The sequence below is a fragment of the Rhinolophus ferrumequinum genome, chromosome 3, assembly GCF_004115265.2.
Source record: "Rhinolophus ferrumequinum isolate MPI-CBG mRhiFer1 chromosome 3, mRhiFer1_v1.p, whole genome shotgun sequence".
Classification (NCBI taxonomy): Eukaryota; Metazoa; Chordata; class Mammalia; order Chiroptera; family Rhinolophidae; genus Rhinolophus; species Rhinolophus ferrumequinum.
Genome location: NC_046286.1, coordinates 16,243,581 through 16,383,960, shown reverse-complemented (window position 1 = coordinate 16,383,960; position 140,380 = coordinate 16,243,581). Strand labels below are relative to the sequence as shown.

General features: G+C 35.9%; 3 protein-coding genes across 4 annotated transcripts; 2 read left to right on the top strand and 1 right to left on the bottom strand.

Annotated features, from left to right (window-relative positions):
• The first annotated feature begins 13,562 nt into the window (after window positions 1-13,562).
• LOC117019016 (kallikrein-1-like) lies at window positions 13,563-14,205 on the top strand. The gene is given in 2 exon segments (XM_033100392.1): window positions 13,563-14,038; window positions 14,040-14,205. Coding segments are annotated over 2 exon segments (642 nt in total).
• A 7,063-nt stretch (window positions 14,206-21,268) lies between these two features.
• On the bottom strand, window positions 21,269-131,039 carry CD2AP (CD2 associated protein). Of its 2 annotated transcripts, XM_033100608.1 has the most exons (18): window positions 130,763-131,039; window positions 106,493-106,653; window positions 90,653-90,806; window positions 83,826-83,926; window positions 80,513-80,633; window positions 62,727-62,914; window positions 60,455-60,533; window positions 59,958-60,052; window positions 58,722-58,826; window positions 57,303-57,339; window positions 56,190-56,252; window positions 41,472-41,637; window positions 40,973-41,103; window positions 33,954-34,066; window positions 33,154-33,255; window positions 31,416-31,597; window positions 27,715-27,778; window positions 21,269-23,437 (listed from the first exon to the last, which is right to left on the bottom strand). In XM_033100608.1, the coding sequence occupies exons 1-18, from the start codon at window positions 130,764-130,766 to the stop codon at window positions 23,396-23,398; spliced, it is 1,908 nt and encodes a 635-aa protein (XP_032956499.1). In that variant the 5' UTR covers window positions 130,767-131,039; the 3' UTR covers window positions 21,269-23,395. The 2 variants fall into 2 exon arrangements, with proteins under 2 accessions (XP_032956499.1, XP_032956506.1); XM_033100615.1 differs by lacking the exons at window positions 106,493-106,653; window positions 130,763-131,039 and adding an exon at window positions 96,668-96,946.
• On the top strand, window positions 130,767-131,722 carry LOC117019154 (translation initiation factor IF-2-like; the record flags this gene model as incomplete). The annotated part of the gene is made up of 2 exons (XM_033100628.1): window positions 130,767-131,429; window positions 131,580-131,722. Coding segments are annotated over 2 exons (687 nt in total), but the record flags the coding sequence as incomplete, so codon positions are not given.
• Between the last annotated feature and the right edge of the window lie 8,658 nt (window positions 131,723-140,380).

Below are 140,380 nucleotides of genomic sequence, written 5' to 3'. Positions count from 1 at the left end.
CAATGGTAGCTACTCCATCAGCCTGGGTCCCTGAGTAGCTGATAAGCAGAGGGCCCTGTTTGCCTGTGATGGGCATAAGCAAAATATTACTGGTTATTGCTCTTTGTTACTGAAATTTGAGAACTCTTTGTTACCTCAGCATAACCTAGCTTCTACTGGCTGATACCAGGACCAGGGCTCCTGGAAGCCAATATAGACAGTGATGTAGCTTTCTAACTTCGAACACTCAAAATTCCTTATCAACATTTTTTTTTTTTTTTTTTTTGGTATTCATGGGCTTTCTAGTTCTCCCAAGCCCATGTTTCAAAAACTATACTCATGTTTATCTAAGATGTGGCATTTTTCAAAACCCTCGCTAAGAAGTTCTTTAACGTAGTGAGAAGTAATTTAACACAGTGAGAAGTTCTTTAACATTTTTCATCCCTTGTTCTTAGTTCCCTTCCTGGATTGCTCTGGATCTTCCAGGGAGTGACCAAAGATTTGAGAATCACCTTTGGGGCTGAAATCTAGTCATTTCCATCCATCAGATGGGAAAGTTCAATGTTTTTATTGTGCCTAATGATATACACAATAATATATAATATTATATGCCCAATGTGCCACATATTTGTGGGCTTAGTGATTTACACAAAATATGACCCCCAATCTCTCACAGCTTATAATCTAGTTAGAAAGAGAAGAAACATCAATGTGAAAAATGTGCAAGATCTTCTCTGCTAAGAGCTAAAGCAATAAGTTTAAAGCAAGGAAAGGGTGATGGAGACCAGTGATCCCAGGCCACTTCATGGAGTACGCAGGGCTGGGCCACCTAATTTCTGTTGATGAGCAAAATTTGGCAGCAGGAAAAACTGCGGTTTGTCCGTAGTGTATGTGTTCAATAAACTTTTATTGAGCATTTACCAGAGACCAGGAATGTAAAAGATGGAAGTGTTCTTGGAGATCTTCCAAGCCCAACCTCACACTGCTCCGATCGAAACACCAACTAGCTATCATTATCTAGGACTCTCGACTTTTTCAAAGGAAAGTCCTGGCCTCAACTAAATAAAGCAGAGCTCCCGAGCATGGCTCCAGCCTTGTCACCAGTTTCTCCTTGACTCACACATTATACACTGGTAATGCCTTACTGTTTTCATCATGTTGTTTCAAATCACCAGGCCTCTGGACAACCTAGGACAACCTTCCCAACTCTATTTGCTAGTGAACTCCTTGCCCTCAACCATGATTCACCCAACTGTCTCTTTTTTTGAGAAAGTCTCCTCCAAAGCTTGAGATGAAACTGAATACCCCTCCTTTTGCATTCATTTACCTAGTCACTACTTTTATAGTGTTGGAATCTGAATCTTCTCCTCTGAAGTCACCTTCACCAGAGTTGTGACATACCTTGTTTTGTTCATCTTGCTCTAGCTTCATGTAGAATTAGTTCACATCTCTTTTCTTTTCCATTGGCCTCTACTGCAGCCTAAAAGGTCTCCACCTATCTCCACCCACAGCTTCACCTCGCTGGCTAATTCTTGTCCTCAAGAGTCTCCTCCACTGTCGCACCTTCCCTCTCCAACTACCCTGGCCCAGTTCCCCTCTTCGTACCACCTCAAGACTGGCACCGTCTCGTCACTTAGGTTTCAGTTCAAATGACCTCTTCTCAGAGAAGCGTTCTCTGATTGGGTGGTCATCATTTACCTACCCAAGGTCATTCTGTCTTTTTTCCTGCCAAAACTCTAGATTTGATGACTCATAACTATTTTGAATCCATGTGGCCATACAAGTCCTCTTTTCTGGTCACTGAATTAGAGGTAGGCAGGTGACCATTCATGTTTAGTGAGTTTTAGGGGGAAGTCTGCTGGGGAAGGAGGGAGCTTCTAGGTAAGATTATCTTCCTGATAAAATGAAGGAGCTACACAAGTGGAAAAAATTATCTTGTCCCTCGCCCCCCACTTTTTTCTCCTTTCTGGATTTGGAAACTCTCAGAGGATGTAACGTCTGCTGCTATGTCAGGCATCTTGCAACCATGACGCAACAAGCCTTAGGAAAATGCCAATATGTTGAGGATATGGGTAGAAAAAAGCTGGGTCCTTAATGATACCACTAAATTACTAAAACCAGCCTGGCATCAATAACCTCTGAGCTTTAAAGATAAATAATTAATGCTTCTAGGACTTATGCCGCTGTCAGGTCTTCCATTACTTGTGCCAAAGTATCTTATTTGATACTCCGAGCACCCTATCTAAAGTAGCACCACAATGTTCCACTTATTTTCCTCATATATATCATTAGTCAAAATTATCATATTTGGAAATTGGTTAATTGTCTCACCCAAGGATTATGGGGGCAGAAACTTTGTCGATTTTATCAGGGCTGTATTTCCAGGTCCTAGAACAGTGCCTGACGCTTTACAGGATCTCAATAGATATGCATTACATAAGTGGTTAGATGAATGAATACCTCTGGTGACAATTCTTTGTTTCTTTTCTGTCTCATAAGAGATGTGAGTTCCTTGAGCTCAGAGACCCCGATTGTGTTTATTTTTATTTTCTCCAAAATTATCAAACTGCTTGGCACACAGTATGAAATTAATAAATATTTGATGAATGGAGATATAAGCACCCTGGACCCTTTCTTCAATAACCACCTCTCTATTTAAGGAACAACTCCTGAGCCTCTGATATTGGACACCCTGGCAAAGGAATTCTGAACTGTTGTTTCATAATAGTTGTACTTACAAGAGAATTTCATGATAGAGTCTTAAACTGGCAAAAGATCTTAGAGATTGGCCTTGTAGACCAAACTTCCAGATGAAATACTTTAATAATATAGAGCTGATCACCTCAGGATACATAGCTTATAATCATGTTGCAATTATATGTGTGTGGACTCAAATAGTCCTCTTTGTGATTGACAGCTATTGTCAAGTGGTTATCTATTCATATGGTCTTTGAAACCCAACCCTGAAAGAAATGCTTTCTCCAGGTCTTCACACACGTAACTGAACCTGGCAGGGATAAAATTACCATATTTCACTGACTCTAAGATGCCGGCGATTATATGATACTCATTGTTTTCTGAACCACTGAGAAAAAAAAGATGCTGACAAGTAAACTCTGAAACAATGCTAGAAAACTATGGAATACTCCAAGGATGTATCCCAATTCCAGAGGTGTGTCTAAGATGTGACACAACATAAAATACAGTAGTTTCACTTTAAAATAAACTTATACAGAATTCCACAGCCCTCCATGCAGTTGGTCAATCCTGCTGTGACTCACTGGCAGGCTTGTTTTTCCGCGATCCTGAATGACTAATGACATACGTTCACTCTCTTCAAACCACTGATGAAACTTCCCCCCTCCCCCACATTGTCAACTTCACATGACATTTTACAGAGAAAACAGAAACCATCAGATGAGACCTCTATCCACTTCTCATCTCCAAACCCACAAACCCACTCGCATGCACTCCCACCTGCTCTTCCTTCCCTCTTGTCACATTGGAGGAAGTGTCTTCCTGTTAAAACTTGTCCCTGCCCAGGCGCTCTGTCTCCTTCTCCTCAGACTCTCTTGAGGACAGTCCTTAAGATTTCCTATTCCCTCCCTCATCAATTTCTCTCTCAATAATGCAACATCCCAGTAACATTCTAATATGCTCAAATACCTTCCTTCCTAAAATGAAACAAAACAAGTCTCCCTTAGTTCCTCCTGACTCCGCCTCAAGTCTTCATTCCTAACTAATCTTCTCCTGAGCACTGTACACACGAGCTGTCTCTACTTCCTACCTTACAATTCTCTCTCAGCCCACTTGTCTCCACGCAATTGCATCTAGCTGTATAAAGGTCACCGAATGTTCTCCATCTTAATAAATCTGTATGTTAACTCTCTGTTCTCTTCTTGCTTTCTCTCCATTGACCAATTCTCCCTTTTTTGAAAAGCCTTCTTTTAAAAAAATGTTTTTAATTGTAAAAAACATATAACATGAAATTTACCATCTCAACCATTTTTTAACATGCAGTAGTGTTAAGCACAGTCACAATTTTGTGAACTAGATCTCTAGAACTTTTTCATCTTGCAAAACTGGAACTCTACACGCATTGAACAATAACACTTCATCAACCCTTCCCCGCAGCCCCTGCTAACCACCATTCTACTTATTGTTTCTATGAGTTTGACTTCTTCAGATAACGCATGTAAGTGGAATCATACAGTATTTGTCTTTTGTGACTGGCTTGCTTCACTCAGCATAATTTCCTCATGGTTTATCCTTGTTGTAGCACGTAACAGAATTTCCTGCCTTTTCGAGGTTGGATACTATTCCATGTGTGTATATATCACATGTTGATCCATTCATCCGTCAGTGGACATTTGGGTTTCTGAAACACTTCCTTTCTAAATTCATATGTTCCTCACAGTCTGATTTCCTCTCTGGTCTCTTCTCTACTGGACTTTTGAGTGTGGATTTTCCCAAGACCTCTCCTTATCTCTCTGCTTTACTCTCCTCGCTTCCCTCCCTTCCTCTCTCTTTCCCTAGAGTAGCTCCTCCATGTCCACGGCTTAGATCTCCAGGCCACATTTCTCTTCTAAGCTCCACATTCACATGTAAGAAAGTCCTCTGATTTCTTCCTCAAAATATATCTGACATCCGCCCATGTCTTTCTATCTCCATCCAGTCTAGGTCACACTGTTTTCTTGTCTGCATGAATACAAGCATTTTCTTATTGTCTCCCTGATTTTAAACTTGCCTCCTTCTAATCTGTTTGGTTTTTTTTTGTTTGTGTGTTTGTTTTTGCAGAAATCTCAAACATATATTCCGTCACGTCATTTCCCAAAATAAAATCTATATTCGTTGCACTCAGAAGAAGGTCTGCCTGCCTCGTACTGGGGAGCTGCCTGCCTTTCCAGACTCACTTGGGGCCGCCTTCCTCTGTCTACTCTGATGCAGATGTAATGGCCTCTTATCAGCTCCAGAAACTTCCCAAGCTCTGTTCCACCTCTGGGCCATTGTTCCTGTTTCTTCTGCCTAGGATCACTGTGCCATGCCTCCTCTCCCTTGACCCACTGTTTTCTTCAACACACACACACACCCCAAATGCTTTGTGGGGCTGGCTATTTCTCCTCTCCAGCATGCCAAGTATGTCAAGATGAAGAAATAGAGTCACCTGGGAGCAAACCTTCAGAGGGCCCTCACTGCACCAGCGTGACACTGAGAGTGAGCGTCTCCTTAAATTTTGGGTCCTAGGCCCTCTCCGGCTTCTCCTTAGTCCAGCCTTGCTCCTCTCTTGTGTCTTAGCTCCAGTACACCTCACAGGAGGCCTCTTTGACTGTTTTCCCTAAATAGGCTCCCCCCTCCTTCTACCCAACATCTCCATAATCCTAAATAACTACACCATTTTTGTTTCTCTTAGTTCATTTATTCCAACTTCTAATTATCAACATATTTATTTATTTGGAGGTTGACGGTTTATCCCCCATCCCTCAGGAAAACAAAAACTCTAGACACATAGTAAATATTTGGTTTTAAATGTATTTAATAGCCACAATTACTTCAACCATCCTTGAAAGAACATGGCTTCAAATTCTATCAGCCTCTGGTCACCTTCTTCTGCCTTCTGGGGGTGGGAGAAAGGGGAGAAAGGAGGAGGGCAAGAGATGCCACAAGACTGACGTGGGACAGAAAGGGTCTGTGAGCCTTTTGAATTTCCAAGAGAAAAAACAAATTCAAGGATTACTAGACACAAGATTTTTAGAAGGATCCAAAAGTATCTTAACATTAACCCAAAATTCAAAACGTAAAGGCAATTTCACATGATATAGTGACCTCATTTCTGACAAGATACAATAAAACTTTTGTTTCACAAATAAGGGCATCATTTCACTTATGACACATCCACTGCCAGGAGACCCCCAGAAAAATCCATCGATCGAGCAAAGTCAAATCTCCTAGGACTACACCTTGACGTCTTAAAAGGTTTCAGAAGAGGGAAATCGAAGCGAGGGGTGGATACGCATAGGGTCTTCAGGCCATGAAATGTGGGGAACTGGTTGGGATTGGGCAGAGTTTGTGGCATAACGGCTTGGCTAGGTGAGTACAACACCGCAAATGTATTCAGCAAGTCTTGCTGAGCAAAATGCTATACTTGGTTATAAGCTGTTTCACACAGTTCAGAGTTTATCGTCCAGGATTGAATATTTCTTGGAGAGCAAGTACCCAAGCTAATTATGCTTATTTTGTGTGTGTGTTATTTCACACGGGGACAGGAAAGAATGCTCAGTTCCAGTATTGTTTAACACAGGTTTGAATTCTCAGCCATCAGGAAAACTTATTTGTAAAGTTCTAAAACTCACCCTCCCAATTTTAACTTACATTCCCTCTTCTTTGCCCACTCTTCACTTTCCTTCAACTTCATTGTTTAAGAAGTCAATAACCTCGTTTCCCTTCTTCAGAATGAAATAGGCTTTTGGGACATTATTATATTTCTCTCACATTGTTATTATCAAACAGAAAATTAGCCAACTTGCTAAATTTCTGGACTTATCAAGGGGATCACTTCAGAGACTGTGTAGATGCATGACCACTGCATGGTCCAGCTGAAGCTGAAGTAGAATAATATTGTATGTCAGCTATAATTTTATATATATAGTCACGGGAGGTGGAGTATAGCATAAGGAAGATAGTCGAAGGTACTGTAACAGTTACATAAGATGTCAGAGAGGTAGTAGCTTGGGGGAGAGGGATTATCACTTTGTAAGGGGTGTAAATGTCTAACTACTATGTTGCTTTGTACACCAGAAACTAATCAAAAAAAAAAAAAAAATGAGTCTGGTTGCTGAAAGGGACTGCGATGGTGAATTACTCCCAGGGGTAAAGCATTTCCTTTCCATTGTATTCATCAATTCACCTCAATCCACCCCCTTGCTTTCTCTTTTAAAGGACTGGCCCTTTCAGCTGCTTTCCTGTGTTGTTTAATATTTACTGACTGTTCCAATTCTATTTCACGTCCAGATGCACCTCCCCAGACCTTTACAGAGCGTGGACGCTGCTGTTCTGGCTTGGGGCCTGCAAGTTTCCGTCTCAGGCGAAGGCCTGTGGGAGCCCCAGTTTTCCTGCCTTCACAGGAGTTGCTGGGCTCGTAAGTAGATACTATGGACTTGTTGACTACAAGAAGTATTCTCTAAGATCAAGCAATATTAACACTCTAAAGAGGAGATATAACCAACTACTCACATGGGGACATGGGGGTAGGCAAGAAGGAGTAACAGTAAACACACTATTTTTTTAAATAGTAGAATATTAGACGTAGAATATTAGAGTTCGAACAGCTCTTAAAATTCAAGTTCTTAATTTTTCATTTGAAGAAACAGATCCAAAGATGTGATGAAATCTAGGTCCAGGTCCCTGAGATGGGGGACACAAGGCCAAGTTAGACTCCAGATCTCAACCCTTATCTCCTAGCTCAAGACTAGAACTACTCAGCAGTGAATAAAAACACTGAAATGCAACCTTTCCTTTGCCCCTTACATTGTCTGTAGATCCTATCTTGCAAAACTTTCTTTTAAAAGAGAACAGGTTTAGGTCTTATTAATTCAATTTAGTGCCATCAGAGCACCTAAGGGGTCCAAAAATGGTATCCATTAATAGGCTGTAGAGGTACCTAAAATTGTATCAGAATTGTGTGTATATGTGCATGAGTGCATTTTCTGAGTCAAAAAACTGTTGCGGGGGGAGGGGAAGGTTCTCAAAGCATAAAGACTCACTGTGCTAGAGCTTGATTTCTGCCTACTCCGTCACTTACCAGCTATACGAACTTGGCAAATTAGCCTCTCCTTTTCTCAGTGTGCTCATCTGTCAATGGGGATATAGCTATTTGTCCACCATGTATTTATTCTCCCTTTTCCCTTATTAACAAGCCCTGGTATTTTTCAGTTGCAATACGCTCTGTTAAAATATGTACCTTCCTACAGACCCTTGGAACTAGAGCTGGGGATATGACCAGGTTCCGGTCAATTAGATGGTAATTTTAGAAGTCCCTGGGTGAGGTTTTTGAAAAAGTTACTGTTTTTCCCACGAAAAGAAAGTGAGGTGGGGAGGAACAGATTCAGCAGGCTTGTGACTTTAGCCTACTCACCCTTTTCCGTTTTTCTGCCTGGGATTCAGATGCAATACTGTCATGTGCTGCTTAATTACAGGGATATGTTCTGAGAAATGCATCATTCGGTGATTTCATCATTGGTCAAACATCATAGACTGTGCTTCACAAACCTAGGTGGTGTAGCCTCCTACCGTAATTGCATGTGCTAGACTTTTATATGACTGGCAGTGAAGTAGGTTTGTTTACACCAACATCACCACAAACACCTGAGTGATGTGTTGTGCTTCAATATTCGACAGCTACAGCATCATTAGGAACCGCAGAGTAATTTTTTCAGCTCCATTATAAGCTCCTGGGACCACCATTGTAAATGCCGTCCATTGATGACTGAAATTATGCAGTGCATAACTACCGATTTTGTGAAAGTAGAATGAAAGCCACGTGCTGAGGATGGCAGACTAGGAATATAGGAGAAGATGCGGTTCTTTGTTCTTTCCTTGAGCAGTTACTCAAGTTCTGGGCTGACTACCTCCTGATTTATGACATTGTGAGAAAAAATAACACTGTACTGAAGTTTTTTTTCCATGCATCCAAATACAAGATTGGATAATATTACCTGACTCATAGGATTGTTTGAGTTAATCCATTAAAATCACTTAGAATAGTGCCTGGCACATCAAAAATATTTAATAACTGTTAGTTCTCTTTACTAACATTCCTACTACTTCAGTTACTACCATTACTACCATTGCTTATTCTACCACTAGTATTATTGCTAGAGTATAGCTCAGAGCATGTGTGCCTTGTAGGGGATGAGTATAACAGAAGAAAAAAGTGGAAAAATACATACAGATCATACTGGGCTTTGCTTTAAACATCAAGCATCTAAGTTTTATGTACCAGCTTGTGAATCTATTCTGCCTTCAGACAGGTCAAAAAAACCAATGAGGAAGGATTTCTAGCAGACTATTAGCTGTAGGAACCCAATGTCTTTGGGTGATCAAGAATGATCAAGAATGCATCCCAGTGGGAGAAAAAGTCAAGGTAAGATGGAAAAACTTAATCCGAGACAATGTTCAGGGTCAGAAGGGATTTTGAGGAGAGCAGGGAATTAGCCTGTTAAAGTGGCCTTTAATCTCACCTTCTTCTCCCTGTCTCATTACGGATTTGGATTAATGTCATCGATAGCCAGAGTTACCATCGAATTTATCATCCAGGCTAAACCAACCGTGCCGGGTAACCGAGGATAGAGGGTCAGGGTACTCATAGCCCATGCAGGCTGATATAAGCCTTGTTAAGAGAGATGTGGAGAGTATCAATTGGTACAACTTCTTTAGAGGACTTTGGCCACATGTATCAAAAGCATTAAAAATGTTCATACCATTCATTCAGGTGGTAATGTCACTTCTAGATCTTTGTCTTAAGGATATAAGAGATGTGTCCAAATATTCGTGTAAAAGAATGTTTATTGCAGTTTTATTTATAATAGAAAAAAGACTGAAATCCATGTAAATGTCCAACAACCTAACAATAGTGAAATTGGTTAAATACAGGATAACCATGCAATGGAATATTATACAGCATGCACATTCATGTTTCGAGGAATACATAATGATGTGAAAAAAATTAATAGTGTCCAGTGATGAAATATCTAATATATATATACACACAACATGGAAATTTTTTTTTTAATTATGATGTTTGTAATTGTAATCTCTTCTCTGGTTACTGGGCTTATGGGAAATTTTTATACTCTGATATTTCCCAAGTTTTTACAATGAAAATATTTTTTTTTTAAGTGCAAAACAAAAACTGTCATCAGTCAGAATTCAGTTCTAAAGGAGAAGCAGCACTTTGTATTCCAAGTATGAAGGGTTTTAATCTAGGGAATTATAGGCTTACACATCTGCTGGAAGGGTTGGTGAGCAATAGTAGGAAGCTGTCACCAAAAATCTCAGCCTGCAGCTCCAAAGCAGGTGGCCGCCAAGAGCTCACTAGAAATCACAGAGCCTACAGGAAGCCCTGCCACTCTCAATACACCACAGGGAGGAAAGAGGCGAGAGGGAAAAGAAGTGCTTAGGAAGATACTGCTACACTTCAGGGAACCAAAAAACAACTGTAAAGCAAGTGAGTCTCAAGAAGCTGCCTCAGAGACGTAGCCCACCCCTCAGGTGTGGGTGAGTTCCCCGAGCTCCCCTGCCAGCCCTGCCACTTCTCAGTCTGCAGCCTGCCTACCATTTACCCACAACTGCAGTGGCGGTAATACCAGACAACACAAAGTAAAAAATAAATAAATAAATAAATAAATAAATAAATAAATAAATAAATAAATAATACTATGAAAGTTTCTACTTATCTAGAACTTCCCATTTGGTGCATCACAGTCTTGGGGTTCTACTGGGAGACTGCTGGGGGTCTCTATAGAGGTAGTGTCTAGCCAGTCTAGCTATCTACTGCATATGAAACAATATGTAAAGTGTTCTTTGTTTCGTTCTCTTCTCTTTTCCTTTTACCTCAGGGGACTATGAAGATTACAAAGGATTTGTCTAGCGCAGTACCGTCCCAACTCAGACATGAGAAATCCACCAGTAAATCATTTTCATACTGGGGATGATTTTTTAAATTACACCCCCTGAACATACTTTCTCTCACTTGTGAGTTGAATTGTTTCCCTGAGGCCTTTGCACCACTACTCCAGAAAGAAGAAAAGGTGGGAGAGATCCAAGACGGTGGAGTAGATAAATACTGTGACTGCATCCTTCTGTGAACACATTAAAATTACAACTAAATTATAGAACAATCAACCTGGAGAACCATCTGAAGTCTAGCCAAACAGAAGTCCTATAACTAAAAGTATAAAAAAGCCACGTTGAGACTGGTAGGAGGGGTAAAGACATGGAATAGACCCCAAACCTCCCTGTGGTGGTTGAGAATCAGGAGGGATATCTCGGCTATGGAGGTTCCCCCCAGAGGAGCAAAGGACCCCAGCTCCCCACATCAGGGTACCCAACCCAGAGTACTGGTGCCAGGAAAAGGAGCCCCCTCTTATCTTGCTGTGAAAAACGTGAGGATTCTAACCATCCAGCTGGGACGGAAGACTGCAGGAAATCCAGACTTCCTCTTAAACAGCTGAAGCACATATTCACTTGCTCGCCGGCACTCACCTTGGGCTCCCGCGGAGGGATAGTAACTCGGAGGGCCTTGGAGACATACAGGTGGCAGACTGCGGTGTGTGGCTCCAGGGGGAAGACTGGAGGACAGTCGGCATTTTCCCAGTGACGGGTACTTCTCCTGTGCAGCCAGCAGGCGGGCGCCATCTTTCCTATATTGAGCCCGCCCCCACAGGCCAAATCTGAATCTGATTGGCCTGCTGAGCTTCACTACTTTGCCCTGCTGGCTCAGCTGGGATCCCACCCCACCAATTCAGGCACCACTATAGGCAATTTCTCCTCTAGCAGCCAGCCCCTCCCACATTGCACTGTTCCTTGGAAAACTACCAGAGTCAATGGGCCCCAGATGGGTGGCAACCGGCCTCAGTGTGCCTTGAGACTTTTGCTGAGTTGCTCCAGGCTCAGCATTGGCACCAAACCAGAGTCTACATTAACCTGGTGACCACAACTCTTCCCACTCTAGTGACTCCCTGAGACCCTGCCTCACACAACTTGCATACTGCACGAGGCTTTATCAGTGGCTGAACCTTAACGGAGCTGGCAGGAGGCAGCAGGACCCAGTAATCCCACTTCAGAGTATTTATCTGAAGAAACCTAAAATGTTACTTTGAAGGGACATGTGCATCCATGTGTTCATTGCAGCATTGTTCACAATGGCCAAGATATGGAGGCAGCCTAGAAGTCCGTCGATAGAAGAATGGATAAAGAGGAGGTGGTACATATATATTATGGAATATTGCTCGGCCATGGAAGGGAATGGGTTCTTGCCATCTGCGGCAGCCTGGATGGACCTGGAAGGTGTTGTGCTGAGTGGAGTATGTCAATCAGAGAGAGACAGATGCAATGTGATTTTGCTTATATGTGGAAACTGAAAACAAAATTAACAGACAAAACAGAAACAAACATAGATACAGGAAACATTTTGATGGTTGCCAGATGGGAGGGGAGTTGGGGGTGTGGGTGAAAGAAGGTGAAGAAATTAAGAAGTAAATTTGTTGTTACTAAGTAGTTATGGAGGTGTAGAGAATAGCATAAGGAACGTAGTCAATAATATTGTAATAACTATGAATGGTGTTAGATGGGTACTAGATTGTTGGGGTGATAGATGAGAAGGGGTTTGGGGGGCAGGGTGAAAAAGGTGAAGGGAGTAAGAAGTACAAGTTGGTAGTTACAAAATAGACTTGGGGATGTTAAGTAAAGCACAGGGAATATACTCAATAATATGGTAATAACTATGTATAGTGCCAGGTGGGGACTGGACTAGTCAGGGAGATCACTTCTTAAATTATATAAATGCCTAATCATAGGCTGCACACCTGCAATTAATATAAAATAATATTGAATGTCAACTGTAATTGATAAATTTAAAAGGGGAAAAAAGGGAAGGAGAATAAGAGGTCCAACTCTCCAGGTGTAAAACAAACAAGTCACGGGCATGTAATGTACAGCATAGGGAATATAGTCAATAGTATTGGGATAGAATGGTACGGTGCCAGATGGTTGCTGGACTTATGGTGAACACTTCTTTAGGTCTATAAATGTTGAATAATTGTGGTGTACCCCTGAAATTCATATATAATAATATGGTATGTTAGGTATATTTTTAATAAAAATCTTTTAAAAAGAAAAAAAAGAAGGGAAGCTGAATTCCATAGCATAGGGAAACAGAGGCTAGGATATAGGGACATTCTCAGGCTGACAGGAAGCAGAGCCGGTGGTGAGCAGAATAATCGCTCATATCATAGATTCCCATATAGATGTCCATGTGAATATGCTCCCTTACATGGCAAAAGGGCTTTTTCAGATGTGATTAAATTAGGACCTTGAATGGGGAGATTAGCCTGAATTATCTGGGTGGGCCCAGTGCAATCAAAAGGGTTCTGAATGTTAAAAAAGGAGGGTCCTCCCTCCCTTTTCTCTCTCACACACTGTCCCCCCCCCACCCCCGGCATCCTCTGCCTCTATTTCTCATTCTCTCTCTTTACTTCTTCCATCCCTTTCCCACTTTATTTCTCATTCTCCTCCCTTGTGTTTTTTTTCACTCCTCTTTCTTCCATTTGTCTGTTTCTGTTTTTTCTCCTCCTCATCCTGCCTCCTTTCTGCTCCCTCTGTCTCTCTCTGTTCTCCCCTCTGCCTTTCTCATTCCGTGTATCTTTTTAAGCTCTTTCTCACTTGCTTTCTCTTTGTCTCCGGATCTGCCTTTCCCACTGTCACATTCTTTTGTTTTCTCACTGTCTCTATTTCTCTATGAATCTAAACCTTTTATGCTCAGGTTTTTTTCCCCTTGTTTCTCTTTGTTTCTTTTGGGAACTGCCCCCATGCTGCCCTGCCCCTTCTCTCTTTCCCCTCCTCTCTCCTCATTCCCTTGGTCCGTCCAGCTCTGGCTGGGTCGCTACAACCTGTTTGAGCAGGAAGACACAAAACAGTTTGTCCATGTCAGTAAGAGCTTCCCACACACTCAATTCAACCTGAGCCTCCTGAAGAGCCACACCACCTATCCAGAAGAAGACTACAGCTACGACCTCATGCTGCTCCCCCTGGCGGAGCCCGCACAGATATCAGACGCTGTGAAGGTCCTGGAACTACCCACCCAGGAACCACAACTGGGGAGCACCAGCTGTGCTTCTGGCCGGGACAGCATCGAGCCACATCCATTTGTGTTCCCAGATGAACTCCAGTGTGTGGACCTTGGACTCCTATCCAATGTGTGTGCCGAAGCCCACACCCAGAAGGTGACAGACCTCAGGCTGCGTGCTGGACACTTGACGAGTGGCAAGGACACCTGTGTGGATGACTGGGGGCCTGCTGATCTGCGATGGCATGATTCAAGGAATCACATCATGGGGTCACATCCCATGTAGCCGACCCAATATGCCCAGCGTCTTCCCCCAATTTGTGCCTCCCCGGAGTGAATCAAGACCACGGTGGCCAACCCCGGGATGCCCCCCACCCTGTCCCTGACCCCCAGTCAAACCAAATATGCATCAAAGAAAATAAATAAAAATGGAAGGAGGCAGAAGAAGAGTCAGTCCAAGAATGATGTGACTGCACAAAAAGGGGGAGGGGAGGTGAGAATGACACAACCCATCATTGCTGGCTTTGAAGACAGAGAAAGAGAGCCTTGAACCAAGAAATGTGAGCAGCCTCTGGAAATTGGAAAAGACAAGGAAATAAATTCTCCCCCGGAGCCTCCAGAAAGGACTCGCCCTGTCGAGCCCTGGATTCAGCGCAGTGAGACCCATATCAGGCTTCTGATGTCCAGCATGTGAGATAATACATTTTTATTGTTTTACACAACTGAGTTTGTGGTGATTACAGCAGCAATAGAAAATGAATACAGAGACCTTCCAGCTCTGGGACAGCAGGGACCCCGGACAAGACAGCAAGAACAGGAGCAGGGCAAGAGATGAGATACAAGTATCTCCTCAGGTCTGTACTCAGGTGGGGTGGAAAAAGGCGAAGGGAAGCAAGGGACGCACTAACACACAGCCATGTTTCCGGAGCTCCAGGAACAAGCCCCAGACATGTCATGGGGGCGTTCAAACTTCCCGGAGAGGCCTCATGAGGAACCCGGCATGTTCCTTCATGCTGAACCAAGCCAAGGAAAGAGTGTAATCAGGCAAGTGTTAGAGAACGATCTCTCTTTTCCTGCCTGGGCTAACCAGACCCAGGACTCCGTGGATGCGCTCGTTAGGGGACACTTGGAGAACTGTGGGAAGACTCGGGATGCGATGGGGAGGCTCCGCATTTAGAGACCTGTTACTGACGGTTTGCGTGGGAACCAAGTGCATCGTCAGCGGGACGCCTTGAAGACCTAGCTCGTCAGGATCAGCAGCCCCTCAGCGGACATGGGTCAGGAGGCCCAGAACTGATCTGTGAAGATCCTACCCTGGGAGCCAATGACGGCGTAAGGGACAGCACACAGATCTGAGGTCTCACGTTCTGCTGTCAGGATTCCGATTTCCCCACAGATGGCACTCTAAGAACAAAGGCCCTCGAGTGGGGAGAAACAGCCTGAGAAGGACTTTGTTTTGATTGTTATTTTATATATATATTAATTTATGTCAGGTGAGATTATTGCCTTTGGATGACAGATTTTTTTTTTTTCTCCATCAGTGGGAACAAGGGCTTTCGATCAAGATGAAAGCAACAGGCATAAAGCACTTTTGACACACACTGACATATGCAATGGACTAAAATGAATATACATTATTTTATTTCATTCTTCATTTCCTTCCCTCCCCATGGGACGGGATAATCTTGGAGAGAATAAGGTGGTCGTTTGTACATCTGAACACTTTCCTGTGTCCTGTGTGACTTTTTCCTACTCCAGGACCTTTATCACTATGAAGAAGCATGAATGAGCATTAGTTTTGTCACTTGCTCAAAATAACTCATCTCTGAGCCTTTACCGACTGATATCCATCGAAGGACTTGCTTCTCCCCAAAGTGCACTGCAGATGGCTTGGCTGTTATTTTATTGGTTAGTGGAAAGAGCTGTGTGAGGCTGTCTTTCTCTCTCATCCTACATCACATGTTCCAGTGTCTAAGTCTTTCAGATGACCATGTCCTTTCTTAGGTAGCATTATACGCTGCTTCCGTGACCCTGTTGTCATATCATCACCATGAGGTGGACATTGAACGTCCTTTTAGAGAGAAAAGTGGTTTTCGGCTTAGGATTTGAGCTGAAAATGGATTTGCCTTTTCAGGCACGGTCATGGCATCATGTACTCGGCACTAACCACTCCAACTCTACGTGAATTACACTAGGCTCTTGGGGGGTCGGGGTGGGGGAGAGAGTGGCAAAATGAGCCTATTCCACCACTAAGAAGCCCACAGCATGAGCGTTAGGTTGGTGCAAAAGTAATGGCGGTTTTGCAATGATTCTTAACCGTTAAACCGCCATTACTCTTGCACCAATCAATACATAAGCAACCATGGAGGGAATTTGTTCCCTTTGGCCTGGTTAATATAGGAACATGTTGCAGGACAAAACAGAGACACGGGAGAAGCTCCCGAGAACCAAGCGCAGGCAATGGCAAGTCACATGTGTGAGGAAGGGTGGAATACCCACGGCAGCATCGTGAGGCCCAAGAAGCCTTCATGGCATCAACACCCAACAGGACTGACAAACAAGAGCAAGTTGGTTTTGTTGCTGCTGTTGTGACGTGCTTGTTCTCCTGGGGAAAACCAAATACGAAGCACCAATGGATGGCCCCCTTCCTCTCTCTTCTCTGAGTATGGTAAGAGGGAAAGGTTTTACATTGTAGCTACAGTTTTTTTTAGATCTCCCACAGATAAGGTGACAAGATTTGACTGATTTACCAAGTTCACACAGCTACTAATTTTTAGAGTTTTCAAAGCCAGATTCCAAGGACTCGACTCTTTCAATGAATCCTGTGAAAGCGGGGAAATGGCTGGGCTAAGAATGCAGTGGTTGTGTCTCAGTTATGTGTGAATTCAATGGGCTGGAGCCTTCCATGATTCTATTTGCAGCTTCTACAAGTATTTGTGATTTACTCAAGATGCACAGAAGCTGAGCTTTATTTGACCGCCATCTAGTGGACATTTCCTTTATGAAAGCCACGTAAGGCTTTTGTTTTTGCTGAAAAGCCATGAAAATCGTTTGTTTACAAATAGATGTATCCTAAGAAAAAAGAATATTCCCTGAAAACTTATGTGTGACCGTGTCACACAGAGAAATCTAAACAGACTATGGGGTCACTGAAAATGGACTTTGTAAATTATTTAATCTAACTCCCTTACCAATGGAAAAATGTGCTACTCAGATAATATAAAGGATTACAGAAAATAAAAGAACTTACAAGACGTTCCCAATTCAGGCTCCTTATTTCTTATACATTATCTATGCAGGGATAGCGTATGATCAAGAACACACACTCCAAAACCAGCCTGTCTGGGTTTCGCTCCACCCCTTATTAGTTTAATGGTTTGGCCAAGTTGCTTAACCTCTCTTAGCCTATTTCCTAATATGTGAAAAATAGTAACACCTATCACATAGAATCGTTGAGATACTTAGGTAGATGGTAGATGATAGACAGATGATACAGATGGAAAGATGACAGATTTAAAGAGGTTACTTGCAACAGTACTTGGTACATGGTAAACAATACAAACATTAGCTATTAGTTTTTGACATGCCTATTTTTAGAGTGCAAGTAAGTTTACTATAAACCTTACGGTAATTATACTACTTAAAGCCTAGTGTAGTAAGTATGTTAAAAGCATTTTAAGAGCATAATGCAGAGCCCCTGGAAGCATGACTATTTTGTAACAGTTGGTATGATAGTGGTTAGCCTTGAGAAGCTATTTCAACTTGAATCCTTGTATCAAGTAGAAAAGGTAGGAGAGGGTAAAGACAAGCGGTGAAAGAGATGGGCTACATCCTCTTTCATTCATTGATTGATACATTCACTGAACATTATCCTAGGGACCTAGTATGGTTATTTTTGGTCAGCAGTTCTTCAAGTGCGTGGTCCACAAGGTCAAAACTTTCATAACAGTACTAAGATGTTAGTTACTATTTTCACTGTTGGTATTTGCACTGATGGTGTCAGTGCCATAGTGGGTAGACCTGTTGGTGCCCCCATGAATCAAGGCCCAACTGTCCTTGATTTCTCCAGCACATTCCCAGTAAAGGAAATGCTCGGCCCTGCCCTGTCAACACCATCTTTTTCCTCATCATTTCATATAACGCATTACGGCTGATAAATCTCCTGATACCAAATCACAAGTGAGGTTGCTCTGTGGTCATCAGGTATAAAGTCATACTGGACTCAAAACGAATTGGGGAATTCTCCAGTTTTCTAAAGCACTAAAGCACTGAATATTTAAAGCAGTTGAAACAACAGCTATGATCTCTTCTGGCCTTAACTGCTTAGTGGTAGTTTTAATTACATTTCCTAATTATTTATGGTGTGATTAGTCAATTAAAAAAAATCTTGTCTTTTTCGGCCATTATTCTTTATCCTGAAGTTCCCTAATTTAACAAATATGTGTCTTGTTGTTATGTGTTAAAAACTTCCCCCGAGACAAGGATTTCTATTTGTAGAATCAAGCCTTTCAGGACAATTTTTTAATACTGTGCGTTTGAATATAGTATATGCACCTGCGCACCTGTAAAGATGCGTGTGTGGTGTCTGATTACTCACCTTTGAAGGGTGTCAGCAATTTGTTAATGAAGGCATGGAGGAACAGGAGGGAGGTGACTAGAGCTTTAATTCGTAAGTTATCTAAAACACCCGCACTGCATCTGTTGCCTTTCCTAGGGGCATGTCTCCCTCCCTCCTCCTGGTTTCCAGGTTTCAAATACGGGCTTACAGTTAGTGTGGCTTCTTTCCACAAGCCCTGCCATTCTGCTACATAGGATTCGGGCCTAAGATGATCAGATGGACACTTCAGAGAAATCTGCGGTCAGGGAGGCATGTCACACACCTCAGGTTGTCCTTCATTTTAGTCCAAATCTCAAAACGTTTAGGAGGTATTATTATTACAAATTGGTTCCTTATTTGGGAATGTTTTTATCTTAAATCTTTTTTAATCTATTTTTTCATTCTATTTGTTTCTCATTAAGGAAGAGGATAAAGGGTCATTACTCTGTCATATCTGATTGTGTTTGTATGGTTAATTGAGGAGTATTTCTCAAAATACACTATATTATGAAATGTTAACAAGTGATCTCCTTTATTAAAAAATTAAGTTACTCGGTGTTCTTAAAAGTTTCTTTTAATAACTTTATTCACACAATTTTCTAGGAACTGAATTGTAGCCAATAAGAAACACTTGTAACCTGATAGAAAAGAATACCACCTAATAGTTGTAAAATGAAAACATCTTCTGTGATAAAAAAATTTATTGGCTCTATACAAAAAATATTGCCATCTATGTCTACATTTTTTCCCTTAGGTACAATAAGCATATTCACAATAATAGGTGACAGTAGTAAAATAAAAGCAATAATGGTTAGGATTCAGAAAAAAAAATTTAACACCCAGACCCAGCCTACAGTCTTGTCTCTTGAATCTTAATTAAAATCATGAAACCGAATTAGATCCATTTGAGTTAAATTGCTATCTGTTTCTATTTCCTAGAATGGGACTAAATCCACAAAATCCTATCTTCAGACAAAACAATCTGCACAGAGGCTGGATTAGACCACCTCTAAAGCCCATTCAAACACTAAAATTCCATAATCCAAAACTTGACCAGCAGGTACCAGCAAGCCCTCATGTATGCCTCGTGTTAAAAGGCCAGTAATTTTAAAATGAGAGTGTTTTAAGTAAATGCCTGTCACCATTATTTTCCATATTGCTTCACAATGGCGTCTCTTTTCTATGAATTCAGATCTCCCAGTGGATTTCTAGAAGGCCTGGAGTCATGTACGTGGCCTATTTTTAACCGGAGTACAAAGGCCATGCCATCCCCGACTCTACCTTGTTTCTCACGTTAACCGGGACTTCGTTTTAAGTTCAGAAACCCAAGAAGTTTATGAGAAAGTTTATGCTTAAGGAACCCAGCAACGGGCTCAGGCATGACTTGTAGTTTTAAAATCCTTATGGATCCTGTTTCCATCTTCTTTATACTCCATTAAGTTTCCTTCTTTCAAATCAGTTTTTTCCAGATGACAGAAGAATGTAACTGTGGCGAGTTCCCGTGCTGAGACTAGCTCTTTTTGTTTCAAAGTTTTTAAATCTCAGTCTCTAAGTTAATAACTGAATTTAGGCAAGATACTCTCCCTCAGGCCAATCACTGGGTGGTCAGGGAGGCAGGATCTGTAAGATAGTAACATCATATCCATCACTGTAAAATACTTTTGAAAGAAGTAAAAGAACAGCTTTCATTTCTTTTTAAAAATCTACTCTACGCCAAGCACTCCTCAAGATACTTTATTTAAATCATTTCAAATTCTCCCAGTATTCCTGTGAGGCAGAACATATTATCTCACAGTTCCAGGTGGAAAAACAGACTCAGTAAACATCACACAGGTCTAGAACTTTTAATGCTTTCATTTAACTGTTTACATTCTTTTTTTTTTTTTTTTTAGAAAACTCAAAGTAATGTAAAATAATTTTCATTATACTCTGCAATAAGCATATATGCTAAAGTTAATGAAAAATAATCAATAAGGACTGACACAACTGGCAATACTATTCTTTATTAATTTTTCTTTTTGAAGGAGAAGCACGCATTTTTACAGCACCTGTAAACAACTCCGTGAGTTGTGAGTTTCTGAGTTTCCCCTATATACGTTTCCTACCCCTGCCCTGGGATGTTAAGGTACCACAACACCAACTGCATTGCGTAACAGTGACTGAAGGCAGGTCAGGCAAAATAAGGATAAAATCATTTTATGGCTAAAAATATTCATAGCAGCAACTTTAAAAAGATGATTTTTATTAAGTCATTGCACTTGGTCATTTTATTGCTACAGCAAAACAAGGCCATTAACTTTTTAACACTTCTCATTTCTGATTTTAACTGATTGTCTCATTCTATTCATACACTTCAAGTTTAAATGCAAGCATAAAACGTTTACCAACAAATCTAGAGAGCACTTGGGTTTTTCTTAATATGATCACAGTACGAAGCATATAAGAGAACCAACTGTTATACCAGACCCATTTCTCTTCCTATCTGCAGTTAAATTTTCTAAAGAGGTTTCAGACTTAAATTTTGGAAAGAAGCTTAGTGCTCTCTCTCTCTCTCTCTCTCTCACACACACACACACACACACACACACACACACACAACTCCTAATATTGAAATGTAATTAGAAAAATTAGTAATATTGTGTTTCAAAGAACAGCAAACTTGAACAATACATTCACTAATAACTTGGCAATGACAGAGTCTGTGCTGTTCACCTCTAGTCTGTCATTTATACTCATAGAAAAGAATAATGATTTATCCCCAAGTAAGGCTTTTGTCATTACATACCATTCTGTGATATAAACTTTATGAATAGGAATACAATTCCCATACCAAGAACAAATACTGGGAAACGGCTAGATTAAAAGAATCAGTTTTCCCTTTGAGTTTGAATTTGTTTGGTTTTCTTTACTATTTGGTCAAAGGCAGAAAAATAGAGACAGTACTTTTCTATTCTAAGGAAGTATAAAAGCAAATACTTTAAATGTGTTCCATACTCATGACCATCTTGATTTGACATACTAGTGAGAAAATGACCAACAAAAACTTTAAGAACAGCCTGAAATCTGCTGGAAACTTCCCCCGCCCAATTATTAGGCTGAAGAGGGGTCACTTCATAGATGTTTCCAGACAGAAAGCTAGCGGATGATTTCTAGGACACATTGTTTTTATGTTTACCTAAGGACTGTCATTAAAAGAAAATAAGATCTAACTTATTTAGTAAGAAGGAAATCATTCATTTGAAAAGTCATTTAAAAACATTAGGAATAAACAATTTTGTTGAGTAGTGACGTCTATCAGAAGACCCTAAGGATTTTAAAGAATTAAAATGTATATACTCAATACAATCAGGTTTCCCCAAAAGCACGAATTAAGTTGTGAATTTAACATTAAGTAATTATGTACTGGAATTTCTATTATTTTCTACTTCAGTTCTTTTATTAGAAAGAGGCTGACAAAATTTCATTAACACAAGATTTCAGTAGTGTAAGATCAAAGCTTAAAGGAAAACTATTGGTTTGCTTTGAAATAACATAAAATGGAAGCGTGAGAGATGGTACTTAAAATCTGAAAATTATTTGCTATAATAAATCTTAAAATCTAAATTTTTGCAAATGAAAAGTCAAATTTCTACTTTTAATATAAAACCCCACATTTTGAGACTGTAGATATAACATTTAAAATTTTTCAACTTTTCGTAAATGACTTTGAAGAAACTGCTAATTCATCCATCTTGTGAAAATGAATTTTGAATACAGTCAATTATACTTGGTTTTAAATAAGCTAAGATATTACATTTTATTATATACTAACACTCTTTGTAAAGTTGTTTACAACTTTGTAACAGTCCAAAATATCTCCACCACTTAGTTTGGTCCATTACATAAATTACACATTGTAAAACCTGAGTATTTACATAATGATAACTTGTCAAAGTATGACACACTGAACTTTAAATTTTTGTTTTCTTAATATTACTATTACAAAAAATCGGGGGGGGGCCATAAAAAATTAAGTCACAAGATCATGAAATGAGTAATATTTCTGTAAAATAAGCAGAAAAGTACAAGCAATAAGGCTGGTGTTTGCATACTATATGTGCTGTAGTTTCTAGGCACAACACGTTAAGGGTTAAATTGACATTTTTAGTTGTTCAGGCCTAATGAATTTATAATATAGCTCATATTTTCCCCAATATATTTAACAATCCAATACCTCTTTACTAAATTCCTTTTATGAATCCTATAGTGCAAGCGATATAAAATATTCTAAAAGCTGAAGAAATTATTTATTTCATTAGTTATTACTGTAAGCATGGGTGAGTAATCTGGTATATAGCTAGGAAACTCCTATTTCATCACCCAGACTATAAACAGCACTGCAAACAAACAGGCACAACAGTGTAATCCTGGGTAAGAAGCTAAAAAACGGAGGGATGGGGGTGGGGGAATCTATCTATATATATAGATATAGATATACACATACACACACACACACACACACACACACACACACACACACAAATTTATATCCCTTATGTATTATGTATGGGAAAAGTAGTGACTATAGTTACTATAAAGCTAATTTGTCCTCTCAAATAGTATATTTTACAGATTATTTGTAAAGATATCACCATATTTATAGTATAGATCTCTTTAAAAATAATACAAGTTTCAATAAAAAAACTATTGTGAACTTTCCTTTTTATACAGATTCAGTAGTATTTTCAAGCAAACTAAAAAAAAAAAAGTTTGCAATCCCAGCACATAGGAAATAAGGCCTCTTTTTTCATATTGGCAAAACAAAATATATAAAAAAAAAAAATTTACCCTCCCCCTACTTTTCTATAGATATTATAATTCATATATCCATATTTCTTTATCACAACATCAACATGTTATTTTTAAGTAACAAGTCGGTCGAAGTTCATAGTGTTGCTTCTGAGTCCCTGTAACAATAAAAACACCGGGTCCGTGCCACTTCAAGAAGATAGGACTGCTTTTTTCAGCTTCTCTATTTCTATCTGAAATACAAAACATAAATCGAGCAACAGATAAAATATTTTCATTTTAGTAAAGTTCCTTTATTTTACGTCATTAAAAACTGATCACACTTGCAAGCCTCTAGATGTTGATTTCCATTCTAAAATCCAATTCCCCCTAGTATGCACAAAAAATTTCCAATGGTATAATATAAAAAAGTTTAACAGAAGAAAATGTCACACTGTAAGTTCCTAAATGGCAGGTGACAACAAAAAAGGAATTACAGGTGTTTAGGCCAGAACAATGTTAAGTAATGTCAACATTTGAGAGAACTGTAAGAAAACCAGCCCTACAAAGAACAAGAGAACACTTGAAAACAAATTAAGAAATGTACACATACCTGTAATTAAATAAGAGAGACAGTACAGAACAGTGAAAATAAAAAAAGACCAGTTTCATTCTATATTTTTTCACTTACAACTGTGTGATATTGGTAAATCACTTAACAAATCACTTGGTCTCAATTTCCTCATCTGTAAACAGTAAGTTCTGTTCTCTAAAGCACAGAAATATATTTAAGATTCAGTCAATGTGTTGGAAATATTTCTACTTTTAGGCAAACTGTATCCTTAACAGAAATTCACAATTTTAAAAACTTAAGAAAAATTGGAAATCCATTACATTTTCACAATAACTAGGTATTTAATTTTGACATATTACAAATGATTAAGTTGAGACTCAAAGAGATTAAATACCATGCCCATGGTTCCCTGCTAACCAGCAGCACAGAGTTTGTACAGATAAGGTGGAGGCTCTAAAGCCTAGTTTGCATATTCTCTTCACAATTCTATCATGTTTTGATCATCTTTAACCTTTCAGTGCATGTGGAAATATTTAGGCCTTACCTTCTAACAGCATCGTCCCTCCACCCAACAGGGCAGACAAGTAATACATCCTATGACTAATCTCTACCGTTCATTACTAAATGATGGGCCTTTCACCATAATCAACAAGTAGAAATCAGTATGTTCACAATCTCCTAAGGGACGGTCACCATTCAAGAATGGTTTGTTAATTCCAGGATCTTTTCTAATATTATTCGTCAGCTAATATGATTACTAGCTAAACATTTTAGCAGCTTTGGACTGGGAAAATCTCAAGTCTTCAGACTAGATTGAGACAAAAATCCCAAAAATCTTCAGCCTTATGTGCTATTATTATCTCTATTCTAAAGATACATTAACCAACTGTACCAATTTTAATGGGCGAGGATATATAGAAAATAGTAAGAAAAAAACATTGGTGGAAGACAGAGTAGGGGGTAGAAACAACCTTGTATGTAGTCAGTAATACTCTTAACAGACTGCTATTTGTCATAGATTAAGCTATCAGGCAAATACTTTTATTGCTAGTTTCTCATCAAGCTCTTTTATGTTCATTGTTCATCTTAATCGTTTTTATCACTCCTCAGTATAATTTAATACTATATAATGTTAACTTCAAAGTACCACTTTCAATCTTTGGGGAAATAGATTTCTCCTTTAAATATATGACCCTAAAACTCGAATGCCTGAATAAGTGTGCTTTTCTAAATACAAGAGTCAAAACTTTCCCCATTAGGAAAAAAAATGTGTAAGTCAGCGAGAGGCTAAGTAACAGCTGATTTTGCTGAACTTATTAACCAAATGAAATTCTTCAAAAAAGAAACAATGCATTTGACTCTTGTTACAATTTTTATGACAAATTAAATCATATATTGAAACTCAACATTGTATTAGCTCCTCTTGTTTACCTTATTATCTTATGTTCATACATGAATATAAATGTGTATACATAAAATAGAAGGAATGAAATTTTTTTTTTTAATTTCTCAATTTCTACCAAGATACACACTGGATATTTAAGACCTTTTTAACATGTATCCACTAACATTTATCAATGTGACAAAAATTTATTATCTATCTAATACGTGCATAGCACTGTGCAAGGAGCTATGGGCAAAGATGTAAATAGACACAAATCCCACCTTCAATAGTCTGACAGTCTACAAGATGGGCACACTAAGTACATAATGTAACAGTAATAAGATAGAAAATTATAACTTATTCATCTCTTCCAAAACTAAAGGACATGCATTTGGAAGAAGACAAATTACTTTTAATCAGAATACTGGTACCAACTTAAGGTGATTGAGCTAGGCCTTGAGAATGTAGAACTTGGGCATGAGAAGATAAGACAAAAGAAAAACCTAGGAAAATACAATAAGAGTAAAATTCAGATGATTAACTGTAAGGGACAACTGAGGATCACAAATGAGGAAAGAAAGATAACCCAGGATCAAGCATAAAAATACTTCATATGTCAAGTAGAGAAGTTTGAATTTTATTCTGTAAGTAATAGAAAGTTCTTGAAAGTACTGAGCAAAAAAAGATTAATTTGAGATAAGAATGAGAGAAACTTTAGCAGGCTACCCAAAAGATAAAAGCATAATAAAAGGACAGAAATAGTGGGAAGAACTGGATAAAGGTTAGGATGTAAGTTAATAGGACTGAAAGCGACTGAAATTAGAAGAGAACAGAGGTATCATTTTTGCATGCCTATAAGAGGAACAAAACCATCAACAAAAACAGAAAATCAGAAGAACAGGAAGGGCAGATGATAAATTTAATAGGCGACATGCTAAGTCTAAGTTCCATGGAACATCCAGGGAATCTAATAGCTAGAATAACACAGGATAGAAGCCAGGAAAAGAAGAATTAGATTTAGGTGGAGGATGAACTAGAGCTAATGATGATATTCATGAGCCTAGATAAGCAAAGAGAGCAGAAAAAAGGGGGCCTAGGACACCACTGAAGGAACACCGCATTTAGATTATAAGAAAGGAAGAAGAGATAGAGAAGTCAAAGACAGAAGAATGCAGGATCACAAAAACCAAAGCAAACCTTTGAAAGAGTGGCAATGATAAAAATGTGAAATGCTACAGAAACTGCAGACATTGGAGCTGCCATCAGTAAACCAAAAATGCAAGGAATTAAGGACTGAATTAAAGGTGAAAAGTTAGAGACTGCAAATTTATGCTTTTCTTTTTGTTTGTTTTGCAACAAATGAACCCAAATGAAAAGAGAAAACTACAGTGAATCAAGAGGAAAGCTGGACTGAAAGAAGTCTTTTCTTTGTTTTATGAATAAAGAAAAAAAATGAGCATTTTCATGAAAAGAAGAAAAAGAGCCAAACAAGGGTGATATAAGAGTAAAAATAAGAGTTTTGATAATTTACCTAATACTTTCACATATATCACCTTAACTAAAACCAAAGGAGGTTATGTGACTTCCTCAAGTTCAAACAGTATAGCTTAATCCCTAATAGTAAAGGTTCTAAAGTCTGGCTGCTTCTGTTAAAAATTTCAGCGCCACTAGTGACTTAATTATTCTAAACCTTAGTTTCCTCACCCTTAAAATAGGAACAATAATCCTTACAAATTGTTATGTGTGTCCAATGAGATAATGTATAGAAAGTGTTAAGCATAACTGACACATGGCTTAGAACTGAAAGTCACGAGTATAAGTCAGAAGAGGAGCTCAAGTTTCTTAATGGGAAGTCCCATGTTTTCTTTGTTTCATAGTGTTAACAAAAGAAATAGGTAAATAATGAGGCAAAGTAAAAATACAGAAGAGTATAAAATACTTAAAAACACATAATGGAAAGAGCCTCTGAAAAATGTCAGGACACACTTTCCCTGACACATGCAGAAAATCAGGCTACAAATGAAAACCAAAGTCAGTGAGAATGGAAAAAAAGTTAAGGAACATAAAATAAGTGAAATGGTAAGTCATCAGCAGAGTGAAGACGATAATATTATAAAGTAAACTCTCAGTAAGAAATCAAAGTCAGCAAAACCTATAGCCATCCCACCACCACCAGCTCTGCCCCTACGAAAAAAAAAAAAACAAAAGAAAACAGACAAAAGTTAAAAACTGTGGGAAAAAAGAGAACTATAGCTCAAGAAAGAAGCAGTGTTGAGTGTAAAAGATCTAGAACTAGACACTCTTAAGAGGCAAGAACCATGTTTGTTTTGTTCCATGCCTCATGCACTGACAATGCGAGTTAGTGCTCAAAAAATATTTACTGAATGAACGAATGGAATGTGACAGTGACAGGGAGTCAACAACAGATTAATTAAATGGCTGCCAAGTAGCAGGGAGTGTCCAACTGAAGTAGGACGGCGTAATTTGTAGTGGAATCAATCACCCAGTTGGGTTGGAATAAACATGTCTGGTTTATGCTAACCATAATCTCAACGCTGGGAGAAATGAATTACCTCTAGATTATTTCTCATTGCCTTCTCTTCTTCCAAATCTTTTCGTAGTTTTTCCAGTTCTTTCCTTAAAAACAAAGCATTTATTACTGTTAAGTCTTTCAATTAAACAACATATTTGACTAATATTAACAGGATCTCTGTCGCCTGACATCCCACAACTTTTTCAACAAAAGAGCTATTTTGATTGACAAAAATTTCAAAATCTCTAGTTGGAATGGTTCAATCTGACAGTTAAAAACTCACCAAAACCATGACAAACCTATCTGAGATTTAAAAAAAAAAAAAGAAAAAATTTAAGTGAATACAGAATAGCTCATAATAAAATAAAGAAATAAAACTGGCCTTTAGAAACAATTTCCCATATTAAGTTACCATGCATTTTCCCAGAGCCTAAACAATTTGGTAAAATGAATGTCAAAACATGTCAGTGTAAGGCAAATTATAGTTTATTTAATAAGATAAGTTGGACTTTACATTTCTCTATTTTTTAAAAATTAAATGTTACATTAAAATTCCAAAACCAAACCAATAAGCAAAAAACTATAACCAACAATCCCTCTTTCACAACCCTCGTTTTCATTTTTCGGTGTTCCCTTCTCCTCACATACTCATTTTTCCCTCCATAGCTGTAAGTATATAATTTTTACTGTATCATTTCACAAAGTATTTTAAAACATTTCCATGCTACTAAAATTTTCATATTCTGAAGATAGTAGCTTCATACTCAAATATCCAGGTTTTTTGGTTTGGTTAGTTGGTTTTGGGGGAAAGCTAAAAAAATGGGAAGAATAGGAACTTTTATTAACATCATGAATACATCAGTATATCACGTTTCTAAATAAAAAGGCGTGGACATTTCTAGCCTCTCAATATATACCGGGAAAATGCTCTTCAGGGGTATTGTCAAAATAATAGCTGGAGAAACTCGTGAAAACTCATGAACAATATGAAAAAGAAAGGAAGTTTGAAATTATATAGTTTCAAAACTAATTTCTTTTGTGGTTTTAACGATTAGAAAACCATTCCTCTATACTGGCAGTAAATTTTCCACTGATTATAATGTTTAAAATAATATTTAACTCAAACTTTTCACCTAGAGCCTACTTTGATGTGATATAAAAGGTACTTCTAAGCTAATTAACTTCCCTTTCCATAAGGTTATCACTAAATTAAATAATGCTTCCTTTCCAATTATTCTGAGCTTATTATATATTTTATTTATATCTAAATTAGGATTTACTTCTAGACTAGCCTGCTTTATTTATTGATACGTATAACAGTATTATATTATTCTAATTATTTGTTTTTGATTTGTTAATTTAGTACCAGTCTCACATTTTTATTGCTCTTTTTAAAAACACATTTATAAATATAAAATTTTTATGTAACATTCTGTTTTCTTTTCACAAGAACAGGATCAAACTGCACATCTTCTATATTAACTTTTCTACTGAAGAAACAGATTACTAATGTATTTCTCTGTCAATCTCTTTGGATTTTTCAATGACTTATTCCATCCATGTTCGATTTTAATACTGAATGCATCAAGACTATTTGTGTATTTGTAAGCTACAAAGATATAGTAATAAGCTAAAACCTAAGGACTCCAAGTTAGCTTAGGAAATAAAATATTATTACCAATACCTGATACCGAACGTGACCCTCCCTCCTCAGTCCCATTTCTCCCCCCTCATTCATAGGAAAAGTTTTATAGTATTTATTGTGCCTTTCTTCTTATTATTTCTATCACATACACAGATATATCATGAAACAACATATTGTTTGGTTTTGTATGCTTTTCAGCTTTATATAAATGAAATACTATATACATGTCTCTGATTTGCTTTTCCCACCCCCAACATTTTTTAAATTAATTCATGTTCACACATGTAACTACAATTCATTTATTTTTATTGCTGTATACTGTATAGTATTTCTCTGCATCAATATACACACGTGCACATATATATCATATATTATATATACATAATCATATATATGTATATCATATATATATGTTGCTCTCCTGTGATGTTCTTCTTCAGATTAAAGAAACTGTCATCCATTTCATTTTACCAGAGGAAGTAAGACTTCTAAAATATCTTATATTTTTAAATATATATAAATCATATTTTACTCGTCCTACAGCTAATTTAAAAGCACCTACAGGCAATTTGTATACATAATTATTAGTTCACTGAAAATACCACATGTGGTATCAAAAATGTAAAATGTCAAAATCACCAAATCAGGAGACTTCTTGGGTACATGTGGCGCTTTGTAAATATATACTAGTTGAATGAACTTACAGTTTATAATGTGCATATTACAGAATCTTTAAAAAAATTTGCTGGACGCTCAGAAGAGATAAACTGAAGGATTCAACAAAAAGCCATCATGTATCAAATTACAAACACACTCTGTGTATGATATACATATGCATAATATACAGAGTGCCAAAAAAATGTATACACATTTTAAGAAAGGAAAAAAACCTATTAAAATTGTAATATTCAATATACTTGTATACCCATAGCAAAAGATGAATACAAGTCACATTCGACTTCTGCAATTACAAGAGGTGGTCAGAGTGGTTACCATCAGCGTCCAGACACTTCTGATTACAGAGAACTACTGCTTGAGCAACGTTGACCAGTGTCCACTTGTATACAGTTTTTTGGCACAGCCAGTATATAGTTGTAAGTAGCCGTTCAAGATAATTTTTTTTATTTCTATACAACAGATGTCTATAAAAATACTCTGCAAACTACAAGTATACCATACTATTAATCTCGATATTATTTCTAATAAAGAATTCAATGCCTACTGCGTATTGGGGGAGAAATGGTACATACAAGCTCAGAGGTAACATGGTCTCTGGTAGTGACTCGTATACCAGATTCCATTATTCCATGAAATCCTTTTAGAGGCTACAGGAGAAGGTGAAAAAGGGGAAGAGCACCTGAACCTTCACCCTCAGTTCATTAGTTTATCTGATCTTTGGTTTGTTTACCTACTGGGCTTTTGCAGAATTATGTTTAAAAGATTAACAAGTTTTAAAATTCAAGTAACAATGGTTATAGAAATGATCTCTGACCCAACAGAAGATATGGCTTTGAGTTCTAGCTCTGCGATTTAAGAGCTGTGTGATCTCAGGTAAATAGTTTTACCCCTCTGAACCTTTACTACTTCATTTAAAAGAAGGGAGGAAGGCAGAGTGATCTCTTTTGAATTTATTTTAGCTCTAAAACATACAGAACTTCCACTTAGGGTATGTCTCGCTATATACCATTATCAAAACTTTCCAGAGTTAAGAGAAGAGCCTTTAGAGATCATCTACCCCAGCCCACTAGTTTTATAAATACCCAACTCAACCCTAGCAGAAATGGCAATCAAATTCCTCTGATAAATAAACTAAATATACACACAGATACACCACAGGTACAAAATACAGCATGGTTTTCCTGATATTTTAAGACTAATTAACCCCAGTATTGGCCAGATTTCCAGCCTTAAATTATAGGTACACATGGACCTTTCCTAAAATTGCGCTACTCGCACAAGTTTTCTAATTCAAGTTTTTTGCCAAGAGGAGAGAAGCACTATTAATGAAAATTTCTTTGAAAATAAACTTGTTCAATTTAAAATAATTCTTTGCATGTGTTAAGTAGTAGTCAAAGAAGAAAACAAGGGCTACTTACCCATGATCCTTTTTTAGTGCTTCTACAAGGCACAGCAACTCAATCATCTCAGCTCTAAGTTCATCCAGTGAATTTTTCTTCCCATCATCTGCTTCTACTTTAGCTTTGGTTTCTAATGGAGTTAAAAAAGCAGCTGTATTTGGTTTAGAAGCACTTGAAGGTGTTGAAGGGTACACAGATGGCTGAAAACGATAAACAGAAAAATTTCTGATTCTATTTGTACTCATATTTATTACTATATTTAACTTCGAAAGATTTTCATAGCAAGGAGATAAAGTAGTATTTCAAAATAAATGGTAAATTTGGAAATACTAAAAGTAGTGCGATGTTCACAAATGGAAAAACCACCAAATAAACTTGCAATCACTAGGGGTTTTTGTAAGGAAATGTCAAGGATTTTTTTTTTACAAAAAGAAAGATAGAAAAGAAAAATCCATTAGATTTATCTTCTGAATGCTTGCCTAGTGGAACATCTAGAATAATACACAGTTTCCTCCCTTATCTACAGTTTCACTTTCTGAGGATTCAGTTACCCGTGGTAAACTGCAGTCCAAAATATGACACGAAAAATTCCAGAAATAAACAATTCATGTTTTAAATTGTATGCCATTATGAGTCGTGTGATGAAATCTCGAGCCATCCCGCTCCGCCCTGCTCAGAATGTGGATCCTCCCCTTATTCAGTGTATCCACACTGTATGTTTACTCTACTGGCCTGTTGTCACTCAGTAGCCATCTTTATCAGGTCAACTGTCATGGTATCACAGTGCCTGTGTTCAAGTAACCCTTAGTTTACTTAATAATGGCCCCAAAGCACAAAAGAAATGATGTTAGCAATTCGGATATGCCAAAGAGAAGCCATGAAGTGTTTTCCCTACGTGAAAAGGTATGTATGTATAGGAAAAAAATATAGCACATATAGGGTTCAATTCTATCCATGGTTTCAGGCATCCACTGGGGGTCTTGGAACATATCCCCCAACCAATAAGGGGGGAACAATGGATCAGCATTAAGGTATTGTTTTGATCCTCCACATTAAGTAGTTATTATTTAGAATATCCAAAGAGCTTCACTTAAAAGAAATTATGAAAAATTTAGTAAGTGCATGGAAGAGGCATTAAAATGAATACATGGTCTGATACCCTGGTACTATTTCACTAAAATAACAAGTAAATTTTCAACAGACTGCTAATAGCTGAGAGAATCAGATTAAGTGTATGTGATCAACTTCAATAGCAGTCAAATGCCCTGGAATGAATTTGAGGAGGAACATGACATTCTTAAATGGGAGTGCCAGTTGTGATAATACTACCTTAAATAAAAATGACAAGAGTTTAGAAGAGTCTTAACACATATACGAGAATCCATGTATTCTGCCATTCATTCCAGTATATATTCAGTGCTTATTATGGTGCCAAGCATCAACCTAGGTAAGAAGTAAACAAGTGAAGGCTTCTGACCTAACGAGCGTATGTTTAATGGGAACGTGAAACTGATCTGTGCCTTAAAACATACGAACTATGTAACATCTACACTATTCATTTAAAATAATGTAAGCTCTTCTAAAAAGCGATCTACGGAGAATAGTGTGACTTACCTTTACTAACTCAATTTTTTATGAGGAATTATTTTATTTCTCGGCAGAAGAAATAATTCTTAAAGGACACTTTAAATTCCACAGTTTTTATGTTCACAAAGAATCTTACTGTGCAAATCTTAGAACACAATGTACACCTCACCTTTGGAGAGTAGCATGAATCCTTTTTAAATTCAGATGGCTTTACATTGGCACTATCTTCTTCTTTTGGTGACTTCAAGATTTTTTCTGGGCTTTGAGTTGGCTAAATGTTATTTTGAAAAATCAACAAACAGAAAACACCAAAGAAGGAAAAGTTAGTGAGTATTTGGATAATAACTTTTATCATTGTTTTCAGCAGCTACTGTTCCAGATATTCCATTATTACTAACAAGATGTTACATAACCTCACGCTAAACAATACACTTGCATATCTTGAGGGAAAAACCAGCTTGCCTCTTAGCAATAAAAATTTTCTCTACTTAATTAATTTACAAGCACCACAGTGCTTAAGAACGAAATACATTAACATTTATGTACTACCAATATCATGGGCAAGTGTACAGAACGTATAAAAAGAAGTTACATATTTAAATACCAGAATTACTACTACAAAAAACACTACTTCAGGGTGAAAAATGTTCTCCTTCTTCCTAACATGAGTATGTACCACTAAATTCTAATTATTGTTGTTGGACGGGTAGATTACACAAGTACCCTGTCCCCTTTTGACCCTGTGTGCTGTGGTTACGGTCTGAGGACAACTCTTTATTTCTGATTCTGCAACCTTCCATTCCAACCTCTCCTGAAATGATCATGATTCTTTAATACAACCATTTGCCACCTGAGTGTAAGAGCTATCGTCCTGATTTTTAAACTAGTGGAGCTATAAATCCTCCCTTACTCTTAACTTCAGAATGACGCCAGATTTGCTGAATTCCCTACTTTACAACAGTAACTCACAGAATGTCCACCATTGAAGCGGCCAGGCAACCGTCTTCCAGGCATCTTCGGTCGATTTGCAGTGAGATGTAGCAAGTTTTCTGAGGAAGCTATGTCATCAAAATTTACAAGATCTGGAGAATAAAATTAAACATATCTACTAAGAAATAACTTTACATTTTAAAGGGTAAGAATGTTTCTGCATTTTTAATCAACTATAAATTAATAAGAGTACCACTAGGACTCACAAGTTGACCTGTGCTTTTCATATGCATTTGGAAAACAACACTCACCCTTAAAAACAAACTCCCTCTTTACCTGATACATTTTATAACATAAGACTTTATTAATATTATAAAGTTCATGTTTAATAGACTTAGACCTCAGCAAAAAGTTCTTCTTGAAATATATAAATCTGTACCATTAGCTGTAGTATAAAAAAGCTGTCACCTTAAGCTCTTGCTTATAAAAAACATAATTTACTTCAACTCATAATTAATTACAACGTATCAGGAAATTAACACATAAAATGTGTTTTAAACTTGAGTATTTAAACTAATACTCAAATTTTAAGGAATCATCTATATCTGGGACCTGCTGCTTTCCCACTGCATTTCTCAATGTAAGGTGAAAGTATAATTTAATGTGTCTTTATATATGTACATATGTACGTACATACTGTATTGTGCTGGGACTCAAACTATTTATAGTTCACTGCACTTCTGTTTAGACATTACCTTATTTAGGAATCAAAGATAGTTATAAATCTAAGACAAATTGGATATCAAGGGAAAATGCTACGTAGATATATCCACTTGTTACCCCACCATCAAGGGCAGACCTTTAATCCAATAATGGGTTTAAAGACAAACCTAGGTAATTCGTATCTCTGAAATAATAGTATATAATACCTTCTCTTTTCCTAGATGATCCAGAAAACCTTGCAAAAGGAACTGGTCTTTAATTTTGAAGCCCAGATAGCTATAAATGATATAAGAACCCTAAGTGTAACTCTAGACACTTCCACTGTCAATATTATCTTCCTTCAGCCCAGATTCCAAACTAGGCATATAAATCACAGTCAAGACACTCAACATGGCAGCAGATATCTGTGGCCTTGTCTTCCAGGTATGGACTCCTTCTTCACATTACCACTGCCTGGATGTTTGTAATGCTTTCTGTCAAATATTTAGATGTCCCACCTCACTGATTTATTTCTTAAAAGAATCTAAAGATTCTTATCATTACTGCCCTCAAAGCTTATTATCAATTTTCATATTCAAAATAATTCACTGAAATCATTTTTGTCAAGGGATGGAAGACACAAAGAGCAAAGGCAGAGGAAGAGGTATCACTGTTTGGCAATATGCATTTTGTAACAACGCTAATATTTGTTGACCTCTTAATTCTCCATCTTCACATTCTGAGATTACTTTGTGTGTTCTACCTTAGATCTGACCACTAAGTTAATAAATACATCACAACAGGCAATCTAATGTGCTCAGTTTAATTACAGTCTTTAGTCATTCAATAATTGTCTATAACTAATTATAAAATATGACAAACCATAAGAAACAGTGGTTTTAATGGAAAATGCATTATACTACGGGTTTAATGAAAGAAAAATATACCAAATATTCTTTCTAAATATTTCACTATAAAAATGCAACTCAGTACAACACTTAAAATTTCATACATATATAAATGAAAATTCAATGTCTTATATGATACTCTCTATAATGGCATTATCAAAGAAATTAAATATCTCATTTTATTTGTAAATTTCATAAACAAAGAAAACAATATGTTAAAAGATGTTAAAAATATATTGAAGGTTGGAAGGTTAAAAATTGCTTTTCACACTGATAAATGTGCATTGACAACCTACAAAAAAAAAATACAAAAAGTTTGAAAAGTACAATCTAATCATTTTGGCCTGTAGAGATTATTTTCAAATACATATTTAAGCAACTTGCAGAAAGAAAAAGAAATAAACAGAAAAACACAGAAGGCATGAAGATAAATAAAATTCAAAGGGTAAATAAAAGGTAGATTTACAAAATTATATATCATGCTCATGTAAAAAGGCCTTTCATATGTCCAATTTTGGGCTACAACAAGACAAATAATTTTACTATTCTAAAACTCTCTCAGGTCCTCCATTTAAGCCATTACGTTAGTAAAATAAAAGAGTGCACATTTTAAACTCATGATATATTTGAACTCTTTTAAATTTACCTAAGAGTGATAACAATGAATTTATACTGTACACGTGGCATAAAAGGCATGACAATCATTTAACTCTTGCAATCACATTGCCACATTGTCAGCCATTTTACATTTCTAAAAACTGCCTAAGACGACAAGGAATTTTTAAAAATCAAAATGAAATATCAAATTTTGGGAGAAAATAAACTGACTTTTATGGTTGTCAAACAAAAAACTTTTCTCAAAAGAGTATCTTCAACTAACTAATCAGGAAAATATTTCCAACATGAATTTCATTTTATTTTAAAATGGAAAACCAAAGTGTTAGAATACACAGACAAACACGTACACTTTTAGTAAAATTACAAAGAAAAATCAATGTGCACCACCTATTTATACTGAATATACTATTTTGATTTCTTTTATAAATTGTCATCTTACCAAAATGGAGAAAGGTAGGATAATTTCCTGACACGTAAGAAGGGAAACATGGCAAACAGGCTAGGAAACAAAATCTGGAAAGAAAAGTCAAGGATAGGAAATGTCTAGAAAAAAGACTAAACCAAAAAAATTATTTTACAAAGCAGGAAAAAGGAACAGTTGTAGAATGAATAGAACCATTTCAATGTTTAGCATATACCTATTGCAGATTATCTAAATTTGCATAAGATGTGTATTAAATTTTAGATTTATTCTTGTCTTTCAAAAGAAAAAACTATGAGTATTAATTTCAATATACATTAAACTAGAATGAAGCCTCTTTTATTACTCACTGAACACCAAGACAGCTTCCAAAAAGATGTTTTAGTACCAAAATTAGAGTAATAAATCAATGTATTAATGTAATATAGTTATAACTAAAATTAAACCAACCTTTTAGTCAAGTTTTAGTCTTCAGCATATGACAGTAATTACAATGAAAGAGATAATTTTAATTCTATGGTTTAATAAAAGAAAAATACGAGTATACCAAATATTCTTTCTAAATATTTCACTATAAAAATGCAACCCAGTATAACACTTAAAATCACATACATATGTAAATGAAAATTCAATAATATCTTATATGATACTATCTAGAATGACATTATCAAGGAAATAATTATTAGAAAATAAAATTTTAATCTCTGCTCTTACTTCCCAGCAAATTCTACATTATGGGGTACAGCGTTTTGTTTTTGTAACCTAGTTTAGATATAGGCTCACTTTGAATCATATCTACCATTCAATAGGTAGGCAATCTTATTAGAAAAATCCCACCATAAATCCTTTCTGGAAGAAATAAATGAATAAATATTGGTAAAGTAATTCAAATGAAAATAGATAATCTATCAAATAGAACTGAAGAAAAAGAATGTTTCCCTATTTAATTAACAATAAAGGCTTTTGGATCAAATAATGTATCTCTAAAATTCCCTTTTAACCCAAGAATTTACCACAGAAAAACAATCAAAAAGGATAAAATCCTTCATCATCTGTGCTTTCTCAATGTAATAGCTATGTTAACACTAAATTTTCTATCTTGTATTTTAAAACTAATTGTAAACCAATTTTACTTCCTGGAAAATTAACTTTTTTATTTAAGTTTAGACTATGTAAATTTTATCATTAAGCAGTAGTACCAATGAGATTATTCTAACCAATTTTTGACGAAGTGTTTGGAAAAAAATTAAAACATGGTTCTAAGAGTTCTGTAATTTGTAGTACTATCTTGTATCATAGATGAGGATGTACATGGAGGAACTTTTCAAATGAAAACAGAAAACCAAACTGATTGTTCTAGGAATGTTTTCCTTGTATGCACAAAAGTTAAGTCTGTATTTATATATATATGTTTATATAAGGCTTTCAATACAGGAAAATCGTATCTGAGAGTAGAATCAGGAATTTACATCCTTTATAGATAGAAACAGAAATCGAATGAGATGGATTGACAATGGAGGAAGGGGAGCAGAAGGGAAATAACATTTTATAATAACTTCCATGTCAGGTATTCTAATAGATATTTAATTTGTATCACAGATTCACTGGGTCATTCAATTGTTAGTTAAGCAAGAAAACAGATTAAGAGAAGAAGCTTGCCACTGATCAATCAGCTAATAAGTTACCAGCCACATTTGTTAAGAGCAAGGTCAGGGTACCTTCTACTGTAACATTTCACCTCACATTATTATTTTACGTAATAATGAAACTCCGAGATTTTCATATTAAACTTTCTGAAACTTATGTTAAAGGGCTAGTTTCACATGCTGCTTAAACATGTAAAACCTCAAACTGAGCCAAAAATATAATTTAAAATATGCCTCAACCTGATGTAAAACTTGAGGCTGTACTGATGCAGAACACAGTTTCTGTCAACATCTCAAAGAAGAGGTGAAACACTTTTATGCTACAAGAACTAAGAATATATGATATTCTAATTAAAAAAAAGGAAATAAGGAATAGCCTGAGTTGAGGTTTGAGACATAAGCTATTTGCTATCAGCAGCTATGCCTTTTGTTAGCACACTACTTGTTGACTAAAACAGTACTGTGGATAAAACACTTGCTCAATAATTATTTGCTATTTAATATGAACTAAATTTCCAAAATTTGTATTTTCTGAACTTTACAGTATATAAATGCACTACCACGACAGCCTGATAGCCGAAGGTATAAAGAACAGCAGCTTGCAAGTTATCTGCTGGTTTTTTGACCATATTATATATATATAAGTCTCAGCATTATTCCCTTATTCATTTGATGAAAAAACCAGAAATTATAAAATTTCAAACCCTGTTCCACAAAGCCTCTTTGTTTTTAATGAAAGGAAACAATAACTATGGATATAAGAATTGGGACCAAAAACAAAGGGAAAAAAAAGAACTTTTCAACCACCAATGGTTTGCCACTGTTACATGTAATTTCTAATTGAAATGTAGCAAAGGAAACAAAACTTACTGGTGATTGCATATAGAAAAAGTTTTGGGAAAAGTGAAAATTTGTTTTAATTTACTTAAGTTTTTTTGTAATTTCCATGACCTTGAGACAACTAAATAAAGCAAATATTCAAGAATGATACAAAGTAACAGAAAAAAACATAGGCTCTAAATATTACTCCTTCAGCTCCCAAAGAAACTTATCAAAATTTGAGACTTCGGATGAACACTGCAGAAAATTGTGGAAATTAAAGATAATACCAATGAACTTTTGATTTCCAGAGTTAAAACTGCACATTTTTCCTCCAACTATGACTTTTGAAAACATTTCTAGCTATATTTTAAATCAAATAGAAAACAGTAAGAATTGATAGAATTATATTATTAACACTAACCTCAACAGAAATTAAAGGGTATTTTTTAAAAAATGTAGTGGATTTTTTTTGTTTTTATTTAACTAACAGTAAATAATATCAATTTTCATCAGATAGAACATACTGAATATATTTGCGTGAATGCCTCTAAAATACAACCAACATCTCAATTTCCAGAAATTATTAATGAATACAGCTTCATCCAGAGTAGGCAGGATCCAAATACACGATGAAAAGATCTATGAAACATTCATATTAAAAAACTGAGGGAAGCCACGTTTAGAGCTTTTGTACTGGCAAATTGAAAAGAGGGGGAAAAATTAAATCACCTAAAATTTTTTGAAATGTAGTTAGTACATTTTCCAATATAGTGGGGAAAAAATCTAAATGTAATGACCTTGAAGTTTAAATGTATGAAATGCTAACAATGAAGCTAAAAATACATATTTAAAGACATTAAACTTTTTAAAGAGTACCATAGAATGCTTTATATTAAAAAGATTTAAAGAGTTTTCTTCCGATTTATGTGATCTTGGACACTGATGTGTCTATAGCTTAATTTGTTCAAATGCAAATAGGGAAAAAGAGCATCTGCCTCTTAGAGTTACTATAAAGATAAACTAAGAACATGTATGAGAAAGTGCTTTGAAAATGTACAAAAACTAAAAACAAATTCAGAGTACTATGCAATAACCATTACCACAAAGTAACGAGTGTACCGCTTTTAACAGTGAGACTTATCAAGATTTCCCTGTTTCAAGTTTTCTATTTTATAACTAAGAGGTACAAAAGACCAGGAGACAAATGAAGACGATTAATGGGCTGAAAAATCAGTGCTAAAACTTAAGGAACAACATTTAGCTAAGGAAGTAAAGCCTGCTGAGGTAGGGATGTGGGTATGCATATGTGTGTGTGTGTGTATGTGTGTGTGTGTGTCTGTGTGTGTGTGTGTGTGTCATGAAAAGCTTAAAAAAGTCTATTTTCCTGAGTGTGTGTGTGTGTGTGTGTGTGTGTGTCTGTCTGTGTGTGTGTGTCATGAAAAGCGTAAAAAAGTCTATTTTCCTGAGTGTGTGTGTGTGTCATGAAAAGCTTAAAAAAGTCTCTTTTCCTGAATTGGAAACAAAAATACATTGAGATTAAGTGGAGGAAAAAAATAGTCTTCTTAAATATAATCTAATGCTGGCATTGAAAAATCACCTCTTTATTTTTAAACTTTTAAAACTAAAATGTATTCGTATCTGCCTGACTTAGGTGGTATGGTCATTTCATTATGAAGGGACAGAATAATAAATAGATGAACTCTTAATATCCATCTCAGTCCTCTAACTAGTAACAAACTTATGTGAATCATAAATATTTTTGCCTGTTTATCTTCTTTCAGTTTTATTTTTCCATTTTGGCTGTTACACAAATTTTAAACAAATTTTAATTTCCACTGTATCTACCCACAAACAAACTGCATATACAAATTTCTTAAATAGTTTCTGAAAACTATATTGGCAACTTTTTTTAACGTTCCACCTTTCTATATGTTAACTTACCTGTTTCTTTAGAGCTCCTAACTGTAAATGAATCTAGGTCTACTGATTTTGGTCGTTCAGAATCTAGCTTTGGTTTAGATACTGGCTCAGTTTCAAATTTTGATGAAATGGGAGACACTTCCCCATTAATCCTGAAATGAGAAAATCAAACATAGGCAAAAATCACTTATATGTGAACATGACCATTTTTTAACATTGTTCTTTAATGACACTAAAGATGTTACTACATTAATGCTGATTTTTCTTTCCGTTCTATAAAATTATTTTCATTAACGTTAACCTCCACTCTAAGACTAATCACAATAAAATCCGAAACGTAAAAGCAACTTAATATGAGTATATTCACCTCGTGTGAATATAAGATTAACATATAACGGAGAATTATTAAAGTCTATAGGAAAAAAAAGGAAAACAAATACTTTAAAAATTACTTTGATAGAGCCATTTATGTCAAAGGCAGGTAAATTAATAAACTAACTTAAAACTAGGTAAAACTAACCTGGCCACCGGAGGTGGTGGTGGAACTGGCTTTTCAGGTCGCTTTGGATACATTGTTCCAGAAGATCTCAATAAATTATTAGCTTTGGTGGGTGGAGTAGGCTTCTTGGGTGGGACTTGTGGAGCAGCTGGTTTAGAAGGTTTCTGTTCCAGCCCTGATTTTTCATCTGATTATTTAAAAATATTTAATAAGTTATTAACAATCAGTACTATTTAGGTTTTTCTATTACTTAAAGCTAATGTCAGGCTGGAAAAGTGTGAAACAGAAGACAGACATTATTTGTGTATGTGTGCACAGTTTTACCTGTTTTAAAGTTGTAATTCAATAAGCCTAAATATCTTAAAAAGTTTACTTTGGTGGGAAGGGGGATCACTAATAAGATTCTGATAAAAAGAGAATGCCTGCATCTATGTCTTCCCAACAATCTTTGCTTTTAGGGGTGGCATTCTACTTAACTATAACCACTTATGATTTTACTCTAAGCAAAGAACAATATTATCTGGACTTAAATCCAGACCACATTCTGAAAATGAAGTAAAGGGAAGTGAAATTAAGCAGGAATTTTAGCGTCATTTAACATAATTATTTACAAAATGTCACGATGACAAAGGAAAAAATTCAATTGTTAAGAGAAACTGAGGCTGGGTTGATTAAAGATGAGAAAATTGTAGGCTTATATTTATAATTCTCACCATTGTATTAGGAATTTTACAAGATTTCATTTAATAATTCTATGAAATAGATAAGAAAATATGCTAGGAAAAAAAAATAATAATCTGCATGCCTGGGAGACTTCCACATCAATCTGCCATCAAATTCCTTTATCTCAACTTTCACAATATCCCAAGCCAACCACTTTTTATACATCTTCTATCAACTATCTTGTTCAAACCATTAAATTCTCTTACTTGGGCCACTAAGACGATCTCCTAATGGGTCTATTTTTCAAGAAATTATAATCCATACAGCAACTGAAGTGATCCTTTTAAATCACAAAGATTATTTCATACCCTGTCTGTATGACTCCAGTGGCTTCTAATCACATTTATGTTAAATTTCATATGTCTTACCATGGTCTGTAACGCCCTGCAGAATCTGAGGCATACTACGTATCTGTTCACCTTGCAATGGCTAGAATGATCCTTTTAAGGTATATTTCTTATCATGACACATCCCCTTCAAGCACTCAGATTATTTCCCATGACTCTTAGAGACAGTCCAAAGTTATTCTTTGGCCTTAAATTCCCAGGTCACCTTGCCCCTGGCTCTCTCTTACAGCATCACCGTACCACTGTCTTCCTTACTAATTTCTTCTTTGTATTTCAAACGTCCCATGAACACTATGCCCTCACACCTTTGCACTGGCTGTATCGCTGGCCTGGAGCTCTCTGACCTAACCATCTGCTTGGCTTGGCATGATCCTTCATTTCACTGAGATTACTACTGAAACATCACCCATCACAGAAACCTTCCTTCCCTGACTACTATCTAAAATAACATTTCTCCTCTCTTCTCCCATAACACTCCATCCCCACACCCTGCTTCATTTTTCAAATGCAAAAAAAAAAAAAGAAAAATGCTGGAAAAAACAACATTGAAAACCATTTTATACCATATTAATAAAAACAATTTTATCACCAATCGGCATGGGACTACGCATATACATGATGACATACTTGGTTCCTGATCTTTGAGGTACTAAGAACAAGTATTAAAACTGACACATGTGCACACACATTAGATATTTGTGATACAGCAGTAAGCAAATGTGTTGTTAAGGCATAGATGTAAAAATAAGAAACTCTTCAGTGCAATACTGAGTAATTTTCAAAATTTACTTGGTCTTTGAAAACAATGTCTATCACAAGATCACAAATAATTTCATGAAATTTCACACCAATCAGAAACCTGGTGATTATGAATCTTGAACAAACACTGTAAGCCATGGGTAAACAACTCATTCAAAATCAGATTTCATCTAACAATGAAAATACAAAATACCATTGTTTCAGTTTTATCATTTATGTATAGCTTCCTTGGATCATCTGAAATATACCACAGTCTATTAACACCCTGATCATCTAAACTTAAATTTCTGGAAAATATTAAAAAAGATGTTTTATATAAAATATCAGGAAAATGTTAAAGGATAACTTAAATAAAAATTCATTAACTGAATATACTCCTTTTAACAGATATATAACAGCTTGAAATCAATTTCGTAGCTTATTCTAAAATAAAAGAACACATATTCGTGGAAATCCAAACAAAAAAAAAAGATTCATCATTCCTGGCATAACCATGATTAGATCAATTATAGTATGTTGATTTATTAAATAACTAATATAGGGTGGCAATGTATTTAAATACTAGAATTTTATTTACTTTTATTGAGGTAAAACTTACGTAACATAAAATTAACCATTTTAAAGTGAACAACAAGTCAGTGCTATTTAGTATATTCACAATATTTTGCAACCACCACTTCTACCTAGCTCTAAAACTCTTCATTCCCCCCAAAGAAAACTCTTATTGATCAGTTACTCCCCATTTCCTCTCTACTCAGCCTCTGGCAACCACTAACCTGCTTTCAATCTCTACAGATTTACCTATTCTGAGTGTTTCATATACATGGAAAATCTGGGTATTTCATATACATATACAGTATTTGACCTTTTTTGTCAGGCTGATGTCATGTAGCATAATGTTTTTGAGGTTCATCCTCATTGTAGCATGTATCACTATTTTATTCCTTCTTTGTCAAGGAATAATATCCATAAACCATTCATTCACCTGTTGAAGGACATCTGGGTTGTTTCCACCTTTGGCTATTGTGAACTATACTGCTATGAATATTTCTGTACAACTGTTAGTTTGAATACCTATTTTCAATTTTTTTGGGTATAAATCTAGGAGGAATGGCTGAATCATACGGCAATTCTATATTTAACTTTTTGAGGAACTACCAAAATGTTTTTCCCAGCAGCTGAAACATTTTATATTCCCATCAGCAATATATGAGAGGTCCAATTTCTCCACATCCTTTCCAACACTTGTTATTTTCCACTTTTATTTTAGCCATCCTAGTAAATGTGAAGTGGTAGCTCATTGAGGTTTGATTTGCATTTCCTTAATGACAAATGATGCTGAACATCATGTTACGTGCTTATTAGCCATTTGTATATCTCCTTTAGAAAAATGTCTATTTCAGTCCTTTGCCCATTTTGAGTTGTAAATAGCTCTTTATATATTCCAGATTTGGGACCCTTCATATAATCCAGATACAGGATAATAGATTGGCAATTATTTTCTCCCATTCTGTAGTTTGTTTTTTCCCTTTCTTGATAATGTCCTCTGATGCACAAAAGTTTTTAATTTTAATGCAGTCCAATATAAATATTTTTTCTTTTGTTGCCTGTGCTTTTGGTGTCATTATCTAAGAATCCACTGCCAAACCCAAGGTCATGAAGATTTCCCTCTATGTTTTCTTCTAAGACTTTCAGTTTTATTCCTCTTATATTTAAGTAAATAATCAATTTTCAGTCAAATTTTATGTATATAGTATGAGACGAAGGTTCAACATCACTGTTTTGCATGTGGATATCCAACTCCACGTCGAATTTTAGTTTAGCTAGAAATTCACCAAAAATGAGAAAATTTAGATTTAAGGAAAAAAGTCTTATTGTTAGCTATCTGAATGCCCAAAGGAAGAGATATGTGATACAGATATTATGATAATTTAAGATAGAGAAAGAAGCAAGAATTATCCTAAGTGTATAAAAAAAATTTATACTAAAATTATATGGCAGCTAAAAAGTATAACAAAATAACTGAAATATGTCCTATCTTATGTACTACAGAATATAGCAATATATTAAAAACACTGTATATTGTTAATCTATTTATTAATTCAGATGAGGGTTAGTTCCCTGCTGCATAACTAAGAATAAAAAATATAATAATGAAATGATTACAAGTGCATAAATTTTGATTCAAAAATAAAATATTCCATTCGTTATCAGTGGTCACTTAGAGATTTAGTAGAGAAAAACACAGTACTATTCAAAAAATACCAAGCATACTCTTAACAGAATCAATTTTCCGTAAATTTTAAGACAAAAGAAATCTACCCATATTTATCTCACTGAAGTGACCTGGAGTATAACATATTTTCAGAAGCATAAGTACAAAGCTTAAGAAGTTATCATCTCATGAACACACCTGAGTGACCACCACTCAGACCAGGAATTGATCATTTGCCACACTGAAGTTCCCGTTCCCCTCATGTCTCTTCCCAATTACTACCCCACTGCTCCTAGCCAAAGGTGTCTTCTAACACCATAGACTACTTTTGCATATTTTAACTTTACATCAATGAAATCAATGATTCATGTTGCTGTGTGACACTAATTCATTCACTTGTTGCTATATAGTATTCTGGTATGAAAATACTTAAATTTATTTATGCATTCAACTGCTAATGGACATTTGCATTGTTTCCAATTGGGGACCAAGATAAATAATGCTATGAAAAACTTCCTTACCTGAGTCTTTTGGTGTACATATGAAGCACACATTTCTGCTGGGTATGTAATTAGGAGCAAGCGTGCTGAATAACAATATATGGATATACTGAACTTTAGTTCTCCATATTAGATACAACAGCATACATTCTTACGAACAGTGTATGGGAGTTCTGCTGATCTGTACCCTTACCATTTAGTATTATTAATTTTTTTTAATTTTACCCATTTTGGTGAGAATCTTACTTTGGTTTAAAATTATATTTCCTCACTGAGCAATGAAATTGAATAACTTTCATACATTGATAAAGTGCCAATATTCTTAACTATATTTTTGGGCTGGTTTTTTCTTAATTTGTGGAATTCTTTATATATTCTAAATGAGCAATAATTTGTCACTTATCTGTGTTGCAAATATCATTTCCTACTCTGTGGTGTAACTTTTCATCTTCCTAGTGGTGTCTCTGTAACAGATATTCCTAATCTTAATGTAGTCTAATCAATCTTTTTTGCCTTACGGTAGGTACCTTATGTGTCTTGTTACACTTCCTACTCCATGGACATAGAAATACTTGCTTATATTATCTTTTAGAAAACATAGAGCCTCAATCCACATGGAACTGACTTTTATGCATTTTAGAAGGTAGGGTTCCAGTTTTCATTTAGTATCATTTATTGAAAAGAATGTCATTTCTCACTATTCTACAGAGCAACTTTGTTCATAAGGCAAGCACTTAATCTATTTCTGGATTCAAACGTGTACACAATGTGAGGTAAAGATTTATTTATTTCTTATATGGATATCAATCAACATTATTTATTTCATCCTTTCTATACTACAATGGCAACTTTGTTATAAATCGCATGGCTTTAATTAAATGTCTCTCTTAAATAATGCTTCCTGCTTTATTATAGTCTACTTTGCCAGCTATTAATATAGTTACACCAGCAGGAGACTTGGTCCTCATTTGTCACTGCCAAAAGAATCTTTTGCTTCAACTTCAACTTTTACCTACTGCCTTGGCTTTTATGATACCACCTTCTGATTGTTCTCTGCCTGTCTTTATGACTACGCCCTATCAGTCTTCAAGAGTTCCAGTTCAGCTAATAACTTCTTATATGTACACATTCTAAGACTCTATACAAAGTTCTCTTCCCATTCTCACTCAGCAATCTTCTTCAACAACCTGACTCATATCCATAAATTTAACAGCTAACTTTCCAAATAAATGCTTAATACAAACTCTTAGCAAAGGTTCATCCTATATTTCCTACATTCTTATCAAATTCCATGTCAAAAGCTGAACTCATGCATATTCTTCCCCAGAAACTGTCTCTATGTCATACTTATCTCATTTCCCCATCCTCACAAACGTTAGGATCCAATTAGTCAACAAGATGTCCTAGTGTGAAAACTAAACCATCTTTTTTATGTCAGACCCTAAATATATCTCAGCATCTTTCGCAGATAATGCAGTTAATGCTCTCAAATCCATCCTACCTTCATATGATTACACCAAGCCAGGAAGAGCACAAGAGACTAATTGGTCTGTAAGTGAACATGTGCCCAAAGTTGGTCCAAAAAACTGAAAAGGACTTACATTCCAAGGTTGTGGAGAGGTTTTCCTCTCTTTCCCATCAAGCGGACAAGAAATCATGCTGCCCTGATTGCCACTGTCAGCATTCTTGTGACCACAAAGGGAACCAATCTGAAGACAAAGTAGACACTAAGGATGGCAGAATGGAGAGAGAGAGATATAATCCAGGTCCATAATGAAATTATTGAGGTGGGAGGGTGGCTGGCATATAACTCCTACTTCTGGACTTCCAATAACATATTCCCTGTTGTTTAAGTCAGTTTGAATATTCTGTTCTTTACTCTTGAAACATCCCAACGTCCCTTTTATTTGTACAACCACTACCTCTATCTGAATAGCACGAGGACAAAGTTTCAGAAAAACGTATTTGAACACGTCATGTCAGTATTTAAATTACATAAATATTGTACTGAGTATCCCCTATGCCCTATACACCTACTGTTCAAGAAACTACAGAACCAATGTCAAATAAGACTCAGACACCCCCCCCCACGGTTTTGTCCTCATGAAGTTTAGTGATGTGTGGGGAAAAAAGACAATATAAAAGAAATATCTAAACTAATATGTGACATACAAGGATGTGAAGTTATCTACTTTTAGATAGTGAAAAAAGAAGACTAGTGTCAAGGAGGTGACATTAAGCTGGACATTTTAACTGGAACCTGAAAAATAATACGGAATTAGCCATGAAAAAATTCTGAGGGCAAGAAAAAGACAGGAGTCCACGGAAAGGGTACTATACCATGTAACTGTGAGAAGAAAATGGGTATTCTATGAAGATCACATAGTAGAAGACCGTACTATACAGTGAACAAAAAAATGAAGTATAAGATATATTAGGAAAGTCAACATGGCCCAGATCACCCAAAACCTGGAAGGCTAGGCTAAGGCTAATGTAATCAAGAGTCTCCTTTTTAGAAGGAAATACTGTAAGTTGGATTTTTTTTTTTTTGCAATAAATAGGAAGCACTCATACAAGTTGATATGTTGTGTATGACATACACACATTTATATGAAACGCATACACTTTATTTCCATACTATAAATTCTGAAACCCTTATCACTACTGTAAATAATTTTTGGAGTAGGACAAGATATAAACAAACAGTAAATATACCCTCCTTCCCATACCATCAAAAGGTCTTTCCTAAACTACACAAATGGTTCTCAATTTTGTCTTCAGATTAGAACCATGTGGAGAGCTTTATACCGTGTTTCCCCCAAAATGAGACGCAGCCAGACCATCAGCTCTAATGCGTCTTTTGGAGCAAAAATTAATATAAGACTTGGTCTTATATTATGTCATATAAGACCAGATATTTATATTATATTACACTATACTATTACATTACACTACATTACATTACATTACACCCAGTCTTATATTAAAATAAGACCGGGTCTTATATTAATTTTTGCTCCAAAACACGCATTAGAGCTGATGGTCTGGCTAGGTCTTGTTTTCAGGGAAACACGGTCCTAATACCTGAGTCCGAGCCTATAAAAACTCTAAAGAGAATCCCAGGCCTCAGCATATTATTTCAGACACCCAGGTCATTTTAATGCCACTAGAATTGAGAATATCTGTACCAAGCTACCCTTCTAGCTTAGTTTCTCAAAACTCTTCCGAGGCGCCTGGAGCCACTTCCTAAATATGCTATGCTTTCTCTCATTTTTTTCATATTCTGTGGAATCACCTTCACTTTTCCAGTCAACACATTCTGCTCATTTTCTAAATCTCTGCATAATTATAACTTCATTATTGTGCGTATTAACTATTCAACTACCAACTGTCAAAATATCATTTTAAAAAATGAAACAAATTTTTTAATCTTCCTAGTAACTAGTAGAAGCCAGTTGTGTCATACATACATACTGACTGATTTTATGTTATTGCATGTTTAACATTTGGTTAAGTCATTTCAGGTGTGGGTATAAACAAACAATATTGTTTGCTACTTCTTAAGAGGTCAAGATTATTTTTAGGTTCAGGCTGAAGTGATATATTACAGATAACAAAATGTTCTGTGCAGTGCAGTAGAGATATGTTATCATTTCCTTTCTGGTAAGCACACTAAATATAAAACACAATAGAGTCCTGCCACAGCTCTCAACTCAAGAGTCCATATACTACATACAGATTGTGTCACAGATGAAAAGGCATTTGAGTTTAGTACCTCCAATAATAAATGCCCTTAAATGAGTCTTAAACACATGAATTTTTATTTTAATTCCACACTAAAGTGAACTGTATTATACCAAGGTTTGAGAGCACATAATAATTTCAAACCATACGCATATTTTGAACATTGACCTCTAAATCACTCTGCCATATGAAGAATACTGACTTAAGAATCCATGGCCAGAGTATGAATCGGAAATCCCACACCTTTTTATTACATTTCAATTTTTGTAAATTAAGCATTCCTTTATTGCCTCACATAAAGAAGAGAATGCTCCTGAGCAAAGATGTAAAGTAGATACCTCAAGATTTCCATTTTAGGCAGTTGAGTTATGTTCCAAGACCTACCTATTCTGCCAACTTAGAATTCAACAGTAGGCAAAAATATCAAGCATGAGGAGAAAAAAGTATTTTCAAATAAAATATGTTCCATCTTTAGGTCCCCTCTATATGTATTTGGCAGAAAGTATAAAATGCCAACAACTGGAGTACAAAAAAGACAATGAACGTGAATAAATTCAACCAACAATGACATGGAATCTACAGCACACAGATGATGGCTGAAGCCATGAGCTTTTAATGATTAAAAGGTTCAATAATAACACAACAAAAGATCCAACTCTGAGAGTCCTTATTAATTTTTAGTTCAGTGAGTGAGTGAATGAATTAATGATGCTACTAGCCCTTTGCATGGGAACCAGCAGCAGCCACATGACTTTCTGTAAGAGGCAAAGTCTTAAGTCTTAAAGAGTCAGTAGAGCCCAATCCTTTTTCAAGGAGATCTGGTAAGATTTACTGGGGTTGAAAGTCCCAGAAATGAGCCAACTAGAACCTCAATCTGTAGCCTCCTATAACAGTAGTGAATTCCGAGCATGTGACTTACAGGAACTGTAATTTGCTGCCCTTCAATGTCAAGCTAAAATCTGTGCCAGATGCAAAGATTAAAAAAAAAAACAAAAAAAAAAAACCAACTCTCAAGAAAGAATATCCACCAGCACAACTCTTCCTTCCCATTGCTAATTAGGAAACCAGATTGCCATGCCATTATTAACGTACTGGTGCTTAGTATCTGCTTGGAGCGGTTTATTATCTGGTTATGTTCTCCAACACAAACTGAAAGTAATGCTCCTCAAGCAAATGTGAGCACAGATTCACCGTCTCTAATAGAAATACGGGACCAGGCTAGGCTGCAGCAGCCTGTATGTTCTTCCTGTGGATGTGAATGGGGCCGTGGGGAAGCACATGTTACTAAGCCTAATAGAGCTTTTGTTACACCCTACCCTGCACATTTATATGCCACCCTACCTGGCACTCCAAAATAAATATCAGTCCATCTCTTCCTGTCATACATATTTCAGACCAAGAATGAAGTGGACAACTGAAAGGTATGTCCAAGAAAGCCTCCCCGAAAAGCAGGAGAAAAACTTGTACTCCATCCAAAGTGTTGATACTATTCTTCTCCTGAGGCACAGCATGGCGGGCATTCACGGTACCTCTGAGAAAACAGGGAGCAGCACCGCACTAAGTAGTTTTGAGAACATCTACATGGTGGCTTAGGGCAGGGAGTACACAGGGACGATTTAAACTCCATTTGAAAAACCATCCCATGAAATGACAGGGAGTCACTATTAGGTTGGTGCAAAGGTAACTGCGGTTTCTGCAATTGTTAACCTTTTAAATCCCAATTACTTTTGTACCAACCTAATAAAAAAGTCAAGGGTAGGATGGTAAGTTTCATGTTTTCCTGTAGCTCCTTTTGTTCCCTCCCCAATACAGCACAGCTTTTCAAAGGATACCTTCTGTGCAAATAAGAGAGATATATGGGATATAAAACTGAAAGCAACAGAGAAACAAGACAAACAAACACAAACTCAAACACAGACCTGTTTAGTGGTTACCCGAGTTAGGTAAGGGGGGAAAGGGCATGGTAGAGGTGGGAAAGGGGGGTCAAATATGTGGTGATGTCTTATAGAAATGTACACTTGAAACCTATGTAATTTTACTAACCATTGTCATTCCAATAAATTAAATCAATCAATCAATAATAGGAGAATTAAAGTCCTGAACACACATACTGGTGCAATGTACTGTATTTCCTGTCAGACGGCTTAGGCTCCTTAGCTTGGCCCTGGCTTGTTTGAAAAAGCTCCCTCTGTTTACTGTAGAGCAAGGGTGGAACTTTGATTTATGTTTACTTTTATTTAAAAAGAAATAATTTAATCTGTACCAGTATTTAATATTCAGATTGAAACTGGATCTCTACCATGCATGTGTCCAAAGGTTACTAAGCAAAGCACTGACATTTTCCCTATTCCTTGCACCAGATCTATTAAAGCCATGTCAGGTTAACAAGAACATTTTGAAAATATTAAGAATTGTTTCCCTTGTTATATACTTGTCTTCAGTTATAAAAAAAATTCTTATATTTGCACATTTAAACTTTGAAACCAACACTTTAAAATAAGTTTTAAAATCTTTTCATTTAAGTGTTAACATTTAAAAATTTAAAAATGTCTTTTACATTTACTCACATATTTACCATTTCTGGCATTCCTCATTACTTTGTGTACATCTGAATACCTACAGAATAGCATCATTTTCCTTCTGCCAAAAAGAACTTTTAATATTTCCTACCTAGTATCAATACATATAGGTCTGCTGGCAATGAGTTCTCTCACATTTTGTCTGAAAGTTTCTTGCCTCCATTTCTGAAAGGTATTTATTTCTTCTAGGTAGACAACTCAAGTTGATAATTATTTTCTTTAGACTCTATGCTTTTCTCTTTATCACTGCTTTTTAACAAATTTATTATGATGTGCCTTAAGGTGGTTTCCTTTGTTTCTTCTGCTTAGAGTTCACTGAGCTACTTGGATCTGTGGACTTACAGTTTTCACCAAATTTGAAAATTTTTCAACCATTATTTCTCCAAATATTTTTTTCCTGTCCCCACTCTCTGTCCATTGCTTCAAGGATTCCAATTACACATAAGTAAAACCAACTGAGATTATCTCTTAGGTCACTGATTCTCTCTGTTCATTTTTTTCTAGTAATTTTTCTATACATTTTAGGTAGTCTCTATTGCTTTATTTTCCAGTTCACTAATATTTTCTTCTGCAATCTCCAATTTGCTGGTAATTCCATCCAGTATTTTTTCATTTCAGATATTGTATTCCTCATCTGCAAAAGTTCAATTTGTGTGGGTGTGTGTGTATACACACACACACACACACACACACACACTCCCCCCCACCATTTCTCTCACCATCACATTCAAATTTCTTCTACTTTCTTGAATATATGGGATATGTTTATAATAGCTGTTTAATGTCCTTGCTGCTCTTTCCATTATCTCTTGTCATTTGCTGCTCTTTCCATTATCTCTTGTCATTTCTGGGTCTGTTTAAATTGACTGATTTTTTTGAGTTATGGGTTACTATTTTCCTGTTTCTTTCCATGCCTGGTAATTTTTGGTCAGATAATAGACACTGTGAATATTTAACACCCTTGGATGCTAGATTTTGTTACACAGGCATACCTCAGAAATACTGTAGGTTCATTTCCAAACCACCACAATAAAGCAAGTTGTAATCTTTTTGCTGGTGAAGGGTCTTGCCTTCAATGTGTAAAAAACACAACATCTGTGAAGCATAATAAAACCAAGCACAATAAAACACAGCATGCCTGTATTCTTTTAAATTGTATTAAATTTTGTTCTGGAATTTTCTGATCTGTTTCCAAGGTAGATACAGAAAAGCCTTTAGTCTAAGGTGCGATATACAGGATTTGATAGATTCTATCCAATGCCTTATGAGGTCTTTCCACTGTGGCTTGTGGGAACATAAATTTGTGAGTTCCAGAAACTGCTTCACCAAATGCTTTCCAGCAGCTATTTCTTCAGCGATGGAGGGTCTCTTTTCAAGTGTATGTAATCCAGTACTCACCAAAGCCTCGTGGTAAGCTCTATAGTGATCTCTGAGTGCTCTCTCTATGCAGTTACCTCCATTCTGACATTCTGTCCCACAAACTGTTGCTACCTTGGCCTCCTAAATCCCTATCTCCAATCTCTTCAACTCTGCAGAAAAACTGGGCTATGTCTGGCGTCTTTGTTTCTGCTGCCTGTAAACTGCTTCTAGACAACAAGCTGGTGTAATTTTAGGGCTTCCCTCATTGGTTTCAGCAGTAACTTCTTCGGTGATAACAGTCTTACGCTACCTGTTGTCCAGTGTCTGAAACCGTTTCATATATTTTGTCCAATTTCCTAGTTGTTTAACTGAGGAGGGAAAATTCAGCCCCAGCTACTTCATCATGACTAAGATTTTGAGCAGATAAACATAATAAAAATGCATAACCTTGCCTTTTGTTTATAAAATCAACAGACTGATTTCAGGGTATATGGGAAGTCAGTATCTGAACTTTAACAAAGTCCTGGCTACTTGATGAAGAGGACTATAAAAGAAATATCATAATGTAGATAATGAAGCCAGCAACACTCTTCTTACATTTGGTTCTACGTATCTTTGAGTTTTTCAGGTAGGACAGATATTATAACCAAGTAATAAAATAAGTTGATCCAAGACTCAGACCTAACCATAGCATTATCACAAAGGACTAATCTGAGAAGTATAAATTTTTTTCATCATAAATAAAAATTCTCAAACGTAAAAAAATAAAGGCATACAAAATCTTCCATGCTGACTGAGCACAGATCATGAGAAAGAGATAAACCTATGAAGGTGCAAAACATATTCAGGAACAAGAGCGTGGTTGCTGCATTAGTCGGTGAAAAGCTTTAGAAGATGATTAACAAAAATGTAATTTGGGATCAGTTCCTGACAACACCAAATACTAACCACAATGTGGAGCAACTGGAGCTCTCAATCGTTGGTAGGAATGCACAAGGGTACAGACACTTCAGAAGACAGCGGTTTCTTACAAAACTAACATACTCTTACCATATGATCCAGCAATCACACTCCTTAGTTTTTACCCTGGTGAATTGAAAATTTATATCCATACAAAAACCTGCATGCAAATGTTTACAGCAGCTTTATTTGTAACTGCCAAAGCTTGGAAGCAACCAAGATACCCTTCTAGTAAGTGAATGGATTAACTGTGGTACATCCAGACAATGGAATATTAATCAGCATTAGAAAGAAATGAGCTATTAAACCCTGAAAAGACATGAAGAAACTTTAAATACGTATTACAAAGTAAAAGAAGCCAATGTGAAAAAGCTATATAATGTATGATTCCTACTGTATGACATTTTGAAAACGACAAAACTATGGAGACAATAAAAAGATCAGTGGTTGCCAGGGATTGGTGGGGAGGAAGAAATGAAAAGGCAGAGTACACAGGATTTTTAGGGCGGTGAGACTATTCTGTGTGATATTACAATTATACATTTGTCAAATTACGCATTTGTCCAAACTCATAAAATGTACACCACCAGGAGTGAACCCTAATGTAAACTATGAATTTTGGGTGATAATGGTGTGGCAATGGAGGTGCATTGATTGTAACCATGTACCATTCTGCTGCAGGATACTGACAGTGGGGAAGGCTGTGCACTTGTTGGGGTAGGGAGTATATGAGAACTCTATACTTTCTGCTCAATTTCCCTATGAATCTAAAACTGCTCTAAAAAATAGTCTATTAAAAAAAATGAATTTGGCAACAATGTGAAATATAAGCCAGACAAGGGACTAAAGTAAGACAAAGCAGTTAAGAGAACACAATTTTTGGCAAGAGACAGATCTTTCTGAACAAAGGAGGTATTTTCTCCAAATTAACAATAACAAAATAATGTTTTTAATAAAATACATATGGTACCTTGGAATAACTCTCCAAATTTACGTGACAAATATAGGCAGTGAAAATTAAGTAATACAAAACAGGAAAATATATTCAGTTTTTCATAAAGCTATCTTTATTTCAATAAAAGTGAGCTTTTTATTTGCAAAAATAATAAAATAAACCAAACCTGAACAGAAAGGGTGAAAAATAACAAAAGAAAATAAACTAATATATGCTAAATCACTTCCATGTTTTAAGTAGGACCATGCTCTTATATCTAAGAAATTTATTTTTATTGCAATTGGGACACTATACAAATAATAAAAGTATAACTGTTTATGCTTAGTTTTCTTGTACATTATTTGAAATAACTATAATTAAATACTACATCCTTACTGAAATAACGGTTTAACATTTTAATGACTAAATTGGTCAGTTTGAATAAAACCTAATTCCCTATCTTGACAAACTACTCCCACCCAGAAAACTTCAAGCATTGCAAAGTAAACACTGAACACCTGTTAAAAATCAGTGTAAATGACTTGATATAAAGAGATGTTTTTCTTTACGATGACAACAAAAGAGTTATTTTTCTGAAAGTGAAAAAAATTAGCCTCACCTTTTTCTTCAGGCTTTAAAGGAAAATACTTCTTCTCTGCAGATATCAGCTCAGGCTTTGGGGCTGGGGGGCGGGGGCAGTTAATACTTTTTTAAAAAAACATTTTAGAGCACAAAGACAATTATACTACTAAAAAGGTTAATTTAAAAATAACAGATGAAAACAGGGTTTAGCAGAAAAAACAATGTACCAGAATCCCTAGGCCCTGTGCAGTGACCCTACACCTGTCACTATTACCGTAAGCAAATAACTCTGTAATCTCAGTTCCTTCTTTGTCAAATGAAGACATTCATATCCTCCACACCACCACTGTCCAGTAGAACTAACTGTGATGATGGAAATGTTCTATTTTTGTGCTATCCAATATTGACTACTGATACTTGAAATGCTGCGATTAATGGAATTAAAAGTTTCATTTTAATTAATTTTAAAAGCCCCATTCCTTTTAACTTGTGCTTTCCTTGCTCAGGGATTAGGTCTAAAAACACAAAGCTGAAAACCATGGAGGAACGGAGAACTTACATTATTTTAAAAAAGAGAATATTTTTCAAGTAAACAATTTTACAATATTTGTAAAAATCAGAAATGTAAACCTAGAACTTAAAGAAATAGACAAAGAGCCAGATTATAAAACATTAACTCTGGAAAATGCTTCTAAATTTATTTAATTCGACTGTTTAAAAAAATAAACTCTTCTAATTTTTTTAATCCCCAGCATACTCTCTAAAGGAAGAGTATATAAATAATCAGTTCTTTGTTTCAGACGTTAGCAAGAGGATTTCACCTGAAAAGATACAATAAATAACTTGCCAGGTATATATATCAAGTATTCTAAACATATTTAAACTTAATCAATTTTCTTAAGTCAAAATTACATATAACTAAAGTATCCAAATTATTTTCAAGATTTCTATTTTATATAGTTTGTACTTTAAAAAAAATACTGACATATTAATGTATGTGAACATTCAATTTTTGTATTTCTAAAACTCTGCATATAGCACATATATTTATTTTTTGGCAATAAAAATGATTTACATAAGACCCAACTTCACGATTTTAGAACTTAAAAATACGAAAAACAGCAAACTGAATAATGTATTTCTTACATACCTGGACCCTTAGCAGGAGGTGGTGGTTTCTTTGGTTTCTATAAAATAATAACAGTGAAAATAGTTGAAAACTTACATATTAAATGTAGTTAAAATACATTCTGATAATTAATAATCAAAATTATATGAACATCTCTCCTCATCCCATCCCTGCCAAAAACTATAAAACAATATCCTAACAACTCCACAAAAGGTCATTGACAAAAAATTTACTGAGTAGAACAAATACCTCCTTGATAAAAATTCAAATATTTCAAAAATAATCACTATTAGGTAAACCTGAAAAATTTTAATGAGCAAAAACATTCTGTCCTGTCTCCCCTAGTTTAAGATTCCTGGGCACTATTTTACCCTCTTTTAACAGCTGAGTTTGGTAGGAAGGGAGAGGTGGCAGCGAAAGAGGAAAGAGACTTTGTTTAAAAAAAAGAAAAAAGTAATAAATATATCTAGCTTTCATTCTTCACTCTTCAGAACTCTCAAAGAGAAGATTAAAGGCAACGGTCTGGTTGTCCTCAATTCATTCAAATTCTCTTAGACTTGTAAGCATTCACTTATTTTTAAGACTTCATTTAATGCCTTCAAAAACTTGAGACACATTTCTAAGTAAATTATTTTGGTTTTTGCAAATTAAAAATAACTGATAATCAACAAATAATACTGTATAAATATCCAATAAAAGACCAAAAAAAGAATGTGTTCATTAAGTACAAATATAAAGCACACTGAAGGCTGAATCAATCCTGAGTCAAATCTAGCAAAGGAAGGGCCTCAGACAGGGTAAGCCTCCACAGAGTTAAACCTTTAGTAATTTACTTAACCTAAAGAGTGAAAAAGTTAGAGCTTTCTGCATTGGCTTAAACTAAATATGGTAGACTGTCTTGCTGTGGGTGTCTGTTCTCTGTCCAACCCTCCTTCCCTCTACATATTTTAAAAACTCAATTAAATCCATCCCTCCATGGGGGGAAAGAAGGGATCAAGTCGTACAAAAGCAAAAGATCTCTGATGAATGACTCAAGCCTCACTTTATTCACTGTGAAAAGTGAAAGAGTAAAATTAAATCCTATAAGGAGGCAAAGACTGCTTTTTACCCTCCCCAAAATACATTGACAGGATAATAGTAAGATCAACATTATCTTAAAATATTTTCAATAAAAATAGTATGTCCAGCCTTTTTCCTTTTAATTATAATAAAGTAATGAAGTCTAATGTTACTCACCAATATAGTCAGTGGGCAAAGAAAACCAGGAATAAACCACAGAATTGAAATATTGTTTTGTTTTACTATAATTCAAGTAACTTTTACCTGAATAAATCTAAAACACCTTCATAAAATTATTCAGTAACAATGTAAAAACCCTGTTTTTAAAGAAATACTGGCAAAAGTTCTTTAAAGTATTATCATTGAAAAATAAAAGCTTACTGGAAAGTCCTTATCTAGTTCATTTATCTGAACAGCAAAATTGTCTGGAAATACTCCTTCTTTACCATTAAGTTCACCCTTCCACCAGCCAGCTTCTCCAGTATCCTAAAATACAAAATGAAGAATGAGTACGATAATAGGAGTTATCTTTAAATAAGGAAAAAATGTACAAAATAGGTAACTACTGAATTCCATTACTTTTACAAGAAAAAAAAAAAAAGACCTTAAACAGATGAGGTCCTCCTAAAAGAAAATATTCCTCGCATATTACTTCTAGCAATAGTTATAAAATTAGGTTTAGTTTTTTAAATAATTCAAATAATTTTAAAATTCGGTTTATAAGGATAAAAAGTTCGCAGAGGAAAAGGAGAAAGGAAAAGGGAAAGGAGTGGGAGAGGAGGGTGTAAAGAGAATATGAATTTCCAAACTATCTTACTTAACATTCTTCTCAATACTTTATATAATGAAAATTAATTGCATTATTCATTTGCTTTAGAAATTAACAGGATCTGCTAGAATTTCTTCCAAATACCACGCTTCCTGAGAAGTTAGGTGTCATCAGTGCAAACTGTGTGAATATTAAAAATTACATACACTGAACCATCTGGCAGTTAATTTAAAATAATGGGAAAGTTTTAAAAAATTATTCTCTAGGGTTATAGCAGAAACAAAATATTTATAAATATTCCTGTATTACAAAAGGTAATTATAGGCTTCTGCACACACCCCAATACTTCTGGGTTTTCTTTTTCCTTCATTCATTTTTGCCTTAATTCATTCCAAGCTATAAAACTACCTTATTCTTTTAAATAGCTGCGCTATATGCCACAGTATGCAGCTTCGCAACCATTTAGATTTTGATAGACATTTAGGTTGTTTCCTTATTTTTCATTTTATATTATAAACAATACAATATGCATTAGGTGGGACAAAATGGAATGAGGTGGAATAGGAAGTGAGAATGGAAACCTGGGGGAGGGGGAGTCAAGTTCGGGGGAAAAAAACACTATGATGATTCCCAATATATCAATTATAACTAAGAAAGACAATAAAAGTTTCCTCAAAGAAAAAAGAACTTTCTGAGTACTTACTATGTGCCAAATTCTCAGGTCACAGAAACAAACAAGACAAAGTCCCAGCTGTTCTACAGCTTACATTCTAAGGGGAGTGTAAGGAGACTGAGAAATATTTCTATGAATAGATTAAATGATTCAGTGAAAAACAGAAATATCTTACCTTACTTATCAAATGGATTATTTCTCCCTCTTTAAAAGTAAGTTCATCTTCATTAGTACCTTCATAGGCAAATAATGTTCTACAATATTCCTTAGCTAAAATAAAGAATGTAAATAATGTAGCATATATAAATTGATTCTTTCAACAAATACTAAGTCGCTATTTTGTGCAAAGAAATGTACACTAGAGGCTATTAAAATGAATTTAATATTTTCAGTCAATACTATAAATTGAATTAGGTAACAATTTCATTAATCATTCATTCAAATAGTTACTAAGTGACTACTATGCTCTAGGCACAGTTCTAACAGCTGGGGCAAGGGGATACATCAGTGAATAAAGCATATTAAAATCCTTGACCTCATGGTGCTTATGACCTAGTAGGATTTAATATGCTGATCAAGTAGTACAATCTTAACAAATGTCTTCAACAAATCTAACAATATATTTGAGCATGCTTCATTCCAGGTTATGAAAATTTTATTCAAATAACTCACCTTTCATTTTACCGTCAGTGTCTGTTTTTGTTATCTCCACACTCTGAGTTCTGGATCCTAGTGACTGTATGATTAAGGGCTAGAACAGAGAAGCATGGCGTCAACTATTTTAAGTTAGAATAAATAGAGTATTATTAAACAAAATTTCCATTCACAGTTTTCCCTAATGGTTCTTATAGCCAGGTTAGTCATGTGAATGAAAGCTCCGCCATGAAAAAGATAAAGATCTCAAAAGCTACTTAAATGATAGCTCAGAACTCTTAAAATTCCCAATTTTAAGAATAAATACTGATACCCATAATACTCTAAATTTAGAATCTCTAACATAAATGATAACAGCATTTGAGAATTTACTATGCATCAATCCCTGAGCTCAGAACTTTACATACATTATAACTTTATAACATTATCGACAGAACACTCTGCATAAAGCAGGTACTATCATTTACTCCTTTTATAGATTAGGAAACAGTTAAATGACCTGCCCACAATAACAATTTAGTACTAGAGCCCAGATTTAAACCTGGAAAGTATGACTCCAGAAAGTGGGCTCCTAAACACATCACTAAACTTCCTTACAATGAAATAGAGAAGAAAACAGTCTTGATACTTCATTGCTGCTATCTGAATGAAAACATTTATGTAATGTTATAACCCTTATTATAATTATAGTCCAGTAGAAAATTTCCCACTGTAATTTACTACAGTTGTCCTTCCCCATCTTATACTAATATTTCCTTGAGTTCTCCCCCCCAAAATAACACTATATTTGACCTTAGATTTCATTAGTTAAAAATCTGAACATACGGTTAACTTACTTTCACTGTGTGTTCTGTCTATCTTTCAACATACTCACTTTAATTTCTCCCATTCTAACCACAGTATCGTCCAATCTGGGGTCACCTATAAACAGCAAATGTGCTCCCCACTTTATCAATTCCTAAATCAGTGATCAAAGCAAGCCTCACAAGGCCATCATAGAGGGTGACCCTGAGACTACACTAATAACTCTGAAATAGTGAACATAAATGGCAAATGAAAGATTACTACTGTCGCCATTAATCAAATAAAGTTATTCAACATAATCGTAAGCTTTAGAGTTGGAAAGGGACCTGAGATCATCCAATGTGCCTCCTAATGCAGACAGTGCTTCTCCAACATTCCTAGCTGTGTTATATGGCTTACAGCACCACTGCAAAAACCACAATTCCAATCTTTACCTTTCAAACCAAGAATTAATTAGGCCCCATAATCTTAATGCCTGACTCTCAAAACTAGAAGGATAGGGTACAAAGTACAAGTTCTCTTTCCTGAACTCAAATCATAATTACATGAGAAAATATGTAGCACACTAGGAAAGAAAAAAAAAATTTTTGAAACTAAACACTTCTGAAAAATTTTGAAACTAAATTTTGAAACTAAAAAATTTTGAAACTAAACATTTCTGGAGAAAACTCCAGAAATATTTCACCAACAAAAACAGTCTTAAAAGTGCAATATAACTAAATTAGGCAAGTAAATACTGAAATACCTTGAACTCTTAACTTTAAATACAGACACATAAATGAGAACTACAAAGGAAACAATGCCCTGAAAGTTATGGGAAAAGCCTCCTCCTATCTGAAGTACTCGATCTGAAGCTACAAAATGTTAACACCAGGAATAATAGCTTTGAAATACATGTTCCAAAAACTGTAGCTATTTTTCCCCAAAATAAAAACTTAAGGTCTATTTTTTAAATCTCTTACTAGAGCTTATAATTTATGGTACACTCACTCTGATTTATTTCACAATGCCAGTGAAATGTTAAAGAAAAATAAAGTTCTCTGTACATTTAGAGGGAATTAGTAGATTTCACCATTGCTAACAAATCAGAGGTAAGTTAAGCAGTGACTAATTTAATATCTCACTGTGAATCCATTTTAAAATGGCCCATTTTAGGCTTACTTCAAATTAAAATAAAAAAACATAATTTTAGCTTTTAAAGGCAAAAGAAAGCCTTGCTTTTTCTATTTTTACGGTAACTACAACTAAAACTCTAAAGCTTCCACTAAGAGGCATTTCTGTTCAATTTACCAAAAAAATTCTAATTTTATAGAAATCAAACATAAACATTAATCACTGTAAACTTGAAAAGAGTTTCTCAGTCTTCTCATTCATAACCAATTAGTGGTGATCTCTAAAAAGGAAATTTAAAGTTGCAGGGACTTACATTTTAAAAAATGCTTAAGCGAGTGGAGTTAATCTAAGTAAAACCCATCATCAGAATTACCTTTTCTGTTTTTTTCTCTTCTGTTTCACTATTGGATGTTCTTGTTCTAAGTTTCACAGAGCCTTCTTTAAAAATATCTCCAAATCCAATTCCTCGAATTTTCTTTGGCTGTGTAACTGATCCAGGTGCAGTTTCATTCCCATTTCCCAGAGAGGGTAAAGATAAGGCAGGCCCAGTCAAAAGAGTTTCTGAAAGAATAATTTGTTTTTGAAGACTGACACCTAGAGTAATGAAAATCTTGACATTCCCCTTCCACAGTGTTTAAATTCTATACCTCCTAATAAGAAATGGTAGAATAAAAACACATTAAACAACTGAGTACTAAAATATCTATGCAGAAGAGTTACGATGCACTTTACACTGATTTTTTTTCTGGATGTCATGCAAAACAGTAACAATTTACGTATTTTTAATTAGTAAAATGCTAATTAATAAATCCAGAGAATCCTATTATACAAGATCCTTCACAAGAGCATGTCAAGTTTACAGCTCTTGGATAAAGACGATATGAAATGTAAGACTGGAACATTAAAGAAAGTTAATCATTTTTAAAAGTTGTATGATTCAATCTGATCGAAGTTAGGGTGAGTTTCCGAATACGAAAACTGGTAATATCAGCTAATTTTTATTTTCAAAACAAACAACCGTTCCAGTCCTGTCATTTTAACTCACAGATGACATAACTTAAGTCTAAATTTGAAGCAGTCAATGAAATGTTAAATTGTCATAATGAAAAACTATTAAAGAAAGTTGAACATTATATGGGTTGTTTCTACATTCTTGCCCAGCACCAGAAGTTCTGATTTAGAGGATTTAATGAGCCCATGAACCACCCCATGGAAAACTATGTAGGAATTTTTTCAGTTCATTTTTCTGGGTAAAAGCAGCACAGTTCTTATCAGATTCTCAAAGGACTTTATAATCTAAGAAACGAAGTTCTGGAGTAAATCATTCAAGAAAATTCCAGGAACTTTTCAGAATGGGGGTGCGGGATGGAGAAAATCACGTGATGTCAGTTCACTGAACTAAAAGAGTCTGTTGAAGTTTAACAGTAAGAACAACAAACAGCAGGTAATAATAAAAATGGTAGTTACCGTTTATTCAGGGCTTAATCTGTACCAGGCAGTTGCTAAACACTGTACTCACAGATGACATTATATCTAATTTACATAACTACGCAGCTTAACATTACTCCTCATTTAGAAAACAACTGGGCAGAGATGTTAAGAGCTTTCCCAAGGCCATGCTAGTAAGTAACAAGGCCAACATTTAAATTGAAGTCTAGATGAACCCAAAACCAGTTTTAAACATTTTAATATAATGATTCAAACAACTAAAGCCTCCAATCACACATTTGAAAATATGTGAGAAGTTAACAGAAACAACTTTTATGAACTTAAGAAATGTAATGCTACCAAGCACAGTGATCTACTCTAAACACTTTCAATATTAGCCTAAACCACATATATTTTTGGTTATAAATTTTTAAATAAACTTTATGGTTACATACTACAAAATGAACCCATTTTAAATGGACAATCCAATAATTTTTGACCAATGGAATGTATGCACCATGTAGCAACAATCAAGATATAGAACACATCTGTCACCCCCAAAAGGACACATACACCACCTGTCAAGCATTCCTACCCTATAGCCTCAAGAAACTGCTGATCTTCAATCTGTCACTATTGATACGTCCTTTTTAGAAGTTCAAATAAACTTAATTATATAGCACATAAGTCTTTTCTTGTCTGCTGCTTCTGCTAAGCAGAATGTGGGTAAGTCATCCATGCTGCTCCACACTTCCATATTTCATTCCTTTTTATTGCTGATCAGTATTCCATTATACAGATATATCACTATTTATCTACCATTATGATGTTAGCTGGAGGTTTTACCCAATTTTAAAAGTTCCCTTCTGTTGCTATTATGGAGAGTTTTTATAAGTATAGAATATGTAAAATTGTCTTTCTGCATCTACTGAGATGACCATATGGTTTTTCTTCTTTACACTGTTAATATGGTAGATTATATTAACTTTTGAATGCACAGGATAAACCTCAGTAACCATAATTTGTTACATATTTTGCTGGATGTGATGTGGTAAGACTGTTAAGTATTTCTGTTTATGTTCATGAGATAATGATTTGTAATTCCTTAATGACTTCATCAAATTTTGACAAAGTCATACAAATCTATAGGTTGGTGCAAAAGTAATTGTGGTTTTTGTAATCATGTTTAACTTTTTAAACCACAATTACTTTTGCACCAACCTAGTAAGAAATGTGAAAGAATCTGTGTTAAGACTAAATGCCTGATAGAATTCAGCAGTGAAACCACCTTGGCAGAAAATTTTCTGAGTGTAAAGATTTTTTTGTTGTTGTTGTTAAAGATTTTTAATAATAGGCTTGTGTCAGTGCATTCTATGATGTACACACAATGAAATCACATAACACCACATTTCTCAGAACGTATCTCCATCATTAAGTGACACATGACTGTACTTAAAGTGAGTTTCTGGTAGACAGTATATTATCCAGTCAATTGGCCTTTCAATTTAAGTTTTTAGACCATTTAACAATGACTGATGTGGTTATGTTTAAATCCGTTACCTTGCTATTTGTTTTCTATTTACCCAGTTGATCTTTGTTCCTTTTTCTCTCTCTTCTCCCGGGGTGGGGGGGCTTAAACATTTCTTTTCTCAGTTCTGGAGACTAGAAGCCCAAAATCAGCGTGCCAGGATGGTTGGGTTCTAGTGAGAGCTCTCTTCCTGACCTGCATATGGCTGCCTTCTTCTCACTGTGTCCTAACATGTGCTTTCCTCAATGTGCTTCTTACCATATATGATTTGCAAATATTTTTCTACCATTCCATAAGTCACCTTTTAATTTTGGTGATGGTTTTTGGCTGTGGAGAAGCTTTTTAGTTTGATGTTGTCCCACTTATTTATTGTTACTTTTATTGCCTTTGCTTTTGGTGTCAAAACCAAAAATCACCTCCAAGACCAATATCAAGGAGTTTACCACCAATGTTTTCTTCTAGGAGTTTCATGCCTTCAGATCTTATGTTCAAGTCTTTAATCCATTTTGAGTTGATTTTTGTGTATAGTGTTACTTTTTTATTACTATTTTTTAGCATTCAATTTTATTAACTTATTAGCTATACCTCATTGTTTTCTTAAAGATTGCTCTAGCTTTATAATATGCATCTGTAAGTCACCAAAATCTACATTCAAATAAGATTATACCACTTCACGTATAATGTAACAGTCCTACAACAGGAACAATTCTATTTCAGGTCTTCTGTGTTTGGAGCTATTTTCATACATTTTTATTTCTGTATAAACTATGATTCCCATACTACATTATTTTACTTTAGTCAATTATCTTTTAAAGGAATTTTAAAATGGAAAATAGTGTTTATTTATCCACATATTTATCTACATTTCTGCAAGTCTTCATTCCACTATATACATTCAAGTTTCCATCTTAGTGTCATTTTTCTTTTTCCTGAAGAACTTTGTTTTGATCATTCTTTAGACTATAGGTCTGCTGGCAATGAGTTCTCTCAGCTATTGTTTTTGGGCTGAAAACTCTTTTATCTCACCTTTACTCTGAAGGATATTTTCATAGAAAATACGATTCTGGGTTGACCAGTTTTCTTCCTTCAGCACTTCAAAGATGCCGTTCTATTGTCTTCTGGTTTACTTAGTTTCTGAAGACTGACTTGTGTATTACATAGTTTCTGAATTTTCTGAATCTGTGGATTCTTATTTTAATTCTCCTCTACGTGACGTATCTTTATTCCTCTATCCTGAGATTTTTCACTTTATTGCTTATTTTCAGGACTTGATTATGGTGTACCTTTGTAAGCCCTCTGTGTGTGGCTACCCTTTTTGGATTTGTGGATTTATAATTTCCACCAAATTTAGAAATTTTTTACCATTCCTTCTTTGAATATTTTTTCTTTCCACACTCTCTCCTCTCCTTCTGGGACTCTGGCTACAAATGTTAGACCATTTAAAATTATAACGTTGATAAAATGCTTTGTAGTCTATATGCTCTTTGTGCTTGTTTTTGGATAGATTTAAATGCCATATTTTCAAGTTCAATAATCTTTTCTTCATTGACTAGTCTATTGTTAAAATTTCCCATAAAGGGACTCATTTCAGATACTGTGTTTTCCTATCTCTAGTAGTTCCACATGGTTCTTTTTTTCTATCTTCTATTTCACTCCTCATTATGTTAAGTTTTCCATTACATCCTTGAGCATATTGAGCATTTTTACTACAGCTATTTCAATATCCTTTTGTACTATTTCCATCATTTCTGGTTCTCTTTCTATTAAGTAATTTTTCTTCCAGGTTGTGGACATTTTCCTACATCTTTATAGCCTATAATTTTTTTGGTTGTTGAGTGCCAGATTTTGTTGCAATAATTTAAAAACCATTGATTCTCAACCTGGGGTGATTTTGCCCACCATGGGACATGTAGCAATGTCTGGAGACAGACATTTCTGGTTATCACGACTGAAGACTGCTACTGACATTTAGTGGGTAGAAATCAGGGATATTTGTAAATATTCTATATGCATTGGATAGTCCCCCAAAGCAAAGAGTTCTCTAGCCTCAACGTCATCAGTGACAAGGTTGAGAAACCTTGCTTTAACGAGTGATTTTGTTTTCCCCCAGCAAACAGGTAAGTTACTTGCATTTTATTATGAAGCTTTCTCAGGGTAGTATTAGAATAGCCTCCATCTTAAAGCTAACATAGCCCACTTTACCCTGAATTGCCCATGTAGTCAATGAAGTTTCTCAAATTCTATCCATATGGAGAGAATTCCTGGTGCTGACCTCATTCATGTAAGCACCAGGAATTATTCATGTTAATCCTCAGCATTGCTCTTTCTTCAGAAATCCTTAATGTCTTAGCTTGTGGGGGGGGTTTCACCCTACACATTCACAGACTGATCTTCATACAAACCCTTAATCACATTTCTGGAACTCTCTTTCTGTATCTCTCTCTCTTCAGGTATTCTATTCCATAAATTCCAATTTACTTGGGCTTCCCTGGACTTGCATCCCTAACTTCTCAACTCAACAAAACTGACCACCTTCTCCTGAGGTCCCCCCTTCCTGCACTGCAGTCCAAAAATTACCTACTGACAGAAGTCCAGGGCAGCGATATAGGGTTTTCCTTGATTCTTTTATCCCCTTTTCTCAAGAGGGTATTACTAAACCATTGACTGATAAAGGCAACTTTAGCAGATAATTATAAGGTGCAATTTTCAGTTGAGTATTTACGGCCATAAAATAAAATCTCTCTTTTAGATTTAGTTACTGTAAACTTTACCAGTCATTAAAATATTAAAGATACCTAGCACTGATGGATAGGCTGATTACTTTGGCTCATTGAAAACTGTCAAAACTACTATATTGTCTATTAAATAAATGGTTAGAAGGAAGCATAGTGCAATGGTAAAGCAGATGAACTCTAGAGTCAACCACTCTTGATTCATATCTCACCTCCTCCCCTGTATGTGCCCAGTTGCTTCACCTGTAAATGTGGTATTTCATACGATTGCTATGAGAAATTAACTGATTCCTGTAAAGTGTTTAAAACAGTGTCTGGTTCAGTGCCTATTATTTTTAATGAGTTTAAAGATATATTATTGAGAACCATTCAAGTAAGAGAGAGTACAATCACACAAAAGGAGCAAAAAATAAAAAGGAAAAGCATTTTAGCCAGAAGAGCAGGAAGCGAAGGGAACAAAGAGGGGGGAGGAAGGGTAGAAAGGATGTCTCATAATCAGACAAAAGAGAAATCTTACCTACATGGTATTGCTAATATTTTTAAGTCCAATATGTTTTATCCATCAGATTATCCTTGAACTGCTAAAATTTGTAGAAAAATTATATCTGCATTTTATGTGTGGCACTGTCAGTCATAAAACATATAACAGCAAGTCTTCCTATTAAGTCTAAAACTCTCCCTTCCGCAAGGGCGCGTGGCCTATTGGATAAAACTCTCCCTTCCTCCTTGTCTTATTAAATCTCTACAGCAAAAGCTACTTGAGGGTATTATCTCCGTATAAAATGACTTAAAACAACCACGAGTTCCAAAATATAATTACTTGTTGAAAAAAGCAATCAAGAACACTTATGTGAGCTGGACTGAGTGCTAAAGAAAAATAATACAAAGTAGAAACCTGATGAAAACACAAAGCATTTAATGGAAGCAATCCAAGTTCGCTATTAAAGTGAATGTGGAAATAATGCAGAGTATCTTACACCAAGGTAAAACATGTAAACCAAGAACTTGGAACCTACTAAAATCACTGACATAAATTCTCCCTTTTTACTCTAGAGAAGAACATCTTTTACCATCACTCAAGAGGAGTTTTAAGATAATCCTGCATTTCCTAAGAAAATATGTGTGTGTGTGTGTGTGTTAAGTGGACATAAAATCTGAATTCCTTAGTTCCTAAAAACAATCTTTAGAAAGAGCATCCACCTGTAACAGTTAACTTATAGACTCACTACATACTACTGGTAAAAGCATCAAAGCCCCAGAACAGTCTTCTCTGCAGCTACTCACCAGAAGGAGGCTCAAGGTGAGTGCTAATACGGGGTTACAGACACCGAGGTAAATTGTGTACCCCTTGACTCCTGGAGACTAAGCTGCCGACCACCACACTGCTATCCACCACCCTTGGCACAAGCACCCTTCCACGAAAATCCTGTGCCTCACTGGCAATTGCGCTATCTTCTTTTGCAGAGCCTGAATCATCAAATGACACCTCAGCTGACTCCTCCTAAAAGAATTCTTTCTACCCATAAGAGACCAAAATTCCTGAAGAACAAATCCATCAGGTTTCTTAAACATTTTGTGCCATGTATTCATCCCTCTAGTAGCCCAGCAAAGCCCAGAGGGATGCATGGCTCAAAACAATTAACAACCTCTGTTGGGACCTTTTCAGTCTCCTCAGAATTCTGACCTCTCCACTGTGCACCTCCTTCTTAGCATCTCTCCTTTTCAATAGAAGAAATCAAAAGTCAAATCTCTCTCCCTCCGCTTCCCAGCACTAACTCTGATGTATCCCCGTTGGCACTAACCATGATACCTACAGTGTGAATCTCATTCCCTCCACCTTCTGGGCAAAACCCGGTTCTTCTCAATTTGTATCTTCAACTTCTCTCTACTTGTTCTTCACCATTAGCATTTAAAAGTAATCAAGGCCTTTTCCTTCTTCAGGGAAAAAAACAAAAATATTCTTGAACATATGTTGTCCTCAACTGCCACCCTGCTTTACACTTACCCCCACTGCCTCACCCCCCTTTCTCCTCAGGGCAGCTTCTCCCCGATCGCCTCTCCCGACTGCTCTTCTTCCGGTCATTACTGATCTCTTCATCCCTAAATCCAGGATTCCACTTTACTTCTCATCCTACTTAATCCTGCAGCACTATCCGACACTACTGCCCACGCCTTCCCTGAAAAACTCTCTTCCCTTGACTACCACACGCACACAGCTTTCCTCCTGGCTCTGTGCCTTCTGGGTCTTCTTTGTAGTTACTTGGCCCATACCATAAATGTTAACTACACAGGATTCAGTCACAGGCTCTCTTCTGTTTTCACCCCAGACATTCTCCTTGGGTAATTTCATAACTCCATGGTTTCTTGTACCACCTAAAACACCGTCAAAGCCCCAATTTTGAACATCCACCCAAATTTTTCTTGTAAGGTTTCAGACCCATATGTACAACTACCAAATATCTTCACTCAGATGCCCTTACACCCCTACAAGACTCAAACTCAACATATCCACACATGAATTCATCTTCTCCCAAGACTTATCCCTTCTCTACAAATGGCACCTCCATCTACACAGCTTGAGCCAAAAACCTGGCAGCCACTGACTTCTCTTTCTCAGTCATTCCTGACATCCCATCATCACAAGGTACAGTTCTTTACACCACCTATGTAGCTCCTATTCTACCCATGATTCTCCATTCCCATGATCATTCCTCTAGTTTAAGCTGATACTATTTCTTCCTTAATTTACAAAACAATCTCAACTGGTCTCGCTACCCCAGTCATACTCTTCTCCAACTCACTGTCAACACTACAACCAAACCAATTACCTAAAGAACAATCTGATCATCCCACTGCCCTTTCAGGCTTCTGTGATTTGATTAGCCTTTTTGTGCCTTCTTAACCCTGACCCAATAGTTTCTCCAGACTGAATACTCATCACATCCAACTATAAATTCTATAATCCCTCTCAATAGAATCTCTATCAGGATCTTAAAACTGCTATGCTCCTTCACCCTCTGCCACAAATCTGCCTAGGGACTTCCTACCCATTATTCTGGGGTCTCAACCTTTACCTTCCTCTGGGACTCACTCCCTCACAGCCTGCCAAATCTGGGTTAGCCTTCTTACATACATCTATACCGCCCTCCACTTCCGGTCACAAATATTTCTCATGTTGAGTTATAATCACTTGTTACTTTAATAGTCTTTTATTTCCCAAAGGACCAAAAGCTTCAATTATGTTTATGTTGTTCATTACTGTTTTCTCAGAATTTTGCACAATATGTTCAACAATAAGCACTCAATATACTGAATAAAAAAATATATGAATGTGGAATTAACTAAATCATATTTATATTTAGAATTTCCCTTCACTGGCTCTGAATTTCAGATTTGGGAATACACTGACTCCATGGGCAATGCCACCATACCCACGTATCGCTGCTCGTAACTCTCAAGGGCTAAAAGCACATGAAAGACAGTTCTATAGGCATGATTAAAAGACAATCGGTAATAGTAACAGCTAGAGTTTAACTGGTCAAACCAAGAACATCACCCCATATATTTCAGTTTATAGATTAAAAGAAGTATAAAGAGAAACTATGTACAATAATCAAATTGTGGTGGATATGGCATTCCAATACTGGAAGCAAAAAAAATAGTATTTTATAATGTACAATGGACTATAATTCTTCTAACAGTTACTAGAAACACACACTATTTTACTGATTAAAAAGACTGTCAAAATATCAATTATAGACAGAGAATGTTACACTTTGTCAGGACACAGAAAGAATGGACATCAATTCTTTAAGTCATAATGCGTAAGATCAACTCTCAAATTAAAATTTAAAGGATTATGTACTTTTATCACTAAAGTTCTAAAGTCTTTATAAAGCACTCATTTCCTGGCATTCAAATCAATATGTAAAAGCTTTCTGCCTAAAAATTAGAGTTAAAAAAAAAGGGGGAATTATAGTGCACTGAAACCACTGACTTACCACTCCGCAATCACAAAGCTCCACATTTAGAACGCACTGTTATTATAAAGGGGTTAAGCAAGCAAGGAAGTACATTTTTAACAGACATAATTCAGCAAGGTTACTAAAACTCAAATAAGGCTGAACAGTGCAAGAAAATGCCCGAAGTACTTATAAAAATAATGAACTACATACAAATTTAAATGTTTTTTTGTAGTGATCCCATGTGGACTTTAAATTTTTGACATATTTTAAGTGCTCAGTTTAAATGGCATCATAAAAATCATTCAACATAAGCTTCAATTAATACCAAGTGTTAATGTTAGAAATAAATATCAGAGGATCCAATACCTATGAAACATAAGTAATTCAGGGGACAGTTTGCTAAGTAATAAGTGTACCATTAAATTTAAGTCAGATGCTTTCAGTACTTATGTTTCTTCTCTCAGTTTTTACACATCCTCAAAATATAAGTTCTGACTTCAGAAATGATACCAAATGTTCTCAAATAGGTGTAACATAAAATAGTAAATCTATTTGTTATGACTCCTCTATTTATTCCAATCTCAGTGATTTTCTACCTTCAGTGGAATCAGCATCTACACTGAAGGCTGATTTCAGCAACTCAAGCCTACCCCAACTCCCAGTAATAAAAATTGCTCTGCTTAACACATTATCATGCCACTATTCAATTATGGTTACCTCCACATAAAAAACAAGGAAATTAAAGGGGAAAAAAGGGTAAAGGAGTAAAAATAAGATAACTGGTAGGAGAAGAACTAGTATCTACTATGCTTCAAAATTTGCCAAGTACTATGCCACATTCACTGAAAAATATCACCTGAAAAATGAGGGTATGCTTTATATGAGGTACCAATTCCAAAGAGACAGTAGACAGAAGGTGACCAAACAAAAGACAAGCTTTTAAAGGATTCAATTATTTGTTTCTTTAATTCACATAGAGTGGAGCCTTAGAAAAGTTCAGAACATTAAAAAGTCCAGTGCAAAGCTAGAGAAAATATACAGTGGAAGAATACTTAGAAATGGGAGGCAACTTAAAAATGGACGCTTGGACCATCCAGAAGGCTACTGGCCATTCATATTTAATAGCCATGAAGTTCATGTTCTTTACATTAGTTTTAAGCTAAAAATACATCTGAGCTCCTTTGACGAGTTAACAAACTATAAATAAGGTTTTCTTAAAAATGGATACATTATAATATATATGGTAGACAGTTTTCTTGTTCACAATTATTTGGTGCCACTCCTTGCAGGAAAATTATATATGCCCACCTGGGGCACTTGGGCATGGCCATGACTGTCCAATGCAATGTTAGTGGAAGTGACACGTATCAGTTTGGGGCAGAAGCTTTAAAAGCCATGCTCCTTTTTCCTGCCTCTGCAAGCATTCAAGCGTGTGTCAGAAAAGGAGCCTCTAAGCCTAAGCCCTAAGTGACTATGTTGTTGTTTTAAGCCACTACGATTTTCTGGTTGTTTTCACTGCAGCGTACCCTGAACAACATATTATGCTACCTTTTGTTTGAAGAGGGGAAAATGTGTACCTGCAAAAATAAACACTGTGAGGATAACGAGAAAGTACAAATCCTTTCTGATACAGAGCATAAGAGAAGACTAGTTGAATGGAGACAATTATTCTAACATACATCTTTTTAAGATGCGTATTAGATTTTGAACCAGGAGAATGTATTATCTAGCCATACATATGTGACATATATAGTGTGGGCTTAAAAACTATAAACCTCACGAGATATGTAAAATTTTATTGATGATTATTACATATAATTTTCATAGAGTGCATAGCTTTCATCTGCTTTTCAAAGGTGTTTATGCACCACGAAATAAGAAGAAACCAATACTCACGCTCTATATAATCAAGATGGTATAACCGATTAGGAATACAAGTCACCCACAAATACTGAATGATCAAACGTTTGATTTTGCTTTCGTAACACAGTGCTTTCAGATAGGTAAGCTAACCATAACTGATTCATCTACTCCCCCTAGAAATAACCAGTACCATTCCCTTGTGCCACAGGAAAGAGATGACATAATCAACTGATATGATGGAAGGCTACCTGTTCTATACATAAATTACGAAGTTTTATTTACACTATTCCCTCCCAAAATGCTGGAACTATAAAAAGTCATGTAAGTGACATGAGAGAAAGTATAAAACTCAAATAAAAATTAAGCAGATCATAATTTATTTTGGGGGTCTCTATACCCCATAGTGAGGAAACAAAGAGAAGTAAGGAATAGTCTTGCCTATAAATAGCTGACAGCCTACTGGACAGGAAAGATACATAACCATGTACAACAGGTATAGGTGCCACAGTAAAAGTCTGCATAGAACGATGAAATGAACTTCAACAAGTTGCCAGGCCACTCAATGGGGAAAGGACAGTCTCTTTAACAAATGCTGCTAGGATATCCACATGCAAAAGAGTCAAGTTGGACCCCTTCTTAAACCATATGCAAAAATGTACTCAAAATGGATTAACAACCTAAACATAAAACCCAAAATTATAAAATTCCTAGAAGAAAACAGGGGAAAAGCTTCGTAACCTTGGATATGGCAGTAATTTCTTAGATATGACACTAGAAGCACAGGCAACGAAAGAAAAAATAGACAATGAGACTACCTATATTAAACCTAAAAACTTTTCTTGATCAAAGGATACAATAAAAAGAATAGAAGACAATTCCTGCACATCATATACCTAATAAAGGATTAATGGCTATAAAGTATGTAAACAATATATATAATGAATTCCTACAACAAAAATAACCTGATTAAAAAACAAAGGATATGAAAAGCATTTCACCGAAGATGACATATAAATGGTCAACAAGCATACGAAAAGATGCTCAACATCACTAATTATTAGAGAAACGCAAACCAAAATCACATGACATTATCATCTCATACCCATCAGGATGGCTAATAAAAACCAAAAAAAAAAAAAAAAAAAAAAAAAAAAAAAAAAAAAAAAAAAACACAGAAAGTGTTGCTGAGGATGTGGAGAAATTAGAACCCTTTACACTGACATAACTGTAAAATCGTGCAATTGCTATGGAAAACGAAATGGCATTTCTTCAAGAAATTAAAAACAGAACTACCGTGTTTCCCCAAAAATAAGACCTAGCCGGACAATCAGCTCTAAAGCGTCTTTTGGAGCAAAAATTAATATAAGACCTGGTCTTCCTTTACTATAATATATTAATTTTTGCTCCAAAAGACGCATTATAGCTGACCGTCCGGCTATGTCTTATTTTCGGGGAAACACGGTACCATATAATCGAGCAAATCAACTTCTGGGTATATACCCAAACTGAAGGCAGAGTCTTGAAGAGATATCTGCACAGCCACGTTTTAGCAGCACTGTTCACAAGCTAACAGGTATAAGCAACTCAAACATTCATCAATGGATGAATGGCTAAACAAATGTAGTACATGCATACAATGAAATAATATTTAATCTGAAAAAAAACTGTCACATGCTACAACATGGACAAAATTTGAGGACATTATGCTAAGTGAAATCAGGCCGTCACAAAAAAGGCAAATATTATATGATTTCATTTATATGAGGTATCTAAAGTAGTCAAATTCATAGAAACAGCAAATAGCACCGTAGGATCGGGGGCAGAGAGGATAGAGGGTGGGGAAGAAAGGGGGAATGAGCAGTTGTTTAATAGGTACAGAGTTTTGATTTTGCAAAATGAAACAGTTCTGGAAATCTGTCGCACAACAGTGTGACTATACACAACACTACAGAACTTTATACTAAAAAACTGTTAACAGAAACAAAAAAAGAAAAAAAAAAGATTAACATGATACATTTTATGTGTTTTTTATAACAATTAACAATTTTCAAAACTAACAAAGTCTATACAGAGAAAACAAGGGGGAAAAAAACAATTTGAAGGTGGAAAAAAACAGGAGTTTAGAAAATAACATCCAAGCTAAGGTAGCTGCAGTCAGAGCTGAAGATTGTATTTCTAATGTTTCCTGGAACATTTCTGAGAAGAAGAAAATTTGTGAAGTTTTCAAAAAAGGTGGCAAACAACATATTCTGTTTATGTTGGAACTTAAGCTTCTGGACCGCAGAGGGGATTCTGTTCCCTCACAAAACCAACACAGCACTTAGCACAGAGAAGGCTCAAGAAATATCTACTTGATTAAACTGGCCTCTACTTCTTCCTAAGTTCATGTATTTTATTCTAAAAATTAGAGCACAGTTAAAACTATTCATCAAACTTTATACCTTCACTCTCTTATTATTACTGAATTGATTCCTAAAACCCTTACTTGAAAATTTGGCATTATTTATACTCAACTGGCAATTTTTCCTCAGTGTCTCATTCATTATTCCTAGCTCTCGTTACATACTGTTTAGTTCCTAGAACAAATTAACAATATTTTATGACTATGTAAAGTAACATATTTATCCATCACTTTCTAAAATTCCAAGGTCATTTCTACATCAACTTTTCAGAAATTGAATTCATGCTGTTTTTTCCATACTCATCACAACCTATGTACATGAAAAAGTACACTGTTGTTTCTAAGCATTAATTATTTCATGAACAAATATAAAAGCAAATATACACAGACAATATAAGTGTGGACTTGAAAGTATAAATTACTAAAACCTGTAAGAAAATTAAATTCCCTTAGAAGTAAAACAAACTCAATTACGCATTTCATTCATCTCTATGGCTGATGGGCTTAAAAATGAAATCAATGCAGACTAGAATGTACTGTGGTATTAAATTGGAATTTGCGGTACCAGTAGGAGTAGACAGGTAGATGAATTAATAGGTAAAGAGATGAGAGAGAGAGAGAGAGAGAGAGAGAGAGAGAGAGAGAGAGAGAGAGAGAGAGAGAGAGAGAATGAGAGAGAGAGAGAGAGAGAGAGAGAGAGAGAGAATGAGAGTGAGAGAGAGAGAGAACAAGTATCCCCCAGTATTATTCACTAAGAAGACCTAGAAGCAATATCACAACCAGAAGCAATGAAAACACTTGAACTAAGATCTCAACGTCTAACCACGCTCCTTCTCTAAAAGAAATCAAGGTTTCCTGGATAAGCATCTGACTCCAGGACTGCAGTGGGGAAAGTTCAAGATGAGCCTGGAACATCTTATATCACAAAGTAGTCTAAAAATGATGGAGATATGTCAGACGGGCACAGCAGTACAAACTGATCCATAATGACAAAAAGCAGTCTATGATGACCTGGGACCAGAAACAGAAAAAGAGATGGACTGCAAAGGGATCTGAGGAATATTTTGGGGGGAAATGTCTGTACATTTATTGTGGTAGTGATTTTCATGGATGTATACATCTGTCAAACTCATCAAACTGTGTATTTTAAATAGGCACAATTTATGTAAATTATAACTCCAATAAAGTAGATTTTTTTTCTAACAACTTCGTAAGTTTTTACTAGTTTAAGGGAGCTAGTTTTACTAGTTTAAGGGAAACTAGTTTAAGGGAGCTCTGACTAGCCAAATCTGGCAATATCAAAATAAATAATAATGACAGATTATCAATATAAATAATAACAGATTAATACCTATCGAATAAAATAAAACCCACTGGAGAATCCACACTGGTAAATAAACAAACTGGGAAGAAAGAAAAGTTGTTTAGAGAAAAATGTTAAGAACTAAACAGAGATGGAATGATGGAGTAACAAAATCATCATTTTGTAATTATCATAATAACTGATTCAGGCAAAATTTATCCATGGATGCTTAAATTGTTGGGTGAAAGTCTGATAAGGAATAGGATATTTACATAGTCTCAAAGTATCTCCCCACAAGACATTTATCAATTACAAGGAAAAAAACAGTAAACTCACAGCTTTAACCAAGTAATCAAATTTAATATCACCAATAAGAAACACATAGACAAAATGTGCATCCTGATAAAAATGCAGGGAGACATCATTCTGTAGTCCTGTCAGTAGAATATAACCTGAAACTAAGCATGAAAAAATCAGAAGAAAAATCCAAATTGGGATCCATTATACCAAATAACCAACCTAAACACTTCAAAAATGCCAAGGTCAAGAAAAACAGAGAAATGCTGGGGAACTATTCTAGATGAAAGAAACCCGAGAAATAAATGCCCTGCATCCTGTCGTCCAGAACAAAGAGAACAAAGTAGCTAGCTATATATAGCATATACTGGAACAATTAAAGAAATCTATATATTATGTGGAATAAATAAAATTGTCAACATTAAATGTCTTGATTTTGATAATTGTACTGTAGTTATATAAGAGACTGTCCTTGTCCTAGGGAAATATACACTGAATTACTAAAAGGTAAAAGCGAAAAATAGATATATAAATACAAAGTGAATGATAAATTAGCGAGTAGAACAAAATGTTAACAATTGGTCAATCCGGGTAAAGCGTATACAGAAGCTCTTTGTTTTATTTTTTGTAATTTTTCTCCAAATTAAAAAAAAATTTCTCAAAAAAATAACTACTGGAGTTTAAAGAATGGATTTATAAGGTGAGAAGTACTGCGTAAAAGTACATAAGAAAAGAGCTCAGAATCAGAAACTTTGAAGTCCAGGGTCTTCCAAGAAGACTATATGTAGAAATAATATATAAATTATAATTTCTCAGTCTTTCTCTGATATAAAAGAGGGGGTTGTACCACAATTTTTACATTTAGATGTTTGTGAGCTTGCTTTATCAGTTCTTGCCTTATTCTACCATTTCATTACTTGGTTTTCTCTAGGCTGAATACTTTCTTAAAAAGAAAAATAATAACCGCACAAGTCTTTTATATGCAAACAAACCATAATTATAAATGGGGATCAAAGTTTCAGAGAATTTTCTTAATAGGGTCTAACATGGTAGAACTAAAAACACGTCACATAAACTTGAGGGATAAACTCAACGATTTCTAGATACCTTTTGTCAACTATGTTTAATATTATATCATCTAGTAAATGTAAAATTGAGTTTATTTTCTCTAAAAAAAATTACCATTAAGTACACTGAGGCTTATAAACCCATTTTCTACACATAACCTTATGTTTTCCCACTTAACTTCTAATATTGAAAGTATTCACAAAGAAGAAGCAAAAGAAACTAATAGTTCTACTATGTTGCAATCTACTATGTTGCAAGCATTATGCTTAAAAACTATCTTGTCATTCACATAAGAACACTTTAAGGTATAAATTATTCCCATTTTGCAAACAAAGAAACTACGGTTAAGCAAAGATCACTAAGACATAGTCCCAGCTGTCATAGGAGCCATCTAAAGGTAGATTAAAAACTAGAAGTGTACCGCTGGAATGATATATAGCTGCTATGGTCTGAATGCTTGTGTTCCCCCAAAATTCAAATGTTGAAATCCTAACTCCCTAGGTGATGGTACTAGGAGGCAGGGCTTTTGAGAAGTGATTAGGTCATAAGGGCACAGCCCAGGAGTGGGCCTTACAAAAGAGGTTCCAGAGAGCTCCCGTGCCCCTTCCACCACGTGAGAACACAGTGAGAAGTCACCAGCTACGCACTGAGAACTTGACCATGCTGGTGCCTTGATCTTGGACTTCCCAGCCTCCAAAATTGTGAGAAATAAAGTTCTGTTGTTCATAAACTATCCAATATATGGTATTTTGTTATAGAAGCCCAAAGGGACCAAAACAATAGTCTTCATATTTTGACATTATACTGGCAACGAAAAAAAACAGTAATACTGGTAAACCTTAAGGTTGTGTGTCTATCCATCAATAGCTATGAATCTATCTAATCATTATAAAACTTCCAAATAATACGAGTTAATGAAAGCATGAATGCCTGAATATTCTCACTACTATTTTTTCATAAAGAGCTATTTATCACTGCATTACCATTTATAAATTTAATTTCTTAAAAAAAAAAATTTCCTAAATCCCACAGCAATTTTTAAAAGTAAAAATATTTAAATCTAGCTTTGGGACAAAATTTTCTCAATCCTACTTTTGAATGGTAAGCAAATTGAAGATGAATTTGTGGGCGAATCTCTAAATGACAGAGATCATAAAATTATTAAATGACATTCTGACTGCACAGAGAAAACAAAATCTATTATGTGAATATGGAAAAAAACAAAGGGAAGATTTTTTTAATTTCTAAAAAATCTAAAGTAGATAGGACATTTGTAAACTCTGATCAAAATTGTATGTTAAGTGTATCTTAAGTGGGAAGAAATTAAATAACATAAGTAGTAGCATTTCATAATCAGAGTACTAACAGCTACAGCAGACATCAGAGAAAAAAACATCTTAAATTATTTGCCTAGATATTTAGTTCGTTTTAAGTCCGTCATAGTTGCTTTTTTAAAAAGTAGATAAACTGACGCTCACAGTTCAAAAATAAGAACAGTTTCCAAAAATACAAAAAAAACACTGAATCATATATAAGGTTTATTTATATCTAATCAAATTTTTTTAAATAATCACCTGAATCCTCCTGGGCTTCATGAGTTTCACCATCATCTGTTACTTCTAATTCTTTCACAAAATTTGAGGGAAACAGTCCCAACTTGTTGTTCAGGGTTCCACTCCACCAGCCTTCTTCTACCTGAAAGAGTTCACAACTCAAAAATAAAAACTTCTCTTAAATGAAAATCTTCCCTCTATGGGGAAATTAAGCTACAGAAATGAATGAGCACAAAGTTAATGATCCAAAATAATCCCTTTAAATCTATAAGAAAACACAAAGGGAAAAAAATATATATTTAAATAGATTAAATCTAAGTGGATTAATCATACGGGATTAGTTATACATCAACAGCACTCTGCAACATTTACAATGAGAACTTGTAATCAATTGTAATTCATCAATAATTTTCATGAAAATATCCCATAACCAAGAATAATGCACTAACAACAAAAAGGAGACAGCACTCTTCCAGAATGTCACTCTTTTAAACACTACTGAGCCTCAGTTTGTAATTATGACATATATTATCTAAGTATTTGTAAATTTATTTGGAATAAGTTTGATGAATATAAGAATAACTTTCTAAAGGGCACGTAAAATTACTAAGCCTTTTACTTGAACAGTGAGTCTTAACCCAGATATGAAAAAGAATCACTTATTTTTAAAAATCCAGATGCCAGGCTCTACCAAATACTCCCCCAACCCCAACCAGAAGTATCCTCAGAAACCAAACTCTTTAGAAAAAGATTTACATTTACTAATAACAAGGTTACCAAATTTTCATGAAGGTACTTAATAATATTTAATAACTGTCTTAAAATATATCATTTCTACTAAGGAGGCTAAGAGGTATTAAAGGGTAAAACAATTTTTTAAAGAGCAAACTATTCATTGTCGAAAATCACTCTACACATGCAACATCATAGCTGGAAAAAGCTATTTTTTTCTGTTTAAAATACTTAAAAAAACTTTTTTCACCTCATCATAATGACAAACTTGAGTAAGTTATTCATCCAACAGGCACTCATTATGCACAAGCCCTAATGTTAATTGCTAGGGAAAGATTCAAATATTAATATGAGAAATTTGTGTCTCTGAATAAAACAATCTAAATAAAAAAACAAACAATAAGCAGATAATTACAACACAAGAGGTATTACAACTCAAGTATGAACAAACTGCTCTAGGAGCCTAAAGGAAGGGCTTAGAAGAGCTTAAAAGAATCCAAAAAGCCTCCTCTATAAAGGAAAATCACCAAAGAGCTGGATATTAAAGGCTGAGGAAGAATTTTCCAGGTACAAAGCATGTGAAAAATATGGTGACATAAAAAATAAGAAACTTAATTCATGATATATACAGAGGGAGCCAAAAAAAAGTATATACATTTTAAGAAAGGGAAAAACTGTATTAAAATTGTAATAATATAAACCGATAACAAAAGATGAATACAAGTCACGTATATACATTTTTTTGGCACCCCCGGTATGTAGCTGAACTATGTATGAGGTGGCTAGAAAACAAGCTGTTTGAGAGAAAAATGGAAGGTCGTAAGTGCGAAAAGTTCAGAATTTTTAGCAGACTTGAGGAGGCACCAAAGGCTTGTGAGTTCTTCAAACTAGACGTGGTGGAGACTATGTAGACCAAACTGGAACAAGCACAACAGAGAGAAACATCAGGGAACTATCATCTACCCCTGGAACCCCAAACTGGCAGGAATTGGCTATTGGGGTAAATAACCCTATAATCCCTATTAATTAAGTAATTCTTAAGAGGCAGGGTAGTAGTAGGGAGGTAAAGAATGCTGACTCAAAAACAGACTGCGGATTCTGGCTCCTCTGTATGCCAGGCATGTGAACCTGGGCAAAGATGGGCAAAACCAGATCTCCTGAACCACATGCTCATCTACAGTGTCATCTTGACACTCCTGCCATCACGAAATGGTAATCTTTGAGCCCACCCCCTTCAATCTGCGGGCTTATGACTTTCTTGTGACCAACAAAATGTGGTGAAAGTGACACTATCACTTCTAAGGCTAGATTATAAAAGGCTACCTCCATGTTCGCTAAAATGCTTCCACTTAAGAGACCTGAACTGCCCTGTAATAAACCTGACTATCCTGAGGACCACCCCACCCCTAACAATAAGAAGCCAAGCCCAATGGAGAAAGTACATAATGGCTCTCCATAGGCGATCCGAATTTTCAAGTCTTCTAAGCACTAGACAGGTCAGTGAAGGAGCCTTCCTTCCCGTGATTCCACCAGCACCCAACCTTGAAACTTTCCAGCTGAGGCCCCCAGATATTACAGAAGGAGACAAGTCATCCCTGCTGTACTCTATCTGAATTCTTGAGCCACACACACATCAACCTAATAAAACAGTTCTTTGCCAGCAGGTTTGGGACAGCATGTTATGCATCAACAGTCATTGGAACAGCCAATCACTTATCTTCTGTGATTCAATCTCTTCATATGAAAAATTGGCATAAAAATTCCTATCTCTGGGTCGTTTAGAAATTTAAAGAAAATAATAAATGTAAAATACTTGGCATAGTTTTTCAGACATAATACAGGCTCAATAAACATTATTATTATTGCCACCTGGTAGAAATAAAACAATCACTTTTCATATAAGCACACTGGAATTTAATATAAACATAAGTGACAAATTACATTACATGATGTTATGACACCAAATCAATCCCTGTGACAATACATGATACCAAAATATATACTCCGAAAATGAGATCTTCAGCTGACAAATAAACCTTTAACATTCCTTTAATGGTAAAAGCGGAGATATGAAAAGTATTAATATTTTTTACATGTTTTTAAATCTCATTCTAAGATATTAAAATGTGGGAAAAGCATTTTTGGTTAATATTTGAATGTAATTCAAAAGCTGCAAAGCTTTTTAAAGATTCTGTTTTTGTATTTCTTTGCTATGTAAAAAGTAAAATTCCTTCTATTTTACTGCACTGTGCCTAAAGTGATTTCAGAATCAAGTGAAAGGATTAGTTAAATCCTTAGCTACTGAGATTACATTTATTTTTATCTTAAGAAAGTTTTTTTCTTCCTAAAGACAACAGACACAAATACAATACACAAAATATTAAGTATAGCAAGGTAAGTTAAAATTTATTTCTACAGATTAAGACAACCTGACATTAATTCTTGCAAGATCCATTTTAAAGTCTATATCCTAAAATTTTCATAAAAAATAAAATGTGCAAAAAATATTTTAACAAAAAAATTAATATTCTTACAAAGCATTCTTCTAATACCCAGAGCATCAATTCTAATTGCTGCTTTATCTCTAACATGTTGCCCTTACCTCTTCACTAATGTCAATAATGTCTCCCACTTTCAGCTCCAGTTCATCCTCATTTTGTGGAATGTACTCAAAGAGAACTTTACACTGACGCTTCTTGGTCTCTAAAGGAAGGATCATAAAAAATTAGGTTGAGAAAGATCATTAAAACAAACAATAACACCTTTACACCTTGCCCCCACACCACAATCTACAAATCCCCAAATAAATTAAAACCAACTACAAATAAGATATAAGGCTTCAGGCAATGAAATCTATACAGCAAGTCCCACTAATTACACAGAGGTAAAATATCCACTGTCAATTTTGAGACTAGAAATAGACAATAAAAGACACTGTTGGCACAACAAATTTATCACAGACAATTCCTCCAAGCCAGTAATTTTTAAGACTACATCCTAATCAAAGTCTGAGAATCCTTAAAATGCACTAATTTAAGAGTTATCTGTTAAAAAAGAGGCAAAATGCACAATTCTAAAATGTATTTTATCTTCTTTTATAGTTCTATTTTTGATAGATAAACTCACATAGGTGAAGATAAAAATAATTTATTTTATCCTTTCAAACGAGCTTCATTTATTTAGACAAGTATGATCATTTATAACCATCCAGGCTTGTGGTCCTCAACTTCTTTCAAACTCTAAGAATTGAGAACTCAGACTCACTACCATCTTTAAAAGTGAAACATTAAAGCAGCTATGGATAGATGACCAGGTATGGTTGGTTAAAGGATTACCTCTTGCTACTTAAAGAAACCAAGAGAAGGCTGAGACTCGGAAGGGCAACAGTGTAAGAATTAATTAGGAAAATCATCAGGAGTACAGACGTGTTATTAGAGACCCAGGCTAAGATCATCCCCAATTGCATTCCCAATTGCTAAGTACAGATGAGAAAGTTAGACAATGTAGAAGGCTGATGTAAAAAAAACATTAATTCATCTCAAATATGACGTTGGAGGAATGCTGTAATGGATACCCCAGACGACCAAAGATGAACAAGTGGGTCCTAGAGCAAATTAAGCCTGAAACATCACTGGAGGCAAAAATGAAAATCTAAAGCTCTCTCACTTCAGGCACATCATTAGGAAGGAAGTTACTTCAGCTCTGACATTCTATGGATCTAAGCAATTACCAGAACAAAAAGATTAAATCCAATGGAACCTTCAAAACATAAAAAAATGCATATTACATGCAACCAACACCCTGACAGTGGTGCAAAGCAGACATGACAATAAAGTGGATAAAAGAATCTATAATCTCCAAATAAAATTACAACCCAGTAATAGTTCCCTGCTTCCTAAAGGAATAATTATATCTGATTTTTCAAATGTTTTACAATAAAAGGAACCAAAGAAAAGTAACACTGACCATACTTTTATAATTAACCTAGAGTTGACAACAAATATTTTCAAATGTCACTTTTCATCGTCTCAGAGTAAATTTTCGAGTAATAATTTAAGAGTAATGGTTTTATGCATACTGCAAGGAAACTTCTCATCTCTTACACTAGGTATAGTCCCTAAATATAGTTGAAGTCACCTTGAGAAAATGTGTTCATAAATATGTTCTTTGTAGTTAATAGAAGTTCATAAACGGGGGGAGGATTGTCTATATTATTGAAAAGAAACTTTTACTTTGCTCAGAGCACACTTCAAAGAGAATATTTTATTTCTGATAATCTTAGGCCTTTAGAAAATACAGCTAGGCTTTTAATGAATGTCAATAACTTTTAAAATGATTTAAAGTGAATAAAGTATTAATTAGACCCCTGCCTCCAAGCATATCAATTAACTTCAAGCAACGTGGTTATATTTCAACCCAAAGCCGTTTTTGCCCCTAACACCAAGCATAATTTTCCACTGAGTAGTTTTTTTCCAAAGTAGTTTGCAAAATTATTTGCAAAGGAATTTTTCAAAGAAAAGAGCCAACTGGATAAAAACATCTAAACAACTCTTGTTATTACCACGAAATGTGAACCACTTATTTTTTTTTATTTTTTTCACATGATGCCATATTTAAATATGGTTCACTCCTAAGTTGAGACGACTGCCTATACTGAAATCTCATCTATTAATTGGCAGCACAATTAAAGGAATGTTGAGATTTTTCACATTTCAAATGTCATAGATCCATACACATTGGTCAACAAAGATTTCCTTAATTTCTACAATGTATCAGAACCTCTGCGAAGGACACACACAAAACAATAAAACAATATGTGCAATAGTAGAGTTGTCAATAAAAGGATGTGTGAAAATTAAATCGTTTTAAAAAATAACCACAACTAGTAGTTTCTTATGACAGGTAACCTCGATACAGCGTTTCAGAACTACAAACAAATTAGTATCAGGAAAGATTTTTTATATCACTATTTTATAAGCAAAGCGATTAACAAGGAAGAAAAGGAGGTGGTACAGAGGCAAAGACGTATTTCATGTCTTTTATGTAGCAGTATTATGTAAGTCTTTCACAAACATCTCCCACACAACAGATGATAAAAACTTATCATTTTACCAATTAGAAAAGAGGAAGTCAGAAGTTAAATAATCTGTCCAAGATCACAGAGCTAAAAAGAGAGGCAAAACTAGAATTATACCCACTTCTGACTCATTAGCCTTTTATCTTTCCAATATATCATCATGCTGCTTCCGCTACAGATTATAGTGCTTTACCAGAGCTCTTGTAGTCTAGTCATGTTGGATCCTTGTTCCCTCAAAATACCACTTACTTGCTTATCTCCCTTGGTCTTCCAAAGGTAGCAATTCTACGTGGCATGGCGTACTCCCCAATCTTCACGTGACGGGGATGTGCTAAAGGAACGCTTAACTACACCTTGCTTGACAACCTCGGTATAAAACCGCCCCTTCACTGGAATCATCACTGCGCATTACGTGTCTCTAATATGGTTCTAAATAGTATAAAACACTATAAGAATAATTACAAACATTTATCAAGCACTTCTTGTATTATTTACTTACCCTCTAAAACCCTCTGTGGTAATGATTACTGTCATCCCTGTTTCATAGTAACTGGATGTTTTCCCATTAGACTGTGAGTTGAATCATCTATACCCAGCTTTATTTGGGGGAGTTGCTGGCCCACGCTAATGCTGTTCTCATGGCCTTCTCACCCACATGCATTAAGGCATTCAGCACATAAACGTTGAAATTTTTCAAGAAGTCTTTTTAGAAATGTTTTGTATTTTTAAAAAACACAACCAAATTGTGAGACATTTCACTCAGTAGTTACTTTCCTTAATATTTCTACTAAAAGAGAAAATCCTAAATTTTCAAATGTTAGGTCATCAATAATGGTATTTCATGGTTCTAAAAAAACAGAACTAAATATTCAGATCAAACAGAGCTCTTAAATTATGGAACCATTTCTCACTAAAGATTACTGCTTTCAATCTTTCCATCAAATGTAAAATGAAGAGCATACCACACTCAGAAATGGGAAATTGAGTGCTGAATTTTCAGAGATAGCAACAAACGGATTCCTGATCCATTTTTGGTTCCATTTGGTTCTGGAAAGTATAGCTTCAGGTTTTATTGCAGCATTTAAATGTTTCTAATATCAAAAACTTTTTTTATCCATTTCCTCCTCTAGCAAACAAAGAAAATCATCAAACATTAAGAAACACAGTGATTGAGCCATTTGCTATATGGCTGCATCTTTATTATTTCTTACCCTCACCAATAAAAAAATCATAATACTTAGGCTATTAAATCAAAGATTCAGGCTGCTCAAGATGCCAGCCATATTGCTGAGACATACCATTTGGTTAAAGCAATCAAAATACTAGAAAATATCATTATCACTATCATGAAGAAAAACCTCATGTGAGTAGAAATGCAGTATCCTGCCTATAATGTACTTTCAACTGATTCAGTTGAAAAAAAAATGTATTTGTGTATGGATATAGAGATAGCCAATGTGACAAAATGTTAACAGCAAACTTAGGTGCAGGGTATATACCATGTTCACTGCACAAGTACTCTTTCAACTTTTCTGTAAGATTTTGAAATTTTCAAAACAAAATAGAAAGTTAGAACGCCCTACCTTATTCGAGAGGCTGTACTGGGGAAAAGTCCTTTGACTGAATCTTTTTCCTCGTATGAGTCAGAAGAGCTTAATGTCAAAGATCACAGCCTGAACTAATGCGCCCTTTTTTCTTTTTTTTTTTTGAGAGCTGTAAAGATGTATTGTCAAAGACCATGTTTTGGTGTTGTTTAGAGTTTTCATTATTTTGTTCAGTGCTAACTCAATCAAGGGGCACACTATTTGCTACCAACTGTTTTCTAGGAATGATACACTGTTGATTGGCGTTCTAGTCAACTAATTTTTCATTTAGCGATATCATTTCTTTGGGGACACCTACTAGAGATCTATCAGCATCAACTTCAATGTATCTTTTACATTCAAAATAATTATTAACTAGATGAAAAAATCACTTTTGCAGCATTAATTTCCACTAATAATACAAAGTTACAAGCACTGATGTCTTTCCTCACACATGCCAAGAGTAGATTCACATCTGGCATCCATTTTTTCAAATATAGTTAAATATCTACTAATATTCCACACTGACTGTTTATATAGAGTTGTGAAGTGAAAGATGTCAACTCTTGACTCTCTAAGTAAAGTACTCTACACCATTATCTTTGTGCCTGATTTTACAAGGGTCTTAGCAGTAACGGGAGACTTGTACGTGTTTTTGCTATGAGAACTGTAAATTTGTTCTCTTCTATAACTTTAGCAACTTATAATAATCAACTTTGTCCTGAATAATGTAATTGACATTATTCTATACTTGCTCTAGAAAATACAAGTTTGTTTTACCAAAGAAGTTATCATGCTAACTTAACACAAAAATTGTAATGGCTCCATGACTAGATTTCACAAAAAAGCCAACATTTTTTTGGCTTTGGAAGCTACAGAAAGATAGCTAACAAGTACAGTTTGAACTACTTTTGAAGAACTGGTCTATTTTGTGTACTAAGGATATGATGCAAACTAACAGTAACCAAAAAAAAAAGTCAGATTTAAGGAAACATAGGCTCGCTTTTCCTGGAAAAGCAACATGAAAGCAAAAACAACCTGCATCCTGTTTTAAATGTTAGCTAGCAACAAATGACAAATTTAGTCCTTGTAGCACATACACTTAAAAACAAGTTATAGAGGATCCTTAGGAAAAATCCCAAGCCTCTTGGCACCAACCACATAATAGTTTTTGTTTCTTACAAGAAAAGGAATTATGACACGTGTTCTTGAGGAAGGTAAAATTGAGCGTGTTCTAAAATGCAATCTGCTCCCATATATCTTGTACTTCTTTCTACATGTTCAATGTTTAATACTTTTTTATAAGTCGTTCCCAAAATAATAGAAGATATTAATAACCTCGAAGGCTTTACTTAAGAAGAAGCTTGTCTCTCTATAGGTCAAGGAAGCTAAAGAAAGTGTTAAGTGGATTTTCCAATATGCAGAGATTATAAATAGCCCTTCCAAGGGCCTAAAAATTCTCCTTGTGCACAAAAACTATTCAGAGCTCCACTTGACCTGTAGGATGTGGACATATTCTCTGTTATCTATTTCCCCATCTCCAAATAAGTAGAATTTCAGAGTCCAGGACAATTAGAACTCCTAACTAAAACTGTCCACCTTCAGCCAGTGGGCTGAAAGCAATATGGGTAACATCTGAATATTGTTTGTATGTTGCATTTACTGGGAAATAAAGAAGACGCAGAACCCTTTAATCAGTCTGTCTCCATATCATGAGATGTTTCATTTTCATGAAAATCTGGTTTTATTTTATGAAAATAAACAAAGGGTTTATATAACCCAAAAGTAGACGTTTCTCCAAACTTCAGACAGTAGCATAAAAAGTTAACAGGTTGAAATACAAGGAGACGATAAAATCCACACTTTTTCCTTACATTTGTGAAATGTATGTAAACAAAATGTCTTTACTATAGAGCATGAGGTACCCCAAGGGCTTTAAAGACCACAACATCAAAGACCCTGAACTAAAATGAATATGGTTCAACAATCATTTACTACCTATTACATGAAAGCAAACACAGTAATCAGTATTCAGTCTCTCAAGGGGCTTCAGGTTTTACTGTGTTAAAATGCAATCTGCTCCCATATGTCTTGTACTTCTTTCTACATGTTCAATGTTTAATACTTTTTTGTTAGTCGTTCCCAAAATAATAAGCTCTTTGAGGACAGCAATATTACCTATCTATTTTACCACCTTCTCACCGCCAGCAAAATAAAACCCAAGAGTTTGAATGATCTAAGATAATAAGATAATAAGATAGACTCTAACTCGTGTGTGATTTCAAGAATGGTGCTCTCCCCGCCTATGCCAAACTGCTCTCCTCACATATTAACAGAGTACCAAATACTCAAATGGCACTCTTTTGGGCCAACCACCTTGGAAAACTGAATCTATGTGTTCAGATGTCTAACCACTAAAGAAATGTACTATAAAATTTCTTGTGCTTAAGGATGAATGGACATTTAAGCATCTCATTAAATAAACAGCATTAAAATGAATTTAAGGCCAAGTGTTAACTATTTGGCAGAGCCTGTAACACCAAGAAGAAAACTAAGCCCCGTATTGTAATTTATAATTCCCACCGATAGCTGTCTGTAGCTCGTGCTGATTATCTCATGAAGAATGACTACATGGGCCAGTAACTGGTAACATGAGAATAAGGAGGAGGTTTCTGCAGTGGCTGCAAGAGTTGAGCTAATTTTTCTTAATATAATGTATGAACAGCTACATTTTGACTTAATTAAATAAGAAATGAGTTATTTACATACTCTTCTTAATGTTTTTAGTTTGTGGATGTGGCTGAATTCCTCCAGCTGGAAGTCCATAGGTGCTTATTCGTTGTACAAGACTTGCTACATTCCCATGCCTTTCCCGTTTGATGGGCAAATTGTCATCCTTGGATTCTGTCTCTCTCTTAATTTCCTATAAGAGAAAATCAGTAACTAAGCAAATTAAGTTATACTTTATTAAATTCTCAAATACAAAATATCAAAACACAGGTACAGTGATTATTATAGAAAACATGACAACAACAGTTTTCAACCTTTTTCTCTGCCCACACAAATCTAAAGAATGCAACACATTTGGTAACAATGACTCATAAGTTTGTCTTGTCAGAATTGGAGATAATAGGGTAAAGAAAGGGAGACTGACATACCACCTGCAACCCAACACACAAAGACACCCTGAGATACATAAACAAACAATAATTCTAAGTCAGGGGTGGACAAACTTCTTCTATAAAGGGCCAGATAGTAAAATATTTTAGGATTTGCAGGCCGTACCAACTCTTGAAACAATAAACTCTGCCACCTGTAGTGCAAAAGCAAACATATACTTAACTAAATGAACATACTGCACCTACAAAATTTTATTTATGGACAATAAAATTGCAGTTTCATGTAATTTCCACATGTCATTTTAAATATTGTTCTTTTGATTTTTTTCCAACCACTTACAAAATTCCTAGCTAGCATTCTCAGCTCATGGACATTACAAAAACAGGAGGCATCAGATTTGGCCCGGGGCCACAGTTTGATAAACTCTGTTCTAAGTCGTAGGTCTAACAAAAGACATGCGAACCTTCATGAAAAGTATGAAATTTTATGGGAAGACATAAAGGAAATAAAAGGAAAGTGATGCCACATTGGATGATTCTAAAAACTCAGTATCACAAAGCTATCAATTCTCCCAAAAATCAATGTAGTAATGCAATGCAATTCCAAAACTGTATCACAGATTTGGGAGAGGAATTGAATAAACAGGTTCTAAATTTGTATAGAAGAACAAAAGGCCAAGAACAGCCAAAATACTTCAGGAAAAGAAAATGAAGGTTTTTTGGGGTTTTTTTTAACCAAGATACAAAGAAAAACTATGTGACACTATAAATTAGACAGTGTGGTATTGGCATAAAAACAGACATACTAAATGAAGCAAACAGAAAGCCCATAAACAGACAAACTTGATTTATAACAGACAAAAAAGTGAGGGAAAAAATGAATTTTAAAATACATGGTGCTTGTAAAACTAATGTTCCATGTTTAGAGGATAGGGAATGAAACTGGATTCCTACCATATTTAATATTAAAATCAACAATTTCTGTTCATTAAAAGTAACCATGAAAAAAATGCAAATCAATAACCAGAAGATATTAATATTTTTCACATACAAAGGTAACAAAGAATTTGTACCTCCAGGTGTTTGTGTCTACCACAATATTAACCAGTTGTTACTCTCTAACTGGTAGGATTTCAGATGATTGACTTCTTTATACTGTTCAAAAACGTTTAATGCTTGCTTTTTTTTTTGTTTTTTTAACAATGTATATCATTTTCAATCAGAAAAGAAACTTTTTAATCTTTGGGAAAACTGTAAAGAATTGTGAAAAGTTATTAAATTATAAATCATAGAAGACAAAATATTTTACAATATACACTGCTTGCTTCATTTTTATTGGTAATGCACGCAAGGAAAAATACTTCAACTTGCTATTAATACATGACATCTCAACATCTGAAAACCTCAGTTTTCAAACTGTGCAAAGTATTTTTCAAACTAATAAAAACATAAAATCTATATAAAGACTGATTTTTACAACCTCAACACGCCAGAGCTGATTCTCTCATGAGCTATCTACGTTTTAAAAAACTAAAAGTATATCTCTGAGAGCTATCGCTGCTTTCTAGTACAAAAGACCAAGAACTTGGCTTGACATTCAAATCTTGTTCCTCTAGGAAAGTAACTCCAATTTAACCAAATGTGAGTAAGAGTACAGGTTCAGGAGACAGATGACCTGGGTACAAATCTTTGTCCTATCCTGTTCACTAACTATATAACTTTGGATATTTATGTTATCTTTTAATAAAAATTAACTATGGGAGAAAGTATGGTATCTTCATTCAAACAAACTTTCTCATTTCTAAAAAAAAGAAATTAATTTACCACATATAGCTCAAGATACAGAAACATTTTAATGACCTTCAATATTCTCTGAAACATCATCCCATCCATGAATATTAGATATAATACATCTTCTGAGGACCGAAGATATAAAAGGGGAGAAGCAAATTAAAATATATGTATACAGTCTACCCTGAATGGGGAAAACTCAGGTTTATGGCCTTACAAACACGTAGTGCGACTCAGATGTTATCACAAGCGCCAAGTGACCTCAAGGCTCTCAACGAATTTACAAATAAGGTTTGCACCAGCCTCCTCTTCCTCTAGAAACTCTTCCTGCTACATTTTACCACCACCTGCACCTGCATCTCTCTTACTCTCGCTCTCACCAACCTATTTTCTATTTCCTGGACACAGAACTACTTTCGCTATCATCTTCACAGCCAATTTTATATATTGAGCTAGTATCTCTGAAATGTTAGTAAGGCTTCCAATGTTTCCTCCTTCTTCTGCCCTTTATTTCTTTTAATCTAATTGGCCAGTAAGTAAAATACATATTAACACTGTAGCATCTATTTTCTACCAACTTCACTTCCTGACTTTGAAAATGACTCCACAAGATCCAGTTAAAAAAAATAAAAAAGTCCTCCCTTAGAGTATCATGGCTTCACAAAGCAAACTCAGAAAAACTCTGAATCTCATTCCACAAATGAGGGAAACCTCCTACATAAGTAATGTCAATACAAAATTGGCCAAGAAAAAATACAAACTGGATAATTTCTACACAAATAAGAATGTGCTATATTGATTGGCGATATTTCTTAGATAAGGGGTAGGAAGCAGCAAATTAAAGGAAGATGAAAAATATAAGCAAATGAGGGAGCTAAAAAGATTGAAGAGAATCTAGTTATTCCTCATCTATTAAGGTCATCAAAGATACTTAACTATGATTGCACTAACCAAAAACAAATAACTTAAAAGAGGAGCAACAAAATTCACAGATGATTCCTTCATGTTACAATACATATAAACAACAATTTGGTTATCTGGTCATGGCCAGTGCATGAATATGATCTGAAAATAGACATCAATAACTTCTATATCATAGAATCAAAGGTCACAAAGAATAAAAACAAGATTAAAGGGCAAGCTTCTTTATTACTTCTTAAATGAAAGAAACAGGTTATCTCATCACCCAGTTCCTAAACAGTTACAGACCTACTTATGCTAATTAAAATCCAAGGAATATACTGAATTTCTTAAAATTCTACATCCACAATTTCTAAAAAGTGTTACATACATAGGACTACAACCTCCAACTTTACAGAAGCTTAAATCAGAAGATATGGAAACATACTACTAAAGAATAAGGAAAATAAACAAGATTAAATGTTTATTTGGTACACATCCACTGTTTTAGCTTTGACTGGGTCAACATTAGACCCACATTTTAAAAATTACATTTCCAACCTAACAAAATGGTTAACCCCATTCCTAAAGTTTTTGTTTTGTGGAATACAAGTGACAGTATATAAGGAATGATCCAGAAGGAACTACCTATAAGTCATCAGATTCTCCTTTTCATTATCATTAAACTGGCCACACACACACACACAAATACCTTAAGTACAAAGTAAAATGACCAACAAGGAAAAATCTCCTTAATATAAAATCAACATGTAACTTCTGTGTGCTATTGTATCAACATCATCAAGAAAGACAACAAAAGATGCAACATAGGAGGACTATTTTGAAAGTTGCTAAACTCATTCTCTCCTCCACCCCCAAATAAGCTATTATCCACATAACTGCTGCCTCTCGAGTTTGGACAAAGGGCCCCCTATGTCAACTGTCCCTCCCCCATTTGTAAAAGGGAAAAGTAGAAAAAGGGGAGGAGGGAGTTATGTACATATTTTGGCATCCTACTCCTTTCCCTTTCCCATGACAAGAATGTTTCATGACAGCCAAGTGAAAGAGTGGGGAAAAAAACGCTAAAGAATTCTTACCTATTAATATATTCTTTCAGACATTCCACACTGATTGAAATGAACTGAAAATACCCCAATAATTTATAATGGTCACATTTTTCACGCTAATTTTATTAATTTAAAAAACGTTATTGGTGCTTTCAGTCCTAGGATGAAGGGGTTTTAGGATAAGAACTGAAGGGAAGGAAGGTAGTGTATCTAGGACTCAGAAGACACCCAGCCCTACATAGAGGTCCTTCTCTCCAAGTTGCTTGGACTTTTGTGGCCACAGATGACAATAGCAAACAGACAATGAGAGCTGATCTGCTGAAAAGCAAAACCGGGGAGACACCCCAGAAGCCCAGGTTCTGGCACTCAAGCTTCCTGCTTTAAATTATTACCATAACTTGAAATAGCTTAGCAGAAATAACATTAACTCTTTAAGGGGAAAAAATTAAAATTTCATCTTCCAGGTTAAGTCCCTGGTAAACATTAACATGATTTATATAATAATGTCTCAACTTTAAATTCATGGTGTTAAAAATAGGATATAAAAGGGGATGAGGATACAAATAATTCAGTCTAAAAGATTTTCTATAGAAAACAGTCTATAAGATAGCTACCAAATTCCTAAGAGTCGAAGGAGGTTGAGGAAGAGTTATAAGAAATGTATTTTTCACAACAGATCCTTCTACACTGCTTGAATTTTGTTTCAACATGTATTACTTCAGTGATTTTTTTTTTAAATAAAAAATTTGGTATGCCCACAAATAACAGTGCTGTTAAGTCAAGTTGTTCTAGGGCATTAAGAGAAAGATCTTAATTGTGCGAGCACACATTACTAAATCTAAATCCTTACACATCTTTTCTTGCATTATCTGTATACTATTTCTCTAACTCAGTGAATACAGTCTATGTAGGATTCACAATATAATAAAAAATAACCAACGTCACAAAACAAATTGCTCCTAATCAGTGTGTCAAGTATCGTTAATGTTTTACAGTATGTATCATAAAATGTACTATAATGAATCATAAATAATTATACAACTTGGACATTTCATCTGCTGTTTTTATTTTAATTCCCAATAAGCAAGTGAAGTTGTCTTCCATTTAGTATTCTGGTATCTACAGAGTTGTTTTCTTTTATGTTTCCAATTAATGAAAGTAAATCAAACACCAAATTTTCTTCTCCTGATATAAAGCTAGCTTCCTAAACTGTTCTATTAAAGCCACCAATACACCTCCTAATACTTGAAAACATCACTGCGTTTGTGATCTAAGTGAACTAACAATCTTCATAAAATAAGGGATTCAAAAATAAAGGTCACATAAAATCATATTATCATTTCTTTCATTCAAATAATAATTCTTCTTAAGGAAACAGTGCAATACCAACAGATTTAAAATCTAAATCAACATTCTTCTAGAAAAAGAATGTTATATTTTAAAAAATCATTGAGACCCTTCCAAAGTAGTACATCAGATCATCTTATTCCCCATATTGCTACTTAATGTTTTAAAAGTAACTTTAAAAAAAGATTTTAAATACATTTGAAGATCTAATATCTACTTAACCATTTAACCTATGGAATCTAGAAATAAAATGACACATTTTAAAGTACAAGATTATTTGTCAAACTGACTAAAAATGTTTTTTTAAACAAGCAGACTATAATTTAAATCTTTTTTCTAAATGAGAAAAAAAATGCCAGAAATTTAGATCAAAACAAAGAAAAATACACACAAATGATTTTTATTTACTTGTCAGCTTCCTGAAATACTTGTGTGAATAACTTTTGTTTCCTTGTCCATCATACCAAAAAGTCTACAAAACTTTATCAAGCTCTGAGAACTCTTAAAAAGGGATCAAAATTTCACTTCAAATGTTAAAATATGAGAAACAATGTACTTACCAACACCTGAGACATCTTCTGTGAACATATCCACTTATTTTTAAAAGTCAGTAAAGTAAAATCATATAGAAACAGATCACATAAATAACTTGTAGCACCCTCCAGGATCAGTACAAAGTCCACAAGAAAAATGCTTCAAGGCTCGAAGATCAAAAACTACTGTTCTGCTAATACTCTTTAAATACTAATATTTCCGGTAACCTCTTCTGATATCTTATTTCACTGACATTCCTCTGCTTTCTCCATAATCCCCTGTGCTTCAATACCTGTACAACTACCAAATGTGCTTTCTACAATAAGTAGAAAGTAAGTGCCCTTCCCCTTTTCCTCCCCAACTTCCTGTGACTCACTCAGGTGGTCAGACTATGCACTCAGCCATATAATGAAGCTCATCAGGAACAGAGTCCACTGACATTTATTAAATGCCTATAACTAGTCACATGTGTTATCTTAATATTCACAAGCAAGTCATAAAAGAAAATAAGGGTATCAACTATGCTTATTGCCTTTTACTGAATGCTAATCTATTCTCCTGTTAAAGACAACTAGTATTATATTTTTCTGAACACTGGCTTAATAACAATAGCTTAAGAAAACACAGCTATTCCTACACCACTTCCAAAAGGAGAAACTCTTCTATATAGTGAGTTTTTAGACTAGTAAGGATGTGCGTTACAATCTCTATTAAAAGGCATCACCACCTAGATTTCCCCTTAAGGAAAGATGTACTTTTCCCTATTCCTCCCACTAAGTACAGTTAAAAACTCTGGACATTATATTCTAAATAGATAAAAATATTCTGAAAAGTAGAGAAAAGAAGGTAGCACAAGCCAAAGAGACCAGGTTCCTCTGAACCTCGTTAATGAGTTCACTGGGTTTTCTTTTTGCCTCATCTATTGCAGACGGAGGTCTCAAAAAGCTGAAAACCTGGAAATGCCATGGGCAGAGGCAAAAAAGGAAAAGCCTGCTCTCTCTAGCGAAGGACCAACAAGAGTAAGTAGCCTAGCAAGACAGAAAGTTCTCAGACAATAATCACGCTACTGCAGTGCAATACCACAGGAAAAAAAAACTACCGCCCCTCCCTCACCCATGCCAGTAAAAGCCAGGAAGGGAGCCTAGATTTCCACCCTCAGCAGGCTGTAATGAGGCACCCCAACTACCACCATTACCCCATATCCCCAGCCAGGGCGGTGCCAGCGAAGGCCAAGTGGAGAGCCAGGACTCCACCAGATGGCAAAGGGCGCCCTCTCCCCCTACTGCGAGTGCAGGCCACAAGGCACTCAGGCAACAGTGAGGCAACAGGATGCCCCTCCAGCCAGCAAGGAGAGTGTGGGGGGGGGGGGGGCCTGCGGGAGCCTCACCTCCCACCCAGCAGTAACAAGGAGCTCTGCCCCCTCCAAGTGCCAATGGCAACCAAGCGAGGAGCTGGACTTGGAGGTAACTCAGTTTTCTTTTTTTCAGCACAGGTTTCTTCTTTAGTTAAATAACGTTTAGATTTAGAAACAAGGTCCTCAACCAATATTCTGATTTATATATATATATTTTCACCAATACTCCTACCAGAACTTGAACCCAAATCCTCAGCTTTTAATAATGAGTCTTTCCGGATGTCCGCTTTCTCTCCTTTCTTAGTAATTGAAGCAACCTTCCAAAGGCACTTTATATTCGCCCCTCATCTTCAAAGAACTACCTTTTCTATTCCAAAGGCATCCACAACAACAACAGAAGATCGCTTCCACCAGCTCACTTTTTCGTAAGTCTGTAGATCCCCAGAAAAGACCTATCACAATTAGAGATAGGAACTAGAACTTACACAAACCCTAACACTGAAAGCTTTTTCACTGTCCGGTTTCTTATCCCGTCAGCCCACTTTTAAGCAGACTTGATCTGTTCCCCCACTACTACCCAACACCAAGACTACAGATTTGGTTTAGGGAACAAGCTGATCAGACTAACTGCTTAGCCCGTATTTTCTCATTTTAATTACTTTCCTCTTTATTTTTGTCCTTCCTCAAAAACTACTTTTTTGAAAGGGACAACTAGAAAAGCTCTAGCTTATTTATCTATTTTATTAACAGTACCTAGGATATTACAGATACTGAAAAAAAAAACAGCTATATATTTAGTGACAAAATTAACAATTTAGCTGATTTTCTTCTCCAGTTTTCCCTTTCCAAAATGGGTAGGCAATTCCTGCACAAGAAAACAACAGGGTGAAATAAGGCATATACACGCATAATCGAATTCCTACAAACAACCCAAACAGGTGGGATTCCCCATTTTTACACAGGAAGAAACCTACGCTCTACAGTGAAGCATCCTCAGGAAGAATATACAGTAGGTACAAGTGTGGGTATAGGGGATAAGGAGTCCAACAGAGGTCTCCACGCCCTGACTCAAAAGGCCATGCTCTTTTCACAGCATACCATCCTCTGGAAGTAGCTCCAGGATGGTAGTTGGCAAACACCCATCACACTAGTTCACCTTCCTCTAATTTCAGGTATGCTGCTCAAAGGGAATGTATTCCTTTTCTCCTCTGCACCCTTCTGTCATTTATTAACCTTAGAGATGCTATCCCAGAACACCCAATTTAAAATATCAATGCCATTTCCCACCCTCCCCACTCACTTTCTTCTTTAAAAGCACTCATAACTATCAAAATATCGTCTTATTGATTTGTTTTTTTCACATGTCCGTTTTCCCCCCACCATTAGAATATACGCTGACAAAGAGGAAGGAACTTGTCTGTGTTATTCACCACTGTGTCCCTAGCAGCTATAAAAAGTCCTAGCACATAGAGCCTCAGTAAATATTTGAACAGTGAATGGATGACAATCAAAAATGAATAAAACAATTAAGAGGCGAGGTATAGGGCAGAATATACCACAGTATGCTACAGATCTTATAAAAAAAAAAAGTTCAATAGAGAACACCTGGGAAACTTAATTTCTTATAGAGATACTGAAGAGAACTATTATCTAAATAAAACTGAAAATCCTGCTACAACTGCTGCGAGAAAATACATGTTGTTTATGAAAACTACATGCTTCAAAGACAGCTCACTGAGGAAGTATTGGTAAAATTGCTGTTAATCTTATTTGCAATGGAGAAAACCATTCTTATTTTACTTACATTTAACACAGCTCACTGGCTGGACGACAGTAAATTCTGCATGAAAGTGGAGCCCCTTGTGTGATGCCGCCACTGAGATTCGGATGTTGGTACTATACACTGTAAGCTACCCTATTATGCTGGATACACCGAGTCTTCTCATTTCCTTAATTTGTATAATAAAACCTTGTTTTCAGCAGGAGTTCTAGGGATGGAGGCAGTAGAAGAACATAAAAGAAACTGATTCTACTTTATAAAGTTACTGACAGATAATTTTACATGAGCATTGCAAGCCCTTCTTCATTTTCTAAATATCTTATTATGTTTGCATTTTTCACATATTTCCATTCCATCCTTAGTGTTAGAAATGCCCTTATGCCAAATGCCTTTTTCTAAAATTTCTTGTCTAGTTTTGAAAGGAAAAAAAGTTTTGTTTCCATAAAATTGCAATTTGAGGAAGCAATTTTGATTTTTCTTTTCCCAGGGTCAATTCTAAAGTTACCAAAAGAACTTTTAACTGTGTAATTCTAACAACTTTCAACAATGCCGATGCTACTGGGGAATTTCAATGCTAAGATTCCTATCCCTTTGTCGTTAGGCTCTCAGAAGCACAGCATGTTATAAAATGATCACAGTTTTCTATTGATCAGCACATGCTATACATTTCTCACCTAAACCCAGCCTGACATGTGCCTATCACAGAGCTCTCTACCACCATATCCTTGCCCACTATTACCAGCATGACTTTAGGCAAGAATGACACATTCCCTAACTTTCAAAACTACCAGAATTGAGAAAATGTAACGGGAACATGCAAAGTATTAACACAAAAGGCATCATTAGCCTATTGTCCATCTCTTCCCTTCCCTTCCTACAGCAACACTCTGATCTCCATTATTATTCTTTATAGCCTCAACTCTCTGCTCTTTAAAAACCTTTCCTTCTCACTCAGATTAATCTATTCAAGCATTCTATCTTATCCCTTCTGTCCCCAAAAAGTCTTGATCTCCCTGTTGTCTTTTTGTTTTAATATCTTAAATAATATTCAAAATGCACTGTACCACTGGCTTTAATCCACACTTTCGGCCTTAAATCCCACTATTCCCCCATATGAAAACTTTCATTCAGCCCAAGTATTCTATCTAATTATTTTACCTCAAAACACCATTTGCTTTTACCCGACACAGACTGCATGAGTATTCACCTAACATTCTATATTTTAAGGACCAATTCAAGTGTTACTTTTAACATCTTTTCTGAAAAATATTTTATCCAAAATCCTTTACCAACATCTTTACCAACATGTGACATTCAGCCATTTAAGGCATTACAATTTATCCTTCTGTTTACATGCTGTGATCTCCCCCAATAAAGTAAGATGTGGAAAATACTCTTCCCACCACACCCCAAAAACTTCATAGTTAATTACTAAACATTTGTTCACTGGCATGTGTTTCATTCCTCAATTACAAAGCAGCAACTCCAATGGCAGAGTGCCAAATATCAACAAAGACACTGATATTGAATCTCAAAGTTTACAGCAACAAATAAATCAAACTTGACTCTCTACGTTCGTCCAAAACAATGAAGTTGACAACGTAGAAAGATGATAAACTAGCATACTTCTGAATTTTGACTTAATTCTTAAAAACATTACAAAATCAATGAGGAAAGGGTAGACTATTTGGTAACTTTTCATGTGGAAAAAATTTAAGTAGTGCCCAAATCACACATATACAAAAAAGCAAGACTGATAGAGTTACACTGAAAATCAAACCTTTAAAACTAATGAACACACAGAAGAGTAATCTTTAAGCCTTTCTTGCTCCCAAGTTATACTTAGACAAGTCACAAAAAGTGCTTATCAAGGATAAAACACACATAAGCAGAAAGACAAAGGACTAGTATTCACAATACATTAAGAACAACTACAAATCAATGAGAAAATGAGCAAGAACTCAATAGAAAAAAATAGACAGAGATATCTGAAAAAAGATGACTAACTTCACTAGTAATCATGAAAATGAAACACTGAAACATGGGGGATACTGTAGAAGATCTGTTAAGATTAGGCACCTACCCCACACCCAAAAATCTGATGGTATCAAATGTTAACGAGAATGTGAGAAAGGCACTTTTTATATTACTGGCAGGAGCTTAAATTCATAATTATATAGCAAGAAATCTGACAATATTCAGTACAGATGAATATGTACATACCCGAGGATGCAGCAAATTCTCAGCTACGTATAATAACTCTACAAAAGGATGTTCATTATAGCCTTGTTTTTAATAGCTAAAAACTGGAAAACAGCCTTAACTTTTCAAAAAATGTGGTAGAGAGACATATACAATAGAATAGTATACAACTGTTAAAAAATTAATTAGTGCTACAGGAATTTTTACCATAACATTAGATGTGCATTCCCAAACATCTGATGTTCCGGAAACACACACACGCACGCACACACGCACACACATACACACACACTAAAATACCACTGATTTATGTCAAAACTTCTAAATCAAACACTAAAAATCCTAATGATTATGTTAAAAGTAGGGTTCGGCGCAGACCACTCTAAGTCTATGCAACTTTGGAACCTGAGCACTAAAAATGAAAACAAACACCAATAGTTGGAACCTCAGAAGACAGACATGATTCAAGACTCCAAGTAATCATGATGATGGATTGATTCCGCAGGAGCTATTCAAAATGCATAAAAATAATAGAGTAGAAATGTTGGTGTGTGGATGCTGAAACAGTGCAGGCCGAAATGGAGGTATGCGTCAGAAGTTAAGAACCCTACAATGCTAACTAAGACTGTGTAACTTTGAGGAAAATACACAGGTACCGGGGACCAATTTACAAAAAAAAAAGGTTTTTTTAAGAGCTAAAAGAACTCGTCTATGCAAGCGGACAAGCTGAGAGCTCTTTCTTGCTGAAATTATAATTCTATACTCTTTATCACAGTTTCCTTTACCTAGAAAATAAACTAACACAACTTTACGGTTGATCCGACATCATTCCTGGACTTACCAATCACTTATGAGCTAACTAGTTTTATAAAACATGTTGTAGCCCAAGTGACTATATTATGTATCCACGCTGACATCTCATGCTAATTATAAAAGTGACGTAATAATTACGTAAATGTCTAACTCACACAAAACACTATTTTTGCGCACAGGTAAAGAAAGATGTATAAAACTGTATTAGAAGGATACATACAACTTCAGAATCCAGATTGTTGGGGAGAGGGAGACAATGGGGTAACAGAAATCAATTTCATCTGTAATGTTCTCTTTATTATAAAGTGACACTGAAGCAAAAATGACAAAAACGATGATATTCTGTATATTAAGTTCATGTATCTATAGTCTTTGTAAAATATCCTTTAAATCATGTAACAATGAACTAACACTTCAAACGGATACGAATTTGGACAAGTCTGCCACAAAACAAATTTACAGTGTCTATAAAGTTTTTCATAATAGGCTGCAAAAATGTTTGACCTTTCTATCCACCTTCCAGCCCAATTTGATTATCACTGCCCTTCCGTGTAGTTATCTGAAACAGTAAGGAAGTTTTTTATAGGAAGCCTAGTTCTACCATTCACTCCATAGTCTCACATTTACAAAATAACAAATGTACCTTAATGTCCCGATAAAATGCTTACTTTCAAGTGGACAGTGAATTATAAATGAAAACTTCCCCCTTGAATTTTCACATACACATCTGAAGTGTGAAAGCCAACTATTATTATTATTATTAACTAAACTACTAACTTTATGTTACTAAGATCCTTTCTCTGTTCCAGAATTCAATCTGATACCATAATGCATTTGGTCCTCATGTCTCCTCAGTCTCTTCTGGTCAACATCAGTTTCTTAGTCTTTGCTAGTTTTTGAGACTCTGGAAATTTTTTAAGAGTACTGGTCAGATATTTTGTAGAATGTTCCTCGATTTAGGTTTGTCTGATCTTTTTTTTCCAGCTGAGACTGCGATTATGGGTTTTAAGAAAGAAAGAATAAACAGCACAGAGGTGAAGAGGATACATGTCATCACCATAATTTATAGCTGATTATGCCTTTCTCATTTGGTTAAGGTAGTATTTGCCAGCTCACTCCATCATGAAGTTACTGTTACGTACGCTGGTGCAAAAGCAACTGCGGTTTAAAAGGTTAAAAATAATTGCAAAAGCCGCAATTACTTTTGCACCAACCTAATAGTATTTTTTTATTCCATCTACTCTTTAGTCCAGGTAGAAGAGGGTAGAGGGTGGAGAGCACTATCTACAAATTTTTGGAGTAATTCTGTAAAATGTAACCCTTCTCCCCTCTTTATTTATTTACTCAACCATTTATTTATATTAACATGGATTCATGTATATTTATGTTCTGCTTTGGGTAATAATCAAATACTAGGTTATTTTGTTGCTCAAATTGTTCCAGCTCTGAACACTGGAAGCTCAGGTTGGCTCCTATGTTGCTTTGACATGGGCCCATGGGTTTTGGATTTCTGAGCACTTCCTTACGTGCTGGCACTATTAGATGCTCCTCTAGGGTCATCCTGTATTTTCCCTGCACCAGCCCAGAAATCAGCCATTTCTCCAAGGACTCCTGCTTCCTTTTATTGGAGAATGATATTTAGAAACCAAGATCTGGGCACTGGGTATCTACTGGCGTGTCACTAGGCTCTCTCAGTAGAAAGAGCTGACAAATATATGTATGTACTAACCCAAGTATAAACACACATATATACAACTATTTCTGTAAGTATCTGTATATATTTTAAACTAAACATGAGTCCATACTGATGTTTCCAACACTAATCCAATACCCAGGTTAATTTTTAATCCCAGACTGAAATTCCCTCTAACACCTAGCATACTCAAACTGGATCCTCTATTACCAAGCAATTCATTAAACTCAAGTTCTAGTCCTAGCTGTACTGAAACAGGAAAGCAAAATATGTTTCAAAATGGAGTCCCATGATAGGTCCTATCTCCACTACTGGAACTATACACCAGCACACAATTAGAACTACATAAAAACTTTTCAACTTTTTAACTTATTTTTTTTAACCAGTGTTCTATTATTTCAAAATAAAACAACTGACCCTTAAACATGCATATGAATGAACTATGAATGTCCACTTACAATTTTTTTTCAATAAATATTGTAAATGTATTTTCTCTTCCTTATGATTTTCGTTAACATTTTTCCTCTGGCTTACTTTGTTTTAAGAATACAGTATATAATACACTAGCATATAAAATGTTTTAATCAACTATTTATGTCATCAGTAAAGCTTCCAGTCAACAGTACACTATTAGTAGTTAAGTTTTTGGGAAATCAGGTTATACTTGGATTTCAACTTCTAGGGGGCGGGGGTCAGCACCTCTATCCCTCCTTGTTTTTTAATGGCCAACTGTATTTTCTCTGAAGAGCCACTTTCCATTAAAAAAGAAAAGATGAGAAGCCAGTGTCATGGCTTACTATATACATACCATCAATATAACATTTTAAAGAGAAGAAAAGAGAAAAATTATGTGATTTGCCCTAAATCACACTGCCAGTAAAGGGCAAAGCTGGAACTTGACTGTTTAAATCTAGTTATTCTACTCCAATTTCCATGGTGTCTGCATTACACTCCCTTTTAGGTATAAAAAAGAAGTCAACTTATAAAACAAAAAAAGAAAACAAAAGTAACCTTCCCCCATAAATTCAATTCCCAACTACAGCTTTCTCAGTTGTTTCAAGAAACAAAATGTAGTTAGGTAAAGTGTAGTGAATTTACCTTCTCTAAAATCAATTAACAGAATAAAGCATGTGTTCATACTTAGAGGTAAAACCACAACTAAAATAAACACAAATTTATTCAGGGAACAAATATTTACTAAACCACCACATTATGTGGGCATTCTAACAACAACTGTGCAAGTTAAATAAACAAATGAGACACACACTCTAGCCTTCCCAGAAGAACTCAGCATCTAATGAGCAATATGGTTGGATGTAAGAAAACTAATACAGAAAACAAGACAATTATAAATGAAGTATAAATATACAGATATTCTTTACTTTTTTTTCCTTCTCTAAACTATTACTTTATCAGTCTACAACAGACTTAAGAATCTTGATTGTTTTCTGACAGAAATGACTAGAATATTTACTAAAAAAGGAATGTTTGGTGGTAGTTGAAGAGTAACTGTTACTTTGATAGATTAACTGCTGCAATGCTGAAGTGACAAGATACAATAAGACTTGAGTAAACAGGCAGCAATCCTTGATGCTATGTTTCAGTTCAGATGCTATGTCTTCTTACCTATCTAACATCGACCAAACCATTTAACCTCCTAGTCTATATGTCACCATAATTAAAATGAGCCTATCATCTGCCCTACTTATTTCACAAGACTTTTGTAGGCTCAAATAAGCATGTACACAGTAAAACAACTTTATAAACCACTATTTATTTAAAAAGATAGGTAAACAGGTCTATACATACGTACATATACCACAAACAGAGTGTTATTATTATCCACCAGGACACCAAGCAACAATGATATCCATTGTTTTTAAAATTCTTCAGAACAAATATTTATCTAAAACATTTTAGTTTTAAATATATACACACACACGCATTTCTTAACGTTAAAAATTGAATCTTATAAAGCAACCGCTAGAAATTTAACTGAGAATACTTACCTTAACAAAATTATCAGGAAACATTCCTCGTCTCCCATTTAATTCTCCTTCCAGCCATCCTTCCTCCTGTAGTTTTTTCACATTCCTGATGATTTCCCCAACTCGAATGGTTAATTCATCATCGTGTACAGCGTCATAGTCATACTCCACAATATAGTCAACTAAAAAAAGGAAAAAAGAACCTGAATGTCTAAAATTCATGAAACACTATTAACCATACTGTTAAACTTGAAACTAAGGAATCTGTTTAGCAACCATATTACAAAGATATCATCAAGGTTTACCGCAATGATTTTAAATATTTGCCTACATCAGCAAATTTCTTGCTTACCTTACTATAAAAAGCACAGCCCCCTTTTAAGTAGAAGCCTAACACAATGTATAATTCATGTCCTCAGTTGTTCTTACAGTAAGATGTATACCCTTTGTGACAAACTCTAAAAATTAATCCCATGATCCGCCCCCATCTCTTGCCATTCATGTCCTCGTGTAATTCCCTCTCTGATCATGGACATGACCTACAACTGACTTCTAATGAACAGAATATGACAAACACAATGGATTCTATGTGACGACATACGACTGTAATTGTCCATCTTGCTAGGAAACTCGTTTACTGGCTTGAAGATGCTATGTGGTGAGCTGGCCTATGAAGAGGACCACTTGCCAACTAAGGGAGGTCTAGAGCTGACACAAGCCAAACATTGAGGCCCACAGTCCAGGAGCCCACAGGGAACTGAATAATGCCAACAACCATGTGAGCTTCGCAGCACCTCCTTCCCCAGTTGAACACCCAGCCCTAGTCAACACTCTGATGGCAGCCTCGCAGAGGACCCAGTAAGCCATGCCCAGACTGACTGCTGAATCACAAAATCAGTGAGATAACAGGTGCATATTGTTTTAAACAGCTAAGTTTGTGACAATATTGTAACAAAATCATAGAAAGTGAATACATCCTAAAATGAAGGTTAATAAAGATCTATTTCACCTCCTTTAAGTATAGGGTTTTAGATTACAAATCTAAAATAAAATAAAAAGATATATGCATGCCATTAATATTTTATAGGGCTCAATGAAAGAAAAGCAATAACAGATCTCTTTTTCAGATGTCAAATAAAAGATATATGCATGCCATTAATATTTTATAGGGCTCAATGAAAGAAAAGCAATAACAGATCTCTTTTTCAGATGTCAGACAAGCCATACGTCCATTCATCTTTCCTCCTCCTACAAAAAATAAGAGCACGCACACGCGAAAACTACAACCAAAAAAAAAAAGGAATGGGAATATAGGCTGACACTGTCGGTCGCCAAATCAGCCATTCCCTCAATGACTCCCCCCTTCCTTCTTCCTTTCTCACCGAACCCTGAATTTGTTCAGGTATTTTGAGACCCTATACCTTTCCAAGTGAGGCTTCTCTTGGTCCCAGGGGGTTAATTCTTGACTAATGTAAACCAGTACTTTTCAAATACTAACATACAATCAAGTCATCTTATTTACTTGTAGAAGTCATCGTGCTAACTTGGGGAATCTTGTTTAAATGCAGACTCTGATCGAATAGGACCCAGGATACCTAATGCTGCTGGTCAAAGTAGCAAAGGTATACTGTGTTTCCCCGAAAATAAGACCTAGTCAGACAATCAGCTCCAATGCGTCTTTAGGAGCAAAAGTTAATATAAGATCTGGTCTTATTTTACTATAAGACCGGGTATGATATAATATGATATATGATATGATATATATGTATGATGTATGATATGATATATATAATATGATATAACACCGGGTCCTATATTAATTTTTGCTCCAAAAGACGCATTAGAGCTGATTGTCCGGCTAGGTCTTATTTTCGGGAAAACACGGTAATAATTCCATACACACACACACACACACACACACACACACAGAAACACAAACACACACTCCTTCCCTCCTTTGTCTCTCCCTTCCTCCCCACTCCCTCTCTCTCTCACACAGGTTTTCCAATAGTCATGTGATGGATGATGGATTCTGACCAATAAGATGTGAGCAAGGGTTCTGGAAAGGTTTTATTAATACTTGACCTTAAATACAAGTCACAAGGAAGGAATGTCCTCCTGCAGATTCTGGATATTCTTCAGTGAGAATGTAATGCCCCAAACTGCTACAACTATTTGAGATAGGAAAAACAGCAGATATAATTACTAAGATGGAAGGCAACACAGATGAATATGACCTGGATCTTTGCTAAATTAACCAACCCCAGAATTAAAACACAGTACTTTTAGATTTCTTGTTACAGAAGTAGTTTTTCCTTAATTTTCAAGTATATTTTAGGCAGTATTTCTATCTGCAGCTGAAAACATGCCAACCTGAGAAGGGGGCCAGCGAGAATTTTTTGTTTTTTAATTTATGAGAATGAGTCCGTAACTAATATAGCCAGGAAAAGGAACTTAAAGAACTATAACTAAGATACCAAAGTATTCTGCAGGACCCCAGAAAATCAGGTAAGGAGGGCTCATGGGAAATGTAAAACTGAATATGGAGGAATTCATCTCCATATGGAAAAGCTGACACCCATTATCAACCACAATAGCTCTGAAACAATCACGCGCAGTAGGCAGGCATTTTTCTCCTAAGGCAAAAAACTAAAAGGTCTCCTCTCTCTCTGTCTCTCTCTCTCTCTCTCTCTCACACACACACACACACACACACACACACTCTGGGGAAACTAGTATAGCTATGGATGAGCACTCGTTTCTTAGAGAAATCACTACTTATTTCCAGAATTTACAGGTCTCGAGAGCCATGGGCAGCTCCCCAATACACCCACCTCTGCTCACTCCCCAACCTTCCAGAACAATTCAGTCCTAGAGGTATTAAGTATGGAAGGGGGGTGGGGGATAAAGGCAGAGGGAGGAGGCTGGTGTGTGAAGCCAGGGCCAAGAAGAGCAAAGGTATCCAAAGTTGGGGGTGGGAATGCGGCAATCAGAGCCCCCGTAAGGTAAGGAAGGCGTCCACTTACGGGGGCTTCCCTAGGGCTGTACGTCAGAAGTCTAAGGCAAGGTGAGCGGGACATCCGCGCAGAGGCAACCTGGTATGGTGTCAGAGCCCAAGCACAGCAGAGAGGCATCCAAGCTAAGGGGTAGGAAATATGAAAGGCCAAATGGTATGGGGAAGCAGGGGGGGCAGATTTCCATGATGTGGGAGGGTGAAGGCAACCCAGAATGGGGACTGACAGCCCAAGCAGGAGAGGAGGTGTCCTGCAAGGGTGGGGAATGACAGCAGAGAGGGAAGCCTGGCTACATGCAGGGGGATTGATAAGTACATATATTAAGCATAATGGAAGCCAAATTTCTCTATGTCAGAGGAGAGTTATAAATAAAAAGAGGAAAAGCTAGGTTCAATCCTGTGGTAATAAACGGGAATGAGAAGTAGCAGCATGAACTTCCATTTTCAATATATAAGTACACACACACACACACATTCTGTCCACTGAAAAGGCCTGAAACCAGCCCAATGGCAATGAGCAAACCTAATGCTGAATCTTATAAACACCACATTCTACAAAAGGAACAACCAGGAATCCTTGGGAAGACAGGCAATTCCAGGGCTAAGGCAGGGAAAGTACAAGATAAGCCTGGAATGTAGTGTTGTGCCAGAAAGCAAGAAGTTCTCAATAAAGACGATGTGATGCCAAAGGACACTGAGAACTGATTATCCAAACGGCGCCTTCTGGGCATATCATGACAATTTGAGCATCACCATCAATAATGACGGTAACAGACTATACTCCACTGAATAAAGTAAGAAACCATGAGTTCACACATGTATTAGGTTGGTGCAAAAATAACTGCAGGTTTTACAATTATTAACCTTTTAAATCGCAACTACTTTTGCACCAACCTAATATAAATAAATGCTAATTTCTTAAACTTTATAATTCGCTTATGATTAAGTAGGAAAGTCCTGGTTTGTAGAAAGTACACACTAAAATATTCAGAAGAAAGACATCAGTCAGGAAAACAATTCTTTGTACTGGACTTCTAACATTTCTATAACTTATTTCAAAATTTTTAAAAAATTTAAACATGTACAACAAATTTGTATCCTCAGGAGATGTACAGGCATACCTTGGAAACATTGCAGATTCAGGTCCCAATAAAGACAATATCATAAATACAATATTATAAAGACAATATTATAATAAAGTGAGCCACACAAATGTTTTGGTTTCCTCGTGAATTTATGTTTACACTGTACTGTAGCCTACTAAGTATGCAATTTGCATTATGTTTTAAAAAAAAAACAATACAGATACCTTCATCAAAAAAAACTTTATTATCAAATATATGGTGATGGCAGGAGAACTGACTCCGGGTGGTGAACGCACAATGGGATTTATAGATGATGTGATACAGAATTGCACACCTGAAATCTAGGTGACTTTACTAACAATTGTCACCCCAATAAATTTAAAAAAAAATTTCATTACTAAAACTTTTACACAGCACCTGAGCCTTCAGTGCGCTGTACTCATTTTGCTGGTGCAGGGTCTGGCCTCGATGTTGAATGGCTGCGGACTGACCAAGGGGGTGGCTGCTGAGGCTGTGGCAGTTTCTTCTAATAAGACAGCAGTGCAGTCCGCCACATCGATGGCCCCTTCCTTTCACAAATGGTTTCTCTGAACCATGCGATGCTGCTTGACAGCATTTTCCCACAGAACTTCTTTCAAAATTGGAGTCAATCCGATCAAACTCTGCCCCTGCTTTATCAACTAAGTTCATATAATATTCTAAGTCCTTTTGTCATTTCAACAACCTTCACAGCATCTTCACCAGCGGTAGATTCCATCTCAAGAAACCACTCTTTGCTCATCCACATGAAGCAACACTTCATCCGTTAGTTTTATCACAAAACTGCAGCAATTCAGTCACATTCAGGCTCCACTTCTAATTCTAGTTCCCTTGCTATTTCCGCCACATCTGCAGTGACTTCCTCCACCGAAGTCTTCAACCTTCCTCAAAGTCACCCATGAGGGAGGGTTGGAATCAACTTTTTCCAAACTCCTGTTAATGTTGGTATTTTGACCTCTTCCCATGAATCACGAATGTTCTTAATGACATCTAGAACGGTGATGTCCTTCCAGGAGGTTTTCAATTTACTCTGCCCAGTTCCATCAGAAGAATCACTACCCATGGCAGCTATGGCCTGACAAAATGTACTTCTTAAATAATAAGACTTGAAAGTCAAAATTACTCCTTGATCCAAGGTCAAAGGAAGAATGTTTTGTTGGTAGGTATGAAAACAAGATTAATCTCGTTTGTACATCTCCATCAGAGGTCTTGTGTGACCAAGTCATGAGCCGCTGTAGTTGGAAAGGAATCTTTTTTTTCTGGGCAGTAGGTCTAAACAATGGCCTGAAAATATTCAGTAAATCATCCTGTAAACAGATGTGCTGTCATTCAGACTTTGTTGTTCCATTTATAAAGCACAGGCAGAATAGATTTAGCATAATTCTTAAGGGCCCTAAAATTTTCATAGTAGCAAAACAACACTGAGTTCAACTTAAAGTCACCAGCTGCATTAGGCCCTAACAAGAGAGTCAGCCTGTCCTTTGAAGCTTTGAAGCCCAGCACTTAATTCTCTCTAGCTATGAAAGTCCTAGATGGCATCTTCTTCCAATATAAGGCTGCTTCATCTACATGGAAAATCTGTCGTTTATATACCTGACCTTCATGAATTATCTTACCTAGTTCTTCTGGAGAACTTGCTGAAGCTTCTCCATCAGCACCTGCGGCTTCACCTGCACTTTTGTGTGACAGAGACGGCTACTTTCCTTAAAGCTCATGAACCAACCTAGCTTTACCCTTTCTTCTGCAGCTTCCTCACCTCTCTCAGCCTTCACAGAATTGAAGACCGTTAGGGACTTGCTCTGGATTGGGCTTTGGCTTAAAGGAATGTTGTGGCTGGTTTGATCTTCTATGGAGACCACTAAAATTTTCTCCACATCAGCAATAACATTGTTTCACTTTCGTATCATTTGTGTGTGCACTGGAATAGCACACTTTTAATTTCCATCAAGAACTTTTCCTTTGCATTTACATCTTGGCTAACTGGCACAAGCTGTAGCTTTCAGCCTATCTCGGCTTTCAACCTGTATTCCCTACAAAGCTTAATCATTTCTAGCTTTTTATTTAAAGAGAAAGATAGGCAATTCTTCCTTTCACTTGAGCACTTAGAGGCCATTTTAGGGTTATTAACTTGCTTAATTTCAATATTGTTGCATCTCAGGAAATAGGGAGGGGACCAGGGTGGAGCAGTCAGAATACACAAAGCATTTACCAATTAAGTTCACCTTATATGGGTGTCTTTCGAGGCACCTCAAAACAATTCCAATAGTAACATCAAAGATCACTGATCACACAGATCACCATAAAATGAGGTATGCCTAGAATCAAGTTCATAAAATCTGAATAGAATGCTATTAAAAAAAAAAAGAAAGAAAAATTGTTTAGCAATTTCTGCATTCTAATATGTCATACTTATTTGGGGGGGGAGAAGGTGGAAGAAATTCCAAGAAAATTTTCCAAAAAAGGTAAAGCAAAGAGACATTAAAAAAAAATGAAAGAAAACACAAGACAGATGATCAATCCAGACAATGCAACATGCATAGTAAAATATGAAGTTACATTCCAAAATGTTAACAGATATCTGACGTGATTTGAGATGCTATTTACGATGCTATTTACTTATCTCCTTTTATTTCATGTTTAGTAAAGAATTAATCTTATTCAAAAGACAGGTCTGGACTTGGCCTCATCTCCTGGGAGTTGATCTCTAGGATTTTTGGGAACCTTGGAGTTCCTTGGACACCTCTGTTTACCTGGGGACTGCACCAACACTCTAACAAAGTAATTATGTTGACCTGGGGACTGCACCAACACTCTAACAAAGTAATTATGTTGAGGGCTTTGGGCCAGGCAGTATCGTTCTACCTCTGGAAGGACTAGAAACTAAAATTCAGTCACATGGGCAGTCAACTGTATCTTCTTAATAACACTGGACATCACGGCTCAGTGAACTTCCCAGGTTGGCAGTATTCTGCATACTGTCACACATAATTGCCAGGAGTACTTAATGCAGTCCCTGCTTCCAGGGAGAGAAGACAACAGGAAGCTCCATGCCTGGAATCCTCCTGGACTCCATTCCATGCTTCTCTTCCCTTGGATGATGTTAATCTGTACTGTATTACTATCATAAACCAGAGCCAGGAATTTGACAACTTTCTAACTTCCTTTGTTTCTTTTTTTTTTTAATTAAAATTTATTGGGGTGACAATGGTTAGTAAAGTTACATAGGTTTCAGGTGTACAATTCTGTAATACATCATTTATATATCACATTGTGTGATCACCACAGAATATGACAACTTTCATACTGTCCTTCTAGCAAATTACTGAATGTGACAGCAGTCTTGGGAAACCGCAAACTCTGCAACTGGTGCCAGAAACAAGAGCAGTCTTATAAATATTAACTCACACCTTAGCACTTTTCTGTAATAAACATGTATTAATTGGGTAAAAACAAGTTACTAAAAAAACTATACTCATTAGACAGCATGTAACAACTGTTATTTACTGAAAACTCAAAACCGTTTAAATAAAATCTTATTTAATTCAAGAGTATACTATACAATTATGTGCAGACCATCGCGTCCAAAATCAGCACCCTCCATATTTTAAAAACTCAAAAAACTCACTCTTTCATTGAAAACTGGTATGTTAGAAAGTAAATTAACAAAACTCCTCCACCACTTAAAACAATTATGTTTGACTAAATTAAGAAAGGGGTTTACATTAAGCATTTACTTAAAGGTAGACTAAATAAAACGTCTAGGGGAAAATGCGTACATCCTGTAAACACTGCAGGATTCTAAAAGGTAATGCAGACCCTTGTCTATCATTAACGGCTCATCCACTGGACCCACACTTTTTTATCAAGCCAATCACTTAAGGTTATAAAGTCTTTGGTTGTGGATTACTCATCTTTCATTTTAATTGTAATTACCACTGAAAGAGAAAATGAACTTTAATTACTTTAGGTACTTATCAGCTTATTTTTAAAGAGTGAAGAAAGCAACCCAAATTGGTCAGATACAACATTTTAGCATTTATGTTATCTATAGGGATAATAAAGATTTTACAATATGGCCTCAAAGAACTTAGATAATTTGGACCAAACATCCCAGAAAATACAACTTAAAAAGCTGGAAGAAATATAAAAACCAACCTCTTAAAAAGATTAAAAAACTAAAAATATAGTAATATAATCAAATGAAAGAAATCCAGATGAGGAATGTAACCAAAAGATACAGTAAGTACGATACTGGGTTTACTTTTGCTCTGGGAGATTTTTACCAATTCTGAAGACATAACTGAGAGGTTAAACTGTACTTTCGGCAGCTCTGCAATTTTAGGGTATGAGAGTGGAGTCCAGGAACCATCAAGGGTGGTACCTCTGAGAAACCACACGTAAGCCCAGTTTAACGTTATTTGGATGATTCAGGAAACCTCACACCTTGACTGTGGATTGTGGTTCAAGATAAGTAACCAAAATCTTCTCTAAGAGAAGATATCCTAGACCTAAAATTGTTGTCAAGAAATGTTTCTTTAATTTACATCATCCAGAGAAAAGCAAAGATAATCAGGCATGTAAAGTAATAAAACATCTTAAATAAGTACCTAGAGAAACAAGAAATTGTCCAATAAATCCCAGATACTGGACTCATCAAATACAGACTTTAAAATAATATTTACCATGTTCACAGATATATTAAAAAGTTCACCTTGGAAAACTGACACACAGCTGAATATTATACATAGTGAGAATGCAAACTTGAAAAAGAACCACACAGGTATTCTCCAACTGAGAAAGACAATAACCAAAATTAGGACTCAACAGATGAGTTTAAAACTATATATTGGTTATAACTGCAGAAACTAACTAAAAGAAAAACAGAGAAACAAAAACTAACTAACATGAAGTTGAGAGAGACATTCTTGTCTTGTACGATTCCAACCTCTGCCTCCCTCTGCACATGGCTTCCGCCTCTGTGTTTGTCTCTGAAATCGCCCTCTCCTTACTCTGTATTAAGGACAGCAGACACTGGATTTATGGCCAATCCTTAACCTAGGATATCATGTTAAGATCCTGAGTTACATCTCTGCAAAGACTCTATTTCCAAATAATGTCACATTCATACTTACCAGAGCTTAGGACTTGGACATATCGTTTTGGGGACAAAAAGTCCATCTATCACAAACATTTAAATGGTAATTTTAATGAATTGCTGGAGGCTGAGTGTGGAATATCATGAGCAGGAAACTTCTGAGGACTGTAGTCTTAGTAGAGCCCAACACTTCCGTAGGTTTTACTTCTAGGAACCCCCTACAGGTTCTCACAGTGAAGAGCCCAGAAGGTCTCTTTGTAGTTTCCGGCAACGGGGAAGGGAAAAGTAATCACTGTGAAATAACTAGGAACCAAGAATTCCCCATAACAAAGACCTCCACTCCAAGAAAAAGACTTCACCAGGGCCTTCTCCCACCTGCCTCATGTGGGGGATGGGACGAGCTAAGAAAGACGTAAAAGTCACAGTCCCAGAACACAGACCCATTAAAAATGTGAGATTTAATTCTAAAATTAAGGATGCTTCCCTTCCCATACACCTTACGACCACACCAATGGGACTCCACCAGGGTGATGCGAGTTAATTACTGCTGAAGGAGTTGCACGACGCAGGCACCATCTGAGAAAGAGTTCACAGGGAAACCCAAAGACAGCAGAAAGTAAGTATCTTCTGCAAAGAGAAAAATTAATTTAAAAAAAGAACAGAACATCCAAGAACTGTGAAACAATTTCAAAAGCTGTAACATATCCATAATTGGAATACCAGAAAAGCGAGGAGGAGCAGGAAACAGAGCAGAAAAAAATACGTGAATAATGCTGGAGAATTTTTCAGAATTAATAACATGCAAAGTACACAGCAAGGAAGCTCAGAGAACACAAAATTGGATAAATGTGGAAAAGTCTATACCTAAGCATACTATATTCAAACTGCAGAGAACCAAATACAGAGAAAACCTTGAAAGAAGCCTTAAGATAAAAAACTTTACCTTAGGAAGGGATAAGAATTTCCATCAGCCTTCTTTCTCTTCTTAAACACTCAAAAAGGGAGTGAACTATTTAAAGTATTGAAAGAAAACACTACCAACTCTAGAATTCCATATTCAATGAAATGATCCTTCAAAAGTGAAAAACAAAGATTTTTCTCAAACAAAAACAAGAATTAGTTGCCAGCAGACCTGCCCTGAAGGAAATGCTAATTGAAGTTATTCAAGGGGAAGGAATTCGGATCTACATAATAAAAGGAAGAGTGAAGGCAAAGGAATAAATGAAGGTAAAACAAAATCTTTTATTTTTCTTATTCTTAATAGATGTAAAAGATAACTGTTTAAAATAATAGTAACCATGTATTGGATGATTATAGCGTGTGGAAAGGTGAATGAATGACAGCAATGTCATAAAAAGGAGAAATTGGGAATACTCTACGGTAACCTACATTACATTACACATGAAGTGGTGTAGAGTTATTTAAAGATGAACTCAGATTAGTTATAAACATATATTACAAACTCTATGGCTACTACTAAAATAATTTTAAGTATAACTGACATGCTAAGAGGACATAAAATACAATCATAAAATGTTCGACTGAAACCAGAAAAAAAGAAAAGGGGGTAAAAAAAATCAATGAAACCAAAATTGGTCATTTGAAAAGATCAATAAAATTCATCACTCTCCAGAAAAATGATGAAGAACTAAAAAAGACTCAAATTATCACTAGACTCTACATTCATTAAAGAAAAATAGTAAAGGAAAACTATAGATATACCGGTATAAAGTTTCAAAGTTTTGGGAGTTGGGTAGTTTCAGATAACCTGAATAAACTATTTTAAAAATTGAGATTATAGTTATAAACCTTCCAGAAAAAGAAATCTCCAAACCCAGATGGTTTCCCTGGCAAATTCTACCAAATATTTAAAGAAGAAATCTGCCAGTTATACACAATGAGATACTCCTACACATCTATTAGAATGGCTAAAATAAAATTACAACAAGGATGTGAAGTTGAAACTCACAAAAAGAATTTGGCAGTTTCATATAAAGTTAAACATACACTTACCACATGACCCAGCAATCTCACTTCTAGGTATATACCGTATTTCCACGAAAGCAAGACCGGATATTATATTAATTTTTGCTCCGAAAGACACATGAGGGAGTATTTCCAGGGGGTGTCTTATTTTTGCATGTACAACAATCTACATTTATTCAAATACAGTCATGTCATCTTCTGGAACATCATCATATGTACTAAACACATCCCTTTGGCTGACGCTCTTAACTGGGGCTTATTTTCAGGGTAGATCTTATTTTCGGGGAAACATGGTATTTACTCTGAAGTAAAACTTATGCTCACATAAAAACCTATACACAAATGTCCCAATAAAAAGCTCTTAGCATGAGACCTTAACCTCAAGCTTTGTCCCAGAAAATATAAGCTTTCAGACTAAATTAGCATTTCAGTTTTTCTCAAGATACGCAGATTTATAACATGTAAATTCAGAATTAATTTATATTAGGTCAATGGTTCTCAACCAATATAATTTTGCCCCACTGGGGACATTTGGTAATGTCTGGAGACTAGATGCTCAGCATCTAGTGAGTAAAGGCTCGCGATGCTGCTAAGCATTCATCAATGCACAGGACAGCCCCCACAACAAATAATCTGGACTAAAAGGTCAATACAATATTTCCAAGGTTGAAAAACACTATGTAAGGGGAACATGCTACATATGTATTTTCATCTCACACCATATCCCATAATTCTAATTGAGTAAAAAGGAATTCTTAAACACACATGGAAGGAAGGAAAGAAGGAAGGGAGGGAGGGAGGGAGGGAGGAAGGAATGAAGGGAGGAAGGGAGGGAGGAGGGAGGGAGGGAGGGAAGAAGGGAGGGAGGGAGGAAGGAAGGAAAGAAGGAAGGAAAGAAGGAAGGAAGGAAGGGGAGGGGCGGGGAGGGCAGGGCAAGGAGGGAGAGAAAGAAACGGAAGTACCAAAAACTGTGGAGAGAACTTTCTAAACTTAAAGCAAACAAAACAAAATTTCAAAGCAAACAAACTGGAAACTGGGAATAAATATCTGCAGCAAAGAAGACAAAGAATTAAAAGTATTTGTAAGAATCAAAGAAAATATATAAAAATCTACACTGAAAAACAAGTAAAAGAAAGTTAAGTGTTTAAAACGGAACTGTGGCCACTTTAGAACTTGATCCTCAAAGGGAGAAGGGCGGGAGGGGTAGAAGAAACATTTTTACTTAACAACTTGGCTGCAGGTGGGTGTTGGTGGAATTATTTTTTAAGGAGTTTACTAGTTGTTAATAGGTATTTATTTTTAATAGTATATTTTTAAAAACAAACTTGTTAATAAGAAAATAGTGATTTTTTTTAAAACAATGTCAAAAAACAAGCTTAATTTTTTTTTTAATCCAGAAAAGTTTTAAAACATTATGCACAAAAATGTTGACGGCAATATAAAAATTTTCTGGCTGTTCAGCCTTAATAAATATGTACTCCATTGATATTGAACAGTCACTTCATTAAAAAATTACATAAACAAATTGCAAACAGGTTTGAGTTATATGGGCATTCACTACAGAATGTTTACTTTGGTTTTGGTCAATACAGTACAAATATCACAATGGTATTTAACTGGGTCTCTTAAATGAACCATAGTCTATGTAATACCACTGGTTGTATTATACCACTGAGGATTAACCTTTGTTTATTTAATACATCAAAGGACAAAACATAGAAAGTTATACAAAAATTAAAAACAAATTGCAAGTTCAGAAACAATAAGCTTTATTGCCAAAGAAGAAATAGTATGATAAACACTTTAATGACTCCATCTCTTATTTCCTATTAAAAGAAAAAGAAAACATACTTATATTTTTTGTCTCCACGATTAAATATTTCTTTACCATAAAGCAAAAATCTTTACTAGAAACTCCTTATTTCCAGGACTATCTTTATCATAAATGTCATTAACCAATGACATTTCATTATTTAGATCCCCTAAAGCTACCCAGATCCATTAATCAAAACAGTAATTAAAAAGCCCAGTATCATCCCTAAAATCTTTTTAGCTATATATTAGAATTTGTCATTTATTTCCTCAAGCTTGTTTCAATAAAGAACTGATAAGCAGCATTTCCCAACTGATAAGGTAAATCCATTCATTCTTAAGATATATATAAAACACACCCTTTCTTTTTTCTATTTCAAATAGAGTGCAAACATTTACATAGTATCATATATACTTAGCACATATCCAAAAAAAAGAAAATACGGTGTAAGTAAATTTTTACAGTATTACATTCCTTTCAACATTACTAAATCAGACCAAAGGTGACAGATACCCACACACAAAAAAAACCTTTATCAAAAGTTAAAAAGGAAAAGATTTAATCTCACAGACTGATTAGTCCAAAACAAAGAAATTACGATGCACATATGATTAATGCCACCTCCCAAAATAATCCTAAAAACAGCAAACACAAAACCCATCTAAAGAGCAAACAAGTTTAAAAATTCAACTGAACATTCTTTATGTAGATTTTTATTCCATTAACTTTGAGAAAACACCAGAAATTAGTTTTAAGTACATTTCACATCAGGTTAACGATTTATATGAATATTCGTCATAAAGTTTTATAGAACTCACCAAAAAAATCCTATGTACGTTACTTAAAACGTGTAACATGATTAAAATCTGTTAAGTCTTTTAGGAGAAAATAGTTACCCAAATACATGAGCAATGTTAATACCAATCTACCATTTTAGGTGATAAGTATTTAAATTTCTTTATTTTTAAACCACATTAGGATAGTCATTTCAATTCATATTACTTGCTCTGTTCTCCTTATTCCCGAAGTGTTTTAAGAAATAATTAAAAGGACACGCTTTGAAATCAGACCACTGCAATTTTGAGCCTACCTTCACCACATCCTGTTTCTGACCTTGGGTAAGAATCTACTTCAATTTCTGAATCTGAATACTGGGAACAATGATGTTTTACCCCAGAATGATCTCTTGTGGGAATTAAATGCTCACTAAAATGCTTAGCATTAAAAGCATTTCCCTAAATGCCAACAAACAGCAAAACATCAGCTAAAAAGAAATCGTAAGCTTACCAAAAATTGGGAAGTTGCTACAAAAGAGTTTCACTCGCTTTCCAAGTAGACTTTACAAACATGAAGTGATATAAACTGCAAAACCAGTAAGAATAACCAGAATCATGGAAAATTTTGACTCATTTTCGTTTCTCCATATTTTTAAGCACCCACCAAAAATGCATGCATACAAAAAACAATAACCTAAATTCTTAGAATCAAAATTCAAATTACCAAAAAACATTATCTGGTCAGGGATGCGAGCAGCAGACTATGTTTTACTCATCTTTGTATTCCCAAATCCCATCACAGTGCCTGTCATAGAACACGTACTCAACAGCAATTTGTAGCATTAAAAAGATATATTGCCTAAAATTTTAAATTATTTCCACATAGGTATAATCACACTCAATACTCATTCAGCAAATATTTGAGTGACTGACTGCTACTGGAAGGCACTTATTCTACGTGGGCGCTTGGATACATCTAAGGAAAAAAAAAAGCTCTACGCACTCACTCCTGGAGTTTATATTCTAACAGGGTGAGACAGAAATAAACATAATAAATAAGGAAATCACATAGTAAATTACAATGTGGACAGAATGGATTAAAAAAATAAAAAGTAGAGCAGGATAAGAGGATCAAGAATGCCTATTATCTGTAACCCAAATGACACCTCTCAGAAGAGGCAGGAATTCGTTCCCCATGTTATAGCAGTTAAGAGTACAAGCACTGGAATAGGATTACCTGGATTCAGTACTAATTACTTACGGCTTTGGTCTTTGTTTCCTAATCTGTAAAATGAGAACAACAATACCCCAAAAATGTATCATCTGCTGTGATAATTAAATGAGGTAACATCTGTAAAGTGCCTAAAACTATGCCTTAAACAGAAGTATTACCTAATAAATATTCACTAAATGTTAATACCTATCGTGTTTTCCCAAAAATAAGACCAGGTCTTATATTAATTTTTGCTCCGAAAGACGCATTAGGGCTTATGTTCAGGAGATGTCATCCTGAAAAATCATGCTAGGGCTTGTTTTCCAGTTAGGTCTTATTTTCGGGGAGACACGATATTACAATAATATAAACACGGTATTACAATAATATATTACAATCTCCTGACTAATGATTAAGCAACTGGAGTGCAAGGATCTTGCCCACCTGTTTTAGTGATTCTGAATGTGCTGTTTGATACATACAAAGAGCTTCAGAAATATTTGTCAAATTTAAACCAAAGTATTTACTAACAAGATAAAATTGTAATTATTATTTTTCTAGGGAAAAACAGTATGGGATATGACTGATTAAAGAGAAGTAGAAATGTTAGGATGTGGAAAAGAAATCATGTATTAGCTTTTCAACAGTCCTTCAGAACTTTTTTCAGATCAGAGCTCACTGAAAAGCCAATAAAAGTTATAGACCCTTTAGCCAGAAAAATTCCATCACAAAGGTCCATGCAAAATTTTATGTTTAAAACTGACAGGCTAGTAAAATGTTTCCCCCAAGTCATTTCTGAGAACTTAGTATCTCCAATAATTATTTGTTTTCCTTTTGAGATTTTGACCAACAGCATCATTTCTTTGTGAAATACTACTCCTAATCTTACTTATCTCTAAAGGTAAGAATTACAAACTGAAAGGAAAGCTTTCTTATTACTAAAGCCGATTTATACTTTCAAGCAACAACCCAAATGTCTTTCAAAAGCTTCAAATTCTCTAATCAACAGTAAGCCAAGAGCCAAAAACTACATTTTATTTAGAAAACAGAATGAAATAAACTTTAGGCCTAGTACATGCAATCCACTAAACTGAATATTTTTTTCCATGAGAAAATATATTTATTTAATTACATTGAATTGTTATTAAACATCACTACAGAATTAATCAAATGAGGCCAAAAATGATTTATCATTAACAAACCTTAAAATAATGCAATTCCATATAACAATTTACAATTGCACAATACTTTAAAACTATTTTCATATATACTCCCATTAGATTCACAAGAAACCTGTAGGGCTTACATCGTAAAACTGCACTGTCCAGCTGGCAACCACCAGCCATAGCTGTCCACTGAGCAAGTGAATTGTGGCTAGTCCAAATTGAGATATTATATTAATGTAAAATAAACAGCAGATTTCAAAAATAGAAAAGGTAAACTGCCTCATTAATAACTTTTTATATTGAATATATGTATTTTCTTTAACCCAACACATCCAACATATTAAAATGAATTTCACCTGTTTCTTTTTTTAACATAACCACTAGAAAATTTCAAATTTATATGTAATTTATCAATTCAGTAAGCTTCAAAGAACACATGTATACCTGCTTCACAGCACCCATTTAAGATGGTATAATTTTACAGTTCCACCAACATTTTTCAAAGTTATTTAGAACAAACTTTTTAAGTAAATTAAGCCTTTATGCCTAAATTTGTTTATCATGATAAACTGGAGATTCATATAGAAGTGTCTCTCATCTGCAAACAGGTCATTTTCACTTTATTTACTGTAAGCATTTAACATCAATGTCACATACAGGGAGTAGGCAATTCGACAGACCCACCTAACAAAATGCTTAGTATCTCAGATGACTGATTCTCTACTAAAAGGACTTAAGAGCCTCAATGAGTCCTACAGAAAAGATGAAAGAGTTTATTTCTAAAATGAAAGTTAGACCTCATCCACCAACTTGAAACAGGAGCTCCGTAAGGCAACATTCTGTTAGTCTGGTTTTGGTGGACATATTTCAATACACTTAAATTTTGTATTATTCATTAGACTGGCCCTCTATCCCCAATTACTCCAAATTAAAGTATTACTGAATCACAGACTTAGTGGACACATACCAGGTTCCAAATTTTCTGCTAGTTATTAAGAGTGTTAACAAATTTTTTAAACAGAGGACGTGATGTGGTCTCCGCATCAATGAGCCAGGAGCAAGTAAGGTCAATACATATAAAATGAAGAGAATATGTATTTTTTATTTAGGCTATAAACTATGAGGTTCTAATTATAATTCAATTGGGTTTTATAAAATATAAGGAATATAAGAAATTTAGAAAATTTTTGTGGGAAAGGGGTTACCTTGAGATTTAAAATACAGCTTTTACATTTCCATTTGACATTCATTCTGAAAATTGTGAACTCTCAACAGATTTATTTTCGTCACTTAAGGTAATTTTTTTAAACTGCTTCATAAAGTGTTTGATAAGAACGGTCTACCTAGTAGGTAAGTAAAATTGGAGTCTTCATTTTATATACCATGCACACATAAACATTCCAAAACAGCAGGCAACCTGCTGCAGCAAAGCAGGAATTTCAATGTAAGTCTAATCAAAAACTTTGATATTAGCAAAACAGATTTCTAAATGAAAGTTTGAAAATACACAGAAAGACTATCCATTTGAAAGAGCAACTTTAAATGTTTCCTAAAAACATTATGATCTACTTTAGACAAGATTGTATGGTCTCGATTTTACAAATATATGAACTTCTATTCTTATAATACAAAACAATTGGGCACTTGTTTATTACAATAACCATGATAAACAAAAATACTCTGGGAACGACACAGCTATAGTTAATAAAGTCAGTCTAGATGTGAGGTAAATTTTTGGCCCCCTCAGAACTTGAGATCTGATGGGTATAAGAAGGTTAAGACAGTTTTAATATTTCAGGGAAAGGGATCTTAAAGACATCAGTCCAAATGAAGGCATGCTTCAGTCCATAAAGACTCAGCACCAGGAGGAGGAATAAACTTTCTTGACCACTGCCAAGTACTCCCTATGCCATAGGTCAAATTAATGAGATGAACAATTCCAACATGCCTTCCAATGTAAGAATCTATACGCTAATCTCCCTCATGCTTCTCCAGTACATTTTAACATTTCTGACATTGGCACATATCCTTTTAATGTACTATTAGTTCCTGTCTCGTTTGGATTTCTAGTGATTCACATGTGAAGTCTTATTCCTATCACAACACTGCAAACCATCCCAACACATTCAGATGCTCATCAACAACTAGACGGAGGGAGAGGCAGGAGCATTTATATCAGTTTCCAGGGGTTGTGGGAAATTTTTTTTAAATCCAGATGATTCTAATAATATGCCCAACCCCCAATACTGCTGTAAACTACCTGAGGCACCACAACTTGTATGTCCTGATACCCCTAGTGCCTAGCCCGGCATTAATCACAATACTCACATTAGGGCAAATTCTTGATTAATCTCATCTAAAACTCCTTTCCTTGACGATGTGACCTTGTGACAGAACCTTTCTTTCAACGTTGGTGGTAACTGCTTGCTACTGTTACCATATATTATGTATTTTTCTACTAGAAACTCCTAGTGATTAAATGCCACACAGTCACTGGCTTTTATAATTACCTGGACATTGAATCATCAAAAAGAACCTAAACTAAGTGGCACTAAAATAGACACTAGAATTTAGGATCCTACTTTAGTCATTTCTACCTTGCATATTAGTTGAGAAACAGAATAGTATCATGATGGGAAGTTTAACAAAGTATACAAAATGTGAAAGATTATGAAATGCAAGTCTGTTGGAAGCATTTAAAAGACTAATACGGCATAAATAGGCTCTAGGAAAGAAAAAGTCCATAGCACTGCCATATCCGACACTAAATCAGCATCTAAGGCTAGATACCAATTTAGAATAATGAATTTTTAAAAAGGAGAGTTTCTTCTTAAGAGTAAAAGCTCCTTTAAGTGCAAACAACTAGTAAAACAGTGAGAAAGTAGAACATCCAGGCACCTGAGACCTTCAGAAACTAACAAAATCCGAAACAAAACAAAAAACAGGTAATATCAAATTTAGTCCAAAGGAGGAAACACTTAGGAGCCCAGATGGAAAATCGCTATCCCACTTGGGGCTAAAAGCCAAGGTTATGACCAAAAAATGAAAGTATTTCGTACAGTATGGTCTTGGGTCAGAGAAGCCCTAGTAAGACTGTGAAGGGAATTCTATCTGCTTAACAGTGGTAATAACTGACTCTGAAATAGTCTGAACATCCATTTAACATAAACCTAAAAGAAAGCTGGGAGGAGTGAAGTGGGGGAATGTGAGGAAGGACTGAACAGGACAAATACACTCTACAAAAACAACCCCCCCCAAAAAAAGGCAAGAAAAGTCTATAATACCTGCCAACACCCCTTCAGTGAAACCAAGGGACCAACAATTAGTAGTACTTTCAAGTTTCTTATGCCTTATTTGCCCATTTATTATTATACTGGCAATTATGAATACTTAACACTGTTAAGGATTGAGCGCTTGTTTCTAAAATGGAAGGGTATGTCCGGTGTATGTTGAAACTTTGTAACCTGCTTTGCACTGGGTCTGAAAGGAGAGCACTGTGGTGAAAAAGAGATAGCAGCAAAGAAAACAAGCAGACACATTAAATCCCAGGGACCAAATAAACAAAGGGAATAGGAGACTGTGACCAGGGAATATCCTCCAGCATTCCGATAGAGGATTTCATTTCACCCACCATTTATATCACGTTTATAGATCCAGCTACTATGTAGACAATTAACGTGGTCCCAAGACAAAAAATATGTCAGATCTATAGCTTAGGAGTTCAGCATCTTGTCAATTTTACTGCTTGGCGCACCTTAAACAATTTCAATACCAAGCCATCCTGGAAAGAAGTATCTACCTGTATATCTCGTAAGAGACATGGACCCTGTCTGGTTTTGCTTCTAAAATGCGAACCTGAACCTCTACCCGTGCCTGCTACCAACCACCATCCCATTCCCACACCACACCAAGCGGGCCTGCTCCTTCTGTCCACACCCTGCCTTTTACTACACATTACCTCATGCTGACAGGCTGACTGTAGGCATATACCATTACGGATGGACGGCCATCCACATTTTCCCAGACCAGTTTTCTGGCCTCTCCCGCATCTAAAAAGACATAAATCCTGCTTGAGGTTAATCTGCGTAGTACTTGGATATCAAATCCTACAACTAAGCACGTCACAGCTAAATCATAATGATTACCCAATCTTCCTAAATTGCAATCACATATTAGGTTTATTGAAAGAATAGCCCTTTCTTTCACAAACTAAAACTTTCAGCTCTCTCACAACTTACTTCACCAGTTTACCTAGGAAGCAGATCTGCAGCAGATCTTTCCCATTTTCACCCAAATCAAGAATCATTATATCTCTTTCTTTGCCTATCTTCAAGCCCATGACAAGACACCATTTCTTTATATAATTAGAAAATTAAACATTTATCATACCTAAAAGTACATTTAATAGGATATTCCATGATTAAGGAGGGGAGAAAAAGAATCACAGATTTGAATTATGTATTAATAAAAACTTGGAGGTATTTTTGTTTGGCAATATGGAATGAACTAAAAGCACTTCACATTTTATAACTTTTTTATATTAAATGTTTTAAAATTCAGATCACCTTATTAAGTTAATCTGACATTTTATTTTGCAAACCTGTCATTTAAAGAGATACATGGCAAACTTGAGGCTAGTTTCTATAGGAAAATATAAAATATTATGAATGTGAATTTTCACACTTAATGTGATTTCATGGAGTTGTAACTATTCAAAGTTTGAAATACTTAGAAATATCCTATCATGAGTACTTACTAATTAAGGAATACAACTGATTATTAGATTTGCTAGAGATCCATCTTTGAAACAAAAATTTCCTAATATTCCTCTTTTATGCTCTGGATTAGTTTAATTGAAGTAAATCCTGAGACTGAAAGGTGAGCCATTAGCAGGGAATTTCCATTTGCCACTACTTATCTGTATGAATCAAGACTTTCTCCATCAGTGCAACAAAATAAAGAAATAAATCACCATTATGCAAGTGCATATGTCATTTCTAAACCAATTGCATATTTTTGCCCATTGAAACTACCTTATTTAAACATGTTGACTTATTTATGAGATTATAAAAAATAATTTAAACAAAAAAGTTCATAACCTTATCTAAAATTAAGAGATTTTCATTTCTTAAAATCCACTTAACTTTTTCAAAAACAGAAGTTCACTCATAGTAACACTTTTGTGCCACTTGTTTTGTTTTATTCCACTCCAAAATGCAGATCTGTACTTTGGGAATAAGAAAAATAACTACTGCTTTTCTAACTCTCTAACTCTCTCCCCAAATTCTTTCACATATAACACCTCAAATTTCTTTATGATGAATTTATAATGTAGAAATTAAAAACAGTGCTTTAGTTTAACATAAAATACACAGTCTCTGCTAGTACTCGTCCTCCTTCGTCTTTCCTAAACTACTAAACTTACTACCAATAATGGACTTTCTCACAGTATACCCAATATTGAAAGTATTTTCCTACATAATTTTTCCAAGGAAATAATATATAAAATTCAATTTCTGCATTAGTACAAAACCATCTCAGCCCACTGGTCCTTTAAGTACAATATGCTGCTTCTAACCAAGATCAAAAATTAAGTTGGTTTTTCAAGTTGGTACAAGAATTGGGGAAATCATTTGCAAAAGAAAACAGCAACCTGCACTAGCACTATTCTAAGCACTTTATAAGTATTCGCTCACTCAATCCTCCTAACAACCTATGAGGTTGATATTTTCAATCCCATTCATAGATTAAGAAACTGAAGCAAAGAGGTTAACTAATTACTCAGTCACAACAGCTAGTAGGTGGAAGACAGGATTTGACCTTAAACTGTTCCAGTCCAAAGCCCACGCTCTTAACTCTAGCTGTACCACCTAAACGTAGGACCCATCGCTTAATAGGTACCCAAGTTATTTCAAAACAAAGAAATTAAAGACTTTGATAAAATACTATGCAAATATTTTAAGCTGTCATCTTAAATCATGACAAACAAAACAAAGAAAATGCGACTTATATTAAAGAGGAAACTCCTTTAAATCATTTTGAAATTTTAATATGGATTATTACGTAACCAATAAAGTTAAAGTATACATTCATATGGAAATGTCTGACAAATACCTTTCAAAAATTAACTGCAAATGCCCCCAAGTAATCAACCTCCAAAACACATTCTGAGTAGTCAAGGTGAGAGTATGCAAACATCACATTTAACCAAGATAATATGGCAACTCACCCAACCAGAATACAGCAAAGAAGTCACTAAAAAAGGCCTCTGAACAATCAAAACAGTTACTTCAATGTCCAAGTATTGACACTCATTTACTTTACTCAAGAGTCTCACACACTAAGGGTCTACTTATTTTTCCCTTATAGAGAACTACAAATCTCAATGATTTCCACACTTGTAGAAAAACTAGAGAACGGAGTGTGAAGGGGGACTTATCACAGTGACAAGCACATCCAACAGCAAGCAGAAAAGTATTTAAGTAACTTCAAAACGCAAAGGAATCTGATCAACAATCCTATATACAATCACCAGATTCTCAAGGCATCACTGTACCTGATAGAAGATAAATTATGACCCCAGGTCATCAAGAGGCTTAATTATATTCTCCATCCTATTCAGAGAAGAATTGCATATTTAATTTTGGTATGATTTTCAACAAAAGCAGTTCAAGTGGATTTATAATTTGATGCTTAAAGGAATAAACCCTGAATTACCCAGTAAACTCGACTAATCAATTAGAAAGGAATTTATTTTAAACTTCCAAATACCAAAGGTTTTATTGTTTGAGTTTAAAAGCACTGTGTACAAGTTACCTGAAAACAAGAGGGCGATGGAGGAACATAAAAGTAGAAACATAAAAGTAGAAAGCCTAAGAAAACACAGAAGAGCAAGGCGAGCGTCTATAAACACTATGCTTCAAGCATTTCCCAGAAAACAACGTGTGGGCAGAAGGTGCCACATCACCAGTATTCTGTATTTGTCCTGCTTCTAAATCATTTGTTAGTTTCAAAAATTAATAATTTTGGTGAATAGCTTGTTGGTACGAAGCAGTATCAACTCTCAACTGCAAAAAAGTGATAGCCTCCTCCTAATTGACTCTACAAAACCAAAATTAAGATTACTCTTACAGAACATGCGTATGCCTTATGGTGACACAAGTTTATGCTTTCAAGTGGCACACTGATTTTTTTCCTAATGCAGCTCTTTTCAATTGCTTCTTTTAAAAAATCGAGGGAGACAGTGCCTAGCCCACACTGCACTTTGTTATCAAAAGAATTGTTACACGACTCAACAAAACTCCCTTTCAAACCACATTCTGCTTTCTCGGGCTCCCAACAAAACTTGAAAGCACTCAGTAAATAACATATAAGGCCTTGTACTTTTCCCTCCACTAGCAAGGAAGTCGGACTCCAAACAGGAAACTGCTTCTCAAAGGGTTCAACACAGAAATCCCATCAAACCCCAACCCAGTCCTCCATTAGGGATTTACTATTTAAATGCCAACATACTGGCCTAGGTAGGAACGGAGTCAACACTCAAGCTCCCCCGTCCTCCAGGCATCCCTCGCAAGTTTTAGCGGGGGGAGCGGGAGGGGGGGCGGTAGTTGCCTTTTCCAACATAAAAAAGGCAAAAACACAAAAAAACTTCTTCTAGAACCAATCTATACAAAAGACTCGCAGAAGATAAACAACAAGTCGAAAGTGTTACTTTGTCAAGTTTTTCGATCAGCCTCCCCCACGGGGATGGAAAGAAGAAGGGGCTGGGGAAGAAGCAAGCTCACGGCGGAGTGCAGCTGGGCAGTGGGCAAGGAGCCCTGACTGAGCGCCCTCATCCCCCATTCCCTCACCTTTCCCGTGAGCAGAAAAACGAGGCGAGGAAGGAAGCGCGACAGGCAGCACCCGCGAGCCCTCCGCCTCATTTCTCCGCGGGAAGAGCGAGCAAGGTGGAAGGCAGGGGACGGAGGGACGGAGGGGCGGAGGGGAGGGTTCGTGGCGGCGCAGGGACTGACCCCCGTCCCTTCCCCGCGGACCCCGAGAAGGGGGACGGCCGTCCCGGATCGGGAGGGCCGGCCTGGCGGTGGGAAGCGCCCCCGATCTCTTACCCATGCTGGGGGCCCCCGCGGGGAGAAGCCCGGCGCCGCTGCTCCTCCTCCAGCTGCTCGCGCGGCCGCTGTAGCGGCAGGAGGCGGGCCCTGCGCTCCGCTCTTGCCCCTCCTGAGCTCAGTCGGGGCGAGGAGGCGCCTCCATCCGCCCGCGGCGCTCCCCGGGCAGTCCCGTCAGCGCGCGCGGCCCGTGGGGAACAGGCGGCGGCGGCGGCGGCTCCTCGCGCTTGGCCTCTGCCGAAGGCGCGGCGGCGGGAGGGCCCTCCTCCGCCCGCCCAGACGGCGGCTTTCCCACCCTAGGTCGCCCCCGCCGGGGTGGGCGGGACCTGCCGGGACGCCTTGGCCGCTGGCTCCAACCCGGAGCGCCGGCCGAGCCCGGGAGCCCGCCCCTCGCCTCTTCTTCAACGCCCGTCGCTCTAGAACGCGAAGCCTAGGACTGAGGTGGAGACCCGAACCGAGACCGGGAAGGTGTCAGGAGAGAGGCCGGGGAGGAGGCAAATCTCGCGAGAATCCCTCGCTCCCCCTGCCCAGCCCCGCCCCGCCGCTTTCCAGCTCACCACCCGGCTCCCCTGCTGGTGCCAGGTGCGGTGACGTCACGGCCGGGGGTCGCGCGCTACCGCCGTCCAGGTGCGGCGAGCGGATGAGGGAGGAATCCGGGGGAGCTGCGGTTAGTCCTCGGCGCTCCAGTTCGGTGCAGCTGGGCCGGAGGTTTTGTAGGGTTTGTCGCCTCAGATGGTACAAAGAGATTTTGCTGATAGGCAGAGTGAGGCTGCGTTGCCCCACTTCGGAGGCAGCGATGTGGTGGTGTTTTCTGCAGAACAGCAAGCTCCGGGGGACCTAAAAGAAAGAGGCGACGAGAGAAAGGGAGTGAGCCCCGCTGACTTTCCATCTTCGGAGGCCCAGCTGCTACCGCGACCCCAAAGTTACCGATCAGAAACATTTCTTCGTCGGAAAAAAACCCTAGGCACAAAATAAATTATATTTTCCAAAAATAAATTATTGGTTTCCTTTAGTCTCAGCTTAAGACAATTTTTAAACTTCTTTTCTCTTTTGGAAGTATAATTTGTTACATGATTGGGGGGCGAATATTCATGATTTGGAATATTCCAGGCACTTTTTTCTAGCCTCAGTTGAAGCGGGGCGTAGGATTATTGTAATCAAAAGCTTTCCTAGAGTTAAAAACAAATATAATTAATTCCTCCAGCTTTTTCCCCCCTCTTTTAAGTAGACCCAATTCCGGTACAGATGTGTGTGAGAGGAACATTTGTCGAATGCCAACTACTGTGCCTAGTGCTTTTTAAAGAAATTATGTCATTTAAGTCTTACAATCATCCAATATTGAAACTGCCTTTCCCTTTGGAGCCAGGCAGACGTAGGTTTCTGAAACTCAGTACAACCATTACTTTTTGTAGGACCTTGGAAAAATTAACCTCACTGGACTTCAGTTTCCAGAGTCCTTGTAAAAAGTCTTTACAGTTCAAAACAGTGTCTGGCACATTATAACACTCTGTAAATATCCATTCCCTATATCCCATCCATTCTCCTATAGCCTGCTTTTACCATCTTTTAATTCTTTTATTATTTCTAAAAAGGTTGCATATAATTCCTTATAACAAGAATTGTTGGTCACAATCAGAAGTCAAAAAGGAAACAAGGAAAAAAATTAATATGCACACCTACACAAGACGCACATGTTGTCTGTGTTGGGTTAGAACCACAGAACACATTGTGCCTTTTTCAGCCAACAAATAGGGAGTATTATGTTCATTGTCCCCTACCAAGCAAACCCCCCAAAAGAGCTGTTGTACAGCTCTTATCCTCAAAGGTTTTGCATTCTAACTAGGAAGTGAGACATTAACACATAGTTTGTTAACAGTATGAGGTAATAAAGGTCAAATGCCTGAGAATTTAAAGGAAAATAAATTATTATGGGTAAGGCAAGATTCGGGAAGAGGTGTAAATTGAAAAACTTCGAGGAAGGCAATAATTTCATCCTGGAGGAATCCTAGAAGAGTGTAGGTGGATATGCAAACAATATTTCTGAGCCTTAAAGAAATCTGTGTGGCTCCAGCAGCATATAAGAAAGTAAATCATTTAAGATTTGAAAGAAAGAGGCTGGTGGGAGGCAAGTCAAAATTCATGAAAAGAAACAAAGAATAATATAATATATTGGATGAGAACTAAATTCCTAGGTCTCTAGGATCCTAGACATTTCAAGAAGAAAGACTAATGAATAGAACTGAAGAGAGGTTAAGAAAAACAGGAGAGAAAAAAGATCACTGGATGTGACAATAAGGTTACCTTTGAAAATATAATTTCAGAATATATAATACATATAACTACTTATTCAGAATATATATAACAAGTTAAAAGTCAATTAAAGGTTTCAGTGACTAAATGAGTGAGTGATAAGGAATGGAGGCCACAAGTAAATAAGTTGACCACATTTTTTTAACCAGAAGTCAGGTCACATGATCTGACAACAAGATAAAACATAATTCTATCTTAGAAATCTCAGGGTCTGTATTATTTTCACTTATTATGGAAAAATCATTATGCATATTCAGAGGGCAATATCCCACTGAGGTAATGTTGAGATATTAGATCATAAAAGAAATTGGAAGGATCAGGGAATAAGAAAGGCTGAGAAAACTGAAGTAAAGCTAAGAAGTAATCACAATCCTGGAGTTAATGCTATCTTCCAAAGGTAAATTCAAACATAGTAGAACGAAATCCAGAAATTTATTTTTTAAACTTAACAAAATGGTATGTAACACTGTGTCCCAAACTTTCAAGTACTAAGCAAATATTAGTTATTAATTACTCCATGGAGCTCTTTTCATCTTGTAACTCTCACTTCCCCAGTGAGACCTTCAAAGTATGGCACTGTATTCTATTCATTTTTATCTAGCTAGCACTTTAGTTAGCTCAAAACATTGCTTCTCTCAGCAATAACTATTGTTACCGCAGACTCAAAGGGGTCGGCTTGCCTGCCTGCATCCAAGACGAAAGAAAACACAGCAGGAGTTTGCAGCAAAGAAAGGTTTATTTAAGGAATTGGCGCCAAGTCTAGAGACACAGGTGAGCTCCTGGTCTCAAAAGCCTGGCTCCCCGAAGGCCTCCAGTGACAAGATTATATAAGGGAAAAATCATTAATCATGGTTGCTGTGGGAGTTGGGGCTGGGAACTCTACTGATTGGCTGGGGCTAAGGCAGGGAACAATTGATCATGGTTTCAGGCCCTGGTGTCAGAGCATTGTTCCATCCAGTTTCCAGGGGATGCGGTCCCTGAGACTATTCCGCTCTCCTGCGTTCGAGCTGAAACAGCTGAGGCCAAGGTGTTAGCTTTGTTTTATTAAAACCTACTCACTGTTTGAAGTTTAGTTATTATATCCTAGTCATGGTTGATAGACCTGAAGCTTTATTCCTAAACGAATTTGGTGCTGACCAGAACCTAATGGTTTAAGGGCTTAATGATTAAAAGGAGTGGGACATACAGTGTATGCACAGGTAGGAGGGTCTGGGGAAAGAATGCAAGTGAGTCATAGTTTTATCCGGCTACACCAAGCTGGCTTGGGTTAAAGCAGAATGCATGCTAGAGACGTGAAGTTCACGTGCGGTTCATTATGCGTATTACACTATTAGTTGGAGAATACAAAATATGATGAGAAGGTAATTTCACACTTATCAGATATTTAGATTTAACCTCAAATTCCTTTCAGCTAAAAAAGATTATCTTTTCTTTTTGTCTTTATTCCCTTTATTGTTGTCCTATTCGGTTTTTTTCTATTCATCTGTCTTCACCCTTCTTTGCATTCCCAGACAAATCCAATAATAATACCTCTCTGACTACTCACTTTTTTTTTTCTGCCTAGTACTGAATGTGTAGATCTGGTATCAAAGAGTACATTACAATCTCCGCAACAATGACTCAATTCAGACCAACCTAACTCATGCTAAATTGCCATCATTTCTTCTTAACATTTTCTTTGGAATTTATCAGAAGACATCTATATTGAAAAAAATCATCTACCTTCTTTCCTTCTGGTAACAACTATCCTAACCAGGAAGATTATTTCTGAAGAAAATGCAATTAAATGTCTACTAGACCATGTTATTTTTAACACAGTCTTACAGGCTCAAATCTTACAGGTGACTAATTCTTTTTTGCTTCTTTATTCTTAGTTCTGCAGTAGCAGATTTCCTGGCCATTTTCCTTCTTGTTATCTTGTTTTGGCTAGGCTACTTTACTGTACTTAATCACAAATGACATGAATGTATAACTCGAATTTTAAAATCATTCTTTATTAAACAATTGCAGGAAATACAATCTCATGCCTATACAGTATACAATGCCTATACTGTGAGGTCATTAAAGCTGGCAAATTGTGCTTCTCAAACTGGTGACCCATCATCTTGCAAGGAACTTCTGCTACTCTGCTAGCAATTTTGGGGATGTATGCAGACATATGACCACTCTAAGCACTTTTCATTACTGCACACTAAGAAAAACTTTAGGTAGAAACGTAATGAGCCCAGCCAAATGATTTGCCACTTTGCCAATTGAAAGGACCATTTTAATGTTATTTGCACTATAATCTGATGGTTAGTGTCATTATAGAGCTGATCTATGATACATGAGTCACAGAGCCTTGTAGGCCTTCAAAGAATCTCTTTCAAAAAGCATTACTTTTTCAAAATGTTAAAGCTAGTCTCATTGAAGTGTCAGATATTTTACGTAATCTCAAATGACAAAAACATTTGTATTTTTCAAATACCAGGCGATTCAATTATACACACAGTATTATGTAAAGAATTTCTAGTCATAAGTACACATTCATTCAACTCAACAAATATTTACTGATCACTCATTATAGGTCAGCATCTGCTCTGTCATAAATATAGACATAGAAAATAGTCTTTGCCCTCAAAAAAGGAAGTATTGGGGAGGCTTTGAGGGTATTGGAGTTGCCCAATAAGAAGGACAGCGAAGGGTATGTAAGCAGCCAGGACAAAAGGCAGGCGGCGTACAATTGAAGCCATAGGATGCCTTTTGGGGGGCCAGGCTCAGGCAACAAGAGTCAGACACAGAGAGCCTCGTGTGTTGCGGGAATGACTTCAGGTATTATTCTAGAAGTTATAGGTAGTTAATTTTAAATAGGTAATTGCTTTGCTCTTTCAGCCAAGTTTACAGTCACAGAAAAGAATTCACAACTCTGAAAAAATTAAATGTAAAACATTTGGTTCAGGAAGCACTGATTAAGGACCTATACCCTTGATTAATTAGTAACTATGTTTTTACTAATATAAAAAAAAGTTAACTAATGTAGTATACAGGTACTATGTATTCTGAAATGCATCACAGGAAACACAAATTATGCCTTTAAGGAGTGTGATTTCCAGTTAAAAAATTTAAGACATGCTTAACTGATTTTGAACTTATGCTTATTTAAGTAAAATTCACCTTATTGCAGAGAATCTGCATTTAGAATCACCATGGTACAGACGGGTAAACTGGGCACATTCTCATTTCAGTAATGAATTTGCAGTATTCTTATGTAGATCACTTTGCAAATTTTAAGCAGTAAAATACAACTGACCTGTTGCCCAATAATCGGAAGACATGTATGCATATCACAAGTTACTCTACCACAGGGTCGCTTTTTCAAAAGCAAAAATATTAGTAATCTGTTAATCTGTGTTTTCTTCACTTGTGAATTCATATAAATGACAAAGAAGGAATTTTAAAACATAAAACCCAAAGGAACTCTGAACAGCGGATTCCATCTATAATCATTATCACTTGGGCACTACCATTTCTGCATCTGGTCTAATGTGACACTAAAATGCACTCATCAAACTGTTATATTTCCGTGCTTCTGAAACAAGAAGTGGAAACTTTATTTCAAATCCCCATAACTTCCCTAACTGCACAGATGACAATGTGGGTTATGTCCCATCTGACACTGGAGCTTTTAAACTGCCTATTCTGACATTATTTTGATACTCAGAATTAAATGCCTGCCAAAGCAAAAGACGCTCACAAAGCAACATGTTCCTCTTTGCATATTTCTGAGACTTCACGGTCCATTCTGCTGGTTTCTGGGCCACATCTCACCACTCCCATAACTGCAGCACATTCTATACGTGGCTCACAAGCAGATCTCCTCACATCTCCTAACCCAGCTTTGCCTTTTCTCAAATCTACTTAAATATATGAGGGTAAATTCCAGTGAATCAGAATACTTCAACCTCCTTATTCCTGAGGCTTATACTAACACCTCCAGATTTCAACCAGGGAAACTGAGTCACTTTAAATGATCTCCTTACACTCTGCCTACCTTCTGCTTTACAGAGTTGATTCATCTTCAACATGGACTATGTTCCCCCGCCCCCTTTTTTTTTTATCTCAACAGTCATATCTCATTTGGAGCCTCATAACTTTAGACTTGGGTTACCTTCTCTTCACCCTTAATTTCCTGAACTGTATCCCCCTCCTTCTTCTGTTTTCATTCTTCCTTCCCCACCATTTTTCTCTATCGTATACCATATCTCTCGTAACTCTTTAACTGTCCTTTGATCGCCAATCCAGTTTGCCCGGTCTAGTAAACCCTACTTATGCAACCTCTTTGATCTCCTAACCCGCCGTCACCACCAAATATCTTTTCACGGAATAATCATGGACTTTAGTGGGATTATTTTAAGGTAACAAAAGTTTTTACACGTTAATAGCACATACTCTCAATGTAGTCCTTAAAATAAATCAGTAAAGGAGGTCATAGTATTTCACAATATTAGCAACAACAGCAACATGAACAACAGCTAACACCATCTGACCATTTTAAGTCTTGGGCACTGACCTACACACTTCACAGACTTCACCCAATGTGATCCTCATTCCAATCCTATGAGTCATAGTATTACCATCCCCATAATAGAGAGCAAGAAACTGAGACCAGTAATTACCTTGCCTAAGATCACATAGTAACTATTCGGGGCGGAGCCTGTGCTTGAACACTAGGCTAATTCCATAGCTAATGTTCCAGGCTATCTCAAGTCAATTTGTTCCTTGAGCCATGTTATTTCTTTTGTTTAAAGAGAAAGAAGATGAAAGAGAGAAAGGGGTAGGAGGAGGATCTAAAGGAATCCTCCTTCAGTAGTTTGTTATAAAGATCAATCAGGAAAGGACCTGACGCAGAGTAGATACTCAATGCTAATTTCTTTTCCCACCTTTAAGCATTCATTGTGGACCTACTCTGTGCCAGGTACTGTAGAAGGTGCGAGTATAGATGGGTGTAGACAAGTGATAAAGAAGACTTGGTCCCTACCCTCATGGAGCTTATGATCTAAGGGAGGAAGTTGCGTTTCCCAAGTACACAAAATAAATCATCCCCATTATTTCTTAGCTGTCACCTCCTACATGACTCCTTAAATATTATCTCCTTCCCCATCAGCACTGTGCCCCGTCATTTGGTGTATTTTCTTTTGTAATATAGCTATTATCATACCCGTTTTATTTCCTGTCATGACAGTGATGGCCTTGAAGACTAGACTGGGACTATGTCCTATCTAGCTTTGCACTTTTTTTTTTTTTTGCTAGCTATTAATACCTAGGAGGCTCTCAAAAAGTATGTACTACATTTATCAACAGAAAGACACTGGACAATTATTTTTCAATGTCCACACGATTTTAAATCAAGGAATTATTACTTTAGTGATTCGATCAGATTGCTTTTATGAATGCTATCTTATAAATGAATTATTTGCCACTCTGTGGCAAACTCTTCCTGGAGATGATTCGCCAAGATGCGATTACCTATGATGTACACTTAGCTAAGTGGTTAACTAATGAAGACTGGCTCTGCTGAACAATTAAGTAATCATGTTAATTTTTACACGCCTGAATTTTCTTAGAAATACCTCAAAAAAGCTGAAGAAGGATATTCTGAATAAATACATTCCATTTATTACAAAGTCAGAATTTTTTCTAAAAACTGTGGATGGGAGGGACTGGTGAAATAAATGCTGATAATGAGGCAGAAGTGCTGGCGTAGTCTCATCCACCCTATAGCTTGCGTCAGAGCAGCCACTCCTGACAGGTGCAGCCTCGCTTTCTTCAGCCCCACAACCCTGCACAGACAGAGATTATTGTTTCTATGCATGCACATGTTCTCTTTCCACCATGGAAGCACTTTATTATTCAAACCTTACCTCTCACCCCTAAAAAGTACATAAAGAATGAAGAAATTCAGGCTGTTACAACATAACAAGGTTAGGCTCAAAACGTATTAAAATTAAAGAGTCATGCATGACCTACGGGTTTGGAAATTAGTCACTTACCCATGTGCTGTTTTTACCTCAAATCAGGTAAAAAACGAAAACAAAAAACCCCCCAAGAACCCAGGATTCGGAGATGAGCTCAATGTTTCATAATCTGATTAAACCATTAAATAAAACATTTACAAAAGAGAAAGAGGTGATCACCACACAGCAGAGTTTTGTTAAAAGACCATCAGTGTTCCAAGGCCCAGGGAAATGATATTATGCCAAGAAAAACACCCTTAGAGAAATTCCCATTTTTAATATAAGTTCGCATTCAGATCTCTCTTTCCCAAATGAAAGTGTTAGTCGGTGGGTGTATTTAAATATTATTTAAACCAAATGAAAGGGAAAGGAACTTCACGGCAGACACTTTGTAGAGACAGGAACTGAAAGCCCACGGGGACGGTATCACTTGTGGGGGAGAACCCTAAGAAAGAGGAACTCTCTAAACAAATTTATTCAGAGAAATATCAGACTGCAAGAGGCCTGAGAGAAAATCTCTCTTATTTACGCATTCATTCATGCATTCATTTTGGGAGGAGAATGTTTTAATCATGACTCAAGATGAATTTTTTGTAATGAAATGATGTATTGAAATCAAATGTGTCCAGTATAAATAAAAAGTGGGCCTATTCTTAAACCCATATATTAATCACATCCACATTTCTATGCTTTTTGTCTGATTATGTAAAAAATGCCTGCTGTACTAAATTCAAACAATACAGAAATGTGTGAAGGAAAATGTGGAAGTCTCAAAGAATCCCACGTATCAGAACGACCACTATTAACAGTTTGATTCACATTCACCAGAATTTTCGTTCGTGTTCTTAGATGTAAATGGCTTATAATTATACTCTACATATTGCTCTGCTCTTTTCCATCTATCAGTGGACTACTTCCATGCCAAAGCATTTATTGCCATGTCAAGTCGTTGCTTCAAATGGTGCATCCCATTGTTTTACTGCACCATGACCAATCCTATAATGGACATTTGAATTATTTCCAGGTTGTTTTATTTTTTGGTACCGTAAAGACTGCCTCGGTGAATACCTTTGTATGTATTTTTTTGCACACTGGTGTGAAATTTTTCATAAAAGTGGAATGCTAGATCAAAAGCCATCCAAAAATGTTGTACCAATTACAGGCATACCCTGGAGTACTGCAGGTTTGGGTCCAGGCCACCTCAAAAGCAAGTATCGCAATAAAGTTGAGTCATACTCTTTTTGTTAGTGGAATGTCTTACCTTCGATTTGTAAAAACAAAAACAAAAAGTAACATTTGTGAAGTGCAATAAAGC

Coding starts and splice junctions, on each gene's coding strand:
- CD2AP (XM_033100608.1), bottom strand. Junction 62,915..80,512: donor TGAAGCCCAGGAGGATTCAG/GTGATTATTTAA, acceptor TTATTCTTTCAG/AAACTCTTTTGACTGGGCCT. Junction 34,067..40,972: donor TAGGAGCTCTAAAGAAACAG/GTAAGTTAACAT, acceptor TTTATTCTCCAG/ATCTTGTAAATTTTGATGAC.